The sequence below is a fragment of the Cryptomeria japonica genome, chromosome 10, assembly GCF_030272615.1.
Source record: "Cryptomeria japonica chromosome 10, Sugi_1.0, whole genome shotgun sequence".
In the NCBI taxonomy this organism is placed as follows: Eukaryota; Viridiplantae; Streptophyta; class Pinopsida; order Cupressales; family Cupressaceae; genus Cryptomeria; species Cryptomeria japonica.
The window spans coordinates 191223365-191367543 of NC_081414.1; the positions used below are offsets into that span (position 1 = coordinate 191223365).

Below are 144179 nucleotides of genomic sequence, written 5' to 3' on the forward strand. Positions count from 1 at the left end.
GGTTTCTTTGTCACTCTGGTTTGATGAAAAATGATTTTTGATGAAAAAGGCTTCTAAAAATGTTTTTGAAATTTTCAAAATTTTCTCGGGTTTGCTCTCTGGTTTCCTATTTTGGATCACGCGCTAGAACAGAGTCTACATGCACTACTGAATTTACTTGATGCGCTAAAAGAATGAGCACACGCGCTAGGCTGCCCCTAGACACGCGCTAAAATTTGGGCTTTTGGAAAATTGTTGTTTAACTGTTGGAAAAGCTATGCGCTATACTGGGCCTGTGACGTGCTAACTGTTTGACTGAATGTGCTAATTTGTGGTTTCCACGCGCTAAAGTTTGGATTGTTTAAAACTTGTTGTCTAATTGTGGGAAAATATATGCGCTACCCTGGGCCTGTGACGTGCTAACTATTTGACTTTATGCACTAAAGTTTGGTACCTACGCGCTAAGATCTTGCTGCCACGCGCTAGACTATCTTTCGGATGCGCTAAAGGACTTTATACTATTTTGCCTTAAGATGAAAACGCTTCTGTTTTGAACCAACGCGCTGATATGAGGTTTGGATGCGCTAACAGAAGTATTATACGCGCTCAGATGTTGCTCTTATGCGCTAAACTGCCCTGATATATTTTGACTTGGTTGTTTTTTTTGTGATTTTTGGAATTTTTAACACTTGTGATTTTGATGGATGATTTCTTTTTGGGTACTCAAGCTTACTAAGTCAAATAGATAAAATCTTGATTACTTGGTTTGGTATTCCCCTAATCTTGTTGGATGAAAGTCTTTCCTAAAGATAGTTGAAATGTTGATAACCATCTCAAAAGATGCTTTGTTGGATTTGGAAATCTTCTCCACTTTATGATTTTTCTTTGTTTGAACTGACTTTTGAGTTTGATTGTTGGATACTTTGCAAGATATTTTAACATTTGTGACAAGAATACATAGCACACATGAAGACAATGATCATCCTAATGCTAAACATTGAGTGTATATTCTTTTAAGGATGTGTTCAAATCCTCGATGTTATCACTGGTTTGATTTACAACAAAAGACACATCAGATAGACTCTTTATTCAAAGGTCATTGACAATATCATAGCCCACTAGTCTCGATACTCCGTCAGCTCAAACAGCCGTGTCACCCCCTAGAGGGCGCCCGTTTTTTTGCCTTTTGCCAGAAAGTAACCCAAAGTGAATCGCTTCATAGTTGAGTAGTTATCTTGGGAGATATATGGTGAGTAATCTTGGGGGCGGATTCTTCCCCACCCTTGCACTATGATATTGCCAATGTTTGGCAACTGACTCGGTTCAAAGTTTCTAATGCTATGGTTCGTAGTCAGGCTTCCTGTTCGGCCGTTAGTGATAAACTCCCTTAGGAGGCTTTCCAACCTTTAGAACAAAGGCTTTACGTATCGTAAAGATACTGGGGGAAGGCTAATCGCTGCGCGTAACCATTGAAAGGGACTTTTGTCACCCTCCACTTTTGATTATAGTGGGTTGGAACTCTTGGCATCAAAGTCGTTCCCCATTTAGGTCATTCCCTTCACACTGGTCAAAGAATGGCTTTAAGAGTTTTTCAACCCCTCGGGAAGGCAGGCCTGCTAAAGGATTTAAATGCTTGAAGTACAGAAAGCTTAAGAGTGGCTTGGCTTTTTGGTCACCTAGTTATGGGGAGAGCATATACCTTCCACTTTCGAGACAGGGCAAACAAGGTTCTTTTTAACCTTCAAGACAATGATTTGCTAACTTCTATTTGGAGATGTTGCTCCAAAAAGCATGATGTTCTTTTTAACCCTTCATAGCAAAGTGTGTATTTCCTAAACTTTTGTAAAACAAGCCTGGTAAACAAAGTAAATCGTGATGTTTGGTCAACAAAATTAGAGTCGATAGGGGAAAACTTTCCCTCTTTGCCTTGCACAAAATGAAGATGAGGTTCTTTTACTTTGCAAAATTAAGTGAATCCTTTTAAACACCAAAGGATGGTGAGGTTCTTTTTAAAACTTTTGCCAAAGTAAAGATTGTTGGTTCTTTTTACAGCTTCCAAAATGAAGTGTTTTTCCTCTAATCTTGCAAGAAAGCAAATATGAAGTTTGTTGTTCTTTTTACCTTGCAATAAAGAAAAGATGAAGTTTTATTTTAAAACACCAAAAAGGAAGGCATGAAGTTCATTTTATGCATCCAAATGAAATGATGAGGTTTATTTTAAATTTTGCAAAAAATGAGAGTGAATTCTTTTTAACCAACTTTTGTTGAAAGAAAGTAAAAAAAGAGACTTAAACCCTCTAAACTAACTCCTTCCCCTGCACAAAAAAGATTAGAACCTGCACATAGCCGGTGATCAAATGTTAGTGTGGGCTTACACAAGCCTAAATTTTGATTTTAGTTACAAATTTTACAATTCTGATCCTGAAATGCCCTGAAATTTGTCTAAGTCTGAATTTTGGAGGATCTTCCAAAAACTAGATTTTGCATTATAACTCCTAGAGGTCCGAAACCCCTCTCAAACATCCTGACAATATATATGGAATATAACTTAAAGTATAAGAAAGAACTTATACTTAAATGTTATATTCCATATATATTATGCCTCCCACAAGCCTAATTTTTGACTCTGTCATAAATTTTTGGCTCTGCCAACTCTATGCGCTAAACCATTGCACGGATGCACTAAGAAAAAGCACCTACGCGCTATTATGTGCCCCCAATGCGCTAAGCTATTTTACGGATGCGCTATTCTATTTTTCTCCCGCGTCGAGACCTACAGGAAAATATTAGTGGAAGTCATGCGCTAAATAAAGGACTTCACACGCTAGAGTATGGACCCCACGCGCTAAACAGTAAGCGGGATGCGCTAGACTGTTAACCGGATACGCTACTCTATTTTTCTCCTGCGTTGATACCTACAGGAAAAGATTAGTGGAAGTCATGCGCTAAAGAAAGGACTTCACGCGCTAGAGTATAGACCCCACGCGCCAAACAGTAAGCGGGATGCGCTAGACTGTTAACCGGATGAGCTAAACAGTCAACTTAACGCGCTAATTCATTTTTTCCGCGGACCTACAAAAGTGGTTAAATTCAAAAACCGATTTGAGATATGGGGTCTAGCCCCACGGTGGGCGCCAAAAATGTATGCGGGAAAAGTGGTTTGATAGAATTCAATATGTGAAAATATGTTAGAATACTAGTCCACACACACACAGAGGACTTCTTGGTGCAAGCTATGGAGTAATAACGTATTACTCAGCTTCCTAAGGAGGGTCCCATGGTTCTCTATCTCACAATGTCCCTCAAACCAATGTTTTTGCTCTCAGATCTCTGAGCAAAATGGTTTAGGAATGGCAAATGCAAGAACGAGGGATGCTCTGATAGATTTTATTATGAGATGCGTTATAGGCTAGGTATGATTCTAAAATGCAATAAACTAAATGATAAGATGACAAGATTAGTATGAATACTATCCTAGCATACTATATTTAGTCTACGATTGAACTAAAATGATAAAGAAAGTAATCTAAACATGCATATTTAGTCTAATTCCTGATCTAAAAGAGGCTAAATGATGAGCATATATAAATGAGAAAGCTTGAAAGAATTTGAGCATAAGTGTAATGCTTCAAATTTGAAAGATGATTGTTAAGAATGGAGGAATGAGAGCTCTATTTATAGCACAAACAGGGCAATGGATGGTCAAGATTGAAAGGTTTAATCAAGGGTCAAATTTGAAAGTTGGGGATCCATGTGCACAATTGGCACCAATGAAATGGTGACAAGTGTCAACATAGGGTTGGGTTGAGAGAAGAGGTTAGAGGCATTAAAGGCCTGAGAAGACCTCATGGTTATCTAAAGGCTAAGGGTCAAGTCTAAATTAGGTTTACCCAATGGATTAAGATTTAATCCAAGGATAAACCTTTGTGCAAATGATTAAGAGATAATCATGGTCAAAGCATTAATGGCCTGATGAGATCTTTGGGTTGGGTAGAGGTTGAGTCAAAACAAATGTTTTAACCATGTGGGAGGGTTTGAGTTAACCATTATTAGAGACTTTGGGGATTAAGTGGTTGAAGGTTGAAAGCCTTCAATGGTTATCAAAGACTTTGAGCCATTTAGTGGTTGAAGGTTGAAAGCCTTCAATGGTTATCAGAGACTTTTAGCCATTTAGTGGTTGAAGGTTGAAAGCCTTTAATGGTTATCAAAGACATTGAGGGTTTGTGAAGTGACTTCCCTTTTGCTTAGGGATGTGACAAAGTTTAGAGGAGGGGTTAGGCTAATTAGAAGCGATTAGAAGAGTCTAGAAGGGATTAGGAAGGGGTTTGGGATTTTGCAAGTGGATGGGGGGATAATAGGATTTAATTGAAATTATTTTATTCAATTTGGTTGCAATTTGGAGAAATTAAATAAATGAGATTTATTCAATTTGGGATAACTATTTAATTAAATTTGAATTTAATTAAAGGTGGATAGGGGGATTTAATTGAATAAAATGATTTATTCATTAAATGGTATAGTGAATTTAATTTAAATAAATTGAGTAATTTACTTATTTAAATAGAGGAAGGTGGATAATTTAATTAAATTGGATTTAATCAACTAGAGAAATGAACATAAAATATTCATTTAGGAATATGGTCATTTTTATACGTCTACAATTGGATGTGCTCTTGATGTGTTTTAATGTCAAATTCCTCTTGTAGAATCGTCAATGTGGAAACATGTATGTACATAAGGATTTTTCTCTCTTTTAGTTGAGGATTGTAATGGATTTATAGAGTGGGGATGGGAGAAATGATGAGTTGAGATTCATTTGAAATGAAAGACTATAATTGAAGGATTATTATTTTCTATTTGAATCTAAGAGGGAGTTGGAAATTAATAATAGTATCTGGTGAATAGAGGGATAATATTGATTTTAGTAAAATGGATAATATTCAAAGTTGACTTGAGTTTGGATACAAGATAGTTGGGTATGAATAGCTAGGATTAAATTGATGTCTAGGATTGAAGATTAATTTGATTAGGGATTGATGATATGAATTATAATTATTTAAGTGGTTGGTAGTTAAGGATGAATGATTAAGATTAATTTAGTTATTAGATGAATAAGATTTAAAGTTAATTTTGTTTAAGATTATAGAAGTTTTAAATAAAAGGAAAAAAAAAGCGATATATAGATAAATGCCAAGGTAAACTACTTAATTAGCTAAATGGGTAATCTAATTAATTATTATTATTTTTAATTAATTAACATAAGAGGCTAGATAAGACTAGTGATATAAAATATTTAAAATATAAGAATGAATTTTAAATTATTTTGCCTCTCCAAAATTGAATTTTTTGCTGCAATCATTATTCCAATTCCTGATCAATTGCTCACCAAATAGAACCACCTAAATTTTTTTTGACTTTAATAAATTTTCTTGAATGTTGAAGCATCTTACATATTTAACTGTTATATTTTATTAATTATTTAATTTTATTTTTTAATTATAATTTTGTTGAGAGATATTTTATAATGATAATGGTAAATTTAATGAAAAAAAATTTAAAATATAGTTGATATATACTTAAAATAATTTATTTTTTATTTTTTAATCATTTATGCGTCAAAGTCGATAAGGCTACATATCCATACCCTACTCCTTTGTATAATTTTTTATTGAAATAACAATTTATAATTTTTTAAGAAGTAAAATTTAAATTTATATAGAAATACTTTTTCAAATAAAAATAATATAATAGAATTAAAATTAAACAATATATGTAAAATAAAATTAATAGAGATACACTAAATACATGAAAATTATTTTTTAGGTTTGAAGTTAATAAATTTGTGCTATATATAGATTTTATAAAATCCTTTAGAGATAATTTTATTAATTTTTATTTTATGTATATTATTTATTTTATTTTTATTTATATAATTTTTTTTACTTAGAGATACACTAAATACATGAAAAGTTATTTTTTAGGTTTGAAATTAATAAATTTGTGTTATATATAGATTTTATAAAATCTTTTAAAGATAATTTTATTAATTTTTATTTTATGTACATTATTTATTTTATTTTTATTTATATAAAAGATTTTTCTTAGTTTTTTTTTTTTTTAAAATAAATAATATATATGTCTTGTTTTCCTATCTTTTACTCCATAAAGCAAGAGATGTATTATGTGAAAAAAGAGTTGTGTAGAAGCATTGATATATTCAAATTAGAATTCTCCACATTTAAATCATTTAATGCAAATTATATAGATTGACTAAGAACTCAAAATAATCAAGAAAAATGATTACACTTTTGAAAATTTGAGTCAATTTAATGAATTTCATAATGAATTAGAAAGAACTTCAAGTCTCATCTACACAATACAAACTCCCAAAAAAATTAATCACAATTAAAAAAAATTAAATCAAATTTTAAAAAATGATAACCACCTTCAAAATATTTTAAAAAAAAAATATTTTAAATAACTCTTTTAAAAATAAACATACTAATTTATATTAATAACATTCATTTTAAAATTATATAGTTATTTTATATTAATATTTCTTTACCTAAGATATACTAAATACTAGTATAATTAGAAAAGATGCTCCCAAAATTTATAATTTTGACTGTACTTATGTGGCTGTGTTAACTCACTCTTTTTATTGCTGTAACTTCTATTTACACTAAAATTCTTAGCTTTTTACCTAATTTTTTTTTATTAATATTTATTAAAAATACGTTTTGTCTTATTTTATCTTTACTATAAGCCGTGACCTGAAGCTATTATTAGGCGAACTAAAAAAATAGCTAATTCTATCTTTAGAAATACATGTCGTCCATATAATTTTTTAAAAAAAAATGGTCTATAAATTTAGTGAGATCTTGCTTCAATAAATGTATTTTTTCTCTGTTTTTTTAGTGTGGGTGAGTTTGCGCTGGTGATTGAAAATATGGATGGCAAAGACGATAAAGAATATACTTCTGATAAATATTTTTGTGATAGTGGTGAACTTGAAGATGAAAACCAGGTAACTGATTTCTTTGAGCAGGAGCATCATGAGAAGAAGATAAACATATATACTGTTGTGAAGGAGGAAGATATATGCCAGCGCCAAGAAGAGGGAATGGCAAGTGTTTGCTCCATCCTATCCATCTCTAGAGATGAGGCTGTTATTCTTTTGCTTCACTCTGGGTGGGATTTCCAGAGGGTGATTGATGAGTGGCTTGTGAAGGAGGAGGACATAAGAAGAGATTTAGGGCTATTCAAAACTAGGGTTTCAGAGGTTGATCCAAATTCAGTGATGGAATGTGGTGTTTGCGGTGATAGTTTTAGCATCAATGGAATGAGAGGAGGCACTTGTGGGCATTATTTTTGTATTGGGTGTTGGCTAAACTGGATTCAAGAAATAATAGATCAAGCAGGAGCACGATGTCTCAGACTGAAATGCCTTGAACCATTTTGTAAATGTTCTCTAGGTCAAGAAATGGTGCTTTCTTTATTGGTTTCTTGTGAGGAACGTTATCTAAAAATGTACAGACAGTACCTTGTTATGTCGTATGTTGAAAGCAAGAAAACAATCAAATGGTGTCCAGCCCCTGGTTGTGAGTATGCCGTTGAAGTGGGTAATCATGGAAGTGGGTCAGGGCATCATGGAAGTGGGTCAGGGTCATATGAGGTTACTTGTGAATGCTGTTATGAGTTTTGTTGGAACTGTTTAGAGGAAGCTCATGGTCCAGTAGATTGTGAGATTGCAAAAAAGAGTATGTTGGAGAACAATGATTTTGGGAAAACAGAAAACTGGAAGTTGGTTAACACAAAGCGTTGCCCCAAGTGTAATTCTGCCATTGAGAAAGGTGGAGGTTACAGGCATATGACTTGTGTATTTCCATGTTGCTTTGAGTTTTGCTGGTTCTGCCTTGGCAATTGGTTCGACCATGATGCTCATTATGCCTGTGATTGGTATTATGATAGTTAAGATGATGTAGTAGAGAGAGAATGAAATGGAAATATATGACCATTCACTTCATGGATAGGAGCAGTGAGCATGACTTGATTTGAGTTTCATCTGATTTCAATAATATTAATGGTGTAGAAATACGATCAAAATAAATTGCAAACTGTGAAAGGCAAGTAATTTGGAAATGAATTTGTAAACGAGAAGTCTGCCAAAACATTTAATAAATTAAATTAAAGGTCTGACATTAAATTACGTAGATTGACATTGGGCATATTTCTTGCAAAATCCTCCTAGTGATGCATTTCAACTGAAAGCCAAGGAAATGAATAAGATGTAAACATTCTGTTAACAATCATTATCATGAGCAGGTAGCTAATATCAAGGGTTTACAAAATTTGAAGAGATCTTTTTAAAAATTGCCAAGAGTTTTCAAGATTGTATATTAATACCTATAATAATTCAAATTGATAGCAGTTTTTATTCAACAATTTTTTTTATTTAATTTGTATTAGTAAAATCCATAAAATATGTGGGGCATCCCTGATGGAATATATACTATCTGGCATATTCAAGAGAGTTTACCTATCATCTATCAATTTTTAGTTTACGCATGTTTGTATGTCATTGTAGATGTCTCTCGACATAATTATTAGTATTACTATTATAAAAATAATTAAATTCATTTTTCAATTTTAATTTAAAAAATAAAATTAATCATAAATTATAATTTATATTTTGTAAGAAATAATTTTAATTGTTTTAAAGACACTTAGGAAGCCAATAATTATTAAAAATAAAAAAATATTTTTAAGCAAATTAAATTATTAATTAAAAATCAAGAATAATTTATGAATAATTATTTTTTAATAAATTTTATCTTTTAAAAATTTAAATTGAAAACTAAAAAACTAATTATTTTTTATAATATTTTATAATAATAAGTATAATTTATATTTTATATTAATTAATTTTTTTGTTTTAAAGACTTTTGCACAATCAATAATTATTAAAAATATAAATTTTGATTGTAAATAGTATTAAATTATTAATTAAAATTAAATTTAAATAACAATTTTAATATTTATTATATATTATATATTATTGATTATTTAGAATTATCCCAAAAAAACTTATAATTTTGACATTTAAACTTGACAACATAGTTTATAATTTTAATAAAAATTTGATCATTTTGACAAATATTCTAAAGTTGTAAAATAAACCCAAAATCCTAAATTACTAAAAAATGTCATCACCTTACCTATCACCTAGATACTTTGAGTCATCTTCTAAAACTAACTTTATAACAAATGAGTTGCCCTACCATGTAAAAATTCTAAATGTAACACCTTCTTTCTAACATCAAGCCTTCTAAAAATTCTAAAAATAATGTTTCATTCAAGTATAGAGAGGTTATTGCCACCACTCTTCATTCCACATGCATGGTACCAAATTTAGCAATTGTTTTAGTGCTTTTGTTGAAAAGTTTCATCAACGAAGGTAGCCAATGGGTTGAATGAAGTATAGTTTAGTTACGAACCTGGGTCTCTTCAAAATAATTAGACAAGATTAGGGAGGGGAACGGTCACAAACCAAACTAGTTCATAATAGAGATAGTTGTCCATATGTTGGATTTATTTATGTACTCTAACCTAGTTTCTATGGAGAGAAATTACTCACTATGGAAATGAAAGATGTCGATTATCTACCCAATATTGTTTTGTGTGTTTTAAAAGGGAAGAGATCTACAAGTCCATCCAAATTGATATATGCTAATAGTAAAAATTATTATTTTATTTATAGCATTTTCTTAGCTTCATATACTAACAAATATAGGGTTGAGGGTAAGTTGATTCTTTGAATTCACTACTACATAACAATATGTGTTGCAAAAATTGTTTCCATTCTCTGCATTTTTTTACATTTAAATTCATATACTTTTATAATCAACAAAGTCTTTTAATGTCTTCCAAAAATTAGTATTACTAGCATACCTATATTTTAAAAAATATAAGTAAGATAAGCCGAGAGATATCAAATTATGAAAATATCTAATAACAATAAATAATAATAAAGAGTTTGTTAGTAACGAGTTTAAAAATAAATGGTTGAATAAATCATTAAAAGTATTTGAAAGGAATTCTAGAATGTAAGGAGTAACATAGATGAACAAAATGCATACATCACCGACTGTCCATTTTGTTAATTAGTCTCAGTTAACTATTTATGCAAAAATAATAATTCTCCGACAACATCTATAAAATAGTGCCAAAATAGAATTTATTCATATTTACAATATGTAAATAGTTTTAAGAAAATTGCCAAATACAACTTCAAATCGTTTTTGAATTAGTTAACCACTTATACACTGGCAATAACTCTCCATTTTCAATATCATCAAGAAGAGCTTGAACTTTAATTGTCACGTTGTCCATATCATGTTCCGAATCTTGTCTAGTTTGATCATTCTCAACATGTTGATCATGCTCTACATGCTCTAAAGTTGAAATATGAAAGGTTACATTAATTAATACACCAATTGCAGTTAAATATGTTTAAAAGAACATTAGAGTGGTCCTCTTTACTTGATGGGGCCACATCATGTTCCTGATCTTGTCTAGCCTAATCATGCTCAACATATTAATCACGCTCTACATACTCTAAAGTTGAAACATGAAATGTTACATGAATTAATACACCAATTGCAATTAAAGATGTTTAATTGTATTAATCCATACTATGTTTTGTATAGCACATGAATACATCCAATACCAAGATGCACACCATGACTTTCATCTGCAGATTGTGCTCCACCCTCACCAGGTTACATTCCAATGTCATGTGCAATACTATTATCATTGCTTGCCTGTTTAAAACAAATAGGCACATAATTACTTTATGGTGAAGATTAATATTGAATAGATTGCACAAGTGTTCAATTTTAAATAAACTTCATTGAGTTTATTTACCTATGTCTCAGATGTAGTGGAAGCTTGTGTTTGCCTAGTCAAGAGTATTAGGCGTTCAACCACGAATCCATAGCCTTGCTGGAAGGAAATCTCCAGGTCCTCTTCTATGGGCACTTTGTTGAATTCAGAGCCCTGCATTTTTTCATAAGATCATGAATTTTGCTTCTATGGTGTGATAAAACCAAAATTGTTTGTAATTTATTATTTGGATGCAATATTTCATTTATTGATACTTACAATTCATGTGGCTAATTTCATATAACCACTAGTGCCAAGTTTGTGATGCCCGTGTTTTTTTGGTCTTGCTTTTGTGGCCTTCGATGTGTCGGGCAACCTATGAAAAGTTTGAAATACATTAGATTATGTAAAAAGAAAGAGTAATCAACATATAAATACATTGTTGATAGTATCACATACCTTCCTTGGCTTGGTGGTGTCTTTTATTTTTTATTTTCAACCTTCTCTTTTCCATCTGACATGAGGTCCTTCCAATCTCTCTTTGAAATCATGGGGGATGCTCGTACTTTTTGTTGTTCCCTAAATGTGACCTATATTGGTCCATCACATACTTTAGATAGGTACCAACTTTCTTAAGGACCTTGGTTTGGTTGAATTTGTTATTATCGAACAACACAACTAAACAGTTAATGAGCTCATCTTTTAAATCTTGATTTTGGGCATTCCACCATGTATGTATGATGGGCCCGAAGATCTCCAATGTAATGCCATTTAGAGGTTTACAACAAAAATCATTTCCAGCAAAACCATGGGATCATTAGTCTAAAAAGAGTGAACAAGTTTTGCTTGCATAGCCAGGGATGAACAAGGTCACACAATTGGGATATTGGCTGAGTATATTGGTGAAACCACTAAAAACATTGCTGAATTTCGAGCAACCTTAAAAGCTGTTGAGCTAGCAAGGAGGTTGGGGGTCAAGAAGATTCATCTTGAAGGGGAGACACTTATCACGAGGATTGGGAAGTACTCGGAGGGACAAGTTCCAAGGAAGGTGGCACGTTTGGATGTGACAAATGATTCATCCGAGACACCTCCCAAAAAATGATACTGTGACTTGTACTTGTTGCTCAAAAACACAAGCTTCGACCTCACAAGAAGGAATAATAATAAAGAAAGGCCGCATTCAAGATTTAATTCGGGTACGGTATGGGGTAACTTCTCATAATGAAAGGCAATCAATTCGGTTCGTAGTCTTTTTTGGCTTCAAGAGTTATATATTTAGCAAGAATGAAGGAATTATCACCACATTGTAGGATTTGAGAAATGCAAATCCACAGAACCCAAAGAAACCTACATGCAAGAAACCTGTCACAGAGAAAGAGAGAGAACGAATACAAGAATTTTGGCTCTGACAAAGAGAAAAGATTTATTATCAGAGAAAAATGAATCAAGAATTTGAAAAATACAAGAGATCAATCCTTATAAAGGAGATCAACACCAAAAGGAAAACCTAACCCTAAGGTGTGTGCATTTAATAATTAAATATTAATTATTAAATGACTAATGTATGCATAAAGAGAAATCTTAAGAGGAGAGTAAAGTTAATTAATTACTTTACTCTAACACACATAATTCCCTTTGTTTGAGCAATTTGATAGTTGTAGATATGGACACCCTAGTTTTGTTGGAATCTACCAAGCAACAAATGACATTTCTTGGGGAGATTTCGGAGAAGCGTCTTTTGATGGTTTTGGAACCAAAGCATCCTTTGATTATACATGCCATGAAGAAGATTCTGAGTGTAGAATTTGTGCGTGCATCATACAAGTATAGGGCGAACTTGAGTATCCCATCTATGTTTATGGCAATGTGCATCCAGATGGGAGTTTGCAAGCCCAGAACCAAGAAGGTGTGCAAGATAGTCTTCAAGAACTCCTTTGTGGGGGAAGTAGACACAGTGTTGGACAATATCAGTAACCACAATCATATTCCCTTAGCCCACCAGTACTACATGTCCAAAGATGTAAGAGGGGAAACGAGGAAATTCTGCATTCTACAGACCATGGAGTTGGAAAAATTCAACCAAAGTCGTGCAAAGAGAAACACAAAATATCCTTCATTCTATATGTCACTGGAAGCCTGGTGAGACTGGAAGGCTGTGATTTGGGGAAATTTGTAAGGGAGGAAGGTCTATAGGATAGGAGAGATATTAGGGTGGATGAAAATGGGGTTGTTGCGGAAGGTAATGACTGAGGTTTGGGTAGAGGTGAGCTATGGATCCCAAATGAAATGAGGTTGGTAGAGGAGATTACGAAAGGGGAAGCTCATGTGGACAGTGGTAGAGATTGCCTAGTTATTTCTCAAGCCCTCACAGATCAAAGGGCCTACGAGATCATTCCGAGCACCTCAGATAGTTATTGATGCAACTCCTTTTCTCAATTTTTTTTTTCTTTTTTTCTGAAAATTAAAATGCTACTTTCTTGTTTCTATTGTTTTGTGTTTTAATGTTCATAATGTTTACATACTTGTAAGTAGTGAGTAGACAAAAATAAATAAAGAAGAAGTAGTGAGTAGGAAGTAGGCCTTTGTGCTCAAGTTTTGTTTCTCTGGCCAGAGGATATATATAGTCAGTAGACATTTTGTTTGTTCTAATAAATTCAAAAGTTGAATGAGGTGCACACCTCTTATTCTTTGACATCACAACTTCTCAGCCATCTGGATGAAATTCTTTCATTCTTTTAACCTATTAGGATTACTTGGCTACCAAAAAGACAAATTCTAAAGGAAGTCCTGTTGGTAGTCAAGAATGTGGCTTCTCCACCCCAAATTATGGGGATAACTTGGAGAATCTATAATTTATTGATTAAGGAGTTTCCTTACATAGAAGAGGAGAAGAAGGCATTGATGGGTATGATTGACCCCTTCCAAGGGCTACAAAAGTGGGATATTCCTACTATTTTTATAGAGGAAGGACAAATAAAAGACATGTATGTATGGAAGCAAGGATTCCAAGATGCCATCAATGTAGTTTTGAATTCATTGGCTACAGATCTTGCCCAAAATGATACATATCATAATATCAATGATAAAATCATGGATGCTGATTTGATGTATCATAGATTTACTTTGGAAGCCGCAACTATGCCAACCCATATAACACAAGAGGCAATGAGTAAGTTGCAAGGCCTAAGGGATTTTGCTTCTCCAGTTGATGAAATAGACACATCATATAAAAAGTACTTTTCTTTGGAAGAGGACCAGATCGAAGAGGAAAAATAGTATAAGTCTTCCCATTTTTGTTTCTCCTAAAAGTTTTGCACAGTTTGTCCATTTTGGGAGATTGATAAAGAACATTTAGTCATCAAGAACTGGTCTCCAAGATACTTGCCACCAAGCGCCAAGCTGCACTTTTTGACCCTGATAAGATAAGATATAAAAGTACCAGTGTAAGGACACTTTTTGCAGATCCATAGCCCCAACTCCCAAGATTATGCCTTCTCAGCCACCTTCATTTAATTCATCAAAGAAGATTGCACACAGAAAATCAAGGACAAGAGCCTTAGTACAAATGGTAGTACAATAGGATTTTGACATGTTTCTTCTCTGGCCTGAAGCTTGTTTTTCTCCCTTGTGTTATAAAAGGGAATTCAGGGCTAAGAAGAAAGAAAAAAAAATTGATTTGTAAGTATTAAGAAATCTTAAGGGTAATACATCAACAATTATTCTTTTTTTAGGTTTAGTGTACTAAGCAGTTTATCATTAATGTATCAATCTTATTTTGAAGATCAATAAAGAGAACATTCATTGCTTTCTCTTGTGTTATATTGTATGAGTTAATGTGTTAATGCCATTTTTAGCTTGTCTTCTCCAATGGGAAATGTGTGTCTTCTTGGTGGGTTTCATTTCAAGAAAATGAATTAAATTTTGTTTTAAGCGCTGCAATATATTTGTAAGAAAGTGTGAGGAGGGTGTGGATGTATTTTTTGGTTTAAGCATATTAAGGAAGTCTTATATGTTTAATGTTGAGTATTAATGTTGATAATATGATGATGTTTGTCATTACGCTTGCTATTTAACTCTGTATTCCCTTTAGAATAAGCATTGGTCATACTACCCGTTCAAGATCATTCTTATTTCACCTTTTATATTTATGCCTTTTACTTTTTTGCATTAGGAGTAGTTATTAGTTTAGAATCAATCTCAATGTATACAAGAATGGCATAAACCAAGGTTAGAGCCATAACCAAATGTTTATCTATATTTTCTTGGTATATTTTCATTAAGAAATTTGCTTTGTTCTATAGTGTCATAAGCCTAAAGAGTTGAAAATTTATCAGTCACTATATAGGGGAACCCACTTAGGTTTTGCAAAGCCTAAAGTGTACAAGACCTCAATTTTCAATTGAGTCTTGTTTGTTGGCCAAGTCCCATTTTGAGTTTGTTGATAATTTAGTGGCAATTTCTTTAGAACTCAGAATCTGTTGACTTGGGAACCAACACCTCAAACTACTGCTCAGTCTAATACATTGTGGACCTCAATATGTATATTTATTTCATTAAAGTTTAGCAATTTAAACCCTACTGAACTTAATGTACTGTTATACATACGGGAATTCCTTACAATCTTATAGTAAAAAAATAGGTTAAGACAGATACCAAAACTGCAGTTCATAGGCAAAAAATGGCCACTCAACTGATTGAACATCTCAAAGCTTGTCTGTTCAAACTAACCAGACACTAGTACTAGGTATTACATGAGTTTTTCAATGAGACATTGACTCGAATTGACCAAAATATAGCATGCAACACCTCGATGGGAACAAAAAGAGTCTAAATAACTATACTTGCAACAAGATTTCTAAATGGGGGGGGGGGGGGGGGGGGAATCACTTACAATCATTGTCCCTTGGTCGATTTTCCCTTTCTAAGTTCCCTCACCTCTTGCTCTGTCTTTCCTCCTACCAAATGGTTCCCAGTCTTCCTCCTCGACTCAATGGCCTTGTAGCACTTGTCTAGTGAAGTCTCGCAACTCTCCACTCAGGGGCTGGATGCAGTGGTTCTCAGTGCAACTCTCCAGTTAGGGCCTTGGTGCAGTATGTTAGGGTTTATATTAAAAATATATATGCTATGTCAACATATAGTTTATTTTATTTTTTATAAAATATAATTTTTGTATGGTGTCTTGATAAGCTTATATAGTTGGTTTTCTCTTTCTTTATATTTTTTGATGATTTATTTCCTATGATATGATTGAATATTAGTTAATTACCAACTATATAAAACAAAATTAAAATTCAGAAACGATTTATAATTAGTTAATTACCATGGTAGGGTCAGTGCAAGAAGATGAGTCAGTGTTTTCCCTGATTTTCAGATTTTGTCTCATTTGAGCTTAAATTTTGAAACACTTAAAGATTTAATCTTGGAAAAAGTCAGTACTATAAAAGATAGCCCTTTGAGTTTACTTTCCAAATATGTAATTTATTTTAATACCCACATAATAAAAAACAACTTTCTGAATGGAGTTCTGAAAACTATGTTTTAAAAATGTTTGTTTCAGGACCATACCATGCATGTGTACGACCCACACTTTTTGACACAATTGAAATTATTTTCTCAAACTGATTTGGGAAATGGTTTGTAACACACTAAAGATTGATGAGCATATTTTTCTGTATTTTTTTGTCTAATATTTTTTTAATTAATTTTTTAATGGCCATAATTATCTTTTTAAAAATTTGACGTGTACGACCCACATAATTTGATGTAAACTTAACATTTTTTGATTTTTTTTTTAAATACAAAAGAATTTTGTGTAGATTGATGACATATAATTTTTTTTCCAAAATTCATTAAAATAAAAAAGTTATTAAATTAACAAAATTAGTTAATATTTCAAATTTATGGACTTGATTTAGTATAAATTAAATGAAAAATAGTTAAAATAATCAATTTTTAAATAAATTTATATATTTAGAATCTAGACAGTATAATCTGAAATAATTTTAATTTCGTATAAAAATTCTCTGATTAGAGGCACGTAAACTATTTCAGAAGGTCATATTTGTGCTTTCATTCATGGAGATTTGAATTTGCAGGTTCATGTCTCAGGTGTGGCCATCCTAGGCCTATCTCGGGCCTAATCCCGAGCCAAGTGGTGGGTTGTGGAATCAACTTCCATAGAACGGGCCCCCATTTTCAAACAAGGGCGGCTTGTGGAAAAAAAAGGAAAAATACGATTTAGAAATGGGGGCCTGTTTTGTTTAAAAGCGGGCCTCCATTTTAGAACAAAATGAGGGCCTGTTTATTTTTGCTTTGGGCCCCCGTTACTTTTCGGCTCGGGAGCCCGAAGCATAAACGGGCCCCCATTTTTTGAAAATGGGCCCCCGTTTATAAGAGCGCGTTTTCCAACGTGCGAACTTCCATGAATTTGTGACTCATTACCTTGCACTTGCCCAGTATACAACCTTAATTTATAATTAATGTACCTAAAAACCTAACATCCCACTACCAACGATCTTATTATCTTTCATAAGAAACCTCTGAACTATATGTATCCAAGACCCATTGTTCACACATTTTAAATTTCATGAAGGAGTTGGAGCAAAAAAAGAAAAGGTTGCAAGAAATGGATGATTCATTTGAAGAATAATTTATGAGAGAAAATGAAGCACAATCACAATAGAGAATAGTCTCTTAGATGATGATTGATGAATATGAAGAACTCCCTAATATCAACTTACAAGTAGCCACTCATCAGAATAGCTGACAAAGGCTGAATAACAATTTTGTGTGATATCGACAAAATAAACTGCTCCCATATTTCTATATCGAAATAGCTCCATCGAAACAGAAACTGAGGATACCTATCAAAATGATTAACAAAGGCGAAATAGCAATCCAACATAATACTGATGAAATGAACTACCCCGATATATAGATATCAGAATAAGTTATGTTGATATGAATTCCATCGGGATCACAAACAGGATCGAGACAAAGTCTAAAAGGTTACCCAGATAATGCAACTTATCCCAATAAAGGAAAATAAAGGACTCACCGATAAAGCATTATACATACTTATCAGTATAACTATTGAAGACATAATAACAAGTTAACAATATTCCAACAATGGAAGTTGTTCTGATGACAAGTAAATAAAATAATGTCGGGTAAGTTACTCCTATCATAGGTTCATAACTGGGAAAGCAAAATCAGGATAACCAATGGCGATAAAGGGCAACTAAAGGTAAAGTCTTTATCAATATAGATAATGAGATCAGAATCATGAATTGTTTGTGCTCTGACTATGTAACTTATTCCGATAGAGCATGGATATAACAATATCGGAATAGCTATTCCAATCCGAGGATTGTAACTAGAAAATCAACATCGGGATAACTTATGGCGATCAGCGAAGTTAAAGGCGAGGCTTTCATCAGAGTAACTAAAGAAGTCGACAATGCAATTCTAAGAGATGTCGATTATAAAAGTAATGTCGATAGGCATTATCCAAAAGGTCTTCGACACAATTAATGTGAAGATAAGGATCAAATGAGTAATAGCTTATTGAGGCAACCTCTGCTGAAGTGACATGAGGGAAACAATTATAACATACATTGAAGATTTACCATATTTATCTGCAGCGATAACCGTGTCAATGTGGCGCTAGATTTAGAGGCATTGACAAATATGATAGTACACGTCAACAAAAACAATTCAAATTTTGAAAAGACTTATGTATTGATTAACAGGTCGAGATATTTATTGTGCATGAACGACATTCTCTGCAAATATATTTAGGTTGGTTTCATATCTGAACACATTATTCCACAGACGTTAAAGGAAAAACTAGAGTGAGTTGAAAAGGGTGACAAGAACAAGCAAGCTTGCAAAACAAGTAAGTCTTCAGAACAGTCCTGCAATTTCCTCAAAAGATTAGTTGAATTGTATATACAATGGATAGTTCTAGTAGTACTAGAAAGAGACATAAAGGGGAAACCAATTAGACAAAGGGTAAAAAACAAAAAATAGAGGATATGAATATAGAAATGGAGTAGACTAAAACAAAAGAAAGGAAATTGAGTCAAGATTTGCTTGATCAATTATCCGGGTCAACCCCTAAACCTAAGAAGTCTGCACAATGGAAACTAGATGATAATTACAACAAGGTGGGGGATGTTTACACCACCATTAGGGGCTATGAACTATTCATGTTCCATTATCATAGGCGATACAATCCTAAACCAATTTGCAACCCATGGAGGTTAAATTTAGGAAAACTCATTGTTCCTAATGTTTATGTCAATGTAGACATACTGGAGTTATTGGCACAACATTATGACCCCAAGAAGAGGGCAATTTGCAACAAAGAGGGGGAGCCCAATTTCTATGTGTCAAGAGAAGCAATCTCTGAGGTGTTCACTCTAACTGGGATCTATGATCATCCCATTGTTCTTGAATATTTGGTAAGGGAATATCATAGACTAGATACTACCTTCATAGGATGGAGGCTACCCATTCACATGCTCAATCCTGATGCACCACTAGAGGTAGAGGAAGGACTTTCATTCCAAGTAAACCTGTTTAAATCCTATCTCAGGTATACATACTATTCAGTTGGCCAGGGTCCTTGGTTTCAATACTCCAGATTTCATGATGATAGAGTCCATGGTAATTTCGATAGATATTCAATGCCTCAATGCAAGAGAATTTAATTTTGCCACATTTGTTGCTAGGAAGATTGAATTGAACCTTCTTTCTCTTAAGAAGGATCCATCTAAAATTTATCTTCCACACCATTCTTTGTTAATGCACATGATATTGTTCTATGGCCAAGAACTTGGTATCTATCCCGAGGAGATGAGAATTAAACAGTTTGATGATGATAATCAACCTTTGCTAGTCCAATTGTGGACTTCAATCTGGGATTGTAGATTTGTTAGGTCTAGCTATATTCATTTTGAAGAATATTTTGTGAAAAATTTATATAAATTTTATGATCACCCATGCAGCTCTGCACTCACATATGAGGTCAAAAGGTTCCCAAGGCCTGCAGACTTTGGGGGACCTGAGACAATCAAACATAATTGGGGTGACTGGTATTGTTTCTCAAATGTGACAATGATCAGGGTTTATGACTTTGAAGAATCCCCATTTATGTTACCTAAGATAGTTGCCAACATGATAGCCTATTTGGAAAGTATTAGACAAATGGGAATTTCCAATCACACACACTTGAGCTCACATGAAAAACAATCTTTTATGCCAAGGACCATTTGCATAGGTGAATTTACTATCACTAGGAAGGAAGGACAAGAGCTCACACTGAATAAATTATCCCATTACAACATGAAGCTAGGTGCACCAAGAAAAGGGTTTGATCCTGAAGGATACATTAATGCTGCAAGGAGAAAGAAAAAGCTTGGTGAGTATGTGCATATCCCATTTGCGAGGGATGATTTGATAAGGACCCTAGATGAGAAGGAGGCCAAAATGGCCATTGACAAGAACAACAAAGAGATAGAATAGAAGATGAGAGAGGCATAGAGGATTGATGTGTCATCATCTAGTAAAGAAGAATCATCGAGTGATGATGAAATATCTTTTGAGAAGCTCTCTAAAATTGTTATTGAAGAACATGTGTCTCCTATTAGGGATCCAAAGGAAGAGGTGCCAATTGAAGGGGATCCAAGACAACTAGCCTGCAAAGATTTTGTGACAGATAATGACTTTGTGAAGTCTTTAGAATTGAAATCTTTTTTATATAAGATAAAGGGTAAAGCAATTAGGGAAAGTGCAGGAGAGGTGAAACTCCAATGAAAATCAACTATTGGTCACCATGAAAGGTAAAGTTGAGCAAGAAATGTGTCAGATGATCCCTGAGAGAGGGAGGAAGCTTGTTGAGGATGCAAGTGTTTTGATATTTCCCGATTGAGATTTAAATTCAGCTTTGGTATTTGATAGTTTCCTCCATGATATAGATGCCATACATAAATTGTCTCTTGAAGGAGTAACCCAGGTATATATGGGCTCCATGTATAATCTTGATGAAAATTCCATATTAATTTGGTCTCTCTACCATCCACACAAGAAACCAATGATTATATATACTCATAAATATTTTGGGCACGTCATGACACTGAAGGTAGGAGAGACAAATCCAATTATCATTGCTGATCTGGGTGTTAATGTTGCTAAGTTCAATAAAGCCCAAATTCAATTTGTTGTTGAAAGAGAAGGAGTTTGTTAGGATAGAGAACATCAGGTTGAGTAAAGAAATTGATCATTTAAAAGAATTCATAAAGCAGAAAGAGCCACATAAATTGTTAGCACAAGGTGAAAGCTCACAACCACAGACTAAGCTAGAAAACATAAGGAAGAAATTCTCCAGCTCCAAGCCCAACTGAAAAGTGTCAAGATTGAGACACTATTTGCATTTGTTCAGAAAAGGTTTACCAAATGTATGGTATGGATGGATTAATATTGAGAAATGTACTCAATTAACTAATCGACCATTGAGGAGCATGAAAGGTTAGATAAAAGACTTCAAGACAAGATTGAGGAGCTTGAAGGTAAAGACAAGTTGGACCCTAATGCTATTAAAAATTGTGAAGAATTGATCAGAACACATAAAGAATATCTAGAGGCGCTAAGGTATGAAAGTGCTGATTTTATAGGAGATGGATCAAATGGCATCCCACCTTGGCTCAATGAAGATGGAGACCTAAATGAGAAAATGGATTGGGTTCAAGATCGTTAGATAGTATTTAAGAATGCAATGAAAGCAGCTAAAGCAAGAAACACAAACACAGTGGTGGACTGCATGGAGGACATGGTCACAATGGAGGTTGAAGCAAGAGATACATTCCATGGCTGTGAAACCCATTACAACAAAGAGTACTTGGAGAATTTGACCAAAGAACACTTGTTCTTGACTAGATAATGATTAGTGTCCTTTAAATTAATCTCTTAGTTTATTTCCAAAAGGCACTTTATAAAGGCCATGACCCTATGATATGTTATAAATATTTGATGTAATCATTTGCAAGATGAAGTTAGGAGTGACAAGTTAGACATTATCAATAATTTTGATACACATGTTCAAGAAAAGACTCTTATTTTGAAATTAATATAGCAGCTAGTACTCTTATACGCTAATTTTGGTGTGGATGCTTTTGCTTTCAAATCAGTTCTTTGTTATAATTATCTATGGTTGATGATTGTTATCCTAAATACTTGTGTGAAAATTGTATGTTACAAAAGAGGCACAAATCACCTTCTGTTTCCTTGTCCCTTGAATTCCCTCTTTTAATTTTGAATTTGATTTGGAGAATATAAATTAATAAAGTGACTTTATTCCAATTGGCCCACTTAAGGCACTCATTAATTAATTAATATTACTCATATTATTTGCATTTGTGGAGTAATATTAATTAATAATTATTAATTTCCTTTATTTTATTTAGCCTTGGGAATTAAAAGGCTAATGGCCCATTATAGATGACTTAGGGTGAAGGAGACATTAGAGGCTTCTACAATGTCATAACCACCCCTAAATTTTTTTTTTTCAATTTTTTACCAATGTAACTCACAACAGAGACATGCAAAATAGTGGTACTTTTCTGTCATAAAGTTCTGATATAAACTTTCAATGTGCATATAACCACCGTTACAAAGTTTTTGGTGGATAAACATTCAAAAATGAGACTTCATTACATGAAATAGTCAAACATATGAAAGCCCGCATGAAATACCTTGAGAACAGAGATGATGAAGTGTTGCAGTCTGTTGTTCATTTTGTAGGTCATGGCAGCAATATCAACCTTCAATATCACTGTGATGAACCCTTGCTGGTTTAACTCTTCAGCCTGCTGTAATTTGTAGATCTTCTTTGTAATTTTGATTATTAAGATGGTCTTTCAGAAATAGACAGAAGTTGCAGAAGGGGGTTTGTTTAATTTGCAACACATATTGAAATAATACATGAAATTAATCAATTGAAACAATAAACTGGAGAAAAAAGAATTCAATCGGTAACTTACAAAGTTCTGATTTTTTATTCTGAAACAATTCAGATCTGCTCTTATTTAATACTAAGACACCCAAACAGTGGAAGATGGCGCCAATAAATGAGCAAGCTGTGTGTTTGGGAAAAGAAGCCTCCAAACCACAAAAAAATTAACAACCAAACAGTAAATAGGAAACCTACAACAAATCTGCCTTGTAAGAAGCCAAATCTGCCCCAATTTAATTCAATTTGACTTGAATGCACGCTCTCCAAACTTAACCTAAAAGCAACGCCCAACTTAGGAGATATTAAATTTTCACTTAAATAAATTTAAGTGATGCACTTTGTGGTTTTATTTTAATATTTCATTAAAACATTAATTGTCTATGGGAATCACTTAAAAATTCATATCTCCCTCATTATTGCTCAGAAACTGAATGCGTCAGAAGCTAGGGCCATAGTTCGCCATGCCAATGAAAATAGGACCATGTCTATTTTTAGCAGTTTTTCCCTAAAAATTAGGAAATCCTCATATAATGTCAGAAACTGATGAAACAAAGACCAGAACTGAACTCAACACTAAACTAGAACAAATAGACAGACCACTCCTTAAGATTCTGCATCACCGACCCTCTTATCCATAACCTGTTAGCCTACAAGGATCCAAAAATAGGCTAACTCCTCAAACCACTGTCCCTGACTAGGATGGGGACATCACAATCACCCTACCATCATGCATGAAACACCTCCCAGCTATAGAAATGAGAAAAATATACACCCAGCCTTACCAAATACCATCAAAGAGGCAAGAAATAGGCAGCTACATGTCTGCTAACAGTTTTCAGTCACACCCAATACTGTCAGCGGCACTGGAACGGGGGCAACCAGCTAGTAAAAATACCTAACTTCATAAATATTCACCGACTCAATGTCAAATGGTCTGAAATGGATGGAGAATGACTAGGCATTGATAAAATAACCCCCAAACTTAAGGTGTTTCTGCCTCCATATCATCATGCCTAGCTCTAGGAAACAAGGGCATATGGTAATTGGCCCTTAGAAAATTCAATTCTTTTGCAAATGGTCACCAAAATTCCTCAAATGTGATCACGCAGTTATTGAGAACCATAAACAACTGATTGTATTGCATACATTGCTTTCACTTGTCCCTGAAAGCAATGAGATTATCACACCGTTAAGATCCAATAAATCATAACTATTTCAGATTATACCTCCTCTGTGGAAACGTTTTTGGTTCCATGGGAACTCCTAAGTAGATAGAAGATACAAGGTTTATGATGAAGATGCTTTTGTTCCCGATTTCTCCATCCTCACCACTCAAAGATAAATAAAGGGCTTTTGTAACTGCTAAAAGAAATAGTATGTTGATGATCACAATACTAAAGAATTGTCCCTAGCCTGCTTTACTTCATTTTCCATATCTGTCCCATGAGGTATACATCTTTGCTGCCTTTATACCACAATGATTCTCTTGAAGCTTTGTGATGATGTTGCAGATTTGCATCTTTCTTACCATGGATAGTGTCTTGGACTATCTCTTCACTGTTAATTCTTCTTTCCTCCATAGAAATTAGGCAAAGAGTTGTATCACTACTTCATGAAATTAATGCATGGTTATGCTTTATGCAACATGTTTGTACCAATAGTGTCTTGGACTATCTCTTCACTGTTATTTCTTCTCTCCTCCATAGAAATTAGGCAAAGAGTGCTATCACAACTTCATGAAATTAATGCATGGTTATGCTTTATGCAACATATTGGTACCAAAGTGATTTATCATGGTACACCCCAATAATGCCATTCAATAGGCTACATAGGCTTTTTGTGCAATTTGTTCTTCAATCCAGTGCGATGCCCTCACCATGCTATAATGTTGCCATGCATTAAAATATCTTTCCACAAATCATGCTATGGAGGCATATTAATGCTACAAGCTTAAGCACATACAATAGCTGCTAAGATCAATTCCCTCTGCTACTACAAATTGCTATGGTGGAGAATCCGTGGTACAGTTACTTTGTTAACATCAAATATTTTACTTCAATAATTGCCAAAGTAAGGATTCACATGCTACACAAGCTATATGCCATGGCCCATTTTAGAACAGCTTATATGTGTCATGTCCCCTTTTACTACAAGATTACTGGATGCTCCTTAAGAAATGAAATGGGAAAATAGATTAGGGAAATGAATTTTCAATAATTTCGTGGCCCCTATTGTATGTGCATCCAGAGTATAGGGCCCTTTGGGTATTATGTAATCAAGATTTTCTGTTCCTTCTAAGTGTTGTTGGCTAGTGACATGTCTGGTGTTACTTGAAGAAGTAAAAGAAGATTTGAATTTGTATTTTTGGAGGAAAAGCGAATGCTTAATGACCTATTCAAACCCAAGTCAAGATCAGTGACTTCATCCATTTTTTATGATATTATTCCTCAAACAGATCGGACGTCCTGTTTGTTTGTCATTGGAGATTGGAGGAGGAAAATCCCATGATCCCCATAGCTAGTTATGTAATTTTCCCAAATTTTTATAAAGTGGCTTAATGAAATTAATTGATTAAGTTGCCCAAAAATTAATGTTATTTCTAAAGGATATAATAAAATAATAAAATAAGTCACTTTATTAAATAAAGCTCTTCAGTTATGACAAATAATAAAGTCTGGTCTGGAGGTCTTTATAAGGAGTTTCTTGGGGTTGTAGCAAAGCATGCTTATGGATTTGATATGATGATTTATGGTTTTTGAGGATGAAAACCTTCAGGAGTTGACAGAGATCCCCATAGCTAGAGATCCTGGGTATGTGCTATCCGGAAGAGTAATTTTGGAGGCTGCCATGACACGTCTAGATAAAATATTTTGTGCTATCACATAAGCAACACTTATAAGATAATTTTGTGGTATTGTAGTCGCACTACTTTCACAAACTTGATGATGCGGTTTGATTTAATTATGCCACATGCCTAATAGATTATATATTGTGAGTTGTTAAATGTGGCCTCTTTTGAATATGTCACTTAAGGAAACATTTGTATTAGGGCTTGTGATTCAATTCATGGAAATTTAATTATTTAATTTTGGTAGGCAATATTTATTCCACTTTCTATCTAAGAAATTCATCTTCGTGTATCCATTAGTAGGTTAAAAATAGGGAAAACAGTTGAGGGTGTTATACTAGAGGTTTGATAATGAAGAGCTTGAAGTTGATGATGGTCCAACTGACCAAGTTTGTGATGTATTTGGGTTTGTAAAAGAGTATAAATATTGAAGCAAATGATTGTCTCTATCAAAGTTTGTAAAAGTTGCTTGACAACTTTTAAAAGTTGTCAAGCAACTTTTCCACCCAAAAGGTCAAGGACTCTTATTGAGCATGGAGAGCCCTAATTTTGGCACACCGATCGAGGTCTAGGTAGTATAATATGTTTCAAACCCTAAGTTATGGGTTGGCTATCAAACATTGTACAGCCCAAGCTAAGTGACCTGACTGAGATTGCAAATTTGTTACCAGTCAGTTTGAATGAAGCAATCAAGCAAGTTAATGGATTGATTTACGTGAAAAACTATGTGGAGTGTCTTGTATGGTGTTTTTACTCTCATTTTGAGCATTTAGAATAGGTTTTGATTTGTGAGTGAGGTGTGTTTGTAAATATTTTGAAAATTGTCTTCTCATTGTCCAGTTTAGGACTGGTTTGTGTAAATGGATGCATAACTCCATTCCCCATTGTGGAACCACCATGAAACCATGGGGAATGAGAGTGCAGACCTTGTACCATAGTTCTATGCGAGCAGGGCCCTTGGAAATGCAGGGAGGCCATCAAAAGACTCAATCCTAGGCGAGACTGAACAGTGCCCGGCTAGGAAGGGTCAAGTTGTAGAGGTCTTGAAGAGCAAGGTTGGTCAAAGGAGAGTGCACCCTTTGGAGGAGGTGTAGAGGAGTGTGTGAAGTACCATTGGTGTGAAGGAGGAGCCTCCACCAATCCAGACAAGGTGGCTAAAACACAAAACATCCATTGTGACCCAGGCAGACCATAAAAACCCTCACAAAACCCTAAAAACCCCAAAATTCGCCCTAGGCACTGTACGATCACTTGGAGGCCCAAAACTAGAGAAATCCTTGAACCCTTGCCAAATTAATGGTAGTCCATTTGGGAGTTTGGGTAGTTTGTGTATCGTTTGTGAGAGGGAGCCCTAAAGGACCGGGTAGGAGGCCTAATTGGTCCTAATCCTTGTAGCCCTATTTTGTAGGCAAAACACAAAATAGTGAAATCGGTAGGAGGGATGAAGGTTGTAACTTCTTGGGGGCACATGGATGGATGTAAAACATGGTTTAAGACCTGTCCTAACCTTGCTAAGACCTTGGAAGGTGTAGAACAAGCCTAGCCCTTATTAGCCATAGTAAGGGGTTTTGAGTCTCATGAGTAGGTGAGACCTTAGGAGAAGCATTGCAACTCATTGGTGGGTGGAATTGGGCAAGGTCAGGGGATTCCTCAAGAAAAGGAAGTCCTCGAGACCCTAGGGTGTGTATAGAACACCAGGTGATCCAAGAAAAGGATCCAAGAGCATAGACTGGGCTAGTCTATCCCAAGCACCATCCCATGACACATGTTGATCAGGCATTGTCTTTTTCACATAATGAGCAATAAAACCTTTGCTGTCAAAATTATCTCTCTTTACAAAGGTTTTCAAATGAAATCTCTTAAATTCTAACTCAAGATTTAGTGCATCAGAAATAGACCTGCAACTGTAATGGCCTAAGTCAACAGGAAAAATTCCACTTGTGCCAGAATCTTCACCATAATCCTTTACAACATGGGCTAATTGCCTGTAAACTTCAATCAAAACACAGTAGTCTGAAACATATCTAGGTAACTTAAAGGGTTCACCTTTAAAGCCTCCTACCCTTATATAAGTGAAGTGATGAAATTGAGTAAAGAAGCTACCATAGATGTTAATTAGTTCAACAACTTCAACTGACATTCTCCTATGCAAATTACCTTGTAACTGAAAAGTTAATCTCCCAGCAAAAATATCATTCCAGTGAGGGTAATTGTCAACATGTCCTTTTTGGGTCAAATGGGGGTGATATTCATAGATTTTTATACCTTGAACCCATTTTGTATGGAACAGTCTAGGCCACTCCCTCACACAAGCTAACATATAGAATAGATATGAAGACATAAAAATTTGACATCCCAGGGTAATTGCTCAAACCCAAATGCAAACTTTCTGCAATTACGGTGCCCCAATCAATGAACCGGTCTTTGTCGAGAGTGACTTGGATGAAGAAATACATCCAGTCCTCCCAATGGAAGGAGTGTGAATTTCCCCTAATTTTGCTCAACATTATTACCAAATCCCTGATTCCAGGAATCAAATGCTCTCGGGTTAATAGCTTTGGCAGCCTTGAGCCGCCCTTTTGAAACTTCAAAAGCCAATTTCGTGCAATAATGGTTCTGTAATATTGCTTCTTCTCAGAATAAATCCCATAAGACTTTCCAATAGTCCAATCCTCATAGGATTCCCAATGTGGGATACCCATGGCTGCCATTACTGTCTCTCTATCAATAGACAATAAAACCTCACCATTTTTTCTCCTAATGCACCTGTTAACTTTGTCATAGTGATTCATGCACTCTAAAACCAACTTAGGACAAGGGGGAGCTAGGGGAAATGCCGCCGCTTCCAATAAACATCTAAATCTAATTGAACTAGTGCCGTATTTGCTAGCTCTGGTAAGGAACTCACAAGGGAAAAAGAGCTCACTAATTTAGACAAAGTCGGCCTCATGTTTAACCCGTAATATTTCCCTAATCAACTCAAATAAAGCAGAAAATAGGTAAAATAGAAACAAGAAGCTAAACAATATACCCAGATCTTTTAAAAACTGTAGCAATTAGGAAAGTCATTGAGCATACCTTCCTCTGTCATCTGCAAAACCCCTGTCGCAGTCTATTTTCCTTTTGCTCCAAAACTTCTCCTTAAAACTTATGTTTCACAAATGACAATCTTCGACAAAACAACTGCTCAATTTAAAATAGCCAAGAAAATCTTACCCATGATTTCCATAAGTTATCATCATTACTCTTCACTCGTGCGACATCACTCTGAAATGATCGCAAACGAGCATGCATTTAATAACAAGTCACTTCATATTTGAAAACACGGATTCCCACGCCATACTTGCTACAAATGACAACTTTTAAATCATTAAGGAAGAATATTCCCCTTTTCTGCCGCCGTCAGTCGTATCTTAAAATCTGCGCTGCCACCTTGTGAAAAGTCATATGATTTGCAAGAAATCAAATATTGAACTTTGAACCTTGAACCAATTTGGTTCAAGTTCAAGGTTCAACCAATGCAAAACACCGACAAACACTGAAAAATACTTTAAAAACCGCACGGGGAAATAAACTTTAACATGAAGCCCATTGAACTTTGAACCTTGAACCCATAAGGTTCAAGGTTCAAGTTCAGTACAGTGAAGCTAAAATAAAAAAACTCCGAAGACTGAATTTGCACAAAAAATTCAAGAAATACAACTTGCCCAAATGACCAGTTAGGGACATGACTTAAAAAGGTGACATAAAAATAGAAATTTATATGTACTGCCAACATATAGTAAGGGAATATGATAGAAGAAGTTTTAGAAGATAATTTGGTGGCATATGTTAGAGTGGATAGGGCATTCAAATGCCTACATGTAGGCGAGTTGAGCAGCAAAATACAGTTAAGTGTATGCCATTCATATTGAAGTCGAGAAAATGAAAGAGAAAACTACAATAGAATTTGATCATGGTGAAAATTTGATGTTACACAATTTTGTTGAAGAGGAAAATTTTAAAAAATGAAAAAGGATCATCAAGACTAAATTCTAATATGAGGGCAAGTGCCATGAAATATTGTAGGGATTTTGGTTTTTATGGAAATGATGAAGAAATTGTCAAAAGTATTAGTTTTTTGTTGCAAAATGATCATTAGGAAGGGGAGGAGTGAGTCAATGAATCAAGAGAACAAATAAAGTGAAATGAATAGGTGATATTGATGGAAACATAAGGAATATAGACAACTCTTTTTCAACTTAACATTAAAAACCACCACCTAACTACTTAACCTGACTAATTATAGTGAATTTTCAATTCTTCTAATCCAATAGGAAATGAAATTAAATCAAATAGATCTCCTCAAGTCTTGTAAACCAAGTAGTGGGGGCTAGTGAGCTTATGGTATAGAAAGAATCACGAAAACTTGAAAAGAAATTAAAAAAGAAGAAGATATAAACAATTGCATAAAGATTCTAAATCCTCTCCCTCTAAAGGGGTATCATCTAAGAAGGAGAAGCCCAAATGTGCATATTGCAATAACTCAAGGCATGATGAACATCAATGTTATTAAAAAAAGATTGATGAGTTGAAGCATCTTGTTAAGAAGTGTCAAATCGATTAGCAATTCATCTTTGCTTTCTTCAATGTTAGAGAAACAATATGGGCAAGAACTTGATGTGGTTATAGAGTTGAGTTAGAGAGGCAAATACTTGATTATGGAACTTAACATCACATCGCTTCAGTGGAGAGTATGTTCTCTTCATTTGATTCTTGTTCATCATCACACATCCTAATGGATAACAACACCTAGGTAAATGCTTATAGAAAGGATCTATTGACATGTACGAATGATCATTTAATGATGTTCTTTGTGTTCCATCTTTATTAACCACTATCCTTTCTATCAATCACATCACACATGGTGCACTAGGAAAGAGAGTTGAGTTCACTCCAAATTCTATCATTAATGAAGATTTGCATAATTATATTTGGGGAAGTTGATCACCAATCTTATGTGTACACCTAATTATTTTCTCCCATTATTCCTTATGTTGATGTACACACTCAAGTATCTAGTGTAGACACCTTAGGGGAGATGCAATATGGTTATTTGAATCTTGGTGTTCTTTCATCCACTAAGGTTCCAAAAACATGTGCTAACATTCCATCTCCTCCATCTACTATCACATTTGACAAGACTAGTATTGCTACATCAATGGTACTTATGGTTTAGTGTAGTAGGATATATATCATCTTCAAAATATAATTACTGGGGATGAGTAATTAACATCCATTGCAAGTTTATTTTGTGAGTCCTATCTTGTCAACTTAGAGGACACTATTGATGATATTCATATTCTCTTGAATGCTATCTTTGATGGAGTTACATTGTCTTCTTCAAATATTGTGAGAAAATATATAGACCCTCTTTATCCTTCTCTACATCATCACTTTTCATAGTCTGGATTTTGTGTGGAGACCTTTGAGTAACATTTCACTGAGTCATATTCCTCTTTGGATTATTTTCTACATTCATTTCAAATTTTTTTGGATTTTCATTTTCTTCAGCATGGCATGGAACACTTGACTTGGTTGTGGTATCTTTTCGCATCAACATCGGGAAATGAGTAGAGTTTAAAGATATCACACATTTTGAGTTTTGTGACACCTTCAACATAAACATGGAGACACTTGAGTGGAATTCAAAGACATCACACATTTTGATATTTCTTCTATTATATTCTTTCTAGGAATGAGAAGATATCTTGCATAAATTCTTGATTTTGTTTCTTCTTAAGGGAAGGAACATTTATCAATGAGATTTGATCATCTATCATTTATTATCAATAATCTACCATTATTGTATGAAAGTCTACTTTGTATGAGATTCTAGTTTGGTATGGTTGCAAAATCTCTCTTCTCTCTTATAGACAAAGTTTTTCCTCACATGGATATTGTTCTTTTTATTCTTTGAGAGCATTTTTTATTTTCTTTCTTGGAGAGAAGCTTTTTCCCATTGGGTTTTCTCTTTTTCCCTATTTGCGAGAGATTTATTTGTAAATGGGTACCTAACAAGGCCTCATAGCTAGGACCCATCCTTACATCATTTCATCTTTGTATTTCATACATTCTACTTAAGTTGCACTTAAGGTGGGGTGTTGGTGTGAACAAGTGTTTTACTTATTTGATTCATCATCAAGTTCCTACTCACAAGTTAGTTACATTAGTTAACTTAAGGTGCACATATGATACTTGAAATTTTATATTTCAAGTTATAAGAATAAAGAAACATATCATAATCTTATGTAATTCTATGTTTCACCTTGGTCTCTATACCCCAAGAGTTCTCTTTGTATTCTCAATTAATAATCATATTATCTTTTGATAGAATAACATTATTCTCTCATATTTGATCTCTTTTGTACTTTCATTGAAGCTCCTAGATTTTGGGTGGTTGGCTACATCTTCAACAAAATTTTGCGTAGTATAGAGCATAACATGCCAATTGTTATAGTGTTCTATATGTCATTCTTAGGCATGATGGAGGATAATGTTGAGAAATAGTAAATTAGAATGTTAAAAATATATTAATTTGTAATAGCATAGTGAATGGCATTGTTAAAGGAGATATAATATAATCTTGTTTGAAATGGGCTCTCCCGCTCCTAATCTTGTTTGTTCACTATATGTCACAGGGAACCATGGTTCCTTTGCATCTACTGTTGGTGCACCATTTGACCCACTTTTTTTTTGCTATATAGGTTTCATTAGTTGTGGGTGTGCTTCCTATTATTGCATCATGTCGTGGGTTTACTGCATCGTCTTTCGTGAGTGTGCTTCTTATCATTGGTGCAACCATAAGTTGTATTGTTGTTATTGGTGCATGAGTTGGTATTGATGTTGTTGCACTTGTTGTACCGACTTCTATTGTTGATGGACTTAGAAAAGATTTTGAAATGATATTCGTAGGGTTTCATGGTTACCGTACATTCACTATTGGTGCATTTTTTGGGTTTGTTTCTTTTGATGTTGAGGTTTCATATACTGTTGGTATGCTTCTTATTGCTAGATATACTGCTATTCCATTAGTATACAGTTCCTGTGCAATGAGTGTCCTTCTTGTCTCTAGTGCAACATAATTTCTTTTGTTGTTAATGGTGAATAGTTTGTTGATGTTGTTGCAACTTATATGTTGTCCTTTTCTATTGATTGACATAACTTTGCTCAAGCTACTTGTTCAGGTGCTATTGATGTTGTTGCAACTTATATGTTGTCCTTTTCTATTGATTGACATAACTTTGCTCAAGCTACTTGTTCAGGTGCTACTCGCTCTTTGATAAATAAATCTTGACCTCTCCTTTGTGCCAAATCATTTTTATGGTGGTTAGTGGCCAAGATGTGGTGGAAAATGTGGACTTCTACTAATGTAGAGGTTTGATGTGCACATTTTTCAATATGTGGCCTTTTATTCTTGAACTTCACAAATGGAAGTTGGATTCATGAATGCCTCTCGTGGCAGGTAGGATTGAATTGTTGTGATGTGCTAAAGGTTTTTCATTTCCTCATTTTTCTCTTCTAAGGATACAAATTTGGTGTAGGGAAGGTCATGGGCTTGGAGGGACTCTCTCTCTCTCTCTCTCTCTCTCTCTCTATATATATATATATATATATATATATATATATATATATATATAAAGCTTTGGTCAACCTCTAATCATTTTATTGAGCCACTAAATGTGCATCTGATGTGGGTTAGAATTTTTAACCCGCCTCTACAATTTTGGGAGCATTCTTGTTATGAGGCCATTGGTAACATCTGTTGGCATTTTCTTGAAAGGTGATGATTCTACTTCATTCATCATGCACTCCACATTTGCATGTATTCGAGTGGATATTGACATATCCAAGACCCTTCATGGAGATGTTCTTTTTATGGTTGAGGATATGCCTTGGACTCAAGATCTTGATTATGAGGGCATCTTCTTCAATGTTGTCAATTCTTCTCTGTCTATCACTTGGCTATGGATTGTCCTCTCTAACATTGCAAGGGCTATGCTACATGGTGGAAGGATGCTATTGATGATCACTTAACTATCAATACTTTTGATTCATCGATTGAATCATCCCAAGACGATGACGCTTCTCTTGCTTTTGGTGTAACTCTAACACCCTTAAAATCTATCATGGAATTTCCCGACCTCCCCCTACAGAGTAACCTACCTTTAGCTTTAGATACTTCTCATTGTTCCTCTTGTGCTAATGGAATCCATGTGGGAGAATCCTCACCTATTTTTCATGCGCATGTGCATGCTTCCTCTTTATGTGTTGATGGGTCCTCTATGAGGGTTTCTCCTCATGCTTCTCTTTGTAAAGAGAATTTGGATGACAATATCACTTGGACTATTGTTCGTAGGAAGAAAGGTATTTATTCGTCCTCTTCCTATTCTCATACTTGTGTAGTGGGTGATATTTCAACTCTCTCCTAACTTGGGATTTTTTATACAATTAGTTGTCTTGTTTGATAGTTTGGCTACAACTATTTCTCTTTCTCTTATTTGTACTACTCTATAGTTTATGGATTGTTAGTACCTATTTCTTCTAACCTTTTGACTATTTATTATAGGGTCAATACCCTTGTTTCCCGAATACCTTAATAAAAAACATTGAAAAATAATAATATAAAGTTATTTATGATACAATCTTATAAAATATTATGTAAAGTCTTACAAATCATTACATTCCTATATAAATTATTTGAACTACCTTGCAAGAAAATACCTTCCAACTGGCACATAATGAAATATTTTAATACTATTACTAGATCATACCAAAGGTGACTTTATTATAAAGTGTAAAATCCTATTTTTCAACACCCCCTCATAAGGTGTACATTATAAAAAAACATACAAACCAATCATAACTATGTTGTCTTGATATTTTTGTACCAAGAGTTCCATCGAGCTACCTCATAATTCTTGTAAAGGTGTGACTCTTGAGTTGTATTTTCAAGTTCTCATATTATCATGTGCCTGAACTCCCAAATCATATATCTCCTTAGTTATTGGGCAACAACCCATATTAAATGACATCCATAGTGCTTCATCAATTTGTTTCATGACCCTCGTAAAGATATAATTCTTAAAATCCATAGACTCTTGAATTATATTCACACATTTTTTTTGAGTTTTATCTAAACTAGATACCTTTCCCCTTTCAAAAAAAAAAGGTTAGCAATATATAAATTATTCAACACTACAAACATACGAAAAAAAGAAAACAAAAATTGAAAAACGAATGCTTTTGATACAAAACACCATATTTGAGTGAGAAGTTAGCTTGAGATGTGAAAATATTCTAACCTCTAATGTCCAACAACCTCCTTTATTCTTCATTATTGATAAATATTCATTTGATTTTATTTTGAAAAATATATTTATAAGAATTTTTTTTTAATAAGAAATCAAAAGAAAAAATAACTAATCAATGATTCGTTAGCTTCAAAATAATGAAAACTTTAGGGTCAATGCAAGAAGGAAGTTGATTCTACTTTTAGAACAAAAGGTGGAAGTGTTTTTTCGTAAAAATCAAAGTTTGTCATATTTACTAGTAAAAATTTTAAGCACTTACACATAGAATCTATAAAATATAGCAATATGAAATGCATGATTTTGAGTATTGTCATCAAATATGTAATTTATTCTAATGCCAAGATGATACAAATTCATTTTACATAGGCTTGGACATAAACCATTTTTTAAAAGTGTTTTTTGTACGACCATATCATGCACATGTCCAATAAGCATAATTTGACCTAAAGAAAAGTATTTTTTACAATTTATTTTGAAAAAGATGTGTGTTATACTAAGGTTGATATATATATATATATTCAAATATTTTTGAAATTATCAAGCATATTGTTGAAGTCAATTTTCTCTTGTTTTTAACATGGCCTTGTACTTGTAGGACCGAGGCTAATGTTTGGTTTACCATTCTTTCTTTTTTGCCTAAAATCAAATAAAAAGCACGGGTTATGAGTTTTGAGATTTTTAGATTGACTATCCACTTTAAAATGACAACCTATTCGAGTTAATGTTTTAAAGTAGAAAAATGACACTTCCACTAAAAGTGTACTTCAATTCTTGCACTTACCCTCAAAGCTAGAATATTAATTTATTATATAAAGAAAATTTCAATTCTACTCCAAGCATTTAGTAAACAATAGTATAAAAAACATGAATATTGTTTCTTCTACCACCTTTTTTCATGATATCTTTTAGTATTAAAAAGTATCACAACAGTCAAATACATACCACAAAGTGTATCCCTAGCTAGAATATATTTTACTTGATTAGTTTTTTCCCACTTCCAACAATTCTAAATAGTTCAAATATGTAAAAAGAATTTCAAACTTGGCATGAAACTTAAAAAATATTGAAAATACTTATCAACTTTTCACATTCAAAATAGAGACAACTTCTTCTATTGTTCTAATTAAAGTATTTGTACAAATTTCCAAGGCTTTCTATATAACATTCAATTCTCCTCAATAATATATTCTCCAATTGCATCATTTTCATTGTAGTTTAATCTTGGTCTGTGTTAGAGTAATTTTAAGACAATTATCTAATTATTTATTTATTAGGCCATTTAATTGTTTTTTCACTTAAGCTAAACTTAGGTGCTTTATTTTATCTAGGTGTTATTCTTTTATAGTCCAAGTTCACTTAGAGGCACTTCTAATTAGTTTTTTTAGCTTGTAACTGAGGTTAATTTAGGTCCTACTTTGCATTGCTTTAGTACTTCTAATTTTAGATTTAGGGCATCTATTGCTTCCTATAAAGCAAGTCATTCATTCATTGTAATCGTACCTTAACTAATGAATTTTCAATTCTTTTGCACAATATTACATAATTCTTTGATTGTTATAGAGCCTACAATTTTTGCTTGATCTCTTTTGCGTGATAGGTGTTTTGTTTGCAGATGATTCTTGGCTCTTGTAGTTGATCATCAACTTCCACATGGTATTATAGCATTTCTGTCAAGTTTCTATCCGCATCCTTGAGGGGTCCAAGTTAAGGTGAATATTCTATGCACTTTGGGCTCAAACGGAGGTTGCCATCACATCCATAGCATTGAAAAAAACTCCAAGATTGATTTTATTTCATTAGAATCCAAGCAATTGAAAAATTGGGTCAAATTGGTTGAGGGCACAAAAGTTGAGGCAAAATTTGGGGGTAGCTGAAAAATATTGGGACTTTGGCACAAAATGGAGGTCATTATCGCGCTCAAAATACCCAAACACCCTTTTAAATCGCTTGTCAAATTGTCAAAATCAGAGATCCGCAAAATTTTTGGTGGTTTTTTTATTGACATGTTTTACGAAGGACAATAATCTGTACAACCTTACCTGTGCCTACATCAGTGTTTGCATCAGAAAAAAAACAGTGCTTAAAAAATTCACATGTTGAAAAAAATTTCACGCAACATTTTTTTTGGTTTAAAATTTTTGATTTTAATCAAATTTTTTAAAAAAAGTTTTTTTGAGTTTCAATTTTTTTTTAAAAAAAGGGTCAAATCTGTACAAAAGGTACGTACAACTTGCATCAGTAGTCTTGTCAACCAATTTGGCATCAAAGCCTAAATTTGGTGGACCCACCAAAATAGCCTCTTAGCTAAATTTAAAAGTGTTTTTTTTCTTAAATTTTTACCTTAATACCCTAAAAAACCACTCTTCAGTATTTTGCCCATAACTTTGTCATACGAAGTCAAAATTGGGAAAATGAGATATGGTCCTTTAATTAGGTCCTAAAAAACCACTCTTCAGTAATTTTAGGACAATCATCTAATTATTTATTAATTAGGTCCTTTAATTGCTTTTTCACTTAAGCCAAACTTAGGTGCTTTATTTTATCTAGGTGGCATGCTTTTTTAGTCTAAATTCACTTAGAGGCACTTCTAGTTAGCTTTTTTTTAGCTTGTAGTCGATCTTAATTTAGCTTCTACTTTGCATTGCTTTAGTTCTTCAAATTTTAGGATTAGGGTATCTCTTGCTTCCTATAAAACAAGTAATTCATTCATTGTAATCATAGCTTCAATACTGAATATTCAATTCTTTTGTGCAATAATATAGAATTCTCTGGTTTTTATAAACCATATATTTTTTGCTTGATCTCTTTTGTGTGATAGGTGTTTTGCTTGCAGATGATTCTTGGCTCCTATGGTTGATCCCTAGCTTCTATAGTCTGCAACTCATTTAAGTAGATTTTTTGAATAATTAAATGCTTTGATACCATGTTGAGAAATGGTAAAGAAGAATGTTAAAAATATATTAATCCATAATAGCATAATCAATAACATCAAGAATTTAATAATATTAAGTGGTTTAGGATGCATTACACAACATTATGCAAATTCTTATAAAGCATGATAATACTATTTAACTTATTCAAACTACTCTATAGAAAAATAAATCTCAACTAACACAAAAGTAACCAAACATTTTGATAGTAACACAATCATTACATTTTTTATTTTTTTTTGTAAAATATAGATCCTATTTTCTAATAGATAAGAATGTTGTGATTTAGATGACAATCTCTTGATGGATGTTGCAAGTTGTTTTGTTGATCTCATGAGCACAAATGAGATAGTTAAGATTATAAACATTCTATTTTTAATACAAGTTCATTTTTTAAAGCCCCACACACTTTTAAAAAGTGACCATCAAGTGGGAGAATGTTAGTATTAAGTGTATTATTCACGACATGGATATCATAAAATTTAATTTCTCATATAAATGATTATTTATATATTAATGTCCAGAGTTCATGGATTTGGAAAATGGGAAGTGTTAAGGAATTTAGATCAGAGATATAGAATACAATAGTCTGGTAATATGTAGTGAGGATAGACTTTAATAAGATCACCGCAATGAATATGTTTTACCTCTGATGTGTATATATATATATATATATATTAATCTTCTATGATAATATCGATAGCTTGCTGGTTCGTGAAACTGCCATGGTTATTGGTTTTAGTTCACATGAGCAAGTGTCGATGCCTATAAATAAAAGGATGAAGAGTCCTGTCCACGTAGGGGCATGACTTATACGTGGCTTTTTCCATGTAGAGTCATGACCCTATGTGGACATGACGCTTCGTTCAATGTCGTTATATATTACTTGCTTCAATCAGAATGAAGCTATATCCTTAACACTCCCTCTTAGCAAAAGAGGATTGAATTTCATAATTAAGTTTTAAGGAACAACATTCTAGATATACACATTCATTTGACATGATCATTCACTTAGTAACACTTACTATTGGAATACTTTATATCTTAGAGATATATGGATTATTTGATATCCAACACTTTGGGACAACAACTACTTGAAGACTTATCAGATTACAACCTTGATTCTAGTGACAATTGTAACATTGTCATTATCACAGGTGAAATAATTTTAATATCATGATATTCGACACATTCCAAGACAACAAATTAATGTAGTCAATAATGATATGATTGCTAGCATAATTTATGACATATTTTGGAACAATCATTTAATGATAAAACTTCAATAACTCATCATAGAAAATTTAGTATCAAGATTTCCGGCACATTCTGGGACAAAAACTTAATGTAGTCAATCTTGATAACAGATCAGGCTATTGTGAAAGTCGTCACCTTACAATAGCGATCTTACACTTACATCACATGAAAGATCGTCACCTTCCATGACATAACACATACATTAAATATTGCATTCAAGATATTCATGAATATATCAATTACATATGATTAAGATTAATATCAGAAATTTCCATTATAATTTAGTAATACGAAGTTTACCTCTAAAGTACTTCACTTTAACCTTTGCAAGAAGTTTGGTGAATATGTCGACACTTTTCTCTTCAGTGCCGATGTAGGTCAATTTGATGACATGTCTATCTACCATATCTCTTATGTAATGGTATGGGATTTCTATATGCTTGGATCAATTATGAAAAACAAGATTTACAGAAAGTTTGATACAGCTTTGATTATCATAGTGAATCACAGTGGGGTTTAGGGGCTTCCCAAACAGTCCAACTAGCAATTTCCTTAACCATACTGCCTCACATGCTCCCGTGGAGGCAGCCATATATTCGGCTTCAATGGAACTCTGAGCAACTGCTGACTATTTTCTGCTAAACCAGGATATGATAGCTGATCCAAGACTAAAGCAACACCCCGTTGTACTTTTACGATCAATGGAACTTCTTGCCCAGTCGGAATCATAATACCCTTGGAGTTGTATCTCAACATTTTTATACTTCAGACCAAGTCTAATAGTGCCATGCAAGTATCTCAGAATATGCTTAGCAGCCATTAGGTGAATCTTCTTAGGTTCGCACATGAAATGACTTAACACATTGGTAGCATAACAAATATCAGGTCAAGTGTTTACCAGGTACATAAGAGATCCAATAATTTGTCTATAGTATGTAGGATCTGTAGGTTATGAATCTGTTGCTTCACTTTTTAGCTTATGAAGATTTGTTTCTATTGGAATGGATAGAGGCTTACAATTTGTCATACCAAATCTAGTCAGGCTATCAGTGGTGTATTTTCCTTTATTTAGGAAAATATAATTCTCTTTTTTCGATACTTCTAAGACCAGAAAATAGTGCAGTAGACCTAGATCCTTCATATCGAATTGAACCACAAGATCTTGTTTGCATTTTGCAAAGAGGTGATCTTCTCCTGTTATCAACAAGTCATCAACATAGAGAACAAGTATTAAAATGTCACCATCCAATATTTTGAAGTATATATTAGAGTCTACTTCATTTTTGGAATATCCTAGTTTGGAGAGATAACAAGCTATCCTTCCGTACCATGCCTTGGGAGCTTGCTTAAGACCGTAGAGAGCTTTTTTTTAGTCTAAACACATAGTTATTTCTATCATGTGTAGAAAATCCTTCAGGTTGTTCTATATATACTTCTTCTTCAATAACACCATTCAAAAATGCAGTATTCACGTCTGTTTGGTGTATCTTCCACCCTTTGGAAGCTGCAATGGCAATGATAGTTCTTATAGAAGTATATCGGGCAATTGGAGCAAATGTCTTTTCGTAATCAACTCCAGCCTTTTGAGAGAACCCCCTGGCAACAAATCTGGCTTTGTGATTTTCAATACTACCATTTGGTGCATATTTGATTTTGAATAACCACTTTGATGAGAGAACTGATTTGTCTTTTGGTCTAGGTACAATGTCCCAGACATCATTCTTTAAGATAGATTGGTATTCCTCAATCATTGCGTCTTTCCAAGCTTGACATGTTAAGCCTCTTCAACATTTGATGGTTCAGATTTTGTAAGTTTGGTCATGAGTGCAACATAGCATGATTGACTTCTTGTTTTCTTATTCTCTTTGCAGATTTCATCGGGTTCCACATTATTTTCTTCAATCATCTTTTTTGCCCATAGTGATCTTTTCTTGTTAGGATTTTTAGTATTCTCAAAATTAGGTGATTGAAGTTCATGATTTTCTATGCTATTCTCCCTCTGATTTCCAATTATAGGATTTTCATCTGATTCTGTGGTTAGATCATCTTCTGCACTTAGAGATAGTTTGTAAGCAACATCTTCTTCAAATTTGACATCTCTACTGATTTCAATAGATCTTCGTCCTAGAATATAGACTTTGTATCCTTTAGTGGTTTCACTATAGCCAACAAATATGCCTTTCTTCCTGGAGGGTTCTAGTTTGGTTCTCTTTTCTTTAGGAATGTGAATATACATGTGGCAACCAAAGATTCTTAGATGGCTTAAATCTGGTTTATTTCCTGTAAAGGCTTCTTCAAGTGTTATATTCTCTAGGATTGAATGAGGGCATCTGTTTTGAATGTACATAGCTGTATATGAGGGTTTAGCCCAAAATGAGATATGTATATTTTGATCATGCATCATGGTTTTAGTAGCTTCGATGATGGCTCTATTTTTTCTTTCTACAACTCCATTTTGTTGAGGATTATAAGGTATAATACACTCCCTCTTAATCCCAATAGAAATGCTGAATTCTTTAAAATTTTCACAGATATATTCAATCGCATTATCTGATCTTAGAGTCTCTATTTTCTTCCCATTTCTATTTTCCACTAGGGCCTTAAATTTTTTAAATTTCAATAACACCTAATTTGATTCTTTGAGTTTTATGAAATAGATCCAACTTTTCCTAGAGTAATCATCAATAAATATCACATAATACAAGAATCGCCCTAGTGATGGTAATGGCATTGGACCACACAAATCGGTGTGGACAATTTCTAGTACAACTTTTGATTTGTGTTAACTTGAGGGAAAGGATCCCTTTGAGTTCTTCCCTAGAGCACATCCTTTACAAGTTCCAACATGATCAGATTTTAGATTGGGTAATCCTATGGTAATTTTTCCTATAGAAGGTAGGGCACTAAATCGAAGATGTCCTAATCTTGTATGCCAAATTTCATTAGAGTTTGATAATTCATGATTTAGTGCTTGTTTGTGAGTATTACATAATTTATATAAACTACCATCTCTAGATCCAATAGGAATATCATTCTTTATATTAGAGTTTTTAGGCCAGAGGAGAACTTTATCTTCATGGAAGGTGACACGATATCCTTGATCATCTAGTCCTTAAATAGAGACAAAATTCCTTTTGATACCTAGTACAAACAGGATATCTTTCAATTGTAATGTAACTCCCGTTCTTAATTGAATTAAGCAGGTCCCAATTCCTTTCACTGGATAGGTCGAACTATCTCCTATTGTAACTTCTTCAGTTGAGTGGCCTTCAAAGGTTTCGAATTGATCTCTAAAGGCAGTTATGTGTCAATATAATCCACTGTCGATTATCCACATATGTTTGTTTGAGTTTAGTTCACTTGATAAGGCTAAGAAAAATAGAGGATTCTCTACTTCCTTGACTTCAGCTATGGTTGCCTGGGCTTTCTTTCTTTCTGGGAAGAACCTGTGAGTGTGTCCAAATTTATCACACTTGTAGCATTGAATCTTGGACAAGTCTTTGATTTTTTGATTATTTTCTCTCTTCCATTTGAACTTTCTTTTCTTCCCTTTGTTGCTTGTGTTAGCATGTAGTGCTTGAATTTCTCCCCCTTTGTTTGGACCCAATCATCTTGTGATTAGTTGAGATTCTTCTTGAGTACAATCATTCTTGAGTTGATCAAATTTTGGAAGTGTCGGACAAGCACTAATGCCTTGAATAAAGGATTCCCAACTAGATGGTAATCTCTTAAGTGCTATTAGAGATAGCTCCATATCATCTATATTATTCCCAGTAGTTGACAATTGGTCTTTTAGTTCTGAAATCCTCAATGAAATAGGATGTGATTGTTTCTCCTTTGTTCATGTAGATATGCATTAATTGCTGTTTTAAAGTGAGCAATCTGCTTGCATTATTTATTTCATATGAGTTTTGAATGGTCTTGAATGTATCATAAGCTGTAGTTAAGTTTGAGATGGTTGGGAGAATGTGATCTTTAACAACATCAATTATGATTTTCTTAGCCTTGTTGTTGTTGTGTCTTTTCTAGGTTGTTTTCTCTAGCTCGTCTTCGGGCATCTTAGTATCTTCTTCTATGTATGCATCTTGTTCGAGTTCTTGAAGAATTGTTGTTATTCGAATTCTCCATGAGACGAAGTTGGATGCGCCTTCGATTCTATCCTCCACTCTAACACTATTCACCATGATTGTTTTTCCTTTGATTCCGAGTGCAAGTCTGAATTTTTTTAGAAAAGAGATGTCACTATTTCATTATTTCTCTACCAACTTGGCTCTGATACCATGTTAAGGAATTTAGATCAGAGATAGAGAATACAGTAGTCTGGTAATATGCAGTGAGGATAGACTTTAATAAGATCACTGCAATGAATATGTTTTACCTTCGATTTGTGTGTATATATATATATAACTCTAACTATTAATCTTCTATGATAATATGGACAACTTGTTGGTTCTTGAAACTGCCACAGTTATTGGTTTTAGTTCACAACAAGTGTCGATGCCTATACATAAAAGGATGAAGAGTCATGTACATGTAGGAGCATTACTTCTACGTGGCTTATGCCATGTAGACTCATGACCCTTAATTCAATGTCGTTATATATTACTTGCTTCAATCCAAATGAAGCTATATCCTTAATAGGAAGCCCATATGAAGATGGGCACATATGTAAACACTTTTATTACTCTTTGGGTACTTGGAAATATTATTTGTAATGGGGCATTGAATAGGGTCTACATAATTTAGAATTGTAAGAGAATTTTTAATTTCCATTTGGGCATCAAATGCAATTAGTTCTACATGAGGGACCAATTAGGAGTTACATATTCTAACTTGTGTAATGGGAGTCAAAGATGCTTGTCTGGGGAGTTGTATTTTATGTCATAGGATACTCACTTGAGTGGGTACTGATAATTCTTACCCTAATATTTTGAGACCTTGTTTGGGTCCATTGTATTGTCTTTTGGTGGTTTTCTAGGCCTCGACGAGTCTATATATTGAGGGTTTAAGATGTAGGAATTATATATTACCTTTTCAGATGTTTATGCTACTAGTTTTTCTCTAGGACTCAATATTTTTCTCTCCATGGAAGGTGTGATGTAGTAAAATGAAGAAATGAATAATGAAAAGCAGCCAAAATCGAATCCTACTTCAATGCCTATAGCTACCTTTGATTGAGAAAGAAAGGGATACAAAACAAATGGAAATACAAAATCCAATACAAAACTTGGGTGATTGAATGTGCTCTTGATGTTTTTGGATACAATTTTTGCTTGTGGCATCCTCAGTATGTATTTACCTTTGATTGAGAAAGAACGCGATACAAAATTGAATACTATTACAATTCCTACCACTACCTTTGATTGAGAAATAAAGGGATACAAATTGAATCCCACTTTAATTCCTACCACTAGGAATAAATGAGGAAATGTAAACAAGACTGAATCCTACTTCAATTCGTACCACTACCTTTGATTGAGAAAGAAAGGGATACAAATTGACATGGAAATAAAAATCCAATAGGAACCTTGTGTTATTGGATGTGCTCTTGATGTGTTTTGATGTCAAATTCCTCTTGTAGAATCCTCAATGTGGAAACATGTATGTACATAAGGATTTTTCTCTCTTTTAGTTGAGGATTGTAATGGATTTATAGAGTGGGGATGAGAGAAATGATGAATTGAGATTCATTTGAAATGAAAGATTATAATTGAAGGATTATTATTTTCTATTTGAATCTAAGAGGGAGTTGGAAATTAACAATAGTATCTGGTGAATAGAGGGATAATATTGATTTTAGTAAAATGGATAATATTCAAAGTTGACTTGAGTTTGGATACAAGGTAGTTGGGTATGAAGAGCTAGGATTTGGTCGATTAAATTGATGTCTATGATTTAAGATTAATTTGATTAAGGATTGATGATATGAATTATAATTATTTAAGTGGTTGGTAGTTGGGGATGAATGATTAAGATTAATTTAGTTATTAGATGAATAAGATGTAAAGTTAATTTTGGTTAAGATTATAGAAGTTGAAAAAAAAAAAGCGATATATAGATAAATGCCAGGGTAAACTACTTAATTAGCTAAATGGGTAATCTAATTAATTATTATTATTTTTAATTAATTAACATAAGAGGCTAGATAAGACTAGTGATATAAAATATTTAAAATATAAGAATGAATCGCAAAGTATCTTACATAATTAACTGTTATATTTTATTAATTATTTAATTTAATTTTTTAATTATAATTTTGGTGAGAGATATTTTATAATGATAATGGTAAATTTAATGATTTTTTAAAAAAAATATATTTGATATATAATGGTCAACAAAGAAAAACTTCGATGTTTGGTCAACAAAAGAAATCGATCAAAAGGGGAAGATCTTCCCTCTTTAATTGTGAACAAAAATTTAAAGTGTGGTTCTTTTTCCTTGCAAAAATTTAAAATTGATCCTTTTATGCACCAAAGGATGGTGAGGTTCTTTTTTTAAAGCTTTTTGTTTGCAGAAATGGAAAGATTGTCTTGTTCTTTTTAGAGCCCAAAGTGAAAATTTTTCTCCTAGAAAAAGCAAGAAAGACTGTTTTTGTGGATCTTTTTATAGCCCAAAATAAGGTGAGTTCAATTTTATCCAACAAGAATTAAAAACTCTAAATTTTAACTAACTTAACTAAGTTAGTAAAAATTTAAACTATTTGTAATTCTAAAAATAAAACTAAGCTCCACCTGCAAGAAATTGTCAAAATCTTGCAAAATACCAATCAAAACAGTTAGAAAAATCTTGGATTTTGTGGACTTCTACAAGTCTAAATTTAAGCTCGGTTACAATTTAATTTTTGTTTTCTGTCTATGATGCGCTACAGAAAAGACTATACGTGCTACAAGATAATAGAGATGCGCTACCAGATAGACCCGATGCGCTGAAATGTTTTCCAAATGCGCTGGTCTGTCATGTTCTCGTGTCGAGACCTACAGGAAAATTGTTGAAAAGGCTATGCGCTAAGTGATGGTCTGCACACGCTAGCAAATGAATCCCACACGCTAAACAGTCAGCGGGATGTGCTATAATGTAAACCAAATGCACCAAGGGATGTTCCCTACGCGCTGATTCTTGTTTCCCAAGTACCTGCAAAAGTGGTTAGATTCGAAAACCGATTTGATTAATGGGGTATAGCCTCACGGTGGGCGCCAGAAATGTATGCGGGAAAAGCAGGGCGATGAAACTTAAAATGTGAAAATTATGTTCAAAGAGGCTTGTCCACACACCCACAGGACTTCTTAGTGCAAGTTATGGAGTCATGAAGAATGACTCAACTTCCCAAGGTAGGTTCCATGGTTCTCTATCTCACAAGGTCCCTCAACCAATTCCTTTGCTCTCAAATCACTAAGCAAAGTGACTTAGGGATGACTAATGCAAGAACGAGGGATGCTTTTGATTGATTTTAACATGAATGCATCCTATTTATGCATGATTCTACAAATGATTTAAACTAGATTATAAGATGACAAGGTTAGTATAAATACTATCCTAACATGATATACTAGTTAATGATTTAAGCTAATGATAAAGGAAATATTCTAAAATGCTATATTAGATTAATTCCTATTGCAAAGAGAGGCTAAACGTATTGATAAAATTGAGCATAAATGAGATACTAAAAGCTTGGATGATCTTTGAAATGGAGGAAGGAGAGCTCTATTTGTAGTGAAAATAGGGCAATGGAGGGTCAAGATTGGAGGAGTTATCAAGGGTCAAGATTGAAAGTTATCAATCCATGTTTGCAATTTTCACCAATGAAATGGTGGCAATTGTCAACATAAGACTGCTTGAGAGGAGAGGTAGGAAGTATTAAATGCTTGAGGGGACATGATGGTTACCCTAGGGGGTTGGGTTAGGGTTAGGTTAATGGATATTCCTTTTATCCAAGGGATAAATGAATGTGCAAGGGTTAAATGGCTACCTTAGTTAATGAAATAAATGATTTGAAGAGACCCATGAGTCAAAAGGATGGTTAAGTTAGAGGAAAGTCTCTAACCAAAGGTAAAAGGTGAGTTAACCATAAATGGTTATGTAAGAGCCTTTAATGGTTTGGAAGACTTTAGAGGTTAACCATTTGAAGACAAAGCCTTTAATGGTTATTGAAGACTTTGGAGGTTTTTGAGAAGTGACTTCCTTTTATTTAGGAATGTGACAATGACTAGGATAGGATTAGGCTAATTAGAAGGAATTAGAAGAACTTAGAAGGGATTTAGGCATGCAAGTGGATTTTGTAGGAGAATGCAAGTGGGAGGAATTTTGGGATTTTCAATTAAAATAAAATCATTTATTTCAATTAAATGGTGTAATTTGCATTTGGATAAATATTTAAATAAATATTAATTTATTTAAATGTGAATGTGAATTTTGGATTTAAATAAATCTTAATTTATTTACATGAGAAAAAGGAAGATAAAGCTTTAAATGCTTGAAGAATTTGAGGGAAACCATTAAAGGCGTAAGAAGACTCTAGAAAGAAGCCATTAAGTTTGAAGACTTTAAGGGAAACCATTAAAAGCTTAAGACGACTCTAGAAGGACGCCATTAAGTTTGAAGACTTTAAGGGAAACCATTAAAGGTTTCAAGTGGGTGAGGATAAATAGGATTTTAAATAAATAATTTATTTATTTAAAATAGTTGTGCAACTTGCATTTGTAGGAAAATACAAGTGGGTGGAGGATAAAGGATTAATTAAAATAAATTCCTTTATTTCAATTTGGTTGTAAATTGGAGATTTAAATAAATTAGATTTATTTAATTGGGGTAAACTATTTAATTAAAAGTAGAGAGAAGGGGTTTAATTAAATAAAATGATTTATTCAATCAAATGATATAAAGGGCTTAAGTGAATTTAAATAAATAAATAGAATAATTTATTTAATTAAATAGAAGAATGTGGTGATTTAATTAAATTAGATTTAACTAAAATAAAGGAATGAGAATAAAATGAACATTAAATATTCATTTAGGAATATGGTCATTTTTATACGTTTACAATCACCTATTGTGATTGGGAATGTACCTAATTGGTTTGTGGCATTTTCATCATCCAAGGACTTGGCGACACATGAGTAGTTTTCAAAGACATCATCATATATTTGGATTTGGATTCCTACATCTTCTAGTTTATGGGAGTGGCTTGTCCTATCTCCACTTAACCTGTTTCTTCCTAAGGGGAGGAATGTGTTTTTTCCATTCTTGGATCTCCATCAACATATATCCTCCTATCTCCAATTGACCTATTTCCTCCTAAGGGGAGGATTATGTTTTTCCGTTCTTAGATCTCCATCAACATACATCCTCAAGCTTTCATCTTTAACATTGAAGTTACTTCATGTTTTGGTTAATTCCTCTCACGAGAATAATGTTGTTGATGTCCGTGAAGTCCCAACTCTTGTGGCTCTAACTTTGGATTCAAGTCTTGTCGGCTTTGACTTGCAGCTCTACTCCACATCTTCTTCTTCTACTCCTGAAGCCACTCCTCTGCAACATCCTATTGTTGTTTTGTAGCAGCCGGCTGCTGCACTCCCTCGAACCTTCTGATGGTATCCAAGCAGGGACCTTACCACTTAATCACTCTCTTGTTGGTCCCAAGGACAATATTACCTGGACTATTGTTTGTCATAGGCGAAGGGGGAAATTCCCCCCCCAAACCCCTCCTAGTATAGGTGTCCCTTCCCCTCCTTGAGTTGGGTCTGGGTTATTGTTGAATTGTAAGATTTTTTTGTTGCAATTGTATTATTGATAGTCTTTGACTATGTAAAGGGTCGACGCCCTAGTTATCACTGCTAATCAAAAATATTGGAGCTTCTTCATTATGGGGTGGGGGATACATTGTTTCTTCTTCTCTCTCTTATGGGGGCATATTTATTGTACTTTTGTGACCGATTCTATAATTGTGGGGCCACTTGGAGGCCTTCATCTCAGTCACATGTAGTACCTTTTTCATTTTATTACATCTCTCAGTTTTGGAAAGGGGTTTTTTCCCATGTGGGTTTTCTCCTTTTCTCCATTTAGAGAGACCTCATTGGTGTGAGTTGCATTGCTTTAATTGGTTTGTAATTGAGTACCTAATCAGGTCTTGTTGCTGAGACTCATTCATGCATGCATTTTGCATTCATCATTAGCTCTTTAGCTTATCCCTAAGTTAATCTTAAGGGAGGGGGGGGGGGGGGGGGGTGTTGGAGTAATTTTATGACAATCATCTAATTATTTATTAATTAGGCCCTTTAATTTCTTTTTCACATAAGCTAAACTTAGGTGCTTTATTTTATCTAGGTGTCATTCTTTTTAGTCTAAGTTCACTTAGAGGCACTTCTAGTTAGCTTTTTTTAGCTTGTAGTTGATCTTAATTTAGCTCCTACTTTGCATTGCTTTAATTCTTCTAATTTTAGGATTAGGGTATCTCTTGCTTCCTATAAAGCAAGTAATTCATTTATTGTAATCATACCTTCAATACTGAATCTTCAATTCTTTTGTGCAATAATATAGAATTCTCTGGTTTTTATAATACATACATTTTTTGCTTGATCTCTTCTGTGTGATAGGTGTTTTGCTTGCAGATGATTCTTGGCTCCTATGGTTGATCCTCAACTTCTATAGTCTACAACTCATTTAGGTGGATTTTTTGAATAATTAAATGCTTTGATACCATGTTGAGAAATGGTAAAGAAGAATGTTAAAAATATATTAATCCATAATAGCATAATCAATAACATCAATAATTTAATAATATTTAGTTGTTTAGGATGCATTACACAACATTATGCAAATTCTTATAAAACATGATAATACTATTTAACCTATTCAAACTACTCTATAGAAAAATAAATCTCAACTAACAGAAAAGTAACCAAACATTTTAATAGTAACACAATCATTAAAATGTTTTTTTTTTGTTGTAAAATATAAATCCTATTTTCTAATACATAAGAATGTTGCGATTTAGATGACAATCTCTTGATGGATGTTGCAAGTTGTTGTGTTGGTCTCATGAGCACAAATGAGATAGTTAAGATTATAAACATTCTATTTCTAATACTTAAGTTCATTTTTTTGAAGCCCCACATGCTTTTAAAAAGTGACCATCAAGTGGGAGAATGTTAGTATTAAGTGTATTATTCACCACATGGATATCATAAAATTTAATTTCTCATATAAATGATTATTTATATATTAATGTCCAGAGTTCATGGAATTGGAAAATGGGAAGTGTTAAGGAATTTAGATCAGAGATAGAGAATACAATAGTTTGGTAATATGTAGTGAGGATAGAATTAATAAGATCACTGCAATGAATATGTTTTACCTCCGATGTGTATATATATATATATATATATATATATAACTCTAACTATTAATCTTTTATGATAATATCGACAGCTTGCTGGTTCATGAAACTGTTACGGTTATTGGTTTTAGTTCACAGCAAGTGTCGATGCCTATAAATAAAAGGATGAAGAGTCATGTCCACGTAGGGGCACGACTTCTACGTGGCTTAGAGTCATGACTCTTCGTTCAATGTCGTTATATATTACTTTCTTCAATCCAAATGAAGCTATATCCTTAACACTCCCTCTTAGCAAAAGAGGATTGAATTTCATAATTAAGTTTTAAGGAACAACATTCTAGATATACACATTCATTTGACATGATCATTCACTCAGTAACACTTACTAGTGAAATACTTCATATCTTAGAGAGATATGGATTATTTGATATCCAACACTCTAGGCCAACAACTACTTCAAGTCTTATCAGATTATGACCTTGATTCTAGTGACAATTGTAACATTGTCATTATCATAGGTGAAATAATTTTAGTATTATGATATCCGACACATTCCAAGACAACAAATTAATGTAGTCAATCATGATATGATTGTTATCATAATTTCTGACATATTTTGGAACAATCAATTAAATGAGAACAATTCAATAACTCATCATAGCAAATTTAGTATCAATATTTCCAGCACATTCTGGGACAACAGCTTAATGTACTCAATCTTGATAACAGATCAAGCTATTGTGAAAGTCGTTACCTTACAATAGCGATCTTACACTTATATCACATGAAAGATCACCGCCTTCCATGACATAACACATACTTGCAATATTGTATTCAAGATATTCATGAATATATCAATTACATATGATTAAGATTAATATTAGAAATTTCCATTATAATTTAGTCATACCAAGTTTACCTCTAAAGTACTCCACTTTCAACTTTGTAAGAGGTTTGGTGAATATGTTGGCACTTTAATCTTCAATGCTGATGTAGGTCAATTTGATGACATCTTTGTCTACCATATCTCTTATGTAATAGTATGAGATTTCTATATGCTTGGATTGATTATGAAAAACCGGATTTACAGAAAGTTTGATGCAACTTTGATTATCACAGTGAATCACAGTGGGGTTTAGGGGCTTTCCAAACAGTACAACTAGCAATTTCCTTAGCCATACTACCTCACTTGCTCCCATGGAGGAAAGCATATATTCGGTTTCAGTGGAACTCTAAGCAACTACTGACTGTTTTATGCTAAACCAGGATATCATAGCTGATCCAAGACTAAAGAAACACCCCGTTGTACTTTTATGATCAATGGAACTTCCTGCCTAGTCAGAATCAGAATACCCTTGGAGTTGTATCTCAACATTTTTATACTTCAGGCTAAGTCCAATAGTTCCCTGCAAGTATCTCAGAATATGCTTAGCAGCCATTAGGTGAATCTTATTAGGTTCGCACATGAAATGACTTAACACATTGGTAGCATAACAAATATCAAGGCGAGTGTTTACGAGGTACATAAGAGATCCAATAATTTGTCCATAGTATGTAGGATCTTTAGGTTATGAATCTGTTGCTTCACTTTTGAGCTTATGAATATTTGTTTCTATTGGAATGGATAGAGGCTTACAATCTATCATACCAAATCTGGCCAGGATATCAATGGTGTATTTTCCTTGATTCAGGAAAATATAATTCTCTTTTTTCCATACTTCTAGGCTCAAAAAATAGTGCAGTAGACCTAGATCCTTCATATCGAATTCAACCACAAGATCTTGTTTGCATTTTGAAATGAGGTGATCTTCTCTTGTTATCAACAAGTCATCAACATAGAGAACAAGTATTAACATGTCACCATCCGATATAGAGTCTGCTTCATTTTTGGAATATCCTAGTTTGGAGAGATAACTATATCTCCTTCCGTACCATGCCCTGGGAGCTTTCTTAAGGCCATAGAGAGCTTTTTTTAGTCTACACACATAGATATTTCTATCATATGTTGCAAATCCTTCAGGTTGTTCTATATATTCTTCTTCCTCAATAACACCATTCAAAAATGCGCTCTTCATGTCCATTTGGTCTATCTTCCATCCTTTGGAAGCTACAATGGCAATGATGGTTCTTATAGAAGTATATCGGGCAACTGGAGCAAATGTCTCTTCGTAATCAATTCCAACCTTTTGAGAGAACCCCCTGGCAACGAATTTGACTTTGTGTTTTTCAATACTACCATCTGGTGCATATTTGATTTTGAATAACCACTTTGATGAGACAACTGATTTGTTTTTTGGTATAGGTACAATGTCCCAGACATCATTTTTTAAAATAGATTGGTATTCCTCAATCATTGCATCTTTCCAAGCTTGACATGTTAAAGCCTCTTCAACATTTAATGGTTCAGATTTTGTAAGTTCGGTCATGAGTGCAACATAGCATGATTGACTTCTTGTTTTCTAATTCTCTTTGAAGATTTCATCGGGTTCCACATTATTTTCTTCAATCATCTTTCTTTCCCATAGTGGTATTTTCTTGTTGTTACGATTTTCATCATTCTTGAAATTAGGTGATTGAAGTTCATGATTTTCTATGCTATTCTCCCTCTGATTTTTAATTGTAGGATTTTCATCTGATTCTGCAGTTAGATAATCTTCTGTACTTAGAGATAGTTTATAAGCAACATCTTCTTTAAATTTGACATCTCTACTGATTTCGATTGATCTTCGTCCTGGAATATAGACTCTGTATCCTTTAGTGGTTTCATTGTAGCCAACAAATATGCCTTTCTTCCCAGAGGGTCCTAGTTTGGTTCTCTTTTCTTTATGAATGTGAATATACACGTGACAACCAAAGATTCTGAGATGGCTTAAATCTGGTTTATTTCTTGTAAAGGCTTCTTCAGGTGTTATATTCTCTAGGATTGAATGAGGTATCTATTTTGAATGTACACATCTATATTTGAGGCTTCAGTCCAAAATGAGATATGTAGATTTTGATCATGCATCATGGCTTTAGCAGCTTTGATGATGGTTCTGATTTTTCTTTCCGCAACTCCATTTTGTTGAGGATTATAAGGTATAGTAAACTCCCTCTTAATCCCAACAGAAATGCAAAAATCCTTAAAAATTTTCAAAGATATATGCACCCCCATTATTTGATCTTAGAGTCTTTATTTTCTTCCCATTTTGATTTTCCACTAGGGCCTTAAATCCTTTAAATTTCAATAACACTTCATTCAATTCTTTGAGTTTTATGAAATAGATCCAAGTTTTCCTAGAGTAATCATCAAGAAATATTACGTAATACAAGAATCCCCCTAGTGATGGTAATGACATTGGACTACACAAATCAGTGTGGACAAGTTCTAGTACAACTTTTGATTTGTGTTCACTTGAGGGAAAGGACCCCTTTGAGTTCTTCCCTAGAGAAAATCCTTTAAAAGTTCCAATATGATCAGATTTTAGATTGGGTAATCCTATGGTAATTTTTCCTAAAGAAGGTAGGGCACTAAATCGAAGATGTCCTAATCTTCTATGCCAAATTTCATTAGAGTTTGATACTTCATGATTTAGTGCTTGTTTTTGAGTATTACATAATTTGTATAAACTACCATCTCTAGATCCTATAGGAACAACATTCTTTATGTTAGAGTTTTTAGGCCAGAGTAGAACTTTATTTTCATGGAAGGTGACACGATATCCTTGATCAACTAATCCTGAAATAGAGACCAAATTCCTTTTGATACCTGGTACAAAGAGAACATCTTTCAATTGTAATTTAACTCCCGTTATTAATTGAATTGAGCAAGTTCCAATTCCTTTCACTGGATAGGTAGATTTGTCTCCTATTGTAACTTCTTCAGTTCAGTGGCCTTCAAAGGTTTCATATTGATCTCTAAAGGCAGTTATGTGTCTAGATGCTCCACTGTCAATTATCCACATATGTTTGTTTGAGTTTAGTTCGCTTGATAAGGATAAGGAAAATAGAGGATTCTCTACTTCCTTGACTTCAGCTATGGTTGCTTGAGCTTTCTTTCTTTCTGGGCAAAACTTGTGAGTGTGTCCAAATTTATCACACTTGTAGCATTGAATCTTGGACAAGTCTTTTCTTTTTTGATTATTTCTTCTCTTCCGTTTGAACTTCCTTTTCTTCCCTTTTTTGCTTGTGTTAGCATGTAGTTCTCGAATTTCTCCCCCTTTGTTTGGACCCAATCCTCTTGTGATTAGTCGAGATTCTTCTTGAGTACAATCATTCTTGGGTTGATCGAATTTTGGTAGTGTCGGACGAGCACTAATGCCTTGAATAAAAGATTCCCAACTGGATGGTAATCCCTTAAGTGCTATTAGAGATAGCTCCATATCATCTATATTATTCCCAATAGTTGACAATGGGTCTTTTAATTCTGAAATCCTCCTGAAATAGGATGTGATTGTTTCTCCTTTGTTCATGTAGATATGCATTAATTGTTGTTTTAAAGTGAATAAGCTGCTTTCATTATTTATTTCACATGAATTTTGAATGGTCTTGAACATATCACAAGCTGTAGTTAGTTCTGAGATGGTTGGGAGAATGTGATCTTTAACAACATCAATTATGATTTTCTTAGCCTTTTTGTTGTGTTTTTTCTAGGTTGTTTTCTCTGGCTCGTCTTTAGGCATCTTAGTATCTTCTTCTATGTATGTATCTAGTTTGAGTTCTTGAAGAATAGCTGTTATTCGAATTCTCCATGAGACAAAGTTGGATGCGCCTTCGAGTCTATCCTCCACTCTAACATTGTTCACCATGATTGTTTTTCCTTTGATTCTGAGTGCAGGTATGAATTTTTTTAGAAAAGAGATGTCACTATTTTATTATTTCTCTACGAAATTGGCTCAGATACCATGTTAAGGAATTTAGATCAGAGATAGAGAATACAATAGTTTGGTAATATGTAGTGAGGATAGACTTTAATAAGATCACTGCAATGAATATGTTTTACCTCCGATGTGTATATATATATAACTCTAACTATTAATCTTCTATGATAATATTGATAGCTAGCTGGTTCGTGAAACTGCCACGGTTATTGGTTTTAGTTCACAACAAGTGTCGATGCCTATAAATAAAAGGATGAAGACTCATGCCCATGTAGGGGCATGACTTCTACGTGACTTATGCCATGTAGAGTCATGACCCTATGGGGACATGACCCTTCGTTCAATGTCATTATATATTACTTTCTTCAATCCAAATGAAGCTATATCCTTAACAGGAAGGCCATATGAAGATGGGCACATATGTAAACCTTTTGTATTACTCTTTGGGGACTTGGAAATATTATTTGTAATGGGGCATTGAATAGGGTCTACATGATTTAGACTTGTAAGAGAATTTTTAATTTCCATTTGGGCATCAAATGCAATTAGTTCTCCATGAGGGACCAATTAGGAGTTTCATATTCTAACTTGTGTAATGGGAATTAAAGATGCTTGTCTGGGGAGTTACATTTTATGTCTTAGGATAATCACTTGAGTGGGTAGTGATAATTCTTACCCTAATATTTTGAGACCTTGTTTGGGTCCATTGTATTGTCTTTTGGTGGTTTTCTAGGCCTCAATGAGTCTATATATTGAGGGTTTAAGATGTAGGAATTATATATGACTTTTTCAGATGTTTATGCTATTATTTTTTCTCTAGGACTCAATATTTTTCTCTCCATAGAAGGTGTAATGTAGTAAAATGAAGGAATGAACAATGAAAAGTAGACAAAATCGATTCCTACTTCAATGCCTATATCTACCTTTGATTGAGAAAGCAAGGGATACAAAAACAAATGGAAATACAAAATCCAATAAAAAACTTGGGTGATTGAAAGTGCTCTTGATGTTTTTGGATACAATTTTTTCTTGTGGGGTCCTCAGTATGTAAACATGTATTTACATAAAGAATCTTCTCTCTTTTTGTTGAGGATGGTAATGGGTTTATAGAGTTGGTTGAGAGAAATGGTGAGTTGAGATTCATTTGAAATAAATGGTTATAACTGAATAATATATATATATATATTTATATTTTGAATTTGAATCTTGGAGGGAGATGAAAATAAACACTAGCATTTGGTGAATAGAGGTTTAAGATTGATTTTATTATGTGAATAAACAATAGTCAACATTGATTGAGAAAATATAAACAAAATTGGATCCTACTTCAAGTGCTACCACTACCTTTGATTGAGAAAGAACGGGATACAAAATTGAATACTATTACAATTCCTACCACTACCTTTGATTGAGAAATAAAGGGATACAAATTGAATCCCACTTCAATTCCTACCACTAGGAATAAATGAGGAAATGTAAACAAGACTGAATCCTACTTCAATTCTTACCACTACCTTTGATTGAGAAAGCAAGGGATACAAATTGAAATGGAAATAAAAATCCAATAGGAACCTTGTGTTATTGGATATGCTCTTGATGTGTTTTGATGTCAAATTCCTCTTGTAGAGTCCTCAATGTGTAAATATGTATATACACATTGAGGATTTTCTCTCTCTTTTAGTTGAGGATTGTAATGGATTTATAGAGCGGGGATGAGAGAAATGATGAGTTGAGATTCATTTGAAATGAAAGACTATAATTGAAGGATTATTATTTTCTATTTGAATCTAAGAGGGAGTTGGAAATTAATAATAGTATCTGGCGAATAGAGGGATAATATTGATTTTAGTAAAATGGATAATATTCAAAGTTGACTTGAGTTTGGATACAAGGTAGTTGGGTATGAATAGCTAGATTAATTTGATTAAGGATTGATGATATGAATTATAATTATTTAAGTGGTTGGTAGTTGGGGATGAATGATTAAGATTAATTTAGTTATTAGATGAATAAGATTTAAAGTTAATTTTGTTTAAGATTATAGAAGTTTTAAATAAAAGTAAAAAAAAAGAGCGATATATAGATAAATGTCAAGGTAAACTACTTAATTAGCTAAATGGGTAATCTAATTAATTATTATTATTTTTAATTAATTAACATAAGAGGCTAGATAAGACTCGTGATATAAAATATTTAAAATATAAAAATGAGTCTTAAATTATTTTGCATCTGAAAAATGGAATTTTTTGCTGCAATCATTATTCCAATTCCTGATCAATCGCTCACCAAATAGAACCACTAATTTGACCCGAAACATTCAATTTTTTGCCTGCCTACATTTTTTCTCTCTTAATCAAACAGACTGTTCAACCTGATCGCCTAAATTCATTTTGAATTTAATAAATTTTCTTGAATGTTGAAGTATCTTACATATTTAACTGTTATATTTTATTAATTATTTAATTTAATTTTTTAATTATAATTTTGTTGAGAGATATTTTATAATGATAATGGTAAATTTAATGAAAAAAAAATTAAAATATAGTTGATATATACTTAAAAGAATTTCATTAAATTTAAAATATAGTTGATATATACTTTAAAGAATTAATTTTTTATTTAGTTTTTAATTTTTTAATTTTTTTTTATCATTAATGGGTCAAAGTCGATAAAGCTACATATCCATACCCTACTCTTTTGTAGAATTTGAACTTGTAATCTTTCTAAAGTTCAAGTTTTTTTTGAAATAAAAATTTGTAAGTAATTTTTTAAGAAGTAAAATTTAAATTTATATAGAAATACTTTTTCAAATAAAAATAATATAATAGAATAAAATGGTTCTTGAATTAAAATTAAACAATATATGTAAAATAAAATTAATATAGATAAACTAAATACATGAAAATTATTTTTTAGGTTTGAAGTTAATAAATTTGTGTTATATATAGATTTTATAAAATCCTTTACAGATAATTTTATTAATTTTTATTTTATGTACATTATTTATTTTATTTTTATTTATATAAAAGATTTTTCTTAGAGATACACTAAATACATGAAAAGTTATTTTTTAGGTTTGTAGTTAATAAATTTGTGTTATATATAGAGTTTGTAAAATCTTTTAAAGATCATTTTATTAATTTTTATTTTACGTACATTATTTATTTTATTTTTATTTATATAAAAGATTTTTCTTAGTTTTTTTAAAAATAAATAAATAATATATATGTCTTGTTTTTCGATCTCTTTACTCCATAAAGCAAGAGATGTATTATGTGAAAAAAGAATTGTGTAGAAGCATTGATATTCAAGTCTCATCTACACAATACAAACTCCTAAAAAAATTAATCACAATTAAAAAAAATTAAATCAAATTTAAAAAAAATGATAACCACCTTCAAAATATTTTTTTAAAATATATTTTAAATAACTCTTTTAAAAATAAACATATTAATTTATATTAATAACATTCGTTTTAAAATTATATAGTTATTTTATATTAATATTTCTTTACGTATATTTAGGATATACTAAATACAAGTATAATAAGAAAAGATGCACCCAAAATTTATAATTTTGACTACTATTTTTATTGCTGTAACTTCTGTTTACACTAAAATTCTTAGCTTTTTACCCACTTAATTTTTTTTATTAATATTTATTAAAAATACGTTCTTGTCTTATTTTAGCTTTACCATAAGCCGTGACCCCAAGGTATTATTAGGCGAAGTAAAAAAATAGCTAATTCTATCTTTAGAAATACATGTCGTCCATTTAGTTTTTTTTAAAAAAATGGTCTATAAATTTAGTGAGATCTTGCTTCAATAAATGTATTTTGTCTCTGTTTTTATAGTGTGGGTGAGTTTGCGCTGGTGATTGAAAATATGGATGGCAAAGACGATCTTCATCATAACCAGGGAGAAGATGAAGAATATACTTCTGATAAATATTTTTGTGATAGTGATGAACTTGAAGATGAAAACCAGGTAACTGATTTCTTTGAGCAGGAGCATCATGAGAAGAAGATAAATATATATACTGTTGTGAAGGAGGAAGATATATGCCAGCGCCAAGAAGAGGGAATGGTAAGTGTTTGCTCCATCCTATCCATCTCTAGAGATGAGGCTGTTATTCTTTTGCTTCACTTTGGGTGGGATTTCCAGAGGGTGATTGATGAGTGGCTTGTGAAGGAGGAGGACATAAGAAGAGATTTAGGGCTATTCAAAACTAGGGTTTCAGAGGTTGATCCAAATTCAGTGATGGAATGTGGTGTTTGCGGTGATAGTTTTAGCATCAATGGAATGAGAGGAGGCACTTGTGAGCATTATTTTTGTATTGGGTGTTGGCTAAACTGGATTCAAGAAATAATAGATCAAGCAGGAGCAAGATGTCTGAGACTGAAATGCCTTGAACCATTTTGTAAATGTTCTCTAGGTCAAGAAATGGTGCTTTCTTTATTGGTTTCTTGTGAGGAACGTTATCTGAAAATGTACAGACAGTACCTTGTTAGGTCGTATGTTGAAAGCAAGAAAACAATCAAATGGTGTCCAGCCCCTGGTTGTGAGTATGCTGTTGAAGTGGGTAATCATGGAAGTGGGTCAGGGTCATATGAGGTTACTTGTGAATGCTGTTATGAGTTTTGTTGGAACTGTTTAGAGGAAGCTCATGGTCCAGTAGATTGTGAGATTGCAAAAAAGAGTATGTTGGAGAACAATGATTTTGGGAAAACAGAAAACTGGAAGTTGGTTAACACAAAGCGTTGCCCCAAGTGTAATTCTGCCATTGAGAAAGGTGGAGGTTGCAGGCATATGACTTGTGTATTTCCATGTTGCTTTGAGTTTTGCTGGTTCTGCCTTGGCAATTGGTTCGACCATGATGCTCATTATGCCTGTGATTGGTATTATGATAGTTAAGATGATGTAGTAGAGAGAGAATGAAATGGAAATATATGACCATTCACTTCATGGATAGGAGCAGTGAGCATGACTTGATTTGAGTTTCATCTGATTTCAATAATATTAATGGTGTAGAAATACGATCAAAATAAATTGCAAACTGTGAAAGGCAAGTAATTTGAAAATGAATTTGTAAACGAGAAGTCTGCCAAAATATTTAATAAATTAAATTAAAGGTCTGACATTAAATTACGTAGATTGACATTGGGCATATTTCTTGCAAAATCCTCCTAGTGATGCATTTCAACTGAAAGCCAAGGAAATGAATAAGATGTAAACATTCTGTTAACAATCATTATCATGAGCAGGTAGCTAATATCAAGGGTTTACAAAATTTGAAGAGATCTTTTTAAAAATTGCCAAGAGTTTTCAAGATTGTATATTAATACCTATAATAATTCAAATTGATAGCAGTTTTTATTCAACAATTTTTTTAATTTAATTTGTATTAGTAAAATCCATAAAATATGGAAAAAAAATGGATCCGAAAACAGGCAAATTTTGGCAGACAGCGAAACCAAGAATTAAACCGCGGAAAACCGTCTTAAAAAAATTAAGGTATACTGACGCCGGGTTTTATGAACAAAGCAAGGCTTCGAAAGAGGATACCAGCGATACAGGTTATTCTGGCTACTGTTTTAATTGTTGGTTATATGGACACCGAGCTGTGGATTGCCGTCAAAAAAATGTGAGTTCCCCAAGCCCTAACTACGATCATCTTAAAGCTTTTATTGCCAAGCAAAAACAGAAAAGCTTGGAAGAAAGCAGAGATTCAAAAGGGATTTTTCCCTTGGTAAATAAGCCTACCCTGGGATCTAGGGTTTGCACGGACAAGAAATCTGAAAAACGCACTACTACTCGGCTTCCAAAAGTCTTCACTGTAAAGGATTTAGATAGACAGTTGATTCATTTTGCCAAAACAAAGTATGCACTGCAGAATTCAAGCAACCTCGGGATTGTGGGGGCCCTAAAACCCAGAGCTGAACCGGCTAAGCAATCCAATGATCCCCATTCTGCCTTGGGGAGAGGGGGTTTTTCAGTGGCCCAGGCGGATCCCGGGGTTGCTAGGTTGAGAGAATATGAGTGGCAAGAGGTAAAAAGCAAGAAGAAGGTAAGATCACATTTTGTGGAGAGAGTGGAGATTCCTCTAAGTAATTCTTTTGATACACTGAGATTAGAGAAGATCTCTCCAAACATCAGCTCTTATTCTCCCCCCCACATTCGCAATGGGGTTTTGGGAAGGAAGGGAAACTTCAGGGATGAGAATCACAAACGCACTAAGCTAACTGGATCAAATCCAGTTCACACCCCCCCTTCCTTTTCGAAAACCCTAAGTATCGGATCAGGGTATGCTGCGGCTGGGGAGAATATTGAGGATCATTCTTCAGAGCCTCATACACATAAAGACAGGTATTACTCTCCCCCTCACCGTCGATTGGCTGGTAAGCATCCAGTCCATAAACCCAATCTCACGAAAGGTGAACAATTAAAGGTATCTAACTCTGTTTATACACCGCCACATAGGCGAAATAGTAAGCATTTATTTGATCATAATAGAGATAGGACAATTTCTAATTATGAATCTAACAAAGTAATCCTAGAAATCAAATCTATAGCACAGAATCAGAACTATTTTGCAGAAGCAGGTCTTATTGTGCGCTGGAAAGGAATTGGAGCGAGTTTACTGGACATCACAGAAGCCCTAGAAGCAATGCTCCCATGTGAGGTAAGTATCACCGCCCTCATAGATTTCTTCTTCCTAATAGATTGTAAAAATTCAGAAACCAAAAAGGTAGTATTAGATAGTTTTAATTTAAAATTCAGGCATGAATCCTTTTTTGTAACCAATTGGATGCCTTTGTTCAATCCTTTACACCTAGAAAACTTTGTAGTAGAAAAAGCTATTTGTCTTAGGAATTTACCAATAGAACTTGCTAGCTTAGAATCAATTACCAAAATTGGTAACAAAATAGGTAAATTTATTAGAATTTGTGAAACTATGCCAAACAAATCTGAGAAAATTATCATTGTGAAGATGAATATACATCAGCATTTCATACCTCATATTAGTTTATGTTTTAATTCGAATACAATTATCATTAATCCAATTACCATTGAAAATTTCTTAGAAACTAATCTTAACACTATGAAACCTAGAAAATTAACTAATCTCCTAGATAGGAGTTTAGATGTAAACATCAACTTTCATTCGAGTAAAGGGGGCTTCACAATTACAAATGTAAAGGAATGTTCCATGGACAATCTACCTCCCCCACAAATAGTCGAACCCCCCTGTAAGCCTAATAAGGCAGTTGAGGTAATTGGCAATCAAGTTTTGGTCGCTGAGGAACCTCCATTTTTTATGGGGAATCTTACCCCCCATAATATACCTGCTGAAATCAACAGACATGATCCTTTGGTTGATAACCATGTCAACCTAAATTCTGCAAGGATTGAAACACAATTAGAAATTAAAGATAGGCTCCAATCACCCAGATCGGTAGGCCAAACTGTTCCTACTAGTCATCCTACACAGTCTCCTAATTGCATAGAGGACAATCTAACATCCTCTCAGAATTATGATCCTTCAATTGCAACATCACAAGGTTACCCCTCTAAGGATGGAAAATGCACCAGAGAAGTTACAGCAGATTATATAGGGGAAACCTTAACTAATGAACTACTGGACCTATTTACAAATGAAATCTGTGATGAAGAGGAGCTTAGATATCAAAAGGATGTCCTAATTAAAGAAATCTTGTTGCTTAGAAATTCTGCAGAGGATAATGACGCCTCATTAGTAAGTCAACAAGAGGTTGAGGAACTAGTAAATAAGACCCCTATGAAAGCCCACCCTAATGATCTGGATATGATGATTGAATCCTATGGACAAGAGAACATTGATGCTGAAGATTCACTCGTTGATCCAGGAAGAGGGTATGGAAATGAAGTTCCGATAGAGGCCCCTAGTTCCTCTCCTCTGCTTAAAGATAATGCAGAAAATAGCATAGAAAACATTGTTGGTATTTTTGGTATTACAAATGAAGATAGAGAACTAGGTATTGCCACTAATTTGGAAGGATTATCTTCCCCCAAAATAGACAAGATTAAAAAGAAAAGGGGTAGGAAATCTTTCATAGAGCTTAGAAACATAGCTGGCAATGCTGATAACCAAATAAAGATCTTTGACATTCTGAATAGTGGGAAGGGGAAGTGTCTTCCCAAGGACCAATGAGAGTCACATCCTGGAATGTTAGGGGCCTAAACGCCCCTAACAAACAAAGACTCGTTAAGAGTTATCTAAAAAACTTTGATTCGGAAATTATAATCTTACAAGAAACTAAACTAAGTACAGATGAAAGCATAAAATTAAATAATAAACTTGGCATATGGAAATCAGAATTTGAACCAGCAACAGGGGCATCAGGAGGCCTAGCAGTCTTATGGGACCCCCGAAAAGTTTCTTCCCAAGTCTTGTCTAGTAGTAGCAACTGGATGGTCCTTAGGATTTGCAGCCTAAAATCTAACCTAAAATTCAATTTGATTAATATTTATGGTCCTACACTAAACACAGAAAAGAAAAGGGTTTGGCAGGAAATCCAGTCTATACTACAATCAAGCAAATTAGAGACGCATATCCTAGGAGGAGATTTTAATGCTATTTTGAACATCAATGAAAAATTTGGTGGGTCCAAGTACATTTCACAATCTCAAAAAGATTTCAGTCAATGGGTCACAGATAACAATCTAATTAATATTGAAACCATCAATGGGTCTTTCACTTGGAATAACAGAAGAATGGGCTTTAGTCATATCGCGGAAAAACTAGACAGATTTTTGTTTTTTGGAGAAATGGATAGTTTTGACCAACTCTTAACCGCAGAGATTCTTCCAGATGCTGGATCGGATCATTTCCCCATTAGATTGACCATTACTGAGGATTGTAAACCTAATAGGAACCCGTTTAAATTTGAATTTATGTGGTTCCAGGACCAAGAACTTATCAACCTTTTGGAGAAATGGTGGAACCAAACAACAGTTGAGGGTTCTAAGATGTATAGTCTAGTTAATAAACTCAAAATTATTAAAAACAAAGTCTTGGAATGGAATAAAAACAAATTTAATAACATCTTCGAAGAAAAAATTCAGACCGAACAAGAATTAGAGAATCTTAATAACATAGTCATAGCCCAAGGCATGAACGAAGCAAGCTATCTAAAAGAAAAGGAACTCATGGCTAAATATAATTCAATTTTATTGAAAGAGGAAATCTATTGGAAACAGAAATCTAGGGAAACCTGGCTTAAAGAAGGGGACAATAACACCAAATTCTTCCATCAATCAACCAACCTAAAGAGGAATATTAACAGGATTTCCAAGATTAAAGATGATAGGGGGCAACTCTTGGAAAACCCCAAAGATATCGCAGCTCATATCACCAAATTTTATAACTCTCTTCTTAATAATTTGGAAGCAGCTAATCTTCAAGCACAAAATGAAATGTTAAAGGCCATACCCAAATTGATCACGGATGAGGATAACATCATGATGAATAGCAGATTCACCTTGGAAGAAGTCAAGACTGCATTATTCCAAATGCAGCCAGACAAAGCCCCTGGGCCTGATGGTTTCCAAGCAGGTTTCTTCCAAAAATGTTGGCACTTTATGGGAACAGACATCTGGCAAGCGGTAGAGGCAACCAGGAACTCGGGTACTATCTTATCGGAAATCAACAATACCTTCTTCACTCTTATTCCCAAGAAAAATGATTGCATCGAAGCAGGAGATTTTCGACCTATATCGCTTTGCAACACTATTTACAAGATATTATCTAAGTGTTTGGCGAATAGACTTAAAACTCTTCTGTCGATTTTAATCTCAGAAGAGCAAACCAGTTTCATAACCAATAGATCGATCCTAGATGGCATTATCATTGCCCAAGAATTAGTCCATACCGCACAAGTGACCAAGGAACCAAGTATGTTTATTAAAATTGATATTCAAAAGGCATATGACAAGGTGGACTGGAGATTTCTTTGCAAATGCCTGGAAGCCTTTGGATTTTCCAAGCAATGGATCAATCTCATCTTCAAATGTATCTCTACCCCTAAGATCTCGGTCCTCGTTAATGGTACTCCAGAAGGTTTTTTTGGTATATCGCAAGGCATCAGACAAGGTGACCCATTGTCGCCCTTTCTATATGTTATCATGGCGGAAGCCCTAGGGAGAACTATCACAAGGAAACAATCAGAAGGTAAGATTACAGGTTTAAAAGCTGTAGATAACATTCCGTACATTACGCACCAACAATTCGCGGATGATACAATCCTCCCTGGATCCGCCAACTATCAAGAGGCGAAGGCCTTCAATGATGTCCTTAACCTTTATATGAAGGCCTCTGGTCAACAAGTCAACTCTCAGAAATCAGAGATCTTCTATATTAATACCTTGCCTAATTTGGAAAAGAAAATCTGTGATATCTTTGGTTTTAAACCAGGCAGTTTCCCTTGTAAATATCTTGGTATCGAGTTAGATAAAGGTCTACAATCTTCCAAACTTTGGAAACAAGTACTAGCAAAGGTCCAAGATAAGAAGAATTCTTGGAAAGGTAAGTGGCTCACTAAGCCAGGAAGAACCATAATGATTAAATCAGTTTTATCTGCCATACCAACTTATCAAATGTCTATTCTCCCGCTACCTACTACTATCAAGCATGACTTAGATAGGATGTTGAGAGAATTTTATTGGCAAGGCTCATCTAAGGAAAAGAAACTTGCCTTAATTAAGTGGGATAACCTTTGTAAACCTGTTTCTATGGGTGGGCTAGGGATTAAGAATTTACTGTGGCAAAACCGTGCCCTAGGCGCCAAGCTAGTTTGGCGACTCTTCAAGGAGCCTAACACTAAATGGGCTTCTATTTTGCTACACAAGTATATCCCACAGGCCGATCCCATTAATATCTTTAGGGCCCAATCCCATGTTAAAGGATCATGTGTCTGGAATTTCATTAAGGACTCTATTGGCATAATCAGCAAGTACCTCACTTGGGATGTGGGTCTTGGGGACCGAGCTTTGTTTTGGGAGGACTCCTAGGCAGGTTTCCCCTCGCTACTCAAGGAAGGTTTCTCGCCCAATTTCATAGAAACTTGTAAAGATAGATTTGGGATTTACCTTAAAGACTATATTAAAATAAATGAAGATGATGTATTAAACTCAAGAGGTCTTCCTTCAGATCTACAAAGTCAGAAATTATTCAATATTATAAAGGATAGAAGCTTCACTATCAAAAATCGTTTGGATTCCCTTATATGGGCCGGATCCAATAATGGGGAATACTCAGTTAAGGATGGATATAAGACCATAATTCACGAGAATCATATGGATCATTTAGACATTCCCCTTAATCTCTGTTGGAACAAAGCCTGCCTTCCCAAGGCTGGGATGTTTCTTTGGGCAGCTTTGTAGGACAGAATCTTAACCGCTGATAGGATTCGTAAACTAGGCTTCGAGGGGCCTTCTAGGTGTCCCTTATGTGAAAACCAGGAAGAGGATGTGAATCATCTCCTGTTAAGCTGCCCCTTCACCCAGAAGTGTTGGAATTGGCTGCAACAGTCCCTCGATTGGAAGTCTGCTCTACCTGCGGACCTGTTGGGCCACCTCAAAACCTGGCCAGCTCTGTACAAAGACAACCTATATAAGGACATATGGATTATATCCCCCTCCATCCTAGTTTGGGAAGTCTGGAAGGAATGTAACAGAAGAATCTTTACAAACCATAAATTAGATTGGAATAGCATCACTAATAAAATCCAAGCTTCAATATCAAAAAAGATCAATAGCAAACTGCGAGACACTACGTGCTACGAAGACTCTTTCAGAACTTGGGACAACAAGATCAGACTAAAATGGCCCTCATTGATCGTACCAAAACTTTTTGGTAGAGGAGGTAACAAATCAAAATCAAATAGGTCTAATTGCACCTGGATCCCACCGGAGAAAGGTTGGGTCAAGCTAAATTTTGATGGGGCCTCCAGAGGCAACCCTGGGGTTGTAGGTATTGGTGGGATTATCAGGAACTGGATGGGAGAAATTATCTCTAAATTCTCTCAACCCATCAAACCCACTTCAAATAACATGGCAGAATGCCTGGCGGCACTCGAAGGCCTTAAAATCTGCAAAAGACTCAATTTTCCAAAATTAATTATTGAACGAGATTCTCAAATTATCATTAATGCCATCAGAACTAAAAAGACACCAAATTGGATACTAAATTCTAAAATTGAAGAAATTAATCACATTCTTGAGTCCTTCCCTGAGATTCTTGTAAAACACACCTATCGGGAGGGCAATTCTGACGCAGACAATCTAGCTAATTTAGGAGCAAATGGTATATCCATTTTGGAATAATTTAATTTTGGTTTTCTCCTATATTTTTATACCTAGTCTTGATAACTTATAGTTTCAATATTGATTGTATCCTCCTTTTGAGATGTTGTTAGCATTAGGGGATTTTGCTTACTCCGCTTTCCCTTTTAGAGAATGATTGCGGTGCTGAACTATTAGTTGGATTTTCCATCATTAATATATGCATTTGCTTGTGGCATATAATTACTCGACACTCGTTCCCTTGATCGTGCTCACCCCTACATGTGTACCGCCTTCTTAACTCTTCTAGCTATCAATGGAGCTTACTAGATCTTTCTAGAGTCACCAGTCTATACCTATATAGAGGTCTCTCCATATGACTGATTGTTCTCCTAAGGACCTTAATAGTACTATAAGTTGTTAATGCTAGAATTAATCTAGGTTCATTACTTGTAGTCATGATGTAGATGTGGGCGGCTTGATGTTTTAATGGTTATTCCTGGTTCTCTTTCATTAGGTCCTCTACTAACGATTAACTGCATAATGATATCTAGATTATTACTTGTAGTTTTAATTTATTTATTTAGTAAGATTAGGTAGATGTCACTAATGTTTATAAATAAGATTACATGTATTTTTGTATTTTTATCTTACCAGTATGTATCCCACTCCTTTATGGTCTGTTTAGGATGATTATTTATGCTCTAAATTGCTAACCATGATTTCTAATGAGGTACTCTCGGAACAAGGTCTCACTGCCTAAGGTAAATTTATTCTTAAAGTTGATAAGTTGACCATTGGTTGTCAAGGAAAGTGTTATGCATTTCAGGAGGAAGGACTCAACTCGGCACCAAGTATAAGCTCCCTTTGAAGTTATAGGACCGCATAATGATATCTCAAAATGTGATCAAAATTGTAACTATCATGGTCATTATAATTTGTAAATTGTTAATTGTTAATTTTTTCGGTAGTGGGTATGCCCACGGACCTATGTATTTATGAAATCTCGACAAAGCTCGAGTCGTGGGAATGCCCACGTATATTTCTATATCAAGTATAGGACTTTTGTCCCGGGCAAGGCTGGAGGTTTTCTCGACCACACTCTTTCCTACCAGCGCCCGCAGCGAGTGGGGTTATACTGTAAAAATTATTTTTAATATTAATAAAATTTTGGCATCGGCCTTTTACTGATCAAAAAAAAAAAATAAAAAAAATCCATAAAATATGTGGGGCATCCCTGATGGAATATATACTATCTGGCATATTCAGGAGAGTTTACCTCTCATCTATCAATTTTTAGTTTATGCATGTTTGTATGTCATTGTAGATGTCTCTCGACATAATTATTAGTATTACTATTATAAAAATAATTAAATTCATTTTTCAATTTTAATTTAAAAAATAAAATTAATCATAAATTATAATTTATAGTTTGTAAGAATTAATTTTAAAAATAAGAATTAATTTTAATTGTTTTAAAGACACTTAAGAAGCCAATAATTATTAAAAATAAAAAATTATTTTTAAGCAAATTAAATTATTAATTAAAAATCAAGAATAATTTATGAATAATTATTTTTTAATAAATTTATTTTTTAAAAATTTAAATTGAAAAGTAAAAAACTAATTATTTTTTATAATATTTTATAATAATAAGTATAATTTATATTTTGTATTAATTAATTTTATTATTTTAAAGACTTTTGCCCAATCAATAATTATTAAAAATATAAATTTTGATTGTAAATAATATTAAATTATTAATTAAAAATTAAGTTTAAATAACAATTTTAATATTTATTATATATTATATATTATTGATTATTTAGAATTATCTAAAAAAAAACTTATAATTTTGACATTTAAACTTGGCAACATAGTTTATAATTTTAATAAAAATTTGATCATTTTGACAAATATTCTAAAGTTGTAAAATAAATCCAAAATCATAAATTACTAAAAAATGTCATCACCTTACCTATCACCTAGATACTTTGAGTCATCTTCTCAAACTAACTTTATAACAAATGGGCTGCCCTACCATGTAAAAATTCTAAATGTAACACCTTCTTTCTAACATCAAGCCTTCTAAAAATTCTAAAAATAATGTTTCATTCAAGTATAGAGAGGTTATTGCACCACTCTTCATTCCACATGCATGGTACCAAATTTAGCAATTGTTTTAGTGCTTTTGTTGAAAAGTTTCATCAACGAAGGTAGCCAATGGGTTGAATGAAGTATAGTTACGAACCTTGGTCTCTTCAAAATAATTAGACAAGATTAGGGAGGGGAACGGTCACAAACCAAACTAGTTCATAATAGAGATAGTTGTCCATATGTTGGATTTATTTATGTACTCTAACCTAGTTTCTATGGAGAGAAATTACTCACTATGGAAATGAAAGATGTCGATTATCTACCCAATATTGTTTTGTGTGTTTTAAAAGGGAAGAGATCTAAAATTCTATCCAAATTGATATATGCTAATAGTAAAAATTATTATTTTATTTATAGCATTTTCTTAGCTTCATATACTAACAAATATAGGGTTGAGGGTAAGTTGATTCTTTGAATTCACTACTACATAACAATATGTGTTGCAAAAATTGTTTCCATTCTCTGCATTTTTTTACATTTAAACTCATATACTTTTATAATCAACAAAGTCTTTTAATGTCTTCCAAAAATTAGTATTACTAGCATACCTATATTTTAAAAAATACAAGTAAGATAAGCCGAGAGATATCAAATTATGAAAATATATAATATTCATAAATAATAATAAAGAGTTTGTTAGTAATGAGTTTAAAAATAAATGGTTGAATAAATCATTCAAAGTATTTGAAAGGAATTCTAGAATGTAAGGAGTAACACAGACGAACAAAATGCATACATCACCGACTGTCCATTTTGTTAATTAGTCTTAGTTAACTATTTATGCAAAAATAATAATTCTCTGACAACATCTATAAAATAGTGCCAAAATAGAATTTATTCATATTTACAATGTGTAAATAGTTTTAAGAAAATTGCCAAATACAACTTCAAATCATTTTTGAATTAGTTAACCATTTATACACTAGCAATAACTCTCCATTTTCAATATCATCAAGAAGAGCTTGAACTTTAATTGTCACATTGTCCATATCATGTTCCAGATCTTGTCTAGCTTGATCATTCTCAACATGTTGATCATGCTCTACATGCTCTAAAGTTGAAATACAAAAGGTTACGTTAATTAATACACCAATTGCAATTAAATATGTTTAAAAGAACATTAGAGTGGTCCTCTTTACTTGATGGGGCCACATCATGTTCTTGATCTTGTCTAGCCTAATCATGCTCAACATATTAATCATGCTCTACATGCTCTAAAGTTGAAACACAAAATGTTACATGAATTAATACACCAATTGCAATTAAAGATGTTTAATTGTATTAATCCATACTGTGTTTTGTATAGCACATGAATACATCCAGTACCGAGATGCACACCATGACTTTCATCTGCAGATTGTGCTCCACCCTCACCAGGTTACATTCCAATGTCATGTGCAATACTATTATCATTGCTTGCCTATTTAAAACAAATTGGCACATAATTACTTTATGGTGAAGATTAATATTGAATAGATTGCACAAGTGTTCAATTTTAAATAAACTTCATTGATTTTATTTACCTATGTGTTAGATGTAGTGGAAGCTTGTGTTTGCCTAGTCAAGAGTATTAGGCGTTCAACCACGAATCCATAGCCTTGCTGGAAGGAAATCTTCAGGTCCTCTTCTATGGGCACTTTGTTGAATTCAGAGCCCTGCATTTTTTCATAAGATGATGAATTTTGCTTCTATGGTGTGATAAAACCAAAATTGTTTGCAATTTATTATTTGGATGTAATATTTCATTTATTGATACTTACAATTCGTGTGGCTAATTTCATATAACCACTAGCACCAAGTTTGTGATGCCCGTGTTTTTCTAGTCTTGCCTTTGTTGCCTTCGATGTGTCGGACAGCCTATGAAAAGTTTGAAATACATTAGATTATGTAAAAAGAAAGAGTAATCAACATATAAATACATTGTTGATAGTATCACATACCTTCCTTGGCTCGGTGGTGTCTTTTCTTTTTTATTTTCAACCTTCTCCTTTCCATCTGACATGAGGTCCTTCCACTCCCTCTCTGGAATCATGGGGGATGCTCGTACTTTTTGTTGTTCTCTAAATGTGACCTATATTGGTCCATCACATACTTTAGATAGGTACCAACTTTCTTAAGGACCTTGGTTTGGTTGAATTTGTTATTATCGAACAACACAACTAAATGGTTAATGAGCTCATCTTTTAAATCTTGATTTTGGGCATTCCACCATGTATGTATGATGGGCCCAAAGATCTCCAATGTAATTCCATTTAGAGGTTTATAACAAAAATCATTTCCAGCAAAATCATGGGATCATTAGTCTAAAAAGAGTGAACAAGTTTTGCTTGCATAGCCAAGGATGAACAAGGTCACACAATTGGGATATTGACTAAGTATATTGGTGAAACCACTAAAAACATAGCTGAATTTCGAGCAACCTTAAAAGCTGTTGAGCTAGCAAGCAGGTTGGGGGTCAAGAAGATTCATCTTGAAGGGGAGACACTTATCACGAGGATTGGGAAGTACTCGGAGGGACAAGTTCCAAGGAAGGTGGCATGTTTGGATGTGACAAATGATTCATCCGAGACACCTCCCACATGGCAAGCCAACTAATTCACAAAAAATGATACTGTGACTTGTACTTGTTGCTCAAAAACACAAGCTTTGACGTCACAAGAAGGAATAATAATAAAGAAAGGCCGCATTCAAGATTTAATTTGGGTACGGGATGAGGTAACTTCTCATAATGAAAGGTAATCAATTCGACTCGTAGTCTTTTTCGGTTTTGAGAGTTATATATTTAGCAAGAATGAAGGCATTATCACCACATAATTCCCTTTGTTTGAGCAATTTGATAGTTGTAGATATGGACACCCTAGTTTTGTTGGAATCTACCAAGCAACAAATGACCTTTCTTGTGGAGATTTCGAAGAAGCGTCTTTTGATGGTTTTGGAACCAAAGCATCCTTTGATTATACATGCCATGAAGAAGATTCTGGGTGTAGAATTTGTGCATGCATCATACAAGTATAGGGTGAACTTGAGTATCCCATCTATGTTTCTAGCAATGTGCATCCAGATGGGAGTTTGCAAGCCCAGAACCAAGAAGGTGTGCCAAATAGTCTTCAAGAACTCCTTTGTGGGGGAAATAGACACGGTGTTGGACAATATCAGTAACCACAATCATATTCCCTTAGCCCACCAGTACTACATGTCCAAATATGTAAGAGGGGAAACGAGGAAATTCTGCATTCTATAGACCATGGAGCTGGAAAAATTCAACCAAAGTCCTGCAAAGAGAAACACAAAATATCCTTCATTCTGTATGTCACTGGAAGCCTGGTGAGACTGGAAGGCTATGATTTGGGAAAATTTGTAAGGGAGTAAGGTCTGTAGGATAGGAGAGATATTAGGGTGGATGAAAATGGGGTTGTTGCGAAAGGTAATGACTGAGGTTTGGGTCGAGGTGAGCTATGGATCCCAAATGAAATGAGGCTGGTAGAGGAGATTATGAAAGGGGAAGCTCATGTGGACTGTGGTAGAGATTGCCCAGTTATTTCTCAGGCCCTCATAGATCAAAGGGCCTACAAGATCATTCGGAGCCCCTCAGATAGTTATTGATGCAACTCCTTTTCTCAATTTTTTTTTTCTTTTTTTTTGAAAATTAAAATGCTACTTTCTTGTTTCCATTGTTTTGTGTTTTAATGTTCATAATGTTTACATAGTTGTAAGTAGTGAGTAGACAAAAATAAATAAAGAAGAAGTAGTGAGTAGGCAGTAGGCCTTTGTGCTCAAGTTTTGTTCTCTAGCCAGAGGAGATATATAGTCAGTAGACATTTTGTTTGTTCTAATAAAGTCAAAAGTTGAATGAGGTGCACACCTCTTATTCTTTGACATCACAACTTCTCAGCCATCTGGATGAAATTCTTTCATTCTTTTAACCTATTAGGATTACTTGGCTACCAAAAAGACAAATTCTAAAGGAAGTCCTGTTGGTAGTCAAGAATGTGGCTTCTCCACCCCAAATTGTGGGGATAACTTGGAAAATCTATAATTTATTGATTAAGGAGTTTCCTTACATAGAAGAGGAGAAGAAGGCATTGATGGGTATGATTGACTCCTTCCAAGGGCTACAAAAGTGGGATATTCCTACTATTTTTATTGAGGAAGGACAAATAAAAGACTTGGATGTGTGGAAGCAAGGATTCCAAGATGCCATCAATGTAGTTTTGAATTCATTGGCTACAGATCTTGCCCAAAATGATACATATCATAATATCAATGATAAAATCATGGATGCTGATTTGATGTATCATAGATTTACTTTGGAAGCCGCAACTATGCCAACCCATATAACACAAGAGGCAATGAGTAAGTTGCAAGGCCTAAGGGCTTTTGCTTGGCCAGTTGATGAAATAGACACATCACATAAAAAGTACTTTTCTCTGGAAGAGGACCAGACCGAAGAGGAAGAATAGTATAAGTCTTCCCATTTTTGTTTCTCCTAAAATTTCTGCATAGTTTGTCCATTTTGGGAGATTGATAAAGAACATTTAGTCATCAAGAACCGGTCTCCAAGATACCTGCCACCAAGCACCAAGCTGCACTTTTTGACCCTGATAAGAGAAGATATAAAAGTACCAGTGTAAGGATACATTTTGCAGATCCACAGCCCCAACTCCCAAGATGATGCCTTCTCAACCACCTTCATTTAATGCATCAAAGAAGATTGCACACAAAAAATCAAGGACAAAAGCCTTAGTACAAATGGTAGTACAATAGGATTTTGACATGTTTCTTCTTTGGCCTGAAGCTTGTTTTTCTCCCTTGTGTTATAAAAGGGAATTCAGAGCTAAGAAGAAAGAAAAAAAAATTGATTTGTAAGTATTAATAAATCTTAAGGGCAATACATCAACAATTATTCTTTTTTTAGGTTTAGTGTACTAAGCAGTTTATCATTAATGTATCAATCTTATTTTGAAGATCAATAAAGAGAACATTCATTGCTTTCTCTTGTGTTATATTGTATGAGTTAAAGTGTTAATGCCATTTTTAGCTTGTCTTCTCCAATGGGAAATGTGTGTCTTCTTGGTGGGTTTCATTTCAAGAAAATGAATTAAATTTTGTCTTAAGCGCTGCAATATATTTGTAAGTGTGAGGAGGGTGTGGATGTATTTTTTGGTTTAAGCATATTAAGGAAGTCTTATATGTTTAATGTTGAGTATTAATGTTGATAATATGATGATGTTTGTCATTAAGCTTGCTATTTAACTCTGTATTCCCTTTAGAATAAGCACTGGTCATACTACCCGTTCAGGATCATTCTTATTTCACCTTTTATATTTATGCCTTTTACTTTTCTGCATTAGTAGTAGTTATTAGTTTAGAATCAATCTCAATGTGTACAAGAGTGGCATAAACCAAGGTTAGAGCCATAACCAAATGTTTATCTATATTTTCTTGGTATAATTTCATTGAGAAATTTGCTTTGTTCTATAGTGTCATAAGCCTAAAGAGTTGAAAATTTATCAGTCACTATATAGGGGAACCCACTTAGGTTTTGCAAAGCCTAAAGTGTACAAGACCTCAATTTTCAATTGAGTCTTGTTTGTTGGCCAAGTCCCATTTTGAGTTTGTTGATAATTTAGTGGCAATTTCTTTAGAACTCAGAATCTGTTGACTTGGGAACCAACACCTCAAACTACTGCTCAGTCTAATACATTGTGGACCTCAATATGTATATTTATTTCATCAAAGTTTAGCAATTTAAACCCTACTGAACTTAATGTACTGTTATACATACGGGAATTCCTTACAATCTTATAGTAAAAAAATAGGTTAAGACAGATACCAAAACTGCAGTTCATAGGCAAAAAATGGCCACTCAATTGATTGAACATCTCAAAGCTTGTCTGTTCAAACTAACCAGACACTAGTACTAGGTATTACATGAGTTTTTCAATGAGACATTGACTCGAATTGACCAAAATATAGCATGCAACACCTCGATGGGAACAAAAAGAGTCTAAATAACTATACTTGCAACAAGATTTCTAAATGGGGGGGAAAAATCACTTACAATCATTGTCCCTTGGTCGATTTTCCCTTTCTAAGTTCCCTCACCTCTCGCTCTATATTTCCTCCTACCAAATGGTTCCTAGTCTTCCTCCTCGACTCAATGGCCTTGTAGCACTTGTCTAGTGAAGTCTCACAACTCTCCACTCAGGGGCTGGATGTAGTGGTTCTCAATGCAACTCTCCAGTTAGGGCCTCGATGCAGTATGTTAGGGTTTATATAAAAAATATATATGCTATGTCAACATATAGTTTATTTTATTTTTTATAAAATATAATTTTTGTATGGTGTCTTGATAAGCTTATATAGTTGGTTTTCTCTTTCTTTATATTTTTTTATGATTTATTTCCTATGATATGATTGAATATTATCTATAGTCCTAGTGATTTTTGAAAAGGCTTATGATATGTGATGTTTAATCATAAAGAATATTTTTAAGGTGATGTCAAGTCTTGATCCATGAGGGTAGGAAAACATAGATGCATTGGTGCAAAAGGTTTCATTCAACTTGGAGGAAATTGATAATTACCTAAGGGGCTGATGAGATTGGACCAAGTTTATATTATGATACAAATAGCTTGGGAAAACGGATGATGAAATGGTGAAGTATGGGAAATTGTAGAGATAGATATAACACCAAGGGAAGAACACTGGAACTAGTTGTAGCACTATGGATTAATCCAAGACTCAAAATTCCATTAAGAGGCATCCCTTACCTCTTAAATTAATTTCATAGGTGAGTTTATCGTCCAATATAGTTGCATTGGTTAGCTTATCATGTGAACTTCCGCTATAAGTAGGATTACCATACACTTTCATAACATGCATGTGTGATTTGAAAAGGTCTATACGTTCTTGTGAAATTGAAAGAAAGACATGTTTTGACTTTTCCAATAGGTGTTAGTTGTTAATTTGACTTGGTTTAGCATTAGAGCGACAAACCTTGTGGTTTAGGTTCCATAAACAAAATATACTCATTTTTTTAGCTTCCTATTATCATATTTATATTCAATGAGATTTTTAAAGATCATCTAATTATTCATTGCTAATAAAAATGCACAAATTGATGTGTAATAGATCCAAGGTGAGGTTTAGAGAGCCTCGTCTTTTGAAACCATTAACCAAAGAAATGCTAAGAACAATATATGAAAAAGACGAAGAATAAGGTAACTTGTATTATTAGGAAGGTTTGAGATGCCTTTATATAGCATGACCTCATGTTTGAGTCTCAAAACCCTCCCATATCATCAACACATGGGTCTAGGCTAACCATGTCAAGTTTCACTCCATATAAGAACAAAATGAAAAAAAATCAATGTTGGCCCCATTCACATGTCACTATGCAGGGTTAACTTAAGGAAATGCTAATTTTTGGGAATGAAATAACCAAAGATACGATCAAATAATATCTAATCATAAATAGTCATATATTAATTAAGATTTGATCATATGGAAATTTCTAGGAGAGCTACAATAGTTGTAGCAACATGAGTTAATGACATTAAAAAGTACATCATGAATTAATTATGTAATGGAATAAAAATTAAAACCATCATGAATTAATTATGTAACAATATAAGTCAAATATAATTCTATCAAGAAATAAATATCAAATAGCTAATATAATCACATAACTGATATATTTCAATGCCATTGATCTTATTCATCCGACTCTTTGTCTGTATCATCCAATCCAGATTCGATATTGTAAGGACTGGTCATATCATCATCATCATCATTGATATTAGTTTTGATAATGTCATCATCCACACAGATATCATCTTCATGAACATTAACTCCTACATCATCATGATCTAGTTCCTCTTCTTCGACATCTTCGTCAGGCACATCATCAACTAATTGTTGATCCTTATCATCATCTACATCATCTCCTAGTTCTTCAGTATCTTCTTCTTCCACCATCTTATACTTTACTGGCCTTCCTCTTGGATCATGTCTAACAACAAATGACCAACCCGGTTTACCTAGAACCTCTGAGTAAAATACCTGCTCACATTGGCTTGGAAGAACATAGGGATAATTTCCAGCTTGCTTGATCGACCTTGTATTAACCATGGTAAATCCATTATCATGTTTAATAAAAGTTCTCTCAGGATCATTTTCATTCAATTGTAGCCTCTACCATTGGACGATGAACAAAACTAATTTGAAGGACTTAAAGTCACACTCAAGTATATCATCCAAAATCCCATAGTATCAATTTTCTAAGAATTCTGGATGTATGTCACTTCTAGATGAAACATTAGTCACCTGAAAGACTGCAGTTATCACAGAATCACAAGTTTTCTTTGTGTCATCCAACTTTTTGATTCAAAATTTATGATCATTGCACCATATAGCCTTATGGTGTTTCACCTGCAATATGTCAAACATGTAAAAATTATTGCATCATCAATTGATAAACATATATATTCTTGGCCGAATGTATGGAAAGAAAAAAAACTCAACATATATATACATCAATATAATTGAAAATAATTAAATAATATGAGTGATTAATATATTTATACATACTTGTTTATCTCTTAAACCATATGGTAAATTAATTTCCCTTGGTGTAACATTGGAATCTCCATTATGATAAGCTTCTTTAACCAATGAAGCCACACCTTCCCAAGTTAATGCACAACCAGATTATTGACATCGTTCAATCCATACCGTTATCCAATCAAGATTTTTTGTGACGTACAAAAGTAGTGCATCCTACTCTTGACCAACTGTATAAAACAAAATTAAAATTCAGAAACGATTTATAATTAGTTAATTACCATGGTAGGGTCAGTGCAAGAAGATGAGTCCACTTTTTGGCCAAAAAGTGGAAGTGTTTTCCCTGATTTTCAGATTTTGTCTCATTTGAGCTTAAATTTTGAAACACTTAAAGATTTAATCTTGGAAAAAGTCAGTACTATAAAAGATAGCCCTTTGAGTTTACTTTCCAAATATGTAATTTATTTTAATACCCACATAATAAAAAACAACTTTATGAATGGAGTTCTGAAAACTATGTTTTAAAAATGTTTGTTTCAGGACCATACCATGCATGTGTACGACCCACACTTTTTGACACAATTAAAATTATTTTCTCAAACCATTTTGGGAAATGGTTTGTAGCACACTAAATATTGACGAACATATTTTTCTATATTTTTTTTTCTAATATTTTTTTTAATTAATTTTTTAATGGCCATAATTATCTTTTTAAAAATTTGACGTGTACGACCCACATAATTTGATGTAAACTTAACATTTTTTGATTTTTTTTTTTTAAATACAAAAGAATTTTGTGTAGATTGATGACATAATTTTTTTTCCAATATTCATTAAAATAAAAAAGTTATTAAATTAACAAAATTAGTTAATATTTCAAATTTATAGACCCGATTTAGTATAAATTAAATGAAAAATAGTTAAAATAATCAATTTTTAAATAAATTTACATATTTAGAATCTAGACAGTATAATCTGAAATGAGTTTTAATTTCGTATAAAAATTCTCTGATTAGAGGCACGTAAACTATTTCAGAAGTTCATATTTGTGCTTTCATTCATGGAGATTTGAATTTGCAGGTTCATGTCTCAGGTGTGGCCCTCTTAGGCCTATCCTAGGCCTAATCCCAAGCCAAGTGGCGGGTTGTGGAATCAACTTCCATAGAACGGGCCCCCATTTTCAAACAAGGGCAACTTGTGGAAAGAAAAGGAAAAATACGATTTAGAAATGGGGGCCCGTTTATTTTTGCTTTGGGCCCCCGTTACTTTTTAGCTCGAGAGCCCAAAGCATAAACGGGCCCCTGTTTATAAGAGCGCGTTTTCCAACGCACAAACTTCCACAAATTTGTGACTCATTACCTTGCACTTGCCCGGTATACAACCTTAATTTATAATTAATGTACCTAAAAACCTAACATCCCACTACCAATGATCTTATTATCTTTTGTAAGAAACCTCTGAGCTATATGTATCCAAGACCCATTGTTCACACATTTTAAATTTCATGAAGGAGTTGGAGCAAAAAAAAAAAGGTTGCAAGAAATGGATGATTCATTTGAAGAATAATTTACGGGAGAAAATGAAGCACAATCACAACAAAGAACAGTCTCTTAGATGATGATTGATGAATATGAAGAACTCCCTAATATCAACTTACAAGTAGCCACTCATCGGAATGGCTGACAAAGGCTGAATAACAATTTTGTGTGATATCGACAAAATAAACTGCTCCCATATTTCTATATCAAAATAGCTCCGTCAAAACAGAAACTGAGGGTACCTATCAAAATGATTAACAAAGGCGAAATAGCAATCCAACATAATACTGATGAAATGAACTACCCCGATATATAGATATCAGAATAAGTTATGCTGATATGAATTCCATCGGGATCACAAACGGGATCGAGACAAGTCTAAAAGGTTACCCAGATAATGCAACTTATCCCAATAAAGGAAAATTAAGGACTCGCCAATAAAGCATTATACATGCTTATCAGTATAACTATTGAAGACATAATAACAAGTTAACAATATTCCGACAATGGAAGTTGTTCTGATGACAAGTAAATAAAATAATGTCAGGTAAGTTACTCCTATCATAGGTTCATAATTGAGAAAGAAAAATCAAGATAACCAATGGCGATAAAGGGCAACTAAAGGTAAAATCTTTATCAGTATAGATAATGAGATCAAAATCATGAATTGTTTGTGCTCTGACTATGTAACTTATTCCGATAGAGCATGGATATAACAATATCGGAATAGCTATTCCAATCCTAGGATTGTAACTAGAAAATCAACATCGGGATAACTTATGGCGATTAGTGAAGTTAAAAGCGAGGATTTCATTAGAGTAACTAAAGAAGTCGACAATGAAATTCTGAGAGATGTCGATTATAAAAGTAATGTCGATAGACATTATCCAAAAGGTCTTCGACACAATTAATGTGAAGATAAGGATCAAATGAGTAATAGCTTATCAAGGCAACCTCTTCTGAAGTGACATGAGGGAAACAATTATAACATACATTGAAACTTTACCATATTTATCTACAGCAATAACCGTGTCAATGTGGTGCCAGATTTAGCGGCATTGAAAAATATGATAGTACATGTCAACAAAAGCAATTCAAATTTTGAAAAGACTTACGTATTGATTAACAGGGAGAGATATTTATTGTGCATGAACAACATTCTCTGCAAATATATTTAGGTTGGTTTCATAGCTGAACACATTATTCCACAGACGCTAAAGGAAAAACTAGAGTGAGTTGAAAAGAGTGACAAGAACAAGCAAGCCTAAAAAACAAGTAAGTCTTCAGAATAGTCCTGCAATTTCCTCAAAAGATCAGTTGAATTGTTTATACAATGGATAGTTCTAGTAGTACTAGAAAGAGACATAAAGGGGAAACCAATAAGACAAAGGGTAAAAAACAAAAAATAGAGGATACGAATATAGAAATGGAGCAGACTAAAACAAAAGAAAGGAAATTGAGTCAAGATTTGCTTGATCAATTATCCGGGTCAACCCCTAAACCTAAGAAGTTCGCACAATGGAAACTAGATGATAATTACAACAAGGTGGGGGATGTTTACACCACTATTAGGGGCTATGATCTATTCATGTTCCATTATCATAGGCAATACAATCCTAAACCAATTTGCAACCCATGGAGGTTAAATTTAGGAAAACTCATTGTTCCTAATGTTATGTCAATGTAGACATACTGGAGTTGTTGGCACAACATTATGACCCCAAGAAGAGGGCAATTTGCAACAAATAGGGGGAGCCCTATTTCTATGTGTCAAGAGAAGCAATCTCCGAGGTGTTCACTCTAACTGGGATCTATGATCATCCCATTTTTCTTGAATATTTTGTAAGGGAATACCATAGACTAGATACTACCTTCATAGGATGGAGGCTACCCATTCAAATGCTCAATCCTGATGCACCACTGGAGGTAGAGGAAGGACTTTGATTCCAAGTAAACCTGTTTAAATCCTATCTCAGGTATACATACTATTCAAGTGGCCAGGTCCTTGGTTTCAATACTCCTGATTTCATGATGATGGAGTCCATGGTAATTTCGACAGATATTCAATGCCTCAATGCAAGAGAATTTAATTTTGCCACATTTGTTGCTAGGAAGATTGATTTGAACCTTCTTTCTCTTAAGAATGATCCATCTAAAATTTTTCTTCCACACCATTCTTTGTTAATGCACATGATATTGTTCTATGGCCAAGAACTTGGTATCTATCCTGAGGAGATGAGGATTAAACAGTTTGGTGATGATAATCAACCTTTGCCAGTCCAATTGTGGACTTCAATCTGGGATTGTAGATTTGTTAGGTCTAGCTATATTCATTTTGAAGAATATTTTGTGAAAAATTTATATAAATTTTATGATCACCTATGCAGCTCTGCACTCACATATGAGGTCAAAAGGTTCCCAAGGCCTATAGACTTTGGGGGAACTGAGACAATCAAACATAATTGGGGTGACTGGTATTGTTTCTCAAATGTGACAATGATCACGGTTTATGACTTTGAAGAATCCCCATTTCTATTACCTAAGATAGTGCCCAACATGATAGCCTATTTGGAAAGTATTAGACAAATGGGAATTTCCAATCACACACACTTGAGCTTGCATGACAAACAATCTTTTATTCCAAGGACCATTTGCATTGGTGAATTTACTATCACTGGGAAGGAAGGACAAGAGCTCACACTAAATAAATTATCCCATTACAACATGAAGCTAGGTGCACCAAGAAAAGGGTTTGATCCTGAAGGATACATTAATGCTGCAAGGAGAAAGAAAAAGCTTGGTGAGTATGTGCATATCCCATTTGTGAGGGATGATTTGATAAGGAACCTAGATGAGAAGGAGGCCAAAATGGCCATTGACAAGAACAACAAAGAGATGGAATAGAAGATGAGAGAGGCATAGAGGATTGATGTGTCATCATCTAGCAATGAAGAATCATCAAGTGATGATGAAATATCTTTTGAGAAGCTCTCTAAAATGGTTATTGAAGAACATGTGTCTTCTATTAAGGATCCAAAGGAAGAGGTGCCAATTGAAGGGCATCCAAGACAACTAGCCTGCAAAGATTTTGTGATAGATAACGACTTTGTGAAGTCTTCAGAATTGAAATCTTTTTTATATAAGATAAAGGGTAAAGCAATCAGGGAAAGTGTAGGAGAGGTGAATCTCCAATGAAAATCAACTATTGGTCACCTTGAAAGGTAAAGTTGAGCAAGAAATGAGTCAGATGATCCTTGAGAGAGGGAGGAAGCTTGTTGAGGATGCAAGTGTTTTGATATTTCTTGAATGAGATTTAAATTCAGCTTTGGTATTTGATAGTTTCCTCCATGATATAGATGCCATACATAAATTGTCTCTTGAAGGAGTAACCCAGGTATATATGGGCTCCATGTATAATCTTGATGAAAATTCCATACTAATTTGGTCTCTCTACCCTCCACACAAGAAAACGATGATTATATATACTCAGAAATATTCTGGGCACATCATGACACTGAAGGTAGGAGAGACAAATCCAATTATCATTGCTGATCTGGGTGTTAATGTTGCTAAGTTCAATAAAGCCCAAATTCAATTTGTTGTTGAAAGAGAAGCAGTTTGGTAGGATAGAGAACATCAGGTTGAGTATAGAAATTGATCATTTAAAAGAATTCATAAAGCAGAAAGAGCCACATAAATTGTTAGAACAAGGTGAAAGCTCACAACCGTAGACTAAAGCTAGAAAACTTAAGGAAGAAATTCTCCAGCTCCAAGCCCTGCTCAAAAGTGTCAAGACTGAGATACTATTTGCATTCGTTCAGAAAAGGTTTACCAAATGTATGGTATGGATGGATTAATATTGAGAAATGTACTCAATTAACTAATCGACCATTGAGGAGCATGAAAGGTTAGATAAAAGACTTCAAGACAAGATTGAGGAGCTTGAAGGGAAAGACAAGTTGGACCCTAATGCTATTAAAAATTGTGAAGAATTGATCAGAACACATAAAGAATATCTAGAGGCGCTAAGGTATGAAAGTGCTGATTTTATAGGAGATGGATCAAATGGCATCCCACCCTGGCTCAATGAAGATGGAGACCTAAATGAGAAAATGGATTGGGTTCAAGATCGTCAGATAGTATTAAAGAATGCAATGAAAGCAGCTAAAGCAAGAAACACAAACACAGTGGTGGACTGCGTGGAGGACATGGTGACAATGGAGGTTGAAGCAAGAGATACAATCCATGGCTGTGAAACCCATTACAACAAAGAGTACTTGGAGAATTTGACCAAAGAACACTTATGCTTGACTAGATAATGATTAGTTTCCTTTAAATTAATCTCTTAGTTTATTTCCAAAAGGCACTTTTTAAAGGCCATGACCCTATGATATGTTATAAATATTTGATGTAATCATTTGCAAGACGAAGTTAGGAGTGACAAGTTAGACATTATCAATAATTTTGATACACATGTTCAAGAAAAGACTCTTATTTTGAAATTAATACAGCAGCCAGTTCTCTTATACGCTAATTGTGGTGTGGATGATTTTGCTTTCAAATCAGTTCTTTGTTATAATTATCTATGATTGATGATTGTTATCCTAAATACTTGTATGAAAATTGTATGTTACAAAAGGGGCACAAATCACCTTCTGTTTCCTTGTCCCTTGAATTCCCTCTTTTAATTTTGAATTTGATTTGGGGAATAAAAATTAATAAAGTGACTTTATTCCAATTGGCCCACTCAAGTCACTCATTAATTAATTAATATTACTCATATTATTTGCATTTGTAGAGTAATATTAATTAATAATTATTAATTTCCTTTATTTTATTTAGCCTTGGGAATTAAAAGGCTAATGGCCCATTATAGATGACTTAGGGTGAAGGAGACATTACAGGCTTCTACAATGTAATAACCACCCATAATTTTTTTTTTCAATTTTTAACCAATGTAACTCACAACACAGACATGCAAAATAGTGGTACTTTTTTGTCATAAAGTTCTAATATAAACTTTGAATGTGCATATAACCGCCATTACAATTTTTTTGGTGGATAAACATTCAAAAATGAGACTTCATTACATGAAATAGTCAAACATATGAAAGCCCGCATGAAATACCTTGAGAACAGAGATGATGAAGTGTTGCAGTTTGCTGTTCATTTTGTAGGTCATGGCAGCAATATCAACCTTCAATATCACTGTGATGAACCCTTGCTGGTTTAACTCTTCAACCTGTTGTAATTTGTAGATCTTCTTTGTAATTTTGATTATTAAGATGGTCTTTCAGAAATAGACAGAAGTTGCAGAAGGGGGTTTCTTTAATTTGCAACACATATTGAAATAATACATGAAATTAATCAACTGAAACAATAAACTGGAGAATTTAGAAGCATACCCATAGTAGGTCTGTAGCCAATTTATTGAATTAAAAGAATTCAATCAGCAACTTATAAAGTTCTGATTTTTTATTCTAAAACAATTCAGATCTGCTCTTATTTAATACTAAGACACCCAAATAGTGGAAGATGGCATCAATAAATAAGCAAGCTGTGTGCTTGGGAAAAGAAGCCTCCAAACCACAAAAAAGTTAACAACCAAACAGTAAATAGGAAACCTACAACAAATCTGCCTTGTAAGAAGCCAAATCTGCCCCAATTTAATTCAATTTGACTTCTGAATGAAGCCAACCAAACTGTAACAATTCGATTGATCTTTCACAATCTCAAAGCTACTGAATTCTGATGAATGCACGCTCTCCAAAATAGGTCCAAACCCTAGCCGCCATAGCCAAGTGCTCAGAAGAAATGTCAAATGCTCAATATCAATGAATGAGGTTTAATTTCCTCTTGGCTGCCTGAATACCCAAAAAATACGATTTTTGGCAATTAGGTTTTTAAAAATCAGAACTTGCTTTTAGGGTTCCCAACTTAACCCTAAAAGCAACGCCCTAAAACTGAATGTGTCAGAAGCTGGGGCCACAGTTCACCATGCCAATGAAAATAGGACCATGTCTATTTTTAGCAGTTTTTCCCTAAAAATTAGGAAATCCTCATATAATGTCAGAAACTGACCACTCCTAAAGATTCTGCATCACCAACCCCCCCATACCCTGTTAGCCTACAAAGGTCCAAAAATAGGCTAACTCCTCAAACCACTGTCCTTGACGGATGGGGACATCACAATCACCCTACCATCATGCATGAAACACCTCCCAGCTATAGAAATGAGAAAAATATACACCCAGCCTTACCAAATACCATCAAAGAGGCAAGAAATAGGCAGCTACATGTCTGCTAACAGTTTTCAGTCACACCCAATACTGTCAGGGGCACTGGAACGGGGGCAACCAGCTAGTAAAAATACCTAACTTCACAAATTTTCACCGACTCAATGTCAAATGGTCTGAAATGGATGGAGAATGACTAGGCATCGATAAAGTAACCCCCAAACTTAAGGTGTTTCTGCCTCCATATCATCATGCCTAGCTCTAGGAAACAAGGGCATATGGTAATGGCCCCTTAGAAAATTCAATTCTTTTGCAAATGGTCACCAAAATTCCTCAAATGTGATCACGCAGTTATTGAGAACCATAAACAACTGATTGTATTGCATACATTGCTTTCACTTGTCCCTGAAAGCAATGAGATTATCACACCGTTAAGATCCAATAAATCATAACTATTTCGGATTATACCTCCTTTGTGGAAACGTTTTTGGTTCCATGGGAACTCCTAAGTAGATAGAAGATACAAGGTTTATGATGAAGAGGCTTTTGTTTCTGATTTCTCCATCCTCACCACTCATAAATAAAGGGCTTTTGTAACTGCTAAAAGAAATAGTATGTTGAAGATAAATGAAGTGATGTCCTTTTCGATACCATATGTTTTTTAAAGTAATCAGATGGGGTGGCAGTTAAATTCTCAGGATAAGATATGGACTGTGCAATACCTTTTTGAAGTTATTTCAGTGGTACTGCAGATCCGGAAGAGTAATTTTGGAGGCTGCCATGACACGTCTAGATAAAATATTTTGTGCTATCACATAAGCAACACTTATAAGATAATTTTGTGGTATTGTAGTCGCACTACTTTCACAAACTTGATGATGCGGTTTGATTTAATTATGCCACATGCCTAATAGATTATATATTGTGAGTTGTTAAATGTGGCCTCTTTTGAATATGTCACTTAAGGAAACATTTGTATTAGGGCTTGTGATTCAATTCATGGAAATTTAATTATTTAATTTTGGTAGGCAATGTTTATTCCACTTTCTATCTAAAAAATTCATCTTCGTGTATCCATATGGTAGGTTAAAAATAGGGAAAACAGCTGAGGGTGCTATACTAGAGGTTTGATAATGAAGAGCCTGAAGTTGATGATGGTCCAACTGACCAAGTTTGTGATGTATTTGGGTTTGTAAAAGAGTATAAATATTGGAGCAAACGATTGTCTCTATCAAATTTTCTTGAGTTCTAAAAAGATTTATTCGTACTTTTGTGTTAATTTTAGATTCTTTTGTAAATGCACTCTCAAGATTGTGTGGTTCATGGTTGTTAATTTGAACATCAATCACATCAACATTTTTTGTGGTGCTATAATGGATAATTGAAGCTATGTTGATGATATGTGAAGTTAATGGCTCATAGGTATAAATTTTGAAAGATGTCGACAAGGTCAAATGCCTATACTTTCTATATTGAGGATAGTAACTAAGATAATGACAACCATACAAGCTAAATTAAATGCATGTGGAGACAACATAACAAATAGTTATAAAATTAAGTGAAGAGAAAGAACCCCATGGTGACTTACTACATGAAATAGCAGTAAAGATTGGACTATATATTGTTCTTATAGAAATGATTGCCAATTTTGGTTAGGGAAGTTAGCCAAGGTTGAGACCCCTAATATTTTTCTAAAAATTGGATCTTGAAAAATAACCCTAAGTAGGGAATGCATATGCCAAGTTGAATAGCCATTCGTCCCTTTGGTGGGTTGTTAGTTATGAAGATTATTAACTTGGAAAAGATAGATGCACGGAACATGATGGTTTCAAAACTCAAGAAGATTGCCATTTGATGACTACATCACCTTGTTTGGAAGTTGAACTCGAGGGGAAATTGCTAGATGAGGTCGATCATTTGGAATCAAATAAGAAGGTAACTTGTCTTATCAAACTAGATATGAGGATATGATCTCTATATAGTGTTGGTAAACAAATTTGTTTCTCACAATTTATTTAACTTTTATACTCTTAGCCCAAGAAATGAAAGACAAATTTCACCATACACTTGGAAAATCATTGTATTGATTAACCTTTGAATTAAGGTACAACTCCCTTAAATAGATATTCAATCGGCTCCAAATTACATACAATCAATATTTATACTTTTCACCAGAAAGTACAAAAAGGTAATTGCATTCACCAGTCAATACCAAATGAACACAAGCATTGATTCATATATAATTCTTTGTGTAAAGCCGACAGACTTCACATGTACGCTAAAACAAAGTGAAAATCTTTAAAAATGAATTTCACTGATATTTTCTGCACACATAGAAAGCCATTGACAAATTTCTTTTTTGAAATAGATTCTCACAGAAATCAAATTTCAAACACCAAACACACAGATTTGACGCCAAAGATAAACTATCATTCGGTTTTCATTCATAAATGATGATCAACTTCCAACACATACATAAAGTATTTAGCCAAAATTAAAAGAGTTTTTCAAAAACTTAGCGGACCTTCATAAAGTCATTACAAAACTTATAAATAGGTCCCCAGACCAATAGTTTAACCAATGGTAAAATTAACTCCAAATGGGTTAATGAGAAACTGTCCTAACTGCATAGCAGAAAATGAAAGAAAGCTAGACACACTAGCATACAACTGCCAGCAGTGCTAGTCATGCGGTCGATTAAGTTTCAGCTGGATTGCCCAGATTACTATTATGGGCGGATGCCATAACCACTTTCGCTGCACTCCACTCCTGATGAACCCTTGAGAATTGCTGGATTACCACTACATGTGACAGGCTGATATGAATTACCCTTTGCTTCCAGAGTTCCTTCTTCCTTTTCACCAGCTGCACTTTATCCCTGAGTGTCCAAATGATCAAGACATACTGTAAGCATCGACTCCACTTTAGCAATCTTGGTAAAATCTTCCACGGCTAAGGACTTCTCCACCTTAATCTGTTTAATGCGATTGCTGAAAAGATTGACCATTTCTGTTATATCTTCCAGGGATCGGCCATCCTCTTTAAGCAACTGAACATCTACTTAGTGCAGATCCTTTTGCATGGTTGTTCTTAGGGTTGTTAGTTCCCCTCGTAGACTGACATATTCATTATGTCATTGCTCAATGATCTGGTTACACCACTCTATACTTTCTTTGCATATGAACATTATGTCTTCATCTAATCCTAACACTTGTCTTTCGGCAAGAAAATTCATCAAGCCATAGCATTGAATATCGCGCATTTGCCTTGAAATCACCACCCATTTAGTCTTTTCGTTCTGCCATGAGATTAAGTCAACGTCCAATTCCTTGGTAACATCATTGGCATCCTTGAAAATTTGAACTAAATATGATATATAATTAGTTCCTTGACGCACAATCGACGTGAGCCACTCAGAGAAAATCTCTGCGATCATCTTGTTCCATTGAACCTCATCCAAGAACTTCTGATTACCAGGGGATTTTGAACTAAAGGGAACAGAGCTTAGGGACAATGGTAGCAGACTATTCTGCAGAGCGTGGATGTATTGAGCCATTTGCATTAAACTCTGTTTCAACTCTGCTTTATCCTTTTCATCCTTCCAAGTGCGGGAGATAATCCTTTTGGTTGAAGTCTCTAAATGTTTCACATCAACCGCTCTAGTTCCTACCCCCAAATCAACTCGTTCAATAGTATAATCAACCTCTGAGGCGGTGGCAGCATCTTTATCGGATGTGGGCTTAGCAATATCTACAGTCCAATGTTTTGTGCTCTCATCAAAACCAATCATGGTTTCCACTTTCAGCTGCTTAGGCTTCGTGGCCCTTCCTAGACATTTACTCACAACATCTTCCATTGACACTAAAATAGGCACAACATTCCTCTTCTTGGTAATTGAATCACTCAACCATTTAGGAGCCACAATTAGATCTCTGGATTGCATAGGTGGAGGTCCTCCTGAAGTCAACAACATAGCATTATCTGTGTTAGACAGAACATCAAGTCCCTGTGAATCTTGGACATCAACATCAGCATCGGTTACAACTTTGTTAGCATAAAAAACAGGGGTTGTCATATTGCCTTGTGCTTCCTCAGTGTCCAAATCAAGAATGAGATGGGCGGCAAGTGGCTGAAAATTCTTCTTGTATCTCGATCAGTAACTCAACCACCAATGGAATGTGCAGCTTCGAAGTCAAGCTTTTCCTCTTTAATCTTAGCTTGCTTCTTTCCTGCAGCAGAAATAGGAATGTTAGTTAAAACAGTGGTTTTTCTCACAATCTCCCTTTTTCTACCCTTATTTCTTGAGCTGGTTGCCTTTCCCGAATGAAATCTGTAGCTCCTTAGCCAATTCTCTGTTCTGTGAATTATACTAAAGGTGCGTGCCTGTACACTATCTTCCATCTTTCTACTCCAATCAACCTTTGGAAGGGGTTCATTGTGTACTTGTTTCATGAATTCTGGATCCAATACATCTCCATTATCAATGGTCACACCAAAGGTATCCATTTGCAACTTCATATCGAGAATCTGCTACAGAGTTAGCCTGGACCAATTTCTTTTTCTCACTTCAAATTCATTTGAGTAGTCTTTCCAGTAATCTTCCAACTGTGGCACATGTTGATCAAGCATTATCTTTTTCACATAATGAGCAATAAAACCTTCGCTGTCAAAATTATCTCTCTTCATGAAGGTTTTCAAATGAAATCTCTTAAATTCTAACTCAAGATTTAGTGCACTAGAAATAGACCTGCAACTGTAATGACCTAAGTCAATAGGAAAAATTCCACTTGTGCCAGAATCTTCACCATAATCCTTTACAACATGGGCTAATTGCCTGTAAACTTCTATCAAAACACAGTAGTCTAAAACATATCTAGGTAACCTAAAGGGTTCACCTTTAAAGCCTCCTACCCTTATATAAGTGAAGTGATTAAATTGAGTGAAGAAGCTACCATAGATGTTAATTAGTTCAACAGCTTCAATCGACATTCTCCTGTGCAAATTACCTTGTAACTCAAAAGTTAATCTCCTAGCAAAAATATCATTCCAGCAAAGGTAATTGTCAACATGTACTTTTTGGGTCAAATGGGGGTGATATTCATAGATTTTTATACCTTGAACCCATTTTGTATGGAACAGTCTAGGCCACTCCCTCACACAAGCTAACATATAGTATAGATATGAAGACATAAAAATTTGACATCCCAGGGTAATTGCTCAAACCCAAATGCAAACTTTCTGCAATTACGGTGCCCCAGTCAATGAACCGGTCTTTGTCGAGAGTGACTTGGATGATAGTCCTCCCAATGGAAGGAGTGTGAATTTCCCCTAATTCTACTCAACATTATTACTAAATCCCTGATTCCAGGAATCAAATGCTCTTGGGTTAATAGCTTTGGCAGCCTTGAGCCACCCTTTTGAAACTTCAAAAGCCAATTTCGTGCAATAATGGTTTTGTAATATTGCTTCTTCTCAGAATAAATCCCATAAGACTTTCCAATAGTCCAATCCTCATAGGATTCTCGATGTGGGATACCCATGGCCGCCATTACTGTCTCTCTATCAATAGACAACAAAACCTCACCATTATTTCTCCTAATGCACCTATTAACTTTGTCATAGTGATTCATGCACTCTAAAACCAACTCAGGACAAGCGGCAGCTGAGGGAAATGCCACCGCTTCCAATAAACATATAAATCTAATTGAACTAGAGCCGTATCTGCTAGCTCTGGTAAGGAACTCACAAGGGAAAAAGAGCTCGCTAATTTAGGCAAAGTCGGTCTCATGTTTAACCCGTAATCTTTCCCCAATCAACTCAAATAAAGTAGAAAATAGGTAAAACAAAAACAAGCAGCTAAACAATATACCCAGATCTTTTAAAAACTGTAGCAATTAGGAAAGTCGTTGAACATACCTTCCTCTGTCATCTGCAAAACCCCTATCGCAGTCTATTTTCCTTTCGCTCCAAAACTTCTCCTTAAAATTTATGTTTCACAAATGACAATCTTCGACAAAACAACTACTCAATTTAAAATAGCCAAGAAAATATTACCCATGATTTCCATAAGTTATCATCATTACTCTTCACTCGTGCGACATCACTCTGAAATGATCGCAAATGAGCATGCATTTAATAACAAGTCATTTCATATCTGAAAACACAGATTCCCACGCCATACTTGCTACAAATGACAACATTGAAATCATTAAGGAAGAATATTCCCCTTTTTTGCCGCCGTCAGCCGTATCTTAAAATCCACGCTGCCACCTCGTGAAAAGTCATATAATTTGCAAGAAATCAAATATTGAAGTTTGAACCTTGAAAAACAACAATGACACAAAAATATATACATGACCAATATTGAACTTTGAACCTTGAACCCATTTGGTTCAAGTTCAAGGTTCAACCAATGCAAAACACCGACAAAAACTGAAAAAGACTTTAAAAACCATGGGGGGAAATAAACTTTAACATGAAGCCCATTGAACTTTGAACCTTGAACCCATAAGGTTCAAGGTTCAAGTTCAGTACAGTGAAGCTAAAATAAAAAACTCCGAAGATTGAATTTGCACAAAAAATTCAAGAAATACAACCCGCCCAAAGGACCAGTTAGGGACATGACTCAAAAATGCGACATAAAAATAGAAATTTATATGTACCGCCAACATATAGTAAGGGAATATGATAGAAGAGGTTTTAGAAGATAATTTGGTGGCATATGTCAAAGTGGATAGGGCATTCAAATGCCTACATGTAGGGGAGGTGAGTAGCAAAATACAGTTAAGTGTACGCTATTCATATTGAAGTTGAGAAAATGAAAGAGAAAACTACAATAGAATTTGAACATGGTGAAAATTTGATGTTACACAATTTTGTTGAAGAGGAAAATTTTTAAAAATGAGAAAGGATCATCAAGACTAAATTCTAATATGAGGGCAAGTGCCATGAAATATTGTAGGGATTTTGGTTTTTATGGAAATGATGAAGAAATTGTCAAAAGTATTAGTTTTTTGTTGCAAAATGATCATTAGGAAGGGGAGGAGTGAGTCAATGAATCAAGAGAACAAATAAAGTGAAATGAATAGGTGATATTGATGGAAACATCAGGAATATAGACAACTCTTTTTCAACTTAACATTAAAAACCACCATCTAACTACTTAACTTGACTAATTATAGTGATTTTTCAATTCTTCTAATCCAATAGGAAATGAAATTAATTCAAATAGATCTCCTCAAGTCTTGTAAACCAAGTAGTGGGGGCTAGTGAGCTTATGGTATAGAAAGAATCATGAAAACTTGAAAAGAAATTAAAAAAAAGAAGATATAAACAATTGCACAAAGATTCTAAATCCTCTCCCTCTCAAGGGGTATCATCTAAGAAGGAGAAGTCCAAGTGTGCATATTGCAATAACTCAAGGCATGATGAACATCAATGTTATTAAAAAAAGATTGACGAGTTGAAGCATCTTGTTAAGAAGAGTCAAATCAATTAACAATTCATCTTTACTTTCTTCAATGTTAGAGAAACAATATGGGCAAGCACTTGTTGTGGTTATAGAGTTGAGTTAGAGAGGCAAATACTTGATTTCTGAGCTTAACATCACATTGCTTCAGTGGAGAGTATGTTCTCTTCATTTGATTCTTGTTCATCATCACACATCCTAATGGATAACAACACCTAGGTAAATGCTTATAGAAAGGATCTATTGACATGTACAAATGATCATTTAATGATGGTATTTGCATTCCATCTTTATCAACCACTATCCTTTCTATCAATCACATCACACATGGCACACTAGGAAAGAGAGCTGAGTTCACTCCAAATTCTATCATTAATCAAGATTTGCATAATTATATTTGGGGAAGTTGATCACCAATCTTAGGTGTACACCTAATTATTTTCTCCCATTATTCCTTATGTTGATGTACACACTCAAGTATCTAGTGTAGACACCTTAGGGGAGATGCAATATGGTTATTTGAATCTTGGTGTTCTTTCATCCACTAAGGTTCCAAAAACATGTGCTAACATTCCATCTCCTCCATCTACTATCACATTTGACAAGACTAGTATTGCTAAATCAATCGTACTTATGGTTTAGTGTAGTAGGATATATATCATCTTCAAAATATAACTACTTGGGATGAGTAATTAACATCCATTGCAAGTTTATTTTGTGAGTCCTATCTTGTCAACTTAGAGGACACTATTGATGATATTCATATTCTCTTGAATGCTATCTTTGATGGAGTTACATTGTCTTCTTCAAATATTGTGAGAAAATATATAGACCCTCTTTATCCTTCTTTACATCATCACTTTTCATAGTGTGGATTTTGTGTGGAGACCTTTGAGTAACATTTCATTGAGTCATATTCCTCTTTGTATTATTTTCTACATCCATTTCAGATTTTTTTGGATTTTCATTTTCTTCAGCATGGCATGGAACACTTGACTTGGTTGTGGTATCTTTTGGCATCAACATCGGGAAATGAGTAAAGTTTAAAGATATCACACATTTTGAGTTTTGTGACACCTTCAATATAAACATGGAGACACTTGAGTGGAATTCAAAGACATCACACATTTTGATATTTCTTCTATTATATTCTTTCTAGGAATGAGAAGATATCTTGCATAAATTCTTGATTTTGTTTCTTCTTAAGGGAAGGAATATTTATCAATGAGATTTGATCATCTATCATTTATTATCAATAATCTACCATTATTGTATGAGAGTCTACTTTGTATGAGATTCTAGTTTGGTATGGTTGCAAAATCTCTCTTCTCTCTTATAGACAAAGTTTTTCCTCACATGGATATTGATCTTTTTCTTCTTTGGAGCATTTTTTATTTTCTTGCTTGGAGAGAAGGTTTTTCCCACTGGGTTTTCTCTTTTTCCCTATTTGCGAGAGATTTATTTGTAAATGGGTACCTAACAAGGCCTCATAGCTAGGACCCATCCTTACATCATTTCATCTTTGTATTTCATACATTCTACTTAAGTTGCACTTAAGGTGGGGTGTTGGTGTGAACAAGTGTTTTACTTATTTGATTCATCATCAAGTTCCTACTCACAAGTTAGTTACATTAGTTACCTTAAGGTACACATATGATACTTGCAATTTTATATTTCAAGTAATAAGAATAAAGAAACATATCATAATGTTATGTAATTCTATGTCTCAGCTTGGTCTCTATACCCCAAGAGTTCTCTTTGTATTCTCAATTAATAATCATATTATCTTTTGATAGAATAACATTATTGTCTCATATTTGATCTCTTTTGTACTTTCAATGAAGCTCCTAGATTTTGGGTGGTTGGCTACATCTTCAACTAAATATTGCATAGTATAGAGCATAACATACCAATTGTTATAGTGTTGTATATGTCATTCTTAGGCATGATGGAGGATAATGTTGAGAAATAGTAAATTAGAATGTTAAAAATATATTAATTTGTAATAGCATAGTGAATGACATTGTTAAAGGAGATAGAATATAATCTTGTTTGAAATGGGCTCTCCCGCTCCTAATCTTGTTTGTTCATTGTATGTCGTAGGGATCCATGGTTCCTTTGCATCTACTGTTGGTGCACCATTTGGCCCACTTTTTTTTTTGCTATATAGGTTTCCTTAGTTGTGGGTGTGCTTCCTATTATTGCATCATGTCGTGGGTTTACTGCATCGTCTTTCGTGAGTGTACTTCTTATCATTGGTGCAACCATAAGTTGTATTGTTGTTATTGGTGCATGAGTTGGTATTGATGTTGTTGTACCGACTTCTATTGTTGATGGACTTAGAAAAGATTTTGAAATGATATTCATAGGGTTTCATGGTTACTGTACATTCACTATTGGTGCATTTTTTGGGTTTGTTTCTTTTGATGTTGAGGTTTCATATACTGTTGGTATGCTTCTTATTGCTAGATATGCTGCTATTCCATTAGTATACAGTTCCTGTGCAATGAGTGTCCCTCTTGTCTCTGGTGCAACATAATTTATTTTGTTGTTAATGGTGAATAATTTGTTGATGTTGTTGCAACTTATATGTTGTCCTTTGCTATTGATATACATAACTTTTCTCAAGCTACTAGTTCAGGTGCTACTCGCTCTTTGATAAATAAATCTTGACCTCTTCTTTGTGCCAAATCATTTTTATGGTGGTTAGTGGCCAAGATCTGGAGGAAAATGTGGACTTCTACTAATGTAGAGGTTTGATGTGTACATTTTTCAATATGTGGCCTTTTATTCTTGAACTTCACAAATGGAAGTTGGATTCATGAATGCCTCTCGTGGCAGGTAGGATTGAATTGTTGTGATGTGCTAAAGGTTTTTCATTTTATCATTTTTTTCTTTTAAGGATACAAATTTGGTGTTGGGAAGGTCATGGGCTTGGAGGGACTCTCTCTCTCTCTCTCTCTATATATATATATATATATATATATTAAGCTTTGGTCAACCTCCTTTAATCCTTTTATTGAGCCACTAAATGTGCATATGATGTGGGTTAGAATTTTTAACCCACCGTTCTTGTTATGTGGCCATTGGTAACATCTGTTGGCATTTTCTTGAAAGTTGATGATTCTACTTCATTCATGGTGCACTCCACATTTGCATGTATTCGAGTGGATATTGACATATCCAAGACCCTTCATGGAGATGTTCTTTTTATGGTTGAGTGTATGCCTTGGACTCAAGATCTTGATTATGAGGGCATCTCCTTCAATGTTGTCAATTCTTCTCCGTCTGTCAGTTGGCTATGGATTGTCCTCTCTAACATTGCAAGGGCTGTGCTACATGGTGGAAGGATGCTATTGATGATCACTTAACTATCAATGCTTTTGATTCATCGATTGAATTATCCCAGAATGATGACGCTTCTCTTACTTTTGGTGTAACTCTAACACCCTTGAAATCTATCATGGAATTTCCCGATCTCCCCCTACAGAGTAACCTACCTTCAGCTTTAGATACTTCTCGTTGTTCCTCTTGTGCTAATGGAATCCACGTGGGAGAATCCTTACCTATTTTTCACGCGCATGTGCATGCTCCCTCTTTATGTGTTGATGGGTCCTCTATGAGGGTTTCTCCTCATGCTTCTCTTTGTAATGAGAATTTGGATGACAATATCACTTGGACTATTGTTCGTAGGAAGAAAGGTATTTATTCGTCCTCTTCCTATTCTCATACTTGTGTAGTGGGTAATATTTCAACTCTCTCCTAACTTGGGATTTTTTATACAATTAGTTGTCTTGTTTGATAGTTTGGCTACAACTATTTCTCGTTCTCTTGTTTGTACTACTCTACAGTTTATGGCTTGTTAGGACCTATTTCTTCTAACCTTTTAACTATTTTGTATAGGGTCAATACCCTTGTTTCCCGAATACCTTAATAAAAAACATTGAAAAATAATAATATAAAGTTGTTTATGATACAATCTTATTAAATATTATGTAAAGTCTTACAAATCATTACATTACCATATAAATTATTTGAACTACCTTGCAAGAAAATACCTTCCAACTGGAAAATAATGAAATATTTTAATACTATTACTAGATCATACCAAAGGTGACTTTATTATAAAGTGTAAAATCTTATTTTTCAACACCCCCTCATAAGGTGCACATTATAAAAAAACATACATACCAATCATAACTATCTCGTCTTTGATTTTTTTGTACCAAGAGTTCCATTGAGCTACCTCATAATTCTTGTAAAGGTGTGACTCTTGAATTGTATTTTCAAGTTCTCATATTATCATTTGCCTGAACTCCCAAATCATATATCTCCTTAGTTATTGGGCAACAACCCAGATTAAAAGACATCCATAGTGCTTCATAAATTTGTTTCATGACCCTCGTAAAGATATAATTCTTAAAATCCATAGACTCTTGAATTATATTCACACATTTTTTTTGAGCTTTATCTGCACTAGATACCTTTCCCCTTTCAAAAAAAAAGGTTAGCAATATATAAATTATTCAACACTACAAACATACAAAAAAAGAAAACAAAAATTGAAAAACAAATGCTTTTGATACAAAACACCATTTTTGAGTGAGAAGTTAGCTTGAGATGTGAAAATTCTCTAACCTCTAATGTCCAACAACCTCCTTTACTCTTCATTATTGATAAATATTGATTTGATTTGATTTTGAAAAATATATTTAAAAGAATTTTTTTTTAATAAGAAATCAAAAGAAAAAATAACTAATCAATGATTTGTTAGCTTTAAAAGAATGCAAACTTTAGGGCCAATGCAAGAAGGAAGTTGATTATACTTTTAGAACAAAAGGTGGAAGTGTTTTTTAGGTAAAAATCAAAGTTTGTCATATTTACCAGTAAAAATTTGAAGCACTTACACATAGAATCTATAAAATATAGCAATATGAAATGTAGGATTTTGAGTCTTGTCGTCAAATATGTAATTTATTCTAATGCCAAGGTGATACAAATTCATTTTACATAGGCTTGTACATAAACCATTTTTTAAAAGTGTTTTTTCTACGACCATATCATGCACATGTCCAATAAGCATAATTTGACCTAAATAAAAGTATTTTTTACAATTAATTTTGAAAAAGATGTGTGTTATACTAAGGTTGATATATATATATATATATATATATATATATATATTCAAATATTTTTGAAATTATCAAGCATATTGTTGAAGTCAATTTTCTCTTGTTTTTAACATGGCCTTGTACTTGTAGGACTGAGGCTAATGTTTGGTTTACCATTCTTTCATTTTTGCCTAAAAGAAAATAAAAAGCATGGGTTATGATATTCGAGTTAATGTTTTAAAGTTGAAAAATGACACTTCCACTAAAAGTGTACTTCAATTCTTGCACTTCCACTAAAAGTGTACTTCAATTCTTGTACTTACCCTCAAAGCTAGAATATTAATTTATTATATAAAGAAAAATTCAATTCTAGTCCAAGCATTTAGTAAACAATAGTATAAAAAACATGAATATTGTTTCTTCTACCACCTTTTTTCATGATATCTTTTAGTATTAAAAAGTATCACAACAGTCAAATAAATACCACAAAGTGTATCCCTAGCTACAATATATTTTACTTGATTATTTTTTCCCACTTCCAACCATTCTAAATAGTTCAAATATGTAAAAAGAATTTCAAACTTGGCATGAAACTTATAAAATATTGAAAACACTTATCAACTCTTCACATTCAAAATAGAGACAACTTCTTCTATTGTTCTAATTAAAGTATTTGTACAAATTTCCAAGGCTTTCTATATAACATTCCATTCTCCTCAATAATATATTCTCCAATTGCATCATTTTCATTGTAGTTTAATCTTGATTTGTGTTAGAGTAATTTTAAGACAATTATCTAATTATTTATTTATTAGGTCATTTAATTGTTTTTTCACCTAAGCTAAACTTAGGTGCTTTATTTTATCTAGGTGTTATTCTTTTATAGTCCAAGTTCACTTAGAGGCACTTCTAGTTAGTTTTTTTAGCTTGTAATTGAGGTTAATTTAGCTCCTACTTTGCATTGCTTTAGTACTTCTAATTTTAGATTTAGGGCATCTCTTGCTTCCTATAAAGCAAGTCATTCATTCATTGTAATCGTACCTTAAATAATGAATTTTCAATTCTTTTGCACAATATTACATAATTCTTTGATTGTTATAGAGCCTACAATTTTTGCTTGATCTCTTTTGCGTGATAGGTGTTTTGTTTGCAGATGATTCATGGCTCTTGTAGTTGATCATCAACTTCCACATGGTATTAGAGCATTTCTGTCAAGTTTCTATCCGCATCCTTGAGGGGTCCCACTTGAGGTGAATATTCTATGCACTTTGGGTTCAAACGGAGGTTGCCATCACATACACAACATTGAAAAAGACTCCAAGATTGATTTTGTTTCATCAGAATCCAAGCAATTGAAAAATTGGGTCAAATTGGTTGAGGGCACAAAAATTGAGGCAAAATTTGGGGGTAGCTAAAAAAAATTGGCACTTTGGCACAAAATGGAGGTCACTATCATGCTCAAAATACCCAAACACCCTTAAATCGCTTGTCAAATTGTCAAAATCAGAGATCCGCCAAATTTTTGGTGATTTTTTTATTGACATGTTTTACGAAGGACAATAATTCGTACAACCTTACCTGTGCCTACATCAGTGTTTGCATCAGAAAAAAAACAGTGCTTAAAAAATTCACATATTGAAAAAAAATTCACGCAACATTTTTTTTGGTTTAAAATTTTTGATTTTAATCAAATTTTTTAAAAGTTTTTTCAAGTTTCAATTTTTTTTAAAAAAAAGGGTCATCTGTACAAAAGGTATGTACAACTTGCATTAGTAGTCTTGTCAACCAATTTGGCAGCAAAGCCTAAATTTGGTGGACCCACCAAAATAGCCTCTTAGCTAAATTTAAAAGTGTTTTTTTATAATTTTTACCTTAATACACTAAAAAACCACTCTTTAGTATTTTGCCCATAAGTTTGTCATACAAAGTCAAAATTGGGAAAATGAGATATGGTACTTTAATTAGGTCCTAAAAAACCACTCTTCAGTAATTTTACGACAATCATCTAATTATTTATTAATTAGGTCCTTCACTTGCTTTTTCACTTAAGCTAAACTTAGGTGCTCTATTTTATCTAGGTGGCATGCTTTTTTAGTCTAAATTCACTTAGAGGCACTTCTAGTTAGCTTTTTTTTAGCTTGTAGTCGATCTTAATTTAGCTCCTACTTTGCATTGCTTTAGTTCTTCAAATTTTAGGATTAGGGTATCTCTTGCTTCCTATAAAGCAAGTAATTCATTCATTGTAATCATAGCTTCAATACTGAATATTCAATTATTTTCTGCAATAATATAGAATTCTCTGGCTTTTATAAAACATATATTTTTTGCTTGATCTCTTTTGTGTGATAGGTGTTTTGCTTGCAGATGATTCTTGGCTCCTATGGTTGATCCCCAGCTTCTATAGTTTGCAACTCATTTAAGTAGATTTTTTGAATAATTAAATGCTTTGATACCATGTTGAGAAATGGTAAAGAAGAATGTTAAAAATATATTAATCCATAATAGCATAATCAATAACATCAAGAATTTAATAATATTAAGTGGTTTAGGATGCATTACACAACATTATGCAAATTCTTATAAAGCATGATAATACTATTTAACTTATTCAAACTACTCTATAGAAAAATAAATCTCAACTAACACAAAAGTAACCAAACATTTTAATAGTAACACAATCATTAAAATGTTTTTTGTTTTTTTTTGTAAAATATAAATCCTATTTTCTAATAGATAAGAATGTTGCGATTTAGATGACAATCTCTTGATGGATGTTGCAAGTTGTTGTGTTGATCTCATGAGCACAAATGAGATAGTTAAGATTATAAACATTCTATTTTTAATACTTAAGTTCATTTTTTGAAGCCCCACACACTTTTAAAAAGTGACCATCAAGTGGGAGAATGTTAGTATTAAGTGTATTATTCACCACATGGATATAATAAATTTAATTTCTCATATAAATGATTATTTATATATTAATGTCCAGAGTTCATGGATTTGGAAAATGGGAAGTGTTAAGGAATTTAGATTAGAGATAGAGAATACAATAGTCTGGTAATATGTAGTGAGGATAGACTTTAATAAGATCATTGCAATGAATATGTTTTACCTCCAATGTGTATATATATATAACTATAACTATTAATCTTCTATGATAATATTAACAGCTTGCTGGTTCGTGAAATTGCCATGGTTATTGGTTTTAGTTCACATGAGTAAGTGTCGATGCCTATAAATAAAAGGATGAAGAGTCCTATCCATGTAGGGGCATGACTTATATGTGGCTTTTTCCACATAGAGTCATGACCCTACAAGGACATGACCCTTCGTTCAATGTCGTTATATATTACTTGCTTCAATCCGAATGAAGCTATATCCTTAACTCTCCCTCTTAGAAAAAGAGGATTGAATTTCATAATTAAGGTTTAAGGAACAAAATTCTAGATATACACATTCATTTGACATGATCATTCACTTTGTAACACTTACTAGTGAAATACTTCATATCTTAGAGAGATATGGATTATTTGATATCCAACACTCTGGGACAACAACTACTTAAATGTTACTAATTATCAAGTTGCCAATTGTTTTTATATTCAAAGTCATACTATACATTCTAGTTGGTTAGCACTACCGAATCATGTAGTTGGTACACACAGAGAAGTCGGTATGCATAGTCTAGTCGGTTACAAAAGAAAGCAGTCACAGAACGCAATAGACATCGAGCTGTCTACCGAGTATCTTTTTATGACTATCAAGCAATAAAGATAACACACAGAGTTGATATACATTGAGTGAAATGTGTTACTAGATACATTGAACCTGGACATGCATATGAAAACGTGTTACAAGATCGAGGCACATCTAACCGTTATTACATTGGAAAATGCACCAGAAGATTGTGTATGATTTTGAGATCAATCTAACCAATGAAATATTTTGTTTAGTTATTCATTCGAGGAATCATGTTTGTAAGATCGAAGCAATGAATTAGATCACGATTTTAAGGGATCTATTTATACAACATGAGTTAAGTGTATGTATGCTATAAGCAAGGAAATCTATTCTGAGCACATAAAATCTGCTATAGCATTTCAGATGTAAAGTTGTAGATATTTGTAATGATTTTATTGTAATATTGTGAAGTTGTATGAGAAACCTTTAACAAGGTAAAAGACTCTAATCAAGTCTATAAATTGTAAAGCCTCTAACCAGGTGCATCATTCAGAATAAATGGTGTAAAATCCTTTAGCAAGGTAGATCTAACAGATCTTGTTACTCCTAACAGGGTAAGCTATCAGAAATAGCTAAAATGTAGCTCTAACCAAGCACTCTTTATTATTGTAGTAGTGAAGTTGTGGGTGCCATCCCCACTGCAGTTTTTCTCTCTAACCAAGAGTTTCTGCGTAACAAAAATATATGTGTTATGAAGTGAATCATGTATGATTGTTATCTATTTGCTTTAACTTTATTTTATGTTACTACACTATTCTGTTTATGCATAACAGTAAAGTTATTATTCAAGAAAAGTTTTGGAGTACTGGTTCACCCCTCCCCTCTCAGTACATTAGCTTTCCATATTGGGCCTAACAATTGGTATCAGAGCTTTAATCTTGGAAAAGGGTTTAACTACCTAAAGAGAAAGATCTTATCAATGGAAGGCTATAAACAATCTCGGAGGATTGTATATCTGCAAGAAGAGCTGGATCATGCTAATCAAGTGATTGCAGGCATGCAAAGGCAAATGCAAAAATCTCTGAAAGTAAGAAGAAGATTATCTGATGACTTGCAGGATTCTCAAGAGTTAGTGGAACAAATTGAGACATCATCTGAGAATAGTATATCTGAAGAGACTAAAGAAATGATTGGAACATTGAAAGAAAAGAACAAAGCATTGGCTGATCAACTAAAAGCAATGAAAAGAGAACATGAACATTTTAGTACACAGATGACTAAAAATCTAGATGCATTGAGGACAACAGAGGATAAAGCAAGAGATCTACAAAGAGAGAAACAACAACTTGATGTCTTAGTATCTGATAAGAATGATGAAATCATAAGGTTAATTGGGATTCAACAAAATATGACAGATCAACTAAGTTATGCACATCATGAAGTAATTCTAAAGAATGATGAAAATCAAGCATTAAAACTTGAAGTATCAAGGTTGACTGATGAACTTGAAACTGAGAAGAAATCCAAAGAAACATTGAAGAAGAGTTATGATGCATCAAAGATGTTGGATGAGCAACTGAATACAAGAAGACCCAACAAAGATGTAGGACTCGGTTACAAAGGAAAAGAATCAACTGAGAAAGGAATTCATACTACTGAGAGAGGAGAATCATCAAAGCAAGCTGGAAACAAATTAATGATTTTATCAAGAAATTGGGAGATAATTTTAATGATATCATGGATGACTACTTCAACAAATTTCAAGAGAAGATGCACAACAGGTACCAGATTCCACCCCAGCTGGTAGAGAAATATAAGGATATATATGCTTTGAGGTAGAAACTGATTACTGTTATGTGAATACTGTGGAACCGAGGACTCAATCTTTGCCACTAATGGGTTACGAGATTGACTATGATATCACACAACAACAAATTGATGCATATCTCACATTACCAAGGCATGCTACTGAGCTAAGATACGGAACTTATGAAGAAGTTAAGGAAAAAGTAAAAATGAGCATTGTAGTACCCAAAGCTATAAGAAAGGCTACAAAGATGATAAAGGTTTTATCTGAGAAATTTGGAGAAGAATCTTCCTCCACACCTGTCAAAGGCACTCTTGCCATTACCGTAGAGGAATCTGAAGCTCAAGAGGTAGCAATAACATTGAGTACTGAGTTGCCTAAGGGTAAAGTGTTAAAAAGAAAGAAACTGGACACTTCAAAGGCCCTATCGACTCCACCAACAAAGAGACCTAACACTAGAGCATCAGCTGCATCACCGAGTAAGAGACAAAAGAATGTTACTGCTCCCAAGGTAACCAAGACCTATAAGAAATCTACTCGGAGACTCAATCTGGCAAAAGAGTCTAGTGATACAGAATCCGATGATGCAAACAAATTCCAGATTGTAAAAAGCAAGAAGGTAAATATTCATAGTGTTGAAAACTTCTGTGCCAATCTAAAAGAATATGGTGGATTTGTAGGATTTAGATATGTCAAGTATAAGACTAGGAATAATGATGAGAAGAGACAAATTGAAGAAGCTGTCATCTGCACACTTCTAAAGTTTTGGCTAGCTCCATTAGAACTAGTAAAGTCACTTCCAAATGAACTTTACTTGCATATTGATAATAGGTGGAAAGATGCAATGGACTTAGAGAAACAAATTAGAGAAAGAAGTCTAGTCCATCTATTTCCTGATATGTCTGTAGCAGAAATAAAGGAGCATTTGACAACCTACAATTCTAAATTTCTTGTCAAACAGAGAGCCTTAAAATTGATGAATGGGCTATATATTGATGTAGAGAATGAGACAAAAGCAAAAGGGCAGGAAATATTCAAAACTAAGGATGTTGGTGAACAATCTCAAGTTGAAATTGTTGATGTCACTGAACATGATCTTGATGTCACCGAGCAAGGTCTTGATGCTACCAAGCAAGACTCGGCTAACACTATTCAAATTGATGAAGATGTCATGGATGCAGAAGCACCGAAGTAGGAAATGATCGAAGGCACAACATATGCAAAACTTGTATCTAGTGAATCTGTTTTAGAACAAGTTCAACCTTACCTGCCGATCAATCAACCTGTCTCTACCGAAGCTCCTAAGGATACAACACAAGGCACCAAAGGTCACCAGTCTAAAGCAGCAGAAGGTACAACTCAAGAAAAGACCTCTCAAGCACCGTCAAGCACTGAAAATGTTACAGTTGAGACACCCAGTACCAAGACACCAAAGGATGCCACAATGACTACAGGAACCAAGCAAAGTGTTGCCTCCACCAAGCAACCTACTGAGGGTCAGCAAGCCTCACAAGCTATTGTCTTGGTACAACTAACCAAAGGTAAAGAGAAGAAGATGAAAAAGCATAGTTTTAAAGTTGATTTAACTAAACCGATAGTGTTGCCCAATGTGGATATTTAAAAATTAAAGGGGCAAGCACTTATTGATTTCAGTGAACTATGCAAAGCAAAGGCTGAACAAGAAAAACAAATGGCCATTCAAAAGAAGAATAAAGTACTACAGAAGGTAAAGACACTGCTGATAGATATGCTACCATCAGCTACAGTGTCAACCGATGCAACCATCCGCATTCAACTGGATGAACTCCTTAATAAAATAGAAACATCTGGAGTTGATGCATCTGAGTACTTGAGCAAGCTAAAAGACAAAGAACTTACTACAAAAATGATAGAAATGGTACAAAAATCTCTAGCTATTGGAAAAGTCAAGCTTGTCAAATTCATTGCTGAGTTGTCCCCTCAACTAAAGCATATTCTTTATTTATTTCAAAAACTTTGTACATTTTCCTTATTCATTAAAGATATCAAGAATAAAACTGATGCAATTGAGAAAGATATCACTGATCTCTCAACTAAGTTGACCACAGAGCCAAATTCAATTCAGAATTTTTATACCAAGCTTCAACAGCTCATGGCTCAATAGTTAGAACTCAGAAATGAAGAACATAAGATCAGGATGGATATAATGATACTTCAGACCTTATTTCTTCCTCATCTCTCATCAGTTCAAGAACATATTAACCGAGCTACACGCCTATCTACTACACAAGAGGGAAGCACTCTTGATGGCTTAATATCACTATTGGCTGATATTCAAGCACAAAATTCTTTAATGGAAAGTGTAAAGGATGCACTCTCTGTCGCTCTCACCGACGCTCAGAAAAAGTATAAATCTATTTTTGATCAGTTACCACCCTCAGATGGAAATTAAGTTTTTGATGTTTGTCAAAAAGGGGGAGTAATACTATATAGGGGGAGTAATATAATATATTTGGAGAGTGATACAGTATTCAAAGTATTGTATACAGGGGGAGTATACCGAGTAGAGTATACATAGTATACAGAGTATGCAGAGCACACAAGCACAAAACCGAGCATGCAAAATCAGAGTTCTGTATAGAATAATGATAAGGGGAGTATATCTAAATATACTATTTCATTGACTATTGTATATATTGTCAAGTATAGTCATTTTGCAAAGTATATGGATTTTTGAGTTATGACTTTGAAAGTAGTTTTTGTCAAACATCTCAACTAATGTCAAAAGGGGAGATTGTTACTACTTATCAAGTTGCCATTAGTTTTTATATTCAAAGTCATACTATACATTCTAGTCGGTTAGCACTAACGAATCATGTAGTCGGTACACACAGAGAAGTCGGTATGCACAGTCTAGTCGGTTACAGAAGAAAGCAGTCACAGAACGCAGTACACACCGAGTTGTCTACCAGATATGTTTTTATGACTATCAAGCAGTAAAGATAACACACTGAGTTGATATACACTGAGTGAAACATGTTACCAGATACATTGAACCTGGACATGCATATGAAAACTTGTTACAAGATCGAGGCACATCTAACTGTTATTACATTGGAAATTGCACTAGAAGATTGTGTATGATTTTGAGATCAATCTAACCAATGAAATATTTTGTTTAGTTATTCATTCAAGGAATCATGTTTATAAGATCGAAGCAATGAATTATATCACTGTTTTAAGAGATCTATTTATACAACATGAGTTAAGTGTATGTATGCATAAAAAGAAGACTGTTACAGAGACATAGAGGTCACCGAGAAGGTTTTTAGAGAACAGTCGAAGAACAGAGTAAATAGAAGGGTTTACCGAGTTACTATATGGGTTACCAAGGTATGCTATTAGCAAGGTAATCTATTATGAGCACATAGAATCTGCTATAACATTTCAGATGTAAAGTTGCAGATATTTGTAATGATTTTATTGTAATATTGTGAAGTTGTAAGAGAAACCTTTAACAGGGTAAAAGACTCTAATCAAGTCTATAAATTGTAAAGCCTCTAACTAGGTGCAACATTTAGAATAAATGTTGTAAAATCCTTTAGAAAGGTAGATCTAATAGATCTTGTTACTCCTAATAGGGTAAGCTATCAGAAATAGCTAAAATGTAGCTCTAACCGAGCACTCTTTATTATTGCAGTAGTGAAGTTGTGGGTGCCATCCCCACCACATTTTTTCTCTCTAACCAAGAGTTTTTGCGTAACCAAAATATATGTGTTATGGAGTGAATCATGTATGATTGTTATCTATTTGCTTTAAATTTATTTTATGTTACTGCACTATTCTATTTATGCATAACAGTAAAGTTATTATTCAAGAAAAGTTTTGGAGTACTGATTCACCCCTTCCCTCTTAGTACATTAGCTTTCCATATTGGGCCTAACACTTAAAGTATTATCAGATTACAACCTTGATTCTAGTGACAATTGTAACATTGTCATTATCACAGGTGAAATAATTTTAATATCATGATATCCGACACATTCCAAGACAACAAATTAATGCAGTCAATCATGATATGGTTGTTAGCACAATTTTTGACATATTTTGGAACAATCATTTAATGATAACAATTCAATAACTCATCATAGAAAATTTAGTATCAAGATTTTCGACACATTCCGGGACAAAAACTTAATGTAGTCAATCTTGATAATAGATCAGGCTATTGGGAAATGGCGGAATTCGTGGGGAAGGTGGAGTTCTTGGAGATTGCAGTTTTTCTGGGACCAGAACTGGCAATCAGGCAGGAGGTCAGGCATCTCAAGGGACAGAAGAGGACACGGAAAAAGAAAAACTGGGAGAGGATAAAGATTCGAAACCTGGGGACCCACATGATAGAGGTAAAGGAAAAAAATGGTCTTCGCTCTTTAGGGTGAAGCCGCTGGCTAAATCTGGGCTTTTGGAAGTCACAAATATTTCAGATCCAGCCTTTGGACTGGTTGCTATCTCTGTTCCGGACAAAGTGGTTGATATGATTGTTGCTGGCCTATCCATGACTCTAGTGGGACGATTCTCTGGCTTTAGGCCTAACATTGATGATGTCAGGAACTTCATAAGGAGAAAATGGCTCATTAAAGGTCAAGTGGACATGGCAGTGCTGCCTAGAGGGTTTTTCACCTTCGCTTTTAACTTTGAAGAAGACATGAATAAAGCTCCCTGCGAAGGCCCCTAGATGTTTGGCAAGTCATCCATGTCTCTTCATAAATGGGCTCCGAACCTTGCCCTTGATGATTCCTTCTTTGTTTCTGCGCCATTTTGGACACATCTCCCGGGTCTTCCACTGGAATACTGGAATGAGGAAGTTTTCAAGGGTATTGCAAAATCCTTTGGAGAACTCCTGGCGATTGACCCGATGATGGCGGCTAAATCAAGGTTAGTCTTTGCTCGTATCTGCATTAATGTTAATCAAATGACGGATATGCCTCAATCCATAGAAATCATTTCTAAACTTGGTAAATGGTCCCAAGCTATAGAATACGAATCTCTTCCATTTGCCTGTTTCCACTGCAAAAAATTAGGGCATTGGGCAAAATCATGTCCGCTCAAGAAAAGTAAGGAAAGCAAGACTGACAGTAACATCAAGAACAAAAAGATCTGGCAAACGGTAAATAAAAAAGTAGACTCATCAACTAAGTGTAACAAAAATAAGGATGCTACGGATTTAGCAAATGAAGTCAAGAGGATAGGGAATAGCAGTAATGATAAACAAGATAGTGTTTTCTCTAACAACCAACCACAAAATTCTAAAGAAGTAGAGAAAAGTATTGAGTTGAACAATAAAAACAACCCAAAGGACTAGGAGGTTGGATTTGTTAGTCAGGAGAAGGAAGAAACTAACCCAGACCAGGAGGCTGGTTATGTTAGTTAGGAGAAGGAAGAAACCATACCAGCCTCGTCATTCTCAAAATCAGTCGAGGAAAACTTTAATGAAGCTCAAGACCCTTCTGACATCGAGCCTTACTGCTTTTAACTAATGGGAGCCCACAACCACTTCTTTCTAAAACTCCTTCTCAAAGCATGGATTTGCTGGATGGAAATCTCTGGATTCTCTATTTAAAAGAAGGAAAAATGAATAAGGAGTAACTCAATGGAGGAATCTCAACTAGAAGTTAGATCAAGAAAAAGGCAGATGTTGGAAGTTAGAACAAAAAGCAAGGAAGGCCATCCCTAAAACACCAAAGGGAACAGGAAAGCTGGAAGAACTGCGCTGATGGAACACAGTGTTCCATTGAGTCAGCTCTATCCCCAGTTCAAGTATGAAGATAATATCCTGGAATATCAGAGGGCTGAATGCCCCTCATAAGCAGGATGTGTTGCGAAACATTATTAGAGATCATAAACTAGATGTGGTCCTCGTGCAGGAAACCAAGATGTCTAAGGAAAAAGTTGAAAAGATTAGAATTTTCAAGGAAAATGGGGTTATAGGATCTAACTCGGAGGGAGCCTCTGTAGGAACTGCAGTTTTTTGGAACCAAAAAACTATAATTGGTAAGGAAATCATCTCTGCCTTTAATAGGAACTCTATTCAGCTTGAGCATATTAAGGACAACTTTGTTTGGGTGTTATCTAATGTCTACGCTCCTAATACCAAATCTGGGAGAGCTAAATACTAGAAAAGGCTTGCAGCTGATAGACTCCAGTTTGCTGATCAAAGCTGGATTATTATGGGAGACTTCAATACTCTACTCAAAGATGAAGAGAAGATGGGAGGTATCCCTTTACAACTTGATGGGAAACAAGACCTTATGGACTTCATTAATGACCAAGCTCTTATTGACATGGATCTTTAGGGTATCAACTACACCTGGACCAATAGAAGAACCGGAGCTGATTTGATTAAAGTTAAGCTTGATAGATCTTTAAACTCTCCTGACAGGTTTTCTATGTATAGCTGCTCCCTTGCTTTCATTATCAAAATTGGGTCAGACCATTACCCCATCTCCTTCACTGCCAATTCTTTTTTGGCCAAGAGAAACTTCCCTTTTAGATTTGAAAAAGCTTGGCTCTCCCATCCTTCTCTGGAAGCTTGTATTGCTGAATGGTGGAATTCTAAAGTGGAGGGTAAGGCTCTTTTTAGAATTGCTAAAAATCTCAACATTCTAAAAGCTAAAATTAAAACCTGGAACAAAGAGATTTTTGGGGATATATTCAAGAGAAAAATTCAACTCAAAGCTAAAATAAAGGATGTTCAAGATAGAATCCAAGAGGTTGGGCTGATTGAAGATCTTAGGATGGCTGAAAATAATCTTTTATCTAAATACCACACCATCATCTCTAATGAAGAGACTTTCTAGAGACAAAGATCCAGAGCCTTGTTCCTGAAGGAAGGCGACAAAAACACCCGCTTCTTTAACTTAACTACTCTTAAGCATAGGGCAACCAACAGAATATCCAGATCATCCTACAATAAAGGTATCCTAACAGAGGATTGTGACATTAGGAAGGAAGCTCTCGAGCATTTTAGTACCCTACTGGGTGAGATGGATAACCTGGATTTCAGCAATCAAAACACCCTTTTACAAGCCATTCCTTCTATCTGACGGAAGCTAATAACCACCTCTTATCCCATATTCCCTCTAATTTGGAAAAAAAAAAGGTGGTGTTCTCCTTTCAGGGTGATAAATCCCCTAGACCGGATGGCTTCTTAAGGAACTGAACGCCACCTTCATAGTCCTTATCCCAAATATCCCTGGAGTTGATTCTCTCCATAAGTTTAGACCTATTAGCCTGTGTAACTCTATTTACAAGATTTTATCCCAGGTTCTGACTTCCAGGTTGTTGGAAATTCTCCCTAGGATTATCTCTGTCTAGCAGAATGGCTTTGTCCTCGGAAGATAGATTTTGGATTCCATTATCTCCGTTCATGAAAATATCCACTCCCTAAAAGTGGCGAATAACCAGGGATTCTTCCTAAAGTTAGACATGGCTAAAGCCTTTGATAGAGTGAATTGGCAGTTTCTCTTTAGGATCATGAAAGCATTTGGTTTTGGTTACAAAGTTATTCAGCTCTGCTCTCAACTTATGGAAACTTCCTCCTCTGTTGTTATTGTCAATGGTTCCCCGTCCAGTTTCTTCAAAAGCTCTAGAGGTCTCAGACAGGGGGACCCCATATCCCCTATCCTGTTCACCATACTTGCTGAATGCCTGGGCAGATTCATTCTAAAAAATGTGGAAGACGACAATCTTAAGGGTCTGAAACCTTCTTCTTCCAATGTTGTCTGTTCTCATGAACAATTTGTTGATGACTCTATTACTATGGGGGAAGCCACCATCATGGAAGCTAATAATATGAAGAATATTCTGAATACTTATGAATCTGCCTCTAGCCAAAAAATCAATTGGGATAAAAGTTCTCTGTTTTTCATCAATACCCCGGTCCAAAGGCAACTAAGGATTGGAAGGATTCCTGGCTGCAATATCTCTGAGTTTCCCTCTACTTACTGGGGCTTCCTCTGTGTCATAAACCTGAGGACTCCTTCTGGAACAAGCTGATAGACAAACTTAACCTGAAACTTGCTAGTTGGAAAGGGGCTGTCCTTAGTCAAGCGGACAAAATCACTCTGCTCAAAGCCACTCTCCAAAACCTTCCTGTGTATGCTCTCAGCTTGTTCAAAATCCCCACAAAGTTTACGGAAGCCATTGAAAGAATCCAAAAAAAATTCCTTTGGTCGGGAGTGAAAGTCAAAAATAGAATTCCCCTTATTCCCTGGAATAAAATCTGTTCCCCTAAGGCCTCAGGTGGGCTGGGTTTAAGGAACATTGGTTCTATGAACAAAGCTTTATTAGCCAAACAAATATGGAGATTCAAAGGGGAGGAAAGAGAATGGAACTCTATCTGGAAAAACAAATATCTCTATATGCAACCCTCTAAGGAAGAATTATTTGATAACTCTTTCACTATTGAAAGATCCGCTATATGGAATGCTGTGCAATCTGCTAAAAGTTGGGCTGCTGCTGGCAGAACTTGGAACCTTGGGGATGGGAGGAGAATAAGATTTTAGGAAGATAGATGGATCCTGGATAAACCTCTGGAGGAAATTCCAATCCTTAAAGATTGGAAAGACCAGTTCAAAAGCAAGTATGGTGAAAAGGTCAGAGATTACTAGATAAATGGGAATTGGATTGATTTTAGCTAGCAGTGTCCAGGGCTCAAGTTCCTTCAGATTGCTCTCTGCTAAAATCCCTAGAGACAACAAATCTATGATAGATTGATATGGAGGGAAACCCTGGATGGGATTTATTTTGTTTCCTCTGCTGTGGCTATTCACAATGACCCGGTGGAAGAAATTCCCATCTGGGCTAAATTTTGGAACAAGAAGTTAGTTCCAAAGGTCAATATCTTCTTCTGGATTTTCATCCAAAATAAGGTATTAACCCTGGACAATCTTCATAAAAGAGGTATTATTTTTCCTAATAGGTGCTCTCTTTGCTACAGGGAAGAAGAGATGGCTTGCCACATTCTCAATCAATGCACTTTTAGCCAGGATATCTGGAAAATCATCCTAACCAGGTGGAACCTGAGCTGGGTTTTCCCGAACTCCCTTGGGGACTCTTGGTAGCAATGGCATTGCCCTAATTCTAATCCTAAAATTTTGGAGACTTCGAGACTTACTCTATCGATTGTTATCTGGAATATCTGGAAAGAGCGCAACAACATGATTTTTAGGGATAAAAGGGCTATTCCTGAAGTGGTTGCAGATAAAATCTTTAGGAGTATTTTTGAATGCCTCTATTGCATTGATCAGGGACCTGCTGCTAAAGATGATTTTAAAGATAGGTGGAACCTTTCTACCACTACTTCTAGCAAGGAGACTGGAAGAGAAGGTCTGGTCTGGTGCTTTCCTCCCCAGGGATGGATTAAGGCTAACTTTGATGGGGCTTCTAAAGGGAATCCGAGTAAATCTGGATACAGGGGCATTATTAGGAATTTTGCTGGAAGTTGTCTTAAGGCAGTGGCTGGACCTCTGGTGAATCAAACTAGCCATTTTGTCGAAGCCTCTGCCACCCTAAACACCTTAATTATAGCTAAAAATCTAAATTATGATAAATTATGGCTTGAGGGAGATTCACTTAATATCATTAAGTGTTTAAAGGGGGAAACAAAGCCTTCTTGGTCTATTGAAAATATCATCATGAAAGCTAGGGAGATCATTGCAAGTTTCAAAGAAATTATTATTCAACATGCTTTCAGAGAACAAAATAGTGTTGCGGATTGTTTAGCAAATTCTGGGGTTAACTCTGATTCCCAAATGATTTGGCACGAGGAGGATCTCAATTTAAACATTAAAGAGTTCCTTAGAAAGGACCATTATATGGGGAGAGAAGGACAATTTAATCATGACAAGGTAAAAGCATCATTTATGCCTTGCTGGAAAGGCCATCATTACTTGGCATTGCGGCAGATCTTCAACAACCTTTAATAATCTGATGCATGCTTTGTGGGTTACTCAGTTCAAAAACTTGAGCAACATGAGGAAAGAAGGTTTTAATTTGCAGAGAAACAGAGCCGATAGCCCGTATTCGAAGATGGGAGGAGACCTAAGGCAGGAAGAACCAGACAATGCGTCGACTTGGAAAGAAATGCCAAAAGTCTAGGTGGAATTGGAGAAGGGCTTTCTCACCAGCTTCATGGAGAAGCTCATGGACTATGACAAAGGTAGGGTTAACCTAGCTGTTTCAAAGATTTCTGAAAACTGGTCTAATGGCTCTTTTAAAATTTATGGAGTTAAGTTTAAGCTAGACATTGGGCTCATATCCACTATGACCGGCATGCCCCACACTGGGCTTAATTTCTTTTGAGACCTTAAAGTCTCCAACAACGTGGTCAATTTATTCCCGCGAAAAGACAAAGAGAGGGTTAAAATTAGCAAAGCCACTTGGGGCTACTATGAAGCTGCAAGCATCAAGAAGTTGTGGGGCTAGGTTTTGAATGCAATTATGGAATACATCATGGTTGAAGGCTGTTTGTCTAGGGCCCACACCCACCACTTCGTGCTTTTAAACCATTTCAGACACGACAAAAAGGTATCCCTGCCCTACTACCTTTTTCGGTCCCTCTCCAGGTCCCTCAATAAACACACGAATAACCCTTCCAGCCTGATTCTCCATTGCGGGATTCTGCTACTCATCTATGAGCATTGAAAAACCCTCACCCTGCTGGAAAATAAGAGGATTTCTGCCTCTCTGGGCAAGAGAAAGATGGAAGAGGGAGAAACCAACAAGGAGAAGGCATCCTCCAGAAAAAAAAGGGAAATTGTTCCTGGGTTGGAAACAGAGGAAATAGTTAAGGAAAGCAATGGAATGGAGATAGACAACTCGAACGGTGAAGATAGCTGGAAAGACAAGGAGCTGGGTAATGAGGAAGAAAGTGAGGATAATGAGCCTGGTCATGAAAGCCCTATCCTCAGCGAATGCCCTGGTAAGGACAACAACCACCTGATGGAAGAAGTGGATCTCAAGGATAATGAGGAAACCAAAGTGAATTCTGAGAAGGAAATGAACAAAGATTCTGAGAAGGACCTGACTAAGGACAGGGATAGCGAGGATAAGGAATGTGCTAGTAAAGGGCTTATCCTAGATAACCTCAAGAAACACTCTAAGGCGAGAATGGATTATGATAGATGGACCTATGAGATCCTGAAAAACCTGGAAAAAAGGGGAATAAACTCAGATGAGAAGAGGGAGGATGAAAACAAAGAGTAGATTAAATGGAAGCAAGAAATGGAGAATAAGGTAAAATCGCTGGAAGAGGGAAAAGAAGCTATGAAAAATCTGATGGGTGTTATCCCAAGTATCCTCTCTGTCATCACTAAAAACCTGGAGGACATCGCCAAGGTCTTTGATCATACTTGCACTCCAAATCTGGTCGTGGATCTTGACCTAGATGATGAGACCATCCAGACTGGAAGCGATTATGCTACTTCGGTGGGCGGTACTGCGAAGAGAACTAGGGCCAGTGTCAAGAAAGCTGTGGCTACTTCCACAAAGGATCCCCCTAACCTCAAAGACAACATCAAAGAGTTGCACGAAATTAGCAACACCTTGACAAAAGCTATGGAAAAAATCTGAATTCTGGAACACCTGCTGGCTTAATGGGGCTTTTTTGTGTTTTCTCTGGTTTTTCGATGGTTTTTTGTGGTTCTGTTCTTTTCTCTTTCTTGTCGCTTATGCTATTTATGCTGTTTAAGTTCTGATTGTAAAGGGTTTCGAGGCCCCTTCAAAACCTGGTTTTTCCTTAATAAAAAATAGATCAGGCTATTGCGAAAGTCGTCACCTTACAATAGCGATCTTACACTTACATAACATGAAATATTGTCACCTTCCATGACATAACACATACATGCAATATTGCATTCAAGATATTCATGAATATATCAATTACATATGATTAAGATTAATATCAAAAATTTCCATTATAATTTAGTCATACCAAGTTTACCTCTAAAGTACTCCACTTTCAACTTTGCAAGAGGTTTGGTGAATATGTCGACACTTTTCTCTTCAGTGTCGATGTAGGTCAATTTGATAACATCTCTGTCTACCATATCTCTTATGTAATGGTATGGGATTTCTATATGCTTGGATTGATTATGAAAAACTAGATTTACAGAAATTTTGATGCAACTTTGATTATCATAGTGAATCATAGTGGGGTTTAGGGGCTTCCCAAACAATCCAACTAGCAATTTCCTTAACCATACTGCCTCACATGCTCCTGTGGAGGCAGCCATTTATTCAACTTCAGTGGAAGTCTGAGCAACTGCTTATTATTTTCTGCTAAACCAGGATATGATAGGTGATCCAAGACTAAAGCAACACCCCGTTGTACTTTTACAATCAATGGAACTTCCTGCCCAGTAAGAATCAGAATACCCTTGGAGTTGTATCTCAACATTTTTATACTTCAGACCAAGTCCAATAGTGCCATGCAAGTATCTTAGAATATGCTTAGCATCCATTAGGTGAATCTTCTTAGGTTCGAACATGAAATGACTTAACACATTGGTAGCATAACAAATATCAAGGTGAGTGTTTACTAGGTACATAAGAGATCCAATAATTTGTTTATAGTATGTAGGATCTGTAGGTTATGAATTTGCTGCTTCACTTTTGTTCTTATGAAGATTTGTTTCTATTGGAATGGATAGAGGCTTACAATCTATCATACCAAATCTGGTCAGGATATCAGTGGTGTATTTTCCTTGATTTACGAAAATATAATTCTCTTTTTTCCATACTTCTAGGCCCAGAAAATAGTGCAGTAGACCTAGATCCTTCATATCGAATTGAACCACAAGATCTTGTTTTCATTTTGCAATGAGGTGATCTTCTCCTGTTATCAAGTCATTAACATAGAGAACAAGTATTAACATGTCACCATCTGATATTTTGAAGTATATATTAGAGTCTGCTTCATTTTTGGAATATCCTAGTTTGGAGAGATAACTATCTATCCTTCCGTACCATGCCTTGGGAGCTTGCTTAAGGCCGTAGAGAGCTTTTTTTAGTCTACACACATAGAGATTTCTACCATGTGTAGAAAATCCTTCAGGTTGTTCTATATATACTTCTTCCTCAATAACACCATTCAAAAATGTGATATTCACATCTATTTGGTGTATCTTCCACCCTTTGTAAGTTGCAATGGCAACGATGGTTCTTACAAAAGTATATCGAGCAATTGGAGCAAATGTCTCTTCGTAATCAATTCCAGCCTTTTGAGAGAACCCTTTGGCAACAAATCTGGCTTTGTGTTTTTCAATACTACCATCTGGTGCATATTTGATTTTGAATAACCACTTTGATGAGACAACTGATTTGTCTTTTGGTCTAGGTACAATGTCCCAGACATCATTTTTTAAGATAGATTGGTATTCCTCAATCATTGCATCTTTCCAAGCTTGACATGTTAAAGCCTCTTCAACATTTGATGGTTCAGATTTTGTAAGTTCGGTCATGAGTGATACATAACATGATTGACTTCTTGTTTTCTTATTCTCTTTGAAGATTTTATCAGGTTCCACATTATTTTCTTCAATCATCTTTCTTGCCCATAGTGGTCTTTTCTTGTTGTTAGGATTTTCAGCATTCTCAGGATTAGGTGATTGAAGTTCATGATTTTCTATGCTATTCTCCCTCTGATTTTCAATTGTAGGATTTTCATTTGATTCTGCGATTAGATCATCTTCTGCACTTAGAGATAGTTTATAAGCAACCTCTTCTTCAAATTTGACATCTCTACTGATTTCAATAGATCTTCGTTCTAGAATATAGACTTTGTATCCTTTAGTGGTTTCACTATAGCAAACAAATATGCCTTTCTTCCCAGAGGGTTCTAGTTTGGTTCTCTTTTCTTCAGGAATGTGAATATACATGTGGCAACCAAAGGTTCTTAGATGGCTTAAATCTAGTTTATTTCCTGTAAAGGCTTCTTCAAGTGTTATATTCTCTAGGATTGAATGAGGGCATCTATTTTGAATGTACACAACTGTATTTGAGAGTTTAGCCAAAAATGAGATATGTATATTTTGATCATGCATCATGGCTTTAACAACTTCGAAGATGGTTCTATTCTTTCTTTCTGCAACTCCATTTTGTTGAGGATTAGAAGGTACAGTACACTCCCTCTTAATCCCAACAGAAATAGAGAATTCTTTAAATTTTCAGAGATATATTCACCCCCATTATTTGATCTTAGAGTCTTTATTTTCTTCCCATTTTGATTTTCCAATAGGGCCTTAAATTTTTTAAATTTCAATAACACTTCATTTGATTCTTTGAGTTTTATGAAATAGATCCAAGTTTTCCTAGAGTAATCATCAACAAATATCACATAATACAAGAATCCCACTAGTGATGGTAATGAAATTGGACCACACAAATCACTGTGGACAAGTTCTAGTACAACTTTTGATTTGTGTTCACTTGAGGGAAATGACCCTTTTGAGTTCTTCCCTAGAGCACATCCTTTACAAGTTCCAACATGATCAGATTTTAGATTGGGTAATCCTGTGGTAATTTTTCCTATAGAAGGTAGGTAACTAAATCAAAGATGTCCCAATATTCTATGCCAAATTTCATTAGAGTTTGATACTTCATGATTTAGTGCTTTTTTTTTAGTGTTACATAATTTGTATAAACTACCATCTCTAGATCCCATAGGAATAACATTCTTTATATTACAGTTTTTAGGCCAGAGTAGAACTTTTTCTTATGGAAGGTGACATGATATCCTTGATCATCTAGTCCTGAAATAGAGACCAAATTCCTTTTGATACCTGGTCAAAGAGAATATCTTTCAATTGTAATGTAACTCCCATTCTTAATTGAATTGAGTAGGTCCCAATTCCTTTCACTGGATAGGTAGAATTGTCTCCTATTGTAACTTCTTTAGTTGAGTGGCCTTCAAAAGTTTTGAATTGATCTTTAAAGGTGGTTATGTGTCGAGATGCTCCACTGTCGATTATACACATATGTTTGTTTGATTTTAGTTCACTTGATAAAGCTAAGAAAAATAGAGGATTCTCTACTTCCTTGACTTCAGCTATGGTTGCTTGAGCTTTCTTTCTTTCTGAGCAGAACCTATGAGTGTATCCAAATTTATCACACTTGTAGCATTGAATCTTGGAGAAGTCTTTCCTTTTTTGATTATTTCCTCTGTTCCATTTGAACTTCCTTTTCTTCCCTGTGTTGCTTGTGTTAGCATGTAGTGCTTGAATTTCTCCCCCTTTGTTTGGACCCAATCCTCTTGTGATTAGTCGAGATTCTTCTTGAGTACAATCATTCTTGAGTTGATCAAATTTTGGTAGTTTTGGATGAGCACTAATGCCTTGAATAAAGGATTCCCAACTAGATGGTAATCCCTTAAGTGCTATTAGAGATAGCTCCATATCATCTATATTATTCCCAGTAGTTGACAATTGGTCTTTTAATTCTGAAATCCTCATGAAATAGGATGTGATTGTTTCTCCTTTGTTCATGTAGATATGCATTAATTGCTATTTTAAAGTGAGCAATATGCTTGCATTATTTATTTCATATGAGTTTTGAATGCTCTTGAACATACCATAAGCTGTAGTTAGTTTTGAGATGGTTGGGAGAATGTGATCTTTATCAACATCAATTATGATTTTCTTAGCCTTGTTGTTGTGTCTTTTCTAGGTTGTTTTCTCTGGCTCATCTTCGGGCATCTTAGTATCTTCTTCTATGTATGCATCTAGTTCAAATTCTTGAAGAATTGTTGTTATTCGGATTCTCCATGAGACGAAGTTGGATGTGCCTTCGAGTCTATCCTCCACTCTAACACTGTTCACCATGATTATTTTTCCTTTGATTCTGAGTGCAAGTCTGATTTTTTTTAGAAAAGAGATGTCACTATTTTATTATTTCTCTACCAACTTAGCTCTGATACCATGTTAAGGAATTTAGATCAGAGATAGAGAATACAGTAGTCTGGTAATATGTAGTGAGGATAGACTTTAATAAGATCACTGCAATGAATATGTTTTACCTCCAATGTATATATATACAACTCTAAGTATTAATCTTCTATGATAATATCGACAGCTTGTTGGTTCGTGAAACTGCCACAGTTATTGGTTTTAGTTCACAACAAGTGTCAATGCCTATTGTTAGTAAGATGAGAGGGGGGGGGGTGAATCATATAAACTCACAATTCAATTTAGACTTTAGATTCAACCTCGGTAGCCTTTACTGATATGCAACAATGACTGTTAATCATTCAAACTCATAAACAGATACACTTAAAACATCATAACACATTTAACACCAGATTTAACGTGGAAACCCAAATAGGGAAAAACCATTGTGGGATTTCAGACCCACTAAGAATATACCCTTCTAGAGTATGCTCAGTTAAAATCCAATCCTATTACAGATTACATAAACACATTGCTAGATGTGACCCGGTTAAGGGATTTCCCTTAGATTTGTTAGAATCTTGCACTTTGTTAGAAGTGACCTTGTCAAAGGATTTCAAACACTCATTCAGAATGTTACCTTGCTAGAGGATTTACAAATAAGACTTTTAGGTCCACTCGGTTAAGAGATTTCCTGTCACTTACAAAATAAATAATAGTATAAAATATATCTGCAACTTCACATCTAAAATGCTAAAGAAGACTCTATGTGCTTAAAATAATCTTGTTATAAGACTTATCTTGCTCCTTGCTAGGCTTCTCAATTTGTTCTTTAATCAGATATTCAATCTTCTGTGCTTGGTGATCACCGCTGTAGTAACACTGTTCTTCTATTTTCCCGCATACATTGTTCATCAACAATTTCTTATTCATAAACAATTCCTAACTGCTTAATCTCCTTGATCACATTTCCCATGATCAATCTTAGCCATCAAATCTTCAAAATTGACTAGGTCCATTGTATCCTTTGATCTGAAAATTTTTTACCTCACCTTGGAACTTGTATTCCTTCCTTGGAACTTGTGCAAGGTTATGATCGTTCAATCTGCACTGTAGATCTAACTCCTGTATTTTCGTTGTCGTAGATTCTCAACAAACTTCTTGCATGACATACCAATCACCTATACATCTCCAGCTCATTGGCATCCTTCATTTAATAATGCTTTTATCCATCCAATGCATTCTGTTATAACTCGGTTGTTACTCGATAAATACTAAACCTTTACTCGGTAGACATTCTGCCTTCTTTAACCGATAGAGATAACATTAGGGTTTACCGACTAGCATCTTGCTCGGTAACATAGAACAATATCAAACCTTAACTCATCTATTGAATTAAATCTTTTCTTATTCTTATTCATTCAATGAGTACACATATATAGGATATCAAAACATTCAAAACAACAAAATCTCATCATTGTCTTACTCGGTAATAGTTGCCCATTGAATAACTTATTACTCCCCTTCATTTTCATTCTTTCTGTGTCACTTATCGATATCTTTATACTTAAAAAAACATACTCATTAAGATATGACAACATCATACTGAATCAGAAAATCAATTGCTTGACATCAATGACAAAATAATATTATTGTCAGTAATCATCCTTTCTTAGTTATATCCACAATCTTCAACAACCTTCTCAATATCCTTATACCAACAAACTTACTGGAATGCCAACATTATCCCTTTGTGAAATGCTAACAATCTCCCCCTTTGGCATTGATGGCAAAAACCAACTTTAATGGCAATACCAATTGATTCGGATCCAAATTGCAGTTAATCTTCTCCTATTATCCTTGAATTCTCCCCCAGTCATTAGTCTTCTCCCATCTCCACCTGTTAGTCTTCACTAATTAGTCATCTCCCCCTTTGACAACAATGCCAAAAAAGTAAAACTAATTCATGATTCCTTCCACTGTGAAGAAATTTTCTTGCTGAAAATACAAATGTATCATCTCAGTCTTGGTTAGAGTAACTTGTCTTCAATCACTATTTCCTGCACAACTTTAGGTAACCTCCTAAAGTATGTAAAGCAACATCAATTCACAAATAGTTAGCCTGTATATTCATAGAATTGATGCTTTCACCGAATTCTGTCAGTGAGTTCTTGATAGGGGTAGGACCCCTAATTTACTTCTGAGATACTCAAAAGTGTCCCTTGGCAGTGGCTTTGTGAAAATGTCTACTATTTGTTCCTTAGAACTAATATATTCCAGCACAACTTTCTTCTCTTGAACTTCTTCTCTGAGATAATGATACTTTATAGAGATGTGCTTTGTCTTAGAATGCATTACCAGATTCTTTGAAATGTTAATGGCACTAGTATTATCATAGAATATAGTTACTAGCTTGGTAACTTTCTCATTCATTCCTTCCAACAGTTGTTTGAACCATGCAATATTGGTACAATTCAATGCTGCAGTGACATATTCATCTTCAGCTGTTGACTGTGAAATGCATCCTTGTTTCTTGCTAAGCCAACTTACTAGTCTGTTTCCCAAAAAGAAAGCTCTACCGCTTGTGCTTTTCCTATCATCAATGTTTCCTACCCAATCAACATCAATATAGACTTTTAAGTCAAAATCATTCCTCTTTTTATATTCTAAGCCATAATCTTCAATGCCTCTCAAGTATCTGAAAATTCTCTTGATTATTGTCATATGGGTTTCTTTGGGATCTGCAAAAAATCTTGCAACTATACATACTGCATGTGCTATATCTGGCCTACTGTGAACCACATATTGCAACTTTCCAATCATAGATCGGTAAAGTGTCTCATCAATAGATGCAGATTCATTATTCTTTGATAGTTTACAATTGGTAGTCATAGGAGTATTTATAGGTTTAGAATCCTCCATTCCAAATTTCTTCAAGATTTCCCTTATATACTTGGATTGAGTAATGAAAATCTCATTTTTCATTTGCAGTATCTGTAGACCTATAAAATACTTTATTTCACCGATTAATGGCATCTCAAATTCTTTTCTCATTTCATTTCCAAAGGTTTTGCATAAAGAGTCATTTCCACAAAAAATAATATCATCAACAAATATGGCTGAAAGCAGTATTCCATTGTCCTCATCATTTTTCATATACATGTTGTTGTTTTCACTTGTCCTTATAAATCCAATCTTGATTAAGTAAGATTGCAATCTTTCATACCATGCTCTAGGTGCTTGCTTTAGACCATATAATGCTTTGTTCAACCTATATACCCGATCTTTATTCATGTCTTTAATAAATCCTTCGGGCTGTTCAATATAAACTTCTTCTTCTAGTATACCATTTAAAAATGCAGATTTAACATCCATTTGATATACTTTGAAATATTTGTAAGCACCATATCCCAACAATATTCTCACTCCTTCAAGTCTTGCCACAGGTGCAAAAGTCTCACCATAATCTATTCCTTCTTCTTGAGCATAACCTTTGCAAACTAGTCTAGCTTTATTTCGAATGACCTCTCCTTTTTCATTTAGCTTGTTTATGAAAATCCACTTTGTAGCGATTACATTTTTCTCTTTTGGTCTTGGGACCAGTGTCCATGTTTCATTCTTCTTGATTTGTTCAATCTCTTCTGTCATAACATTTATCTAATCTTCATTACTAAATGCCTCTTTTACTATCCTCGGTTCAAATTTAGATATCAGACATGTGTTTTGTCTTAGTTTGTTCCTTGTCATCACTGGATCATCCTTATCTCCTATAATTTGATTTGATGCATGATTTATTCTGACATACTTAGCTAATATAGGCTCGGTAGGATCTGTATGATCTTCTTCATCACTCGGTAACGGGTATTTTCTTCATTTTCTTCATCAACTTTCTCGGTAGGACTTCTCAGTTGAACATATACAAACTCTTCATAATCTTCTGGTTCTTTGGAATTTCCTTCATCATTTCTTTCTACAAATTCATCAATTTTCACATTTGCACTTTCCACTATTTTGTTAGATGATTTGATCAAACATTTAAATGCTTTACTTCTAGAAGAATAGCCAAGAAATGTTCTTTCCTCGCTTTTGTGATCAAACTTTCCATTTTTTGTCATCTTTGTGAACATAACATCTACTTCTAGATATTTTAAAGTAACTTACATTAGGTTTCTTGTCATACCAGATTTCATACGGTGTATTCAAAGTTCCTTTTTTCAGTTGTACTTGGTTCAAGGTGTAAACTGCAGTGTTGATCGCTTCTCTCCAAAAGGTTTGAGGTACCCTCTTTTCTATCATCAGGGTTTTGGTACAATCTAAAATTGATCTATTTCTTCTTTCAGCTATCCCATTTTGCTGAGGTGTTCTTGATGCAGACACTTGTCTCTTTATACCATGATCATTGCAAAATAGGTTAAATTCATCAGAAATGAATTTTCCTCCTCTGTCAGATATTAGACATTTCAACTATCTTCCTATTTGTTTTTCAACTCTAGCCTTATACCATTTGAACATTTGAAAGGCTTCTGATTTCTCTTTTAAAAACATATCTGACATCATCCTTGAGTAATCATCCACAAATAATATGAAGTATTTATCTCCATAATAACTTTGAACTTTCATAGTACCACAAAGATCAGTGTGCACAAGATCTAAAATTCCTTTAGAAGTGTAGGACTTAATTGTAAAGCTTGACTTTGTCATCTTACCCATTTGGCATCCTCGGCATATTGCATTCTCAAGTTTTTCAAAGCTCGGTAGACCTCTTACTCAGTGCTTCTTACTTATTTCGATCAGGTTATCAAAATTTACATGACAAAATCTTTTATGCCATAACCAGGTATCTGTTGGCATTTTCAGTAGATAGAAAGATTGTTGATATTCATTAAGGATATTGAGAAGGTTGTTGAAGACTATTTGATATAACTGAAAATGATGATAACTATCTTTATAACATTGTTTTGTCATTGATGTCAAAAAATTGATTTTATGATTCAATATGATGTTGCCATATCTTGGGGAGATTGATTTGAAGAAAATTAAGTGGTTGTTAAAAGACACAGAAAGAATATGATAAGAAAGGGGAGAAATAAGTTATTCAATGGGAAACTATTACCGAGTTAGACAATGATGAGATCATGATGTTTAGATTGTTTTGATATCCTACATTTGTTGTTGATTGTAAGGTTAATACTATACTATGTCACCAAGCAAAGAACCTAGTCGGTAAACCCTAAGGTTATCGATATCGGTTAATGAAGGTGGAATGTCTACCAAGTAAAGTTTAGTATTTACCGAGTTGCAACCGAGTTATGCCAGAGCGCATTGAATGAATACAAGCATTATTTAATGAAGGACAATGATTAGCTGGAGATGCATAAATGATTGGAATGCCGCACATGAAGTTTTTTAAAGGATCTATGGCAATGGAAGATCGACATGAAGATATACAACACAGATTGCACCGCAATAACCTTGCACAAGTTCCAAGAAAGGAATGCAAGTCCCGAGACAAGGTAAAATGTTTTCAGATCGAAAGATGCATTGAACCTAGTCAAGTGTGAAGATCTAATGGCTAAGATTGATCATGGGAAATGTGATCAAAGGAGATTAAGCGGTGAGAATTGTTTATAAATAAGAAATTGTTGATGAACAATGTATGCGGGCAAGTGTATGCACAGGGATGCTACATAGTGATTACCAAGAAATGAAGCTTGAAGACCTGTTTGAATGATAGAGTAGGAAGCCCAGCAGAAGATAAGATAAGTCTTATGTCTAGATTGTTTTGAAAAAATAAGAATCTGCTTTAGCATATTAGATGTGAAGTTGCAGATATATTTACTACTATTGCTTTTTCTGAATAAGAGAGAAATCTCTTAACTGAGTGGACTTAACAGTCTTATTTGTAAACCCTCTAGCAAGGTAACATTCTAAATGAGTGTTTGAAATCCTTTCACAAGGTCACTTCTAACAAAGTGAAGATCCTAACAGATCTGAGAGAAATCCCTTAACCGGGTCACATCTAGCAATGTGTTTGTAATCTTTAACATGATTTGCTTTTAACCGAGCATACTCTAGAAGAGTATATTTCTTAGTGGGTCCAAAATCCCATAGTGGTTTTTCCCTATTTGGGTTTCCATGTTAAATTTGGTGTTATGAGTTTTATGATGATTATATGTTTATGAGTTTGCATGTTTAGCAGTTTTTGGTTATATTGTTGAAGCATATGTTACCGAGGTTGAATCTGATTGATTTGATGGAAGTTTAAGTTTGTATGATTCACCCCCCCTCTCATCTTGTTAGCTATTGACATCAGCTCTTTACATTAACTATCAGAACTATCAATTAGTATCAGAGTTTTGGACTCCGGAAGAAAAGTTTAAAGGTACTTGAGGCAAAGATCTGAAGATGTATAAAAGAGATGCACCAAAGTTGAACAAGTCAAGTTTCTCCACATGGAAGAAAAGGATGAAGCGACATTTATCAGGTATTGGAGAATATGCAACATATTATCTAGAGAATGATTACATTGCACCGAGCACCAACCCAATGACCTTGGAAGAGATAAAGGAAAAGCAAGAACATATTCAAGCTATGATTGAAATAACATTAGCATTGACCGACTCAGAGTTTAATGACCTAGAAGGCTGTAATGATGCAAAAACAATGTGGACTAAGCTCATATCTGTGTATGGCGGTGATGAACATGTTCAAAGGGAAAAAGTAGATAGTCTAAGAGGACAACTTGAATCCATGAGAATGAATGAAGGTGAGAACATAACCCAATACAATACAAGGCTAAATGAGGCTGTAAATCAAATTAAAGGAGTAGGTGGAACTATTGAAGAAAAGGATATAACAAGTAAGTTGTTGAGAACCCTTCTACCAGCTTATGCTATTCGAGTCTCTGCAACCAATGAATTGAGGTCTGTACCTAACATGCCAGTTTATTTGGATGCTACTATTGGTAAGCTACATACATTTGAGTTAACTAATTTTGATAACAGTGGGTCTTCGGTAAATAAAGTTGAATCTGCATTCAGTTCTTTTCATCTTGATGAATATGATGATTACAATGATAGAATGAGTAAGTACTCTGAAGGGGATCACAGTGGAGCAAGTGAAAGATTTCACAAAAACATGGAAAAAGTGCACAAACTATATGAGGAAATCAAGAAGCAAGAAGAGTTTGAAGCATTATTAGCCAAAAGATTATCGAGAGGCAAAGGTAAGTATAAAGGAAAGCTACCTTTGAAATGTTTCAATTGTGACAAAATAGGACATATGGCTTCTAACTGTCCTGACAGAGAATCTAGTGAAAAGAGAGATTATCGAGAAGACATACAGAAATACAACCAATATAGAGGACATCGAGACTTCAGAAGAAGAGATAGAAAGACATGCTTAATAGTTGATGAGGAATCCAACGATGACAAATCTGATGAAACTAATACTGAGGAAGTTGTTTATGTGGCTATTAAATATGGATCTGACTAAGAAAGGTATGAAGAGAAAGCCCTAGTATCTCACATAAATAATAATGATTCTTGGATCATAGACAGTGGATGCTCACATCACATGACAGGTGATAAACACAAGTTTGTTAATTTAGAAGACTATGATGGAGGCTATGTAAGATTTGGTAATGATGCACCATGTCTAGTGAAAGGTAAAGTATCTATAACACTTCTTGACAATGCTAAATGTGATGATGTATACTAGGTTGAAGGATTGAAATACAATTTGTTGAGTGTAGCATAGCTAAACAATACAGGTTACCGAATAGAATTTCAGAAAGGAATTGTCAAAGTTCATGACAAGCATGGAAAGTTAGCTGCTACCAGGACACAAACAAAAGGTAATACATTTCATCTTGACTCAACTCGGAACAAGTATCTTTATGCAAAGATAGATGATACCTGGTTATGGCATAAAAGTTTTTGTCATGTAAATTTTGATAATCTGATCAAAATAAGTAAGAAGCCCCGAGTAAGAGGTTTACCAAGTCTTGAAAAACCTGAGGATGCTATATGCCGAGGATGCCAGATGGGTAAGATGACAAGATCAAGCTTTACAAGTAATTCCTATACTTCTAAAGGAATTTTAGATCTAGTACACACTGATCTTTGTGGTCCTATGAAAGTTCAAAGTTACTATGGTGATAAATATTTCATATTATTTGTGGATGATTACTCAAGGATGATGTCAATCATGTTTTTAAAAGAAAAATCAGAAGCTTTTCTAATGTTCAAATGGTACAAGGCAAGAGTTGAAAATGAAACAGTAAGACAACTGAAATGTCTTAGATCTGATAGAGGAGGAGAGTTCACTTCTGATGAATTTAACCTATACTGCAATGATCATGGTATAAAAAGGCAAGTGTCAGCACCAAGAACACCTCCGAAAAATAGGATAGCCGAGAGAAGAAACAGATCAATTGTGGATTGTGCTAGAACCCTGATGATAGAAAAGAGGGTACCTCAAACATTTTGGAGAGAAGCAATCAACACTGCAATTTACACCCTGAATCGAGTTCAATTGAAGAAATGAACTATGAAGACACCATATGAGATCTGGTATGACAAGAAACCTAATGTTAGTTATTTTAAAATCTTTGGAAGTAGATGCTATGTTCACAAAGATGACAAAAATGGAAAATTTGATCAAAAAAGTGAGGAAGGAACATTTCTTGGTTATTCTTTTAGAAGTAAAGCATTTAAATGTCTGATCAAATCATCTAACAAAATAGTAGAAAGTGAAAATGTGAAAATTGATGAATTTGCAGAAAGAAATGATGAAGGAAACTCCAAAGAACCAAAAGATTATGAAGAATTTGTTTATGTTCAACCGAGAAGTATTACTGAGAAAACTGCTGAAGAAAATGAAGATAATGTCCAGTTACTGAGTGATGAAGAAGATCATACAGAGTCTACCGAGCCTATATTAGCCAAGTATGTCAGAAGACATCATGCATCAAGTCAGATTATAGGAGATAAGGATGATCTAGTGATGACAAGGAACAAACTGATACTGAATACATGTCTGATTTCTGAATTTGAACCGAGAATAGTAAAAGAGGCATTTAACAATGAAGATTGGGTAAATGCTATGACAAAAGAGATTGATCAAATTAAGAAGAATGACACATGGACACTGATTCCAAGACTAAATGACAAAATTGTAATCGGTACAAAGTGGATTTTCAGAAACAAGCTAAATGAAAAAGGTGAGGTCATTCGCAACAAAGCAAGACTAGTTTGCAAAGGTTATGCTCAAGAAGAAGGAATAGATTATGGTGAAACTTTTGCACTTGTGGTTAGGCTTGAGGGAGTAATAACATTGTTGGCATATGCTGCTTTCAATAATTTCAAAATATATCAAATGGATGTTAAATCTGCACTCTTGAATGGAATCTTAGAAGAAGAAGTTTACATTGAACAACCTGAAGGATTTGTTGAAGACAAGAGTAAAGATCAGGCATGTAAATTAAACAAAGATTTATATGGTCTAAAGCAAGCACCTAGAGCATGGTATGAGAGATTACACTCTTATTTGATCAAGATTGGTTTTATAAGGACAAGTGAAAACAACAACATGTACATGAAGAATGATGAGAACAAAGGAATACTGATCTCAGTCATATTTGTTGATGATATTATATTTTGTGGTAATGACTCCTTATGCAAGAACTTTGGAAATGAAATGAGAAAAGAATTTGAGATGTCATTAATCAGTGAGATAAAGTATTTTATAGATTTACAGATACTGCAAATGAAAGATGAGATTTTCATTACTCAATCCAAGTACGTAAAGGAAATCTTGAAGAAATTTGGAATGAAGGATTCTGAACCGGCAAGTACTCCTATGACTACCAACTGTAAATTATCAAAGAATGATGAATCTGCATCTATTGATGAGATACTTTACTGATTTATGATTGGAAAGTTGCAATATGTTGTACATAGTAGACCGGATATATCACATGCAGTAGGTATAGTTGCAATATTTTCTACAGATCCCAAGGAAATCCATATGACAACAATCAAGAGAATTTTTAGATACCTGAGAGGCACTGAAGATTATGGACTAGTATATAAAAAGAGACATGATTTTGATTTAAAAGTTTATACTGATGCTGATTGGGCAGGCAACATTGATGACAGGAAAAGCACAAGTGGTGGAGCTTTCTTTTTGGGAGAAAGACTAGTAAGTTGGCTTAGCAAGAAACAAGGATGTATTTCACAGTCAATAGCAAAAGCTGAATATGTTGCTGCAGCATTGAATTGTACCAATATAGCATGCATCAAACAACTATTGGAAGGTATAAATGAAAAAGTTACCAAGCCAGTAACTATATTCTGTGATAATACTAGTTCCATTAACATTTCAAAGAACCCAGTGATGCACTCTAAGACAAAGCATATATCTATAAAGTATCATTATCTCAGAGAAGAAGTTCAAGAGAAGAAAGTTGTGCTAGAATATATCAGTTCAAAGGAGCAATTAGCAGATATCTTCACCAAGCCACTACCAAGGGACACTTTTGAGTATTTCAGAAGCAAGTTAGGGGTCCTACCCCTATCTTCTACTCACTGACCGAATTCGGTGAAAGCATCAATTCGATGAATCTACATAATATTATGTGTAGATTGATGCTGATTTACACTTTAGGAGGTCACCTAAAGTTGTGCAGGAAATAGTGAATAGAGACAAGTTGCTCTGACTGAGATTGAAATGATACACATCAAGGCAAATCACTTCATAGAGGAAGAAATCCTGATTTAGTCCTTTTACTTTTTGGCATTGTTGTCAAAGGGGGAGAAGACTAAATGGTATAATCTTAAATGAAGAAGATAACAGAAGACTAATGACAGGGGGAGAAGACTTTCAGAAGAAGTCTACAGCTCAAAGATAATAGGAGAAGTTTAACAACAATCCGAATCCGAATCAATATGAATATCTTGTTGGTATTACCATTTAATTATTAGTTTTGCCATCAATGCCAAAGGGGGAGATTGTTGTCATTTTCAGTAGATAGAAAGATTATTGATATTCATTAAGGATATTAAGAAGGTTGTTGAAGACTATTTGATATAACTGAAAAGGATGATAACTATCTTTATAACATTTTTTTATCATTGATGTCAAGAAATTGATTTTCTGATTCAGTATGATGTTGCGATATCTTGAGGAGATTGATTTGAAAAAACTTAAGTGGTCGGTAAAAGACACAGAAAGAATATGATAAGAAAGGGGAGAAATAAGTTATTCAATGGGCAACTATTACCGAGTTAGACAATGATGAGATCATGATGTTTAGATTGTTTTGATATCCTACATTTGTTGCTGATTGTAAGGTTAATACTATACTATGTCACCGAGCAAAGAATCTAGTTGGTAAACCCTAAGGAACCTAGTCGATAAACCCTAAGGTTATCGATATCGGTTAATGAAGGCGGAATGTCTACCGAGTAAAGTTTAGTATTTACCGAGTTGCAATTGAGTTATGACAGAGCGCATTGAATGAATACAAGCATTATTTAATGAAGGACAATGATTAGCTGGAGATGTATAAATGATTGGAACCACACATGAAGTTTGTTAAAGGATCTATGGCAATGGAAGATCAATAGGAAGATCTACAATGCAGATTGTACCACATTAACCTTGCACAAGTTCCAAGAAAGGAATGCAAGTCCTAAGACAAGATAAAACATTTTCAGATCGAAAGATGCATTGAACCTAGTCAAGGGGGAAGATCTAATGGCTAAGATTGATCATGGGAAATGTGATCAAAGGAGATTAAGCGGTGAGAATTGTTTATAAATAAGAAATTGTTGATGAACAATGTATGCGGGCAAGTGTATGCATAGGGATGCTACATAGTGATTACCGAACAAAGAAGCTTGAAGACCTGTTTGAATGAGAGAGTAGGAAGCCCAACAAAAGACAAGATAAGTCTTATGTCTAGATTGTTTTGAGCAAATAAGAATCTGCTTTAGCATATTAGATGTGAAGTTGCAGATATATTTACTACTGTTGTCTATTCTGAATAATAGAGAAATCTCTTAACCGAGTGGACTTAACAATCTTATTTGTAAACCCTCTAGCAAGGTAACATTCTAAATGAGTGTTTGAAATCCTTTCACAAGGTCACTTCTAACAAAGTGAAGATCCTAACAGATCTGAGGGAAATCCCTTAACTGGGTCACATCTAGCAATGTGTTTGTAATCTTTAACATGATTTGCTTTTAACCGAGCACACTCTAGAAGAGTATATTTCTTAGTGGGTCGGAAATCCCATAGTGGTTTTTTCCTCTTTGGGTTTCCACGTTAAATTTGGTGTTATGAGTTTTATGAGGATTATATGTTTATGAGTTTGCATGTTTAGTAGTTTTTGGTTATATTGCTGAAGCATATGTTACCGAGGTTGAATCTGATTGATTTGATGGAAGTTTAAGTTTGTATGATTCACCCCCCCTCTCATCTTGTTAGCTATTGACATCAGCTCTTTACATTAAGTATCAGAACTATCAGTATCTTCTATTTTAGCATACAGACAATTGTTCCGAGTTGAGTCAAGATGAAATGTATTACCTTTTGTTTGTGTCCTGATAGTAGCCAACCTTCCATGTTTGTCATGAACTTTGACACTTTCTTTCTGAAATTCTATTCGGTATCCTGTATTGTTTAGCTATGCTACACTCAACAAATTGTATTTCAAACCTTCAACCTAGTGTACATTATCACATTTACCCTTTACCTTTCACCGGACAGGGTGAATCATTACCAAATCTTACATAGCCTCCATCATAGTCTTCTAATTTAACAAACTTGTGTTTGTCACCTGTCATGTGATGTGAGCATCCACTATCTATGATCCAAGAATCATTTTTATTTATGTGAGACATTAAGGCTTTTTCCTCATACCTTTCTTCATCTGATCCATCTTTGATAGCCACATAAACAACTTCCTCTATCTTAGTCCCATCAAATTTTTCATTGTTAGATTCCTCATCAGCTACTAGGCATGTCTTTCTATCTCTCATTCTGAAGTCTCGGTGTCCTCTGTATTGATTGTCTTTCTATTTGTCATCTCGGTATTCTCTCTTTTCACTAGATTCTTTGTCAGGACAGTTAGAAGCCATATGTCCTATTCTATCATAGTTAAAACATTTTAAAGGTAACTTTCCTTTATACTTACCTTTGCCTCTTGGTAACCTTCTAGCTAATAGTGCTTCAAACTCTTCTTGCTTTCTGATTTCCACATATAATTTGTGTACCTCTTCCATGTTTTTGCGAAATCTCTCACTTGCTCCATTGTGATTTCCTTTAGTATACTTATACATTCTATCATTGTAATCATTAGATTCACCAAGATGAAAAGAACTGAATGCAGATTCAACTTTATTTACTGAAGACCCACTGTTATCAAAATTACTTAACTCAAATGCATGTAGCTTACCAATAGTAGCATCTAAGGATACTGGCATGTTTAGTACAAACCTTAATTCATTGATTGCAGAGACTCGAATGGCATAAGTAGGTAGAAGTATTCTCAACAACTTACTTGTTACATCCTTTTCTTCAATAGTTCCTCCTGCTCCTTTGATTTGATTGGCAGTTTCCTTTAACCTTGTACTGTATTGGGTTATGTTCTCACCTTCATTCATTCTCATGGATTCAAGTTGACCTCTTAGACTATCTACTTTTGCTCTCTGAACATGTTCATCACCACCATACACACATATAATCTTGTTCCACATTGCTTTGGCATCAATGCAGCCTTCTAGATCATTAAACTCTGAGTCGGTTAATGCTGATGTTATTTCAATCATTGCTTGAATATGTTCTTGCTTTGCCTTTATCTCTTCCATTGTCATCGGGTAGGTGCTAGGTGCAATGTAATCATTCTCTAGATAATATGTTGCATATTCTCCAATTCCTGATAAGTGCAGCTTCATCCTTTTCTGCCATGTGGAGAAACTAGACTTGTTCAGCTTTGGTGCATCCCTTTTATACATCTTCGGATCTTTCCTCAAGTAGCTTTAAACTTTTCTTCCGGAGTCCAAAGCTCTGATACCAATTGTTAGTAAGATGAGAGGGGGGGGGGGGAATCATATAAACTCACAATTCAATTTAAACTTCAGATTCAACCTCGGTAGCCTTTACTGATATGCAACAATGTCTGTTAATCATTTAAACTCATAAACAGATACACTTAAAACATCATAACACATTTAACATCAGATTTAACGTGGAAACCCAAATAAGGAAAAACCACTGTGGGATTTCAGACCCACTAAGAAATATACCCTTCTAGAGTATGCTCGGTTATAAGCCAATCCTGTTACAGATTACATAAACACATTACTAGATGTGACCTGATTAAGGGATTTCCCTCAGATTGGTTAGATTCTTGCACTTTGTTAGAAGTGACCTTGTCAAAGGATTTCAAACACTCATTCAAAATGTTACCTTGCTAGAGGATTTACAAATAAGATTGTTAGGTCGACTCGGTTAAGAGATTCCCTGTCACTTACAAAATAAATAACAGTATAGAATATATCTGTAACTTCACATCTAAAATGCTAAAGCAGACTCTATGTGCTCAAAATAATATTGTCATAAGACTTATCTTGCTCCTTGCTGGGCTTCTCAATCTGTTTTTTAATCAGATATTCAATCTTTTGTGCTCGGTGATCACTACTATAGTATCATTGTTCTTCTATTTGCCCGCATACATTGTTCATTAACAATTTCTTATTTATAAACAATTCCTAACTTCTTAATCTCCTTGATCATATTTCCCATGATCAATTTCTTAGCCATCAGATCTTCAAACTTGACTAGGTTCATTGTATCATTCGATCTGAAAATGTTTTACCTCGCCTTGGAACTTGTATTCCTTCCTTGGAACTTGTGCAAGGTTATGACCGTTCAATCTGTGCAGTAGATCTAACTCCTGTATTTTCGTTGTCATAGATTCTCAACAAACTTCTTGCACGACATACCAATCACCTATACATCTCCAGCTCATTGGCATCCTTCATTTAATAATGCTTTAATCCATCCAATGCATTCTATTATAACTTGGTTGTTACTCGGTAAATACTGAACCTTTACTCGGTAGACATTCTGCCTTCTTTAACCGATAGAGATAACCTTAGGGTTTACCAACTAGCATCTTGCTCGGTAACACAGAACAGTATCAAACCTTAACTCATCTATTGAATGAAATCTTTTCTTATTCTTATTCAATCAATGAGTACACATATATAGGATATCAAAACAATCAAAACAACAAAATCTCATCATTGTCTTACTCAGTAATAGTTTCCCATTGAATAACTTATTACTCCCCTTCATTTTCATTCTTTCTATGTCACTTACCGATATCTTTATACTTAACAAAACATACTCATTAAGATATGGCAACATCATACTCAATTAGAAAATCAATTGCATGACATCAATGAAAAAATAATATTATTAAGACAGTAATCATCCTTTCTCAGTTATATCCACAATCTTCAACAACCTTCTCAATATCCTTATACCAACAAACTTACTGGAATGCCAACATTCTCCCTTTGTAAAATGCTAACACCTATAAATAAAAGGATGAAGAGTCATGTCCACATAGGGGCATGAATTCTAAGTGGCTTATGCCACGTAGACTCATGACCCTTCGTTCAATGTCGTTAAATATTAGTTGCTTAAATCCGAATGAAGCTATATCTTTAACAAGAAGCCCATATGAAGATGGGCACATATGTAAACATTTTTATTACTATTTGTGGACTTGGAAATATTATTTGTAATGGGGCATTGAAAAGGGTCTACATAATTTAGACTTGTAAGTGAATTTTTAATTTCCATTTGGGCATCAAATGCAATTAGTTCTACATGAGGGACCAATTAGGAGTTACATATTCTAACTTGTGTAATGGGAGTCAAAGATTCTTGTTGGGGGAGTTACATTTTATGTCATAGGATATTCACTTGAGTGGGTAGTGATAATTCTTACCCTAATATTTTGAGACCTTGTTTGGGTCCATTGTATTGTCTTTTAGTGGTTTTCTAGGCCTCGATGAGTCTATATATTGAGGGTTTAAGATTTAGGAATTATATATTACTTTTTCAGATGTAATTGTCACTCCACTATATGACCATTCACTTCATGGATAGGAGCAGTGAGCATGACTTGATTTGAGTTTCATCTGATTTCAATAATATATAGATTATATATTGTGAGTGAGCAGTGAGCAGGACCAGTTGTGGCTAAGCTATTTAGTTGTTCGTCAGTGTGAGACGGGCAATTACGTAGATTGACATTGGGCATATGTCTTTCAATGTATATAGATTATATATTGTGAGTTGTTAAATGTGGCTTCTTTTGAATATGTCACATAAGGAAACATTTGTATTATGGCTTGTGATTCAATTCATGGAAATTTAATTATTTAATTTTAGTACATAATGTTTATTCCATTTTCTATCTAAGAAATGCATCTTCGTTTATCCATATAGTAGGTTAAAAATAGGGAAAACCGCTGAGGGTGCTATACTGGAGGTTTAATAATGAAGAGCTTGAAGTGGATGATGGTCCAACTGACCAAGTTTGTGATGTATTTGGGTTTGTAAAATAGTATAAATATTGAAGCAAATGATTGTCTTGTATCAAATTTTCTTGAGTTCTAAAAAGATTTATTTTTTCTTTTGTGTTAATTTTAGAATTTCTTTTGTAAATGCACTCTCAAGATTGTGTGGTTCATGGTTGTTAATTTGAACATCAATCACATCAACATTTGTTGTGGTGCTATAATGGATAATTGAAGCTATGTTGATGATATGCGAAGTTAATGACTCATAGGTATACCTCTTGAAAGATTTGGACAAGGTCAAATACCTATACTTGCTGTATTGAGGATAGTAACAAGTTCCTACTCACAAGTTAGTTACATTAGTTAACTTAAGGTATGCATAAGATACTTGTACTTTTATATTTCAAGTAATAAGAATAAAGAAACATATCATAATCTTATGTAATTATATGTCTCACCTTGGTCTCTATACCCCAAAAGTTCTCTTTGTATTCTCAATTAATAATTTCATATTATCTTTTGATAGAAGAACATTATTCTCTCATATTTGATCTCTTTTGTACTTTCATTGAAGCTCCTAGATTTTGGGTGGTTAGCTACATCTTCAACCAAATCTTATATAGTATAGAGCATAACATACCAATTGTTATAGTGTTCTATATGTCATTCTTAGGCATGATGGAGGATAATGTTGAGAAATAATAAATTAGAATGTTAAAAATATATTAATTTGTAATAGCATAGTGAATGGTATTGTTAAAGGATGTAGAATATAATCTTGTTTGAAATGGGCTCTCCCGCTCCTACTCTTGTTTGTTCACTGTATGTCGTAGGGATCCATGGTTCCTTTGCATCTACTATTGGTGCACAATTTGGCCCACTTTTTTTTCTATATAGGTTTCATTAGTTATGGGTGTACTTACTATTATTGCATCATGTCGTGCGTTTACTGCATCATCTTTCATGAGTGTGCTTCCTATCATTGGTGCAACCATAAGTTTTATTGTTGTACTTATTGGTGCATAAGTTACTATTGATGTTCTTGCACTTGTTGTACCGACTTCTATTGTTGATGGACTTAGAAAATATTTTGAAATGATATTTGTAGGGTTTCATGGTTACCGTACATTCACCATTGGTGCATTTTTTGGGTTTATCTCTTTTGATGTTGAGGTTTCATCTACTGTTGGTATGCTTCTTATTGCTAGATATGTTGCTATTGCATTGATATCTAGTTCCTGTGCAATGAGTGTCCCTCTTGTCTTTGGTGCAACATGATTTCTTTTGTTGTTAATGGTGAATAGTTTATTGATGTTTTTGCAACTTATATGTTGTCCTTCGCTATTTATGGACACAAATTTTCTCAAGCTACTAGTTCAGGTGCTACTCGCCCTTTGAGAAATAAATCTTGACCTCTTTTTTATGCCCAATCATTTTTATGGTGGTTAGTGGCCAAGGTGTGGTGGAAAATGTGGATTTCTACTAATGTAGGGGTTTGATGTGCAAATTTTCCAATATGTGGCCTTTTATTCTTGAACTTCACAAATGGAAGTTGGATTCATGAATGCCTCTTGCGGCAGGTAGGATTAAATTGTTGTGATGTGCTAAAGGTTTTTCATTTCCTTATTGCCTCCTCTAAGGATACAAATTTGGTTTTGGGAAGGTCATGGGCTTGGAGGGACTCTCTCTCTCTCTCTCTCTCTCTCTCTCTCTCTCTCTCTCTCTCTCTCTCTCTCTCATATATATATAGCTTTGGTCAACCCCCTTTAATCCTCTTATTGAGACACTAAACGTGCATCTGATGAGGGTTAGAATTTTTAACCCGCTTCTACGATTTTGGGAGCGTTCTTGTTATGAGGCCACCGGTAACTCTGTTGGCCTTTTCTTGAAAGTTGATGATTCTAATTCATTCATAGGGCACTCCACATTTGCATGTACTCTAGTGGATATTGACATATACAAGACCCTTCATGGAGATGTTCATTTCATGGTTGAGGATATGCCTTGGACTCAAGATCTTGATTATGAGGGCATCTCCTTCAATATTGTCAATTCTTCTCCATCTGTCACTTGGCTATGAATTGTCCTCTTTAACATTGCAAGGGCTATGCTACATGGTGGAAGGATGGTATTGATGATCACTTAACTATCAATTCTTTTGATTCATAAATTGAATCATCCCAGGATGATAACATTTCTCTTGCTTTTGGTGTAACTCTAACACCCTTAAAATCTATCATGGAATCTCCTGACCTCCCCCTATAGAGTAACCTACCTTCAGCTTTAGCTAGTTCTCATTGTTCCTCTCGTGCTAATGGAATCCACGTGGGAGAATCCTCACCCATTTTTCACGCGCATGTGTATGCTCCCTCTTTATTTGTTGACGGGTCCTCTATGAGGGTTTCTCCTCATGCTTCTCTTTGTAATGAGAATTTGGATGATAATATCAATTGGACTATTGTTCATAGGAAGAAAATTATTTCTTCTTCCTCTTCCTATTCTCATACTTGTGTAGTGGGTGATATTTCAACTCTCTCCTAACTTGGGATTTTTATACAATTAGCTGTCTTGTTTGATAGTTAAATGGCTACAACTATTTCTCTTTCTCGTGTTTGTACTACTCTACAGTTTATGGCTTGTTGGGACCTATTTCTTATAACCTTTTGACTATTTTGTATAGGGTCGATACCCTTGTTTCCCAAATACCTTAATACAAAACATTGCAAAATAATAATATAAAGTTGTTTATGATACAATCTTATAAAATATTATGTAAAGTCTTACAAATCATTACATTCCTAAATAAATTATTTGAACTACCTTGCAAGAAAATACCTTCCAACTGGCACATAATGAAATATTTTAATATTATTACTAGATCATACCAAAGGTGACTTTATTATAAAGTGTAAAATCTTATTTTTCAACACCCCCTCATAAGGTGCACATTATAAAAAAACATACAAACCAATCATAACTATCTTGTCTTTGATTTTTTTGTACCAAGAGTTCCATCGAGCTACCTCATAACTCTTGTAAAGGTATGACTCTTGAGTTGTATTTTCAAGTTCTCATATTACCATGTGCCTGAACTCCCAAATCATACATCTCCTTAGTTATTGGGAAACAACCCATATTAAACTACATCCATAGTTCTCCATCAATTTGTTTCATGACACTCATAAAGATATAATTCTTAAAATCCTTTGACTCTTGAATTATATTCACTCAAATTTGTTGAGTTTTATCTACACTAGATACTTTCCCCCTTTAAAAAAAAAAGTTAGCAATATACAAATTATTCAACACTACAAACTTAAGAAAAAAATCAAACAAAAATTGAAAAAAAAATGTTTCGGTTACAAAACACCATATTTGAGTGAGAAGTTAGCTTGAGATGTGAAAATTCTCTAACCTCCTATGTCCAACAACCTCCTTTACTCTTCATTATTGATAAATATTCATTTGATTTTATTTAAAAAAATATATTTAAAAGATTTTTTTTTTAATAATAAATCAAAAGAAAAAATAACTAATCAATGATTTGTTAGCTTCAAAAGAAAGCAAACTTTAGGGTCAATGCAAGAAGGAAGTTGAGTATACTTTTAGAACAAAAGGTGGAAGTGTTTTTTCTTCAAAATCAAAGTTTGTCATATTTACTAGTAAAAATTTGAAGCAATATGAAATGCATGATTTTGAGTCTTGTTGTCAAATATGTAATTTGTTCTAATGCCAAGATGATACAAATTCATTTTACATAGGCTTGTACATAAACCACATTTTAAAAGTGTTTTTTCTACAACCATATCATGCACATGTCCAATAAGCATAATTTGACCTAAATAAAAGTATTTTTTACAATTAATTTTGAAAAAGATATGCTATACTAAAGATTGATGAGGATATATATATATATGTGTGTGTGTGTGTGAGATTTTGCCAAGATCAAGAGGCAATGGAAAGTACAAATAAGAGAGAACAAAATATTGATAGGAATAAACTGTATTCTATCAAGAGAAAATACTGATCAACTGGATCATCAATCGATCGTTAAATATAATGAATATGAGCTTGCTTATATAGGTAAGGCTATATGGATATGTGAGCACACAAACATGATATGTGGCTCAATAAGAAGCAAGGGTAGGTAGGAAATAGGTGTGGGTAGGTAGGAGAAACAATATAATGAGGTGGATCACCCACTGAATGTGGAGTGTAACAACAAGATCAACACCATAAAAGGTGGAAATTCTCCTAAACACACTATCCCAATGTGGCACAAACACCCAAGTGTCTCATACCCAAACTACTATGAAATGCATTTCCTAAGTAAACTTAAGTAAGGTGTAATAATATCCATGATGAATAATTATTTACACCAACACCCCCCCTTAAGTGCAACTTAGGGGAATGCACTGAAGTCTACAATGCAACTAAGCAATGCAAGATGGGTCCTGACTATGAGGCCATGTTAGGTACCCATGTACAAATGCAAATGCATGAAAACCAATGCAAGGAAATCTCTCACAAAGTGGGGAAAGAGAGAAAAACCCAATGGGAAAAAACCCTCCCCCAAAAGAGAGATGAAAACTAGATACAAAGAATTCTCATAGAAGTATGTGAAGAACCAAACCCCATGTGAGGAAAAATTTCCCCCCATATGAGAGAAGAAGAAGAGAGACTAGGAAGCCCGCCCTCAATCTAGAATATGCACCAATGATAGAAGCTCGAAGATGAATGAAGAAACTGCTCCATGAACGTCGAACAACATTCCTCCCCTTAGGAAGAAACAAAACCAAAGGTGGATCCAAAAAGTCTTCCCAACCATGAAAGGAAGATGGAGAAAAAATACTCATGATGAAAGGAATCTCTAAAAACTGCTCAAGTGTCCCCATGTCGATGCTGAAAGGTACCCCCTCCAAAGGTGGTAAACTATGCCACATTGCTAAAAAAGGCACTCTAAGATCTAGTGGAGATGAATGTAGAACAATATCCAAAGACTCATATGTCTCCTCAAAAGATAAAGAGACCTCCTCCAAGTGTTGTACAAAAGTATCCACAATCATGTCAACCTCTAAAGATTGATCATGTAGAGAATGCACAAGAGGGTCAGAGTGATCCCTCGCAACAATCAAAGAAGGATCATCTTCATCAAAGAGAAGATGAATATCATGAATGGTGTCTCCCAAATCTGCAATGTAGGAGTCCACAAACAAACCTACAATGTCTGTCAAGTAGGCATCCCAATCAACTGAACCTGGAAGACATGAAATATCCTGCTGCACTGAATCATAAGAAGGCAAAATAGTTGCACTAGCTACATCATCAGGTGCAATAGGTGGTGTGATATCAATAGAAGGAGATGAAATGCAAGGCTCAAGAACGGGGTCACATGTGAGAATCCCCAAGCTCAAATGCCCAAAGTTCTCGTCAAAATCTGAATCATCAACATAGGAAGAATCAAGCTTATCAATAGGACCAAAATCTGAAAAAGAGTACAACCGAGATGCATGATCAACCACCCCGGTCGCAATGATAGCTCCACTCTCCAAGTCTCTAATGATAACTGAATTAGGCGTGAACTCCACAGTTTTCCTAGTTGCCCCATGTGTGTTTTGATAGATGGAAAGAAGATTATTTGTCAAGTGGGGTACACACAACACATCATTGAAGGAGTTATCCCCAATGGCAATAGATCCTTTCCCAATCACATCCATGTATGTATGATTGCCCATCAAAATCTGCAGTATGTGGCAAGGCTTAAATGTAGAAAACATAGACTACGAAGATGCCATATGATGAGAAGCCCCTGAATCTAGAAGCCATCTCCCTGAATCATGACTTGTAGTAGCACAGAGAGCTTGTCCCTTTCCTTTATCTGTCCCAAAAGAGTGATCCTTTCCTTTATCTTTGGAAGAAGAAGCCGATGTAGACATTCTAGAAGGTAGGTTGATTCTATTCTTCTCAAGAAGATTCTTTAACTCATCAATATCCTTCTTATAACAATGATGTTCATCATGTCCCGATTTCTTGCAATATCCACAAAAAAGATTGTCCTTATAAGATTTCCTCTTAGGTGAGAATGGTGAATCACCTTGTTGTGGAGAGGAAGATTGTGCTCCATCTTGTTGTGGTTTAGACTTAGGTTGCTTTTGATTCTTGCCTTTTCCTTGATTACTTTGATTCCCTTTGTTAGCCACCAAAGCTTGTGACTTTGAAGATTTGAGAATCCCCATCATGGTCAACTTAGATTGCTCAAGTATTGGTGCAGGAGCACCCTTCCAAGCTCTTCCTCCTTCTTTGTTTTGTTGGTGTTGTGCTTCTTTTGAAGCCATTGTATTGGTAATAAGAGCCATGTGCTCATTTGTTCTTGTTTAGGTCCTTAGTGTTTTTGTTGTGATTTCTTGTGCAGGAGAGGTTGAGTGTGCCTTGGATGTGTGTTAGGCCTTAATGGTATGTTGATGTCCTTAGGATAGCCCAAAATAGGCATAGGAGTCATGAAAAGCAACAATGGCAAAGTTGCTCAAAAGATGCAAAAGTTGCATGACAACTTTTAAAAGTTGTCGAGCAACTTTTCCACCCAAAAGGTCAAAGACTCTTATTGAGCATGGAGAGCCCTAATTTTGGCACATTGACCGAGGTCTGGGTAGTATGAGTATTTCCAAACCCTAAGTTAATGGGCTAGATGTCAGACATTGTATGACCCAAGTAAGAAAAGCTTGGCTGTGACTGTTTGTTGGTTACTAGTCAGTTTGAATGAAGCAACCGAGCAAGTTAATGGATTGATTTGTGTGTGTTTGTTAATAGTTTGTAAATTGCCTTCTCATTGTCTAGTTTTGGACTGGTTTGTGCAAATGGAATCACCATGAAACCATGGGGAATGGGAGTGAAGACCTTTTACCATAGTTCCATGCAAGAAGGGCCCTTGAAAATGCAAGGAAGCCATTTGAAGACCCATTCCTAGTCGAGACTGGACAATGCCTGGTTAGGAATGGTTGTTGGTACAGAGGTCTTGGAGAGCAAGGTTGGTCAGAGGAGAGTGCACCCTTTGGAGGAGGTGTAGAGGAGTGTGTGAAGTACCATTGGTGTGAAGGAGGAGCCTCCACCAATCTAGACAAGGTGGCTAAAACACAAAACATCCACTGTGACCTAGGCAGACCATAAAAAACCCTCACAAAACCCTTAAAAACCCCAAAATTCGCCCAAGGCACTGTACGGCCACTTGGAGGCCCAAAACCAGAGAAATCCTTGAGCCCTTGCCAAATGAATGGTAGTCCATTTTGGGAGTTTGGGTAGTTTGTGCATCGTTTGTGA

At 34.4% G+C, this 144179-nt stretch overlaps 2 protein-coding genes across 2 annotated transcripts; both read left to right on the forward strand.

Annotated features, from left to right (window-relative positions):
* Nucleotides 1-6928: 6928 nt before the first annotated feature.
* On the forward strand, nt 6929-7954 carry LOC131079189 (probable E3 ubiquitin-protein ligase ARI8). The gene has a single exon (XM_058017094.2). The coding sequence runs from the start codon at nt 6929-6931 to the stop codon at nt 7952-7954; it is 1026 nt and encodes a 341-aa protein (XP_057873077.2).
* A 4575-nt stretch (nt 7955-12529) lies between these two features.
* LOC131079188 (probable E3 ubiquitin-protein ligase ARI8) lies at nt 12530-60371 on the forward strand. The gene is made up of 2 exons (XM_058017093.2): nt 12530-13005; nt 59312-60371. Exons 1-2 carry the CDS (start codon nt 12530-12532, stop codon nt 60369-60371), a joined length of 1536 nt encoding a protein of 511 aa, XP_057873076.2.
* The last annotated feature ends 83808 nt before the right edge of the window (nt 60372-144179 follow it).

Excerpts from the sequence above, each read along its gene's own strand:
- LOC131079189 (XM_058017094.2), top strand. The coding sequence starts at position 6,929 with ATGGATGGCAAAGACGATAAAGAATATACTTCTGATAAATATTTTTGT.
- LOC131079188 (XM_058017093.2), top strand. The coding sequence starts at position 12,530 with ATGGACACCCTAGTTTTGTTGGAATCTACCAAGCAACAAATGACATTT. Across the intron at positions 13,006-59,311 it reads TATATGTCACTGGAAGCCTG|TGTGGGTGAGTTTGCGCTGG; the intron begins GTGAGACTGGAA and ends CTGTTTTTATAG.